The sequence below is a fragment of the Anguilla anguilla genome, chromosome 3 (assembly GCF_013347855.1).
Source record: "Anguilla anguilla isolate fAngAng1 chromosome 3, fAngAng1.pri, whole genome shotgun sequence".
Lineage (NCBI taxonomy): Eukaryota > Metazoa > Chordata > Actinopteri > Anguilliformes > Anguillidae > Anguilla > Anguilla anguilla.
In genome coordinates this window covers 35,792,458-35,922,939 of record NC_049203.1, presented here as the reverse complement: position 1 = coordinate 35,922,939, position 130,482 = coordinate 35,792,458, and the positions used below count along the sequence as shown (strand labels likewise).

At 40.8% G+C, this 130,482-nt stretch overlaps 1 protein-coding gene across 2 annotated transcripts; it reads right to left on the bottom strand.

The window, feature by feature from the left end:
* Window positions 1-22,928: 22,928 nt before the first annotated feature.
* On the bottom strand, window positions 22,929-122,689 carry znf385b (zinc finger protein 385B). Of its 2 annotated transcripts, XM_035411334.1 has the most exons (9): window positions 122,534-122,689; window positions 94,656-94,955; window positions 52,500-52,642; window positions 41,530-41,640; window positions 31,848-32,004; window positions 25,778-26,092; window positions 25,159-25,340; window positions 23,590-23,691; window positions 22,929-23,148 (listed from the first exon to the last, which is right to left on the bottom strand). In XM_035411334.1, the coding sequence occupies exons 2-9, from the start codon at window positions 94,951-94,953 to the stop codon at window positions 22,936-22,938; spliced, it is 1,521 nt and encodes a 506-aa protein (XP_035267225.1). In that variant the 5' UTR covers window positions 94,954-94,955; window positions 122,534-122,689; the 3' UTR covers window positions 22,929-22,935. The 2 variants fall into 2 exon arrangements, with proteins under 2 accessions (XP_035267225.1, XP_035267226.1); XM_035411335.1 differs by lacking the exons at window positions 94,656-94,955; window positions 122,534-122,689 and adding an exon at window positions 87,378-87,668.
* Between the last annotated feature and the right edge of the window lie 7,793 nt (window positions 122,690-130,482).

Below are 130,482 nucleotides of genomic sequence, written 5' to 3'. Positions count from 1 at the left end.
TGGTGGATTCTCATTGTTCCCGGCACTGTTGGTATCTGCTTTGGCATTTTCTCCATTGCATGCTCAACATCCTCACTCTTCACAAAGAACAGTTTCACTGTTGTGTTTGTCTCGGTCAGGGCCTTGAACAGCTCATGTGCATCCGGGATATCATGGCCCTTTGCCACCATCATGTCAGCTTCTCTCCTCTCCTTGCTTCTTTTGTAAGCTGCTCTCCACTTTTTACGCTTCTGCCGCTGTTCTCTTTCACTTAAGTCATTGATTCCTTTTTTTTTCCGTCTCTACATTTTTTCTCCATCTCTGGCGTTCACTCTGCAGGTATTTCTCCCTTCTTTCAGAACTCATGCGTGGACACATGCACGCATGCATGCGGACACACACACGCACGTGCACACACACATAGCTTTAACATGGACATTATTACATTCAAGATATGCATGTGGTATAAGAATGTTGATCAAATATAATTCATTTAAATAATTGGATAACTTCACAACCAAAGTGTTAAAAACACAACCCCGTCACAATCTCACAATGTCAGGGAACGTGGGACCAGGACCCAGATGCAGAGTGTGGGAAAAACTCAAAAAACTTCAAAGGGGCAAATCCAAAGAAAGACTTTAATCAAAGGTAACGAAAAGCAAAAACCCAAAGCAAGGCCATGCAGGGCCAGTCTTAAAAATAAAAAAAACTTAAGAACAGAAAACAAGAAAATCTAAAATTCCAAGAATACGTGGAAAACAAAACTTGGGCGGGGCAGAAACCAGGAAAGCCAAAAGGGCAGGCGGGACAAACAGGCAGGAACGCATGGGCAGAAACACAGCGACGGAATATACACGGAAACACAGAGTCATAAACACACGCAGCAACACATATTGAAACGCAAGGAACCAGCACCCGAGTCAGGGAAGCAAAGAACTTAAATAGACAGAACACTAACGAGACACAGGAGGGCACAATGCACAATCAGACCACAGAGGGAAGGGATAACTAGTCACAAGTGAAAAACAATAATAGAATAATTGAAACCAATAAAACAATTGACCAGCGAAAGGGACAGAACTACCGCCATCTGGCGGCCCAGAATGGAAAAAACAGAAAACAGGAACAGAAACCTGACACACAACCCCGTTATGATCAAACAAGTAACAGGGTTGAGTGTGACGGGGTTGTGATTTTTTGCTCAAGATGGCCGCTGCTCTACATGTGGTGAATAACAGGAGCACATGGCATGCATTAGATTAAAAAATCGCATATATTGTTGAAATAACAAAGATAATTTTCACAAGTAACAGTTTTCTATCTTTATTTCATGTAACAGGGTTGAGTTGTGGAGCTTGACGACCACTATATCACAATATAAATGACTGAAATATAGTTATAAAAGAAGGTGGTAACTTGCCTGTTTCTGCACCATGTTGTTCAGAAGACTTCTATGATGTCACTTCCAGTTGATGATGTCACATAAGGATCAGTTCATTATTTTTATGGGGGGAGAATGATTTGTGTAACGGGATTGAGGGGTTACTGAAGTACAGAACTAAATAATGTGATTTTAATGAATAATCATGAATTTATTTAGAAGAAAAAAAACATTACCAGCAAAAAAAAAGCACAGATACATGTTTATGTGAATGGCAAAATGTATGGGCTTTTTTCTAATTTTATTAGTCATATCCTAAGTACACTTTCATCGAAGGCCATGAGGGACATGACAAAATAGGTGGTGTCAACTGAAAAAACAAGATAATTTCTGATATAAAGATAAAATTTATGTAATGTTTTTTACACTTTATTAAAGGGGACATTTCAATTGATATAAAAAGCTTTTAAATAGATTTTGGTGGCCAAATAGATAAAATACACTTAAGAAGGTCAGAGGGACTCAAATCGTACCGGTTTCGTGGAATGACTCACCAAAGTATGCTTTTATGAAGTCAACAGCATACAGTAGTCTGTGTGAGACAGTATTAGGCCAATTAAATAACATGTAATAGGCCTAATAAAAGTTTTTCAAATTGGGCTGGAGAATTTGGTTTTTGTGATAGATTGGCAGCCTGTCCAGGGTGTATTCCTGCCTCTCACGCAATGCACGCTGGGGTAGGCTCCAGCACCCCCGAGACCCTGCCCAGGATAAGCAGGTATAGATAATGGATGGATGGATGGTTCAAGACCTTGTTTATGACATTAGCATAGACATTTTAATACATTTTCTTTCACCAAGCAACAGTGATAGGAAAACCAGCTCATCTGCTTGTTTACTAATTTCATGTTGGGGCTACAACATATGGGAATCAAAACTTGCTGTGTAAGCAGCTGCCCAGCCTGAAAGTAAATTATAGCTCTGCAGGGTGGAAAAACTGCATTTTGCTAGTTAAGAGAAATTCTGATACTGCTCAATGATTAAATGAAATCAAATTTATTTTGCATAGCGCATTTTATAAACATTTGACACAATACGCTTTACAGTGGATCCAGGCCTAAACCCCCCACAAAAGCAAGCCTAGGGCAACAGTGGCAAGGAGGCACTCCCTGGGTGGGTCAAATAGGAACTCTTAAGGCCATAGTATCCACAGCAATGTATGGGTTTGTCAGCATGTTGCTAACTTTGCACAGTAACTGAACCTGGTAAATGGATGCCATTTTGTGAGATGTTTGTGCTTGACTGTACTTTTCTAATTAGCTATTATAACTGAAATGTGTGTTTTCGTCATTCCAATATAGCCTACGTATATCTGCACTATATGAAAAGTACTGTATACATATGCACCATATGCAAAGTGCTATTTAAAATACATTTTTATTGTCATAATTATCAGAGAGATGCATTTCGCATGGGAAAGTTCTCAACCAATTAGACTGTCTCCTGAGCCATGAAAAACCAAATGGGTGTCTTGCTGTTCTGCTGCAGAAAAACAGGTTTTGAAGCACATTAGGTTTTGAAGATAGACATTGCACTTAGCGCAAATCCATGACACTGGCAGTGTTGCTAAGTTAGCTTATATAATGATTTTGGGTTTCTTTGTGGGGCGGCATGGGTGTGGGTATAAGGGGTCACATTTCAGAGAAAACATACAATAGAAGATTTCAATAGTTTTTTTATGGAGATATCTTAGGAACCCCTCCCCCTACTCAACTCATCCACTTGAATCTCTGACTGTTCTATTCAGACACACCCTCCTTCCAGTTTGCACTTGGATTTGTGTCCAAAGACACAGTTGCAACACATTAATGATTTGCAGAAAAGGCAAGGCTGTCAGCCATTGCATAACATGGCAAATGCAAATTTGTTGAAAATTATGATTTTAACAGTTAATACTGTGTTTAATGTTCAGTACTCCACATACAGAAGTGCCATTAAGTACAACACTGCTCACTTATCTAACATGGAAAATACACACCATCATGATCTCAGTTTCACATCAGATCTCTGCCTTAAGTCAGACTCACAGGGACACCACCAGGGATTTTGGGCCCTGTGGAAAGATCTCACAATGGGCCCCACCAACCCCGGCCATCCCATCCCTGTGCAATTACTGTAACCACACCTTATTTTTTGAGGGCCCCTACCAGTCAGGGCCATTGGAATAATCTTAACTCTCCCTCAATACAGTGTCGCTGCAGACTCACTTCAGGTCAAACTACAGCTCTCAAATTCTTAGTACCAATTATATTATAAGTCATAATTACATTTCACCATTGTAATTTCAATTAAAACATTACATTAAACTAAACTAATTAAAAGCCATTTTCATATTTTGGTTTTATTTAATTTTATGAGCAGTCTCGCATGCTCATTAAAAAAGTACATTTTAAAAATACGCATGCCAGTACATTAAATACACAATTTTCATTTAATTTCTGATTTCATGGGAGAAGTGAAACTTATATCATGCTGGGTTTGTATCTCGTTTAATTCAGTTCTGCTTGTTTAATGCCTTTAGTCTAGAGTAACCATGAATATAACTTCAATCATTTGCAAATGTGGCATTGATTTCCAATTACTGTTTACCAGTGGCAAAAACATCAGTAAAGAAAATGATGAAGATATGTATTTATGTGAGTGTATAAAGCATGAAATGTATGCTCATTATCAACATGTTTTATCAATTCTTTCATCTTCCTCAGCTCCATTTGTCATGATGGTCACAACCCTCAAACTCACTGTCCTCCAATTCAGCTGGAATGCTCTTAACAGCAACCAAGGACAGCTTCCTGTTGTAAAAATGGCCAAATTCATATTTATTGCCCAAGGGCACCACTATGCACTGGAGGCATATTTTTCCTTAGCTGTAATTTACGGATGGATTGTGAACCAGATAAAAGGAACTAGGTGATGAAAAGCATTGTGATTTTTTATTTATTTATTATTTTTTTGCTGCTTTCAGTGGACCAAATAAAACCTTTAGCAGCAGATAGATATTACAACCATCTTATATTTATACTTTATCACAACATATTTTTTCTGGAGTCATTAAAAGCAAATTGTTTGAAATCCACATTTATATTAGTACAATTTATTGAGTTAGACTTGTTTGCAGTCTGGGTTACCTAAGGAAGTCAATGTGGTGGGTATGCTTGAAAAGTCATATTTGTGAAGCCTATGAATCAAGTTTATTTGCTAGCAATGTAAAATGAACAAAATATTGTAAACAAGGTAAATCTATTGGCTAACCAGCTGGCAGTTTAGGTGATGTTAAACTAGTTTTTAGTATATCACCTCTGGCAGGGTGCTATGTTTGCAAATACAGCACACAGAAAACTGGAAAGAGAACCATACTCTGGCAATAATATTTCTGATGCTGTTATTGGTCATGAGATTCAGAGGGTTATCTGATTCAATCATGCTCATCCATTAGCATGATTGAAAATACTGAAATATTTCGGTATGGTGGCCTCTAGTTGTTAAATACTCGCAAAAATTATACATTTTTCACGTAAGGAGAATATATCTATTGTTAGATATTCTTGTGTTGTATGAAGGTAACTTCTAATTGTATATTTCAATATATAAATATTACCAATGAGAGTATTGCGCTGATTTATATCTATAGTTGATATTTGTTGAAAAAATTTGGTCACAATCTGAGTTTAAAGTATGTAACTTAGTATCAGCAATGTAATTTTCTTCTACTGGGACATGACCTCTACAACTGCCTGAATTATTCTAAAAGGAAGAAAAGTAATTAGCCTTTGCTTGAGCCAGCGCATTAAGTGATATACAGCCCTCTGCAGAAGGTTGTCATGATGTGCTACATTGATGGCTGAGAGATCACAGTTTGACTCAAAACACTGTTAGGTCAGTTCACCACTGATGCACTCTGCCCCTGCCATGTTCAACTTCAAACTCAAAATTTTTTAGCTCAGTCACGGCATGATACGTAGTTAGCATAACACACACACACACATTATCCTGCCACAAATTATGGTGAGCTCCATAATGTTTGGGACAAATACATAATTTTCTCTTGATTTGGCTTTGTACTCCACAATTTTGAATTTATAATCAAACAATTTACCTTAGGCTTACCAAAATCAACTGCTTGGAACATCATTGGCAGGCCAAGGAAGACCTCTACAGTTGATGACCAAACAATTCTCACACCTGGCCCATTTTTTAAAAGCTTATGCCCTCTGGTGGTGAAGAATGTAATCCTCCAAGTACTGACACTACAGACAGAAAATGCAGTGTGCCCAAAGTTAACTGAACACAACAGTGAGCCCGTTTCTGTTACAAGAGTGTGAACAAACTGTGATATAGTTATTGCACTACCACTGCCAGTTTGTTTGTTTTATTGAAAATATGGCTGGAAACAACAAGCACATTTGTCAACATTTTCAGTTTTATTGATTTAAAAAAAATGTTAATGGACATTAGGGCAAAGGAAAAAGGTTTAAGCTCTCAAATGGTTTTCATTTCATGTTTCTGTCTGCTACAGAGGCTGAGAAATAAAGGTTTTAGTGAAAGTTGACAATTCTGTGAAGTTTTTCAGAAAACCCTCAGGTTTTAGGAGATTGTCAGGGCCGGCCTGTGGCATAAATGGTCTATGCGGTTGTTTAGGGCCAGAACTGCTGGGAGGGGGGCCACATGACCACGAGGGGGGGCCACACAATGCAATGTTTATCTAAGGTAAATAACGTTATTTTTGCATCCCCTATCGCGGAACTAGCGGTATAAATTTTAAACAGAATGGCAACCGAACATTTTATAACAATGTAATGTATGAAGGATTTTACTAAGCGAACCCTCCCCCCCCCGCCCCCCCCCCGGATGAAAACCGACAGTCACCCCCCACCCATGCTCTCCGGCCCCGCTCGGACAGATTTGCTTAGGGCCACCAAAATCCTTGTGATGATCCGTGTAAGGACCCACACGCAGACCAGGGAAATCCAAAAAACGTTGTCTTTATTCAGTCTGAAGTTCGAAGCCAGGTGATCAGAGAGAGTGCGGTACCGAATCGAGTTTCCAAAAGAATAGTAAAAAGGCAGGCAAAAAGTCAAAAACCAGGAGATCAGAAATAGCGAAGGTACAAAGGGGCAGGCAAAAGAGAAGTCAAAGAAAAGCGAAGGTCGAACCAGAAGCAAACAAAACCAAAAGGGGCAGGCAAACTCGAAGTCGGGCAAAGGGGTGTCGCAGGAATCTCAATAAACAAAGGCTTACAAATAATCGGCACAATGAATATGATCAACGTTCTGACATAGAACGGGTGGAAAAGACTGACATTTATACACTGGGGAAGATAACAATCAAGGAGGGGTTAAGTGAGTGAGGGAGGAGTAACAAACAACATCCAGGTGAAGAACATTAGGAAAACTAATTCAATGACAGGGGACTGACAAAACGCGGACTGGAATCACATAGACAACAATGATAACAGACGGCCTGGGTGAAGCAGGTAAACACGTGCAGAGAGAGAGAGGTGCAGTTAGAGCAAGAGACAGGTGCAGGCAATTGCAGAACTCAGCGTTAGAGCAGGCTAGAAAGAAAAGGGGCGGAGCTACAGCGCAGCATGGAAAAGGGGAGACTGGTTAATGTATTAGTATAGTGATCTAAACTATCAAAAACCCAAAACTAGTGTGTGTTAGTTCATTAGTATATGCACATGTTAGTATATTAGTGAGGTTAGTACTTTACAATCTATAAATTAGTAGGGATTAGTAGAAATTAGTAAAACTAGAAATAAGCAGGAAGTAAGGTGAGGCTGGAAAGAAGGGGGGAAACCACGAAAACCCGGAACCACCCGAATAGTGAAATCACACAAGTACAGGGGAGTGAAGCAGCTCAGGGAACACAGACACAGAGACAGTACTGGGGAGACAAGTGACCGGAAATACAGACTACAACAATCCTAGGACCAGCCCTGGAGGTTGTTTACAACAATGTCTTAGGTTTTAGAATGGTTTTTTTTGAGGGCGCCTTAGGTCTAAATGGGTTAAAACACCATTTAAAAAAAGCTGAAAAATCTGCACTTTAACCACATGTGAATTGTTTGGTAATAAATCTATGGTAAATGGTAAATGGTAAATGGAAATGGTAAAAGGTAAATCTAAAATTGATTTAAAAAATATGCTTTTGTCCCAAACAATATGGAGCACTTATTTGTACAAATGACAGTTATTGCCCCATATTTATTCAACTAGCTAAAAAAAGAAAATTATGCAACTGCATTAAATTCAATATCAGCTTAAGTTAATGAGAAGAGACTTTTGAATAGCTGTGCAAACTCAAAACCAAGTATCTGGGACATGCTGACCTGATTTTGACAAATGTAATTCATGTTGAGGTAATATTGGTGTGTATACATAATTCCATTTAAACTCTATTTGAACTACACCATCATTTGTCCAGTGTGGTGTATCTGTTCATCTGTCCCATGTGAAGCTTTCCAGAGCACACTTCTTTAAGAATTTATGAAATTATTTAAGATCATATCAAAAATTAAAATTTCAGCATTCACAAGATTAACCACATCAAAAAAATTGTTGCTACTCTATTCAAAATTGTGGATCTCTTGAAATCTGATCATAAGAAAGCGTCTATCTTCTATAAGTAGTACTTGATCAACTATAACCAAATTAGCAGAGCAGTAGAATGTCAGTGCCATTGATTTACAAGCGAAAGACAGGGAAATGCATGCATGTCTCATGCAAATCTGGTAAAAAATAGCCCTCAGCTAAAAGAAATGAGGATAGACTGACCCTGGATTAAGCTTCATCAGAGATACCTACTCTGAGGCTGCAGTCACTCATTTGCCTTCTTGGTGATATCACACTTCTTGGTGATATCACATTAACATTGTGGTTAAGTTGCTCTTGATGCATCAATATAATGTATTTGGAGTTACATTGTAATGATTACCATCACTACATTACCACACCAGTGTGCAAGTAAAGAACAAATTAATTTCCAATCTTCACATCACCTACCAGGATTTATACAGTGATATTTCAGTACTTACTTAAGAAATTAATTATTACAGTATTACCCTTAGAATAATTTTTGAATAAATTTGGCAAAACCCATACTTTTGACTATTTCTATCATTATTTTCTATTATAATGAGAATGTATCTATAATTATAATGTTTCTAAACACCTCACAATCCTTCAAAATAGAAATGGAGCTCTGTATTAAGTTGCTATGGTAATAATGATTTGAGTTCAAATTTAATTTGATGCAGCTCTCCACATGACCACTTGGTGTCTCTATTTGTCTAAATTGTATTTAGATACAGTACTCTGAAAACATTGCTTCTCATCGAGTTTGCTTGTACAAATGGTGGTACATATCTGTGTATATATCAGACTTAATGTTAATAAATGAATTTATCCAGTTGAATAAGCTGTTCTTTGGGGAAAAATCTATTTAGGTCCCTAATTTTCAAATGTCTTGTGAGCTGAAGCAACATACCAAACTCAAACTGTGCATGACCATGGAATTATGTGGATGGGAATAATGACAATTGTAATGGCCAATCGTCTGCAATCTCAGCCACCTTCATGCTGCGAGCCCCACCACCAGTTCAGGAGAGAGTAGACATTGATGGTTCTCCTCTGAAACCGGCTGCTTCTTTTCACTCTGTGAACTACAGCTAAGCTCGCACACAGTGGAGTCAGAGGAAGATCTTCCTTATGCAGTTCAGTCCACGGGTGCCTGGTCAATTAGTATGGGTCTCTAGATAGCGATGACGTGGATCTCTAACGGACTAAACCCTACCATATCCTGGGTGATGCAATCAGCAGTTTCGTGTTATCCTATGCACCCTAGCACAGTCCGGATTCGATCCAAGGCCGTGAAGTGGCCTCATCCATGCAATGCAGCATGGTGCCTTAATTAAATTCCATCCAGCAGTTTGGCGATAAGCACTTTTAATAATGGTATCCTTCAAATCCTTTCATGAATCTTGATGTAAATACTATTTATGTCCCATTGTTGTTACATGCTGAGAAGCATGTGCTGCCACTTGGTGCTTCTTTTCACTCTGCAGTCCACCTGCTGAGCTGCACACTGAGAACAGCACAACAGGTACTGTAGGTATCTCAATAACTAGAGGGTTTGTTACTGGTGGGGAATCCCCTGCTAGCTGAAACCCTGCCTCCCAGGGCAATGCTATGCTAAGCTATTTAACCCTGTTAAAATCCCACCCGCAGTAATCACTAGAAAGGTTAGGAGCACTAATCGCTGTATCCCCACGGTTTCGCTATTTTGAGCACTTGAGTATTCACATACTCCCTGTCACGCTTATTAACAAGTCTATAAAAATAAGTTTTGGTGAATTAAAATAAGCACTCTCAGCTGACCACTCAAACATGTTATCACACAAGATGAAGTCAGGTATTTTGAAGAAATGCACACAACCCAATGACCTAAACATTACACACAGCATTGTCCCAATACACTGAAGATTATATTCTGGACATATGCTTTTATTTTAAATCACTGTAACAACTGACATGTTTTTCTGAGCATGTGATGTGTAATGACAATTCCAGCACAGCTTTTCGAACTGTCACAACATATGTGGCCTCATTACTTACAAAATCCGAACATTTCAGCTTATGTTCATCCAAGGCAACACACATATTCATCCTACAGCAAGTGTATGCATGTGTCTAGCAGACCTCAAAACTGCTTTCTCTATATCTCTCACTGTGCTTGTGAATGTGTTTATATGTGTCACATATTTAGACACAAAATATGTGGTCTTCATTAAGTGGAGCAAGGATGGGAGTTGAATGGGAGACTGGGGAGTATTGCTAGGATGAGGTCGGACAACTTGCTTTCAACATCACAGTGCCTTTCCTTTGCCAGCCAATGCATGGCTTATTGCAGCCTCCCAAACTGACCCTATCAATACCCCAGGTGTGGAGATGGGTTTAGTTCATACTGCAGATTGAGGCAAATGTTTTCATTATTTGCACCTATGCATCTATGCTGCATTCTACAGCTCTCTTTATTGAAAATAAGTTACAGATACTGTACACTGACTTGAAATATTGGCACATTGCGTAAGTATAGGTCTAATTTTCAAATGTTTTTTAAAAAATTGTTTTACATTATTATATAACAAACACTCACTCAATACATGATGCCAGTTATGCTAAATAAAAATAATTAATTGTGGTTAAACAGCACAGTACAACCACAAATGAGTCATCATCAGTTTCAGCGCTCAGCATACTGTACCAAAATAACTCATCACAGAAAAATTTGCAGACAGGTTGTCTCATGACATTCAATATGGATTAAGTCTGATTTATTCTCAAATATAAGCTTGACAAGTTTATGGACAGGTCATATTGTTGAGTACTGTGGGCTATCCCCTACTGTGCAGCACCACCCTCTAGTGCCTGTGTTGCTGGGGGAAATTCCAGGTCAGACTGAATGATATGTGAATACAGGGTGGGATTGAGATTAAGTGTGTCCATACTTGATTGTAATAATGAGCAGAACATTCTGTATTTTTACAGATTTTAGTTCCATAACTTCTAATGGTGCCCAATAATGACTGGCTTATGAACACACTCATCACTAGGGGAGTGCGGGGGGTGCGGACCTCATGGGGTGACACCATCAGAGGGGGGTGACACCAAAATGACTGGAAATACATTTTTTGTGCAGTGTTTTGTCTAGCGACGGGTTGAAACAGCGAATTTCTTCGATTTCTTAGCAGTTTACTGGCGGTTGATTTAATTAGCGGTATTAATGTGACGAGAAGTGCTTTGTCGTTTGAATGCATAACCCCAGTTGACAACATCCAACAACACCCTCCACCCCCGGGTTGACAACGTCCAACAGCACCCCCCCCCCCCCCCCCAAAGGTCGACAACATCCAACAGCACTTGCCCCCCAGCCCCCCCCCCCCAACAACATTGGGTGACACCAACGGTCGAGCACACTGGGTGTCACCAACCCTAGTGACGCCACTGAACACACTTAAACATAAACATCTTGACAGGAGTGTCTTGAGCAGAGGGTGCTGCCGACGGAAATGCTACATCGTGACGTCATGGTTTAAATAGTTGTTGAACTATTTGTCAACTATTCTTCAACTATTTGTTGAACTAGCAAGGAGGGGCTTGAAACAAGATAGGGTTCTATCACATTTTAACTTCATACACATGATCACATGCAGAACACAGATTTATATACTATAGGCCTATAAAGTTTACACAAATTCAATAAATAATGCTGACGTAAAATTTCTTCTTAAAGAGTAGAGTACCCTGACTTGTTTATGTTTTTGATTACATTCTGGGCATGTATGACTGCAAGCAAATCAAAATCTAACCCTTACAACACTTTTGACACAAGCAATGCTGTTTTTCAACTTCTCTTCATGTGAAGCACATGAAGCTACATGCTATGCTATGAATGCTTTCCTTTTCCTTAATTTCCCCAAATAAAATTAGTACGATAATACTGTGGATTGCAGTCACTGCTGAAGGAGGGTATCAGAAGAAACGATACAAACAGGGAACTCCCAGTCATATCCATTTTTTCAGGAGGCTGCATTTCCACCACAAAAGGACAGTAAATGGAAAAATAGCTTAGTTCGATTAATCGCTTCTTAAGTAGAACTTGATATACAACTTCCATTTTTTTATAAACATTTTAATAAACTACTTGTGTTCAGGCCACAACAATCAAATGTGACCATACTGGATGAATAAATTAATTGGGATATGTTGTTGTATACATGTTGCATAAAATAATATAAGGTCTTAAGGTGGGATTGTAAAGCCTTAAGACCACATCACTGGTGAAAAGTGGGTTTGAACATATTTCCTTGAAGCACAGTCGGTGAAAAATAATTCAACTAATTTTCAGAGTGGTCCACATTCTAGGGTAGCAATGACTCAGCGCTACCAGTAATTCAAATCATATCAAACATCATCCTGACTTCTAAATTATTTTAATTAATAGCATTTCATAATGCTCAGTAATTATACAAATTTGTATTTGATCAAATTCATGAAGTGAACAGATGACAAAACAGAGATTAAAACCCACAAGGAAGAACACACTGCAGTACAACCACAAAACTCAGAAAACTGTGCGAAATAACAGCACACTGCTTTGTATCTGAGGATGTTCCACTGAACAAACAGAAATATCCTTCAAAATCTTCAAACAAACTCCATGGAGCTTAGTACTAAGATGGGTACAGGGGTGCCCAGTGTGACTCAAATATAACTCAAATATAACAAGCCAGGCTTGTGATTCTCTTGAAGCTGGAACAAAACTTGATTATCTCCAAATAACTCTGACTGTGCCAGGTGTGTTCTTATAAAAGGAGGAAATGCACGTACCCTAACCTACATTTTCTTTCTCTTGCCCCTGTCCTTGGAGAAACTTTAAATGGCACTATGAGGCTGCAGCACTTCAGGTTAACATTATTTGCTAAACATTAAGGGCTGAGGGGTCACATTTGACAACTGCATTTTGGATGCATTGGGTGGTTTAGATCAGATGAACAGTGCTTGGTCAGTGATATTTTATATAAAAGGATTCAACCTGGTTTCATAACCCATTCATATCTATTCAATGAATTTCAAGCTCTGTGAAATTTGTGCTTATCCTGCAAATGATGGACTCCTCACATCTTATGAGTTTCTCCAAATCAATACAAACCGGAACAAAAATCTTCCATTTTTCTTTCACCAGTGAATCAATAAAGCAAATGTCAATAATGAATTTCGAAAGTACATTTATAGTTAATTATTTTGATTTCATCATTTTAATGCAGTATGATGAATCATTCTCCAGCTTTTTTGTCTCCTTTTTATATGTCCCAATTGTTTTGTAGTACTTTGTGAGCTACCCAGCAGTGTCCTGCATAGCTAGCTACCTAGCTAGCAAGCTAGGTCCCTTTAGATCAGTGAGGCTGCAGTATTATGATTAATAATGTATTTAGCATGTGAGCTAGTCATCACAGTGTGTAGTTTTAAATATATAATGCGAGGAAAATGAGCAGATCTGCCTAATTTAAGAAACAACTAGGACCCCATTAACATCTTTGAGGAACTGGAATTCCCACAATTCAATGCGATGTCTGTATGTAAACCATAGACTGTAGAAATCAAGTCACTGTGATGTCACCCTTTGACTTTCCATAGGCTTGGTGAAAAGTATTTTGAAACCGTTGAGATGCAGTTTACGTGTTGTACAAATTGGATCCAGAGATTGCGCAGTTGGGAAAAGGGGGACCCTTATATGTGCATGAAGTCTGGTCGAATCCCAGTTGTCCACTAATCTTGTGAGATACAATCACATTGACACACTGTCCCTGATTTATCCACAAAATATTAAACTATTGTCCAAATAACACAATAACTCAACAAATGAGCACATGTGAAGACACGAGACAAACAAAAAACACCTACATTTTCCAGTGGGAGAAAAATGATTGACAGTAGTGAGCAACGTCTCTCAAAAAGACCAGAAAGCCTGGTTTTGGCTACTTGATGTGAACACTGTTTGGTTCTTTGAATGAACTATTTTGGAACCTCAGATTTAGAATGGAGAATTGCTCATACAAAACCCAAGGTGAAATAAATGTTTAGTTCCATTGTTGTTGTTAGATTAAGCCAAAACAATCACTCAAGCATAGCACACAGCATATATGTCAATCGACAAAATAAGTACTGTTGGCATTTATCACATTTGTACTGATTATACCCTATTTATGAATTGATTTTTGCCACTGTCTTTAGGTCTTGTGTTGAAACAGTATGTTGATGTGCATCAACATTATATTCATCGATGTTGCCCCTGTTCACAGTAAAAAAAAGCACCTTCCCCAGTTCTATATAGAGCACTTCCTCACTGAATGGTCAGAGGTCACAGTAAATATTGTACTTTTCCTGGTGTAATCTTTTGGGCGATGACAGCAGAGTGGTCCCCAAAGTCTAGCTTGTATTACTGTGTAGATATTAATTTGACAGATCAAACATCCTCTGTCTAACATTAGATTTATATTCCTCTGGCACAGAGGACCATGGGTGATATTTCAAGATTATAACGGCACAGGCACTGTGTGTATTCTGAGACTCTGTAAGCGTTCTGAGTGTGAGGAAACGTAGCCATTGATCCACATGTCTGAACAGGCCCTTATTAAATGAACATGATGCACACTCTTAGAATGCTGAATCCACCACAAATAACAAAAAAAGCAAACAAATAAATAAATCAATCAATAAATACCATAACCTCAATCAGTACAAAAGGTGGAAGTGTTCAGATGCAGTCTAAAGAGGTGAGTCTAATGATGTTTGTGCCTGGGAACAGTGGGAGGTCTGCCCTGGCATCATGACAGGAAAAAATGACCATGAAGGGAGGAGAGAGCAAGTTGCCCCGAGGTTGCTAAATTGCCAAGGTGTGTGGTTTAAAGACTGAATGGAGGTATGGTGGAGCTAATCCATTCACTGGCCTTTGGGGTAGTACCAAGGTTCTTAAAATTATATTTAATATCCTGGTTTCCAAAAAGCCCTACTATAAATACCACTTAGTGATAGCAATATGTAATCACTTCAAAATGGCAGCAAGGGGCTTTTTGCATCCTTAAAATAGAGCCCAAGGACATGTGTTCATGTGCTTCACAGCCCAATCTGTACTGAAAAAAAAAAATCAAAAAGTGATTAGGGATTCAGTATGGATTGGACTGTGAAGCACATGAACACAAGTCCTTGGGCTCTATTTTAAGAATGTTGCTAACACAAATGGAGCTGTCACAGAGGCAGACTGATATTTTAGTTTCAATTTTCAGGAATGATCCTTCACCAGGACTATAGAACTCCTTCAAAAGCACTAATAAAAACAAGCAGTCACACAATACAGGCTACAAACAACACAATACTAACAATATAGGTTTAGACAACAAGCCACAAACAACCCAGTACATAGACAACACAACACAACTAAGCTTCAAGTACCTTCCCAGTACTTACTGTACCTCCCAGTACTTTAGAGTGCTATGGTCAAAATATTAAGTATTTATCATGCCATTCCTTTGATAAATACTTAATATTTTGCTTCTATCCAATGCTTCTTTTCACCTGACAGCGAGGAGTTTCACTGGGAGAGCGTAATGCTTGCTGAGGTTCACGCTATCTCCCCCAGATCCCCTCCCTGCTCCCCCGACCAACCAGTTGGAGTCGCTAATGCAACGATCAGGACACATACTCTCACCGGCTTCCCACCCGCGAACACTGCCAATTGTGTTCGTAGGAACGTCTGACCAAGCCGGACGTACCGCTGCCAGGGATTGAACCCGGGTCTCTGCGGTGGTAGGCGAGTGCTTATAGACCGGCCTGCCAAAGGCAAATTTCAACAAAAGTGGACAATAAACTATCTATCTATCTATCTATCTATCTATCTATACTACATTGTGAACATAGACATTCATAAATGCTTATGTCAATAGGCACATGGTGTGCTATGCCATGAGCATTTATAAATGTTTAAACCAAGGAGAAAAGTCTTACATTTATTGTGTATTACTGTTAGTTGTAGCTGTATGGTCCACAGAGTTCAGGCTGGCTGGATGCAATGAATATTTACTTACATGTAGCATATTGTGACAACTGTTTGTGGATGCACCATACAAATAAATACATTTTGATTTTATTTGACTTATATAGCTGTAATCAGAAGAATGCCCCAAAAAAGGCATCTGCTGCCACCGACTAGCTAAACATTTTAACAAGCGATAATCCCCTGAAGTGGTTTCATGGGGACATCTATTGAAAAATGAGCAGACTTACTAAGCTTTAAAAGATGTACTTTTAACTGTGATTACAGCTCTCACAGTTTGTAACCTATTCAGCGTACTATTTAAGTAAATCTTATATAGTTCATGTATCAATTTAAAATGTAATTTTAGCATTTAAAGCAAAAATATATATTCTGTCTGTAGTTTGCAAGAGAACAGGCCAAGGAATTATAAACATTCAAATTTGCATGAACACTCACAACACCCCACCCGCCCCACCCACCATGTTGGCTTTGGCCGATTTTGACAGACAGACATGTGAGTAGCTAATGAGGTCACCAGAGAGCCTGTTCAACAGAAACACCGAATGGCGAACTAGGACAGTTGACTCAAGCCTTCACTTACATGTAAATGGAATGTGGAAAGTGGCCTGATTGATAGTTTATGGTCACACATTATCCAGATCTTGATACCATGACAAACTGAAACTGCTGCCGTACTGGCCTTAAAATCTATTTTCTTTCCATCCGTTTTTTGGACAACACTGGAGAAAGTCCCTTCTTTGACATGCTCGAGTGTTTTCTCTTGTGTTTGCAGACTGCCTTTGTGTCTTCACAATCCAAAAAGCCAAAAAAAACTTTCTTACAGAAGTAAGAAGATCAGATGTAAATACTGTAAGTCTATAACAAAAATACCCTCATATTAGCATTACAATGCGCATAATGCAAGCATGAGTCTGAGAACAATAGGACCAAAGCAAGCATTTTGTAAGGTATTATCTTCATCATTTCAGGCAGTTTCCTCTTTGGCTGACATGTTGCTTGAAAATGCCAGCAGTATGGCAACAAATTAAGCAAAACAGCAACAAAGGAACAGTGATAATGTGGGGAACCCCAACAATCCATGTGCTGCTTGAATTACATTGATATGTCTGCTACTGAAATCAGAAACTTTGATGTTAAGCAGCCCAAGACTGTTCAGCTGACAAATCCCATAATCAAAAGCCAGCCATCTTTTTCTACAAATGTCCCTGCAGTATCCCACATAAATGATGCACTAATCATAGCACTTGAACACTTGTTCTTTCCTCTTGAACACATCCGTACAGCGAGATATACTCATCCTCTCTCATGCTGTTCAATTTAATTCACAGCACTCATTTCAAACGAGTGTCTATCATCTGGAAAACTAATCTTTGGTTACCATATAAATATTGTCACTCAGTGCATCCAAAATAACAGGTAATTATTTAACTGGAGCAATAAATACCAATTCACACTTCTGCATGAGCAAAATGTCTCATTTGGCTGACAACAATGCTAAATCCTGAAAATCAATGTAGAGACATTAGCTTTACCTTTCCTGTGAGACTGTGAACTTTGGCTTTTAGATTTTTTAATTGTTCCATAAACAGGACAAGCTCTTGTTAATACCTGTTTCCATGCCATGCTAACATGGGGGATAATAATAGCAAATAAAAATAGTACCTCGTGTTCCAGTGAAACACCTGGTCCCTCCTTCCCCCTCTTTTAGTCTTTTGTGGTCTCTCTGGGTAAGCATTAGGACTTGTACAATGAACATATTCTGTGTTCTAAAAACAGCAGTCTGTCCACATGGGTATTCTCATTTGCCAGTTTACAGATGATACTGAATAGAACTGAATGGTGCCCTACTTCCATCAGTCTGTTTAGACTGAGCCACTTCATCTGTGGCATGTCCAGCTGTCTTCGTCTCTCCCAAAAAGTCTTGGAGACATGTGCCACAATTAGTGAAAAATGAAAAACGGACATACAGTGCCCATTTGTTTGGGACAAAGCCTTTTTAGTTTTTTTGATTTGGCTATGTATGGCCCAATTTTACATTTGTAACTAGATCAAATTTGGTTAAAGTGTGGATTCTCAGCTTTTATTAAATGGTATTTTTATACATTTTGGCTTCATGATGTAGAAATTACAGCACTTTTTATGCATAGCCCCCCATTTCAGGGCACCATGTTTGAGACATATTAAAGTTATGTAAAAGAAATTAATCATGTTCAGGACTTTGTCGCATTTCCTTTGCATGCAAACATTGCTTGACTGTGACCCATATGCATGACCAGATGCTCAATATCTTCTCTGGTGATGTTCTGTCAGGCCTGTACTGTACCCATCTTCAGCTCCAGTTTTCTCTGCAGCATATGAAACGGATGTTCAGTTAGATTCAGATTGGGTAAGGAACTTGATTTTCTAGTTTTTAGCTTTGAAAAACTTCTTTGTTGCTTTAGCAGCATGTTTGGGATCGTTGTCTTGCTGTAGGATTAAGTGCCATCCAATGAGTTTGGAGGCATTTGCTTGAACCAGAGGTGCGTTCAAATTCAGCAAACTGTTTCAAACTTTTTTCTGTTAGCTTTGTGTTCGCCGCAAACGTTTTCAAACATAAGCGAACAGTCTGAAAAGGTAGTTTGCGGCGAACAAAAATGGATGCTGGACTGAGGGAAATGTTCCCAGATGGGTATTTCAATTGAAGATGCCGCAGTGTGATCAGTTTATTCAATAATGTTATTGCTAACGCTAGCCAATGTTATTATTGTTTGCTAGCTAGCTATTTTTTATCATCGATGATCACAGAAGTGGCTGTGAGTACAAACGCTCTTGTCGCCATGTCTGTTCATGTTTAATGCAAACAATTTGGAACGTTAGTAAAAAGCTGTTCAAATTTAACTGTTCAAAGAAAACATGTTCGCCACGAACGTTCGCCTCTGTTCGCTGAATTTAAATGCACCTCAGATAAGCTGTATCCATGCACTTCAGAATCCAGTCTGCTGCTGCCATCAGCAGGTATATCATCAATGAAGACAAGTGAGCCAGTACCTGTGGCAGCCATACATGCCTGAACCATAACCCCTCCATGAATCTTGGATAGTTCCTTTTGGCATCCACACTTTGCCCCTGCAATCACTCTGACACAAGTTAATCTTCAATCCATCTGTCCACAAGTCCTTTTTCCAGACCTCCGCTTTTAGTTACTTCCTAGCAAACTGTAACCTGGTCATCCGGTTTTTCCAGCTAACTAGTGGTTTGGATCTAACAGTGTTGCCTTTGTAGTCTTCTGCAGACAGTAGTCACTGACACATCCACAAATAGTGTTTCTGATCTGCCAACTGTTACAAACAGTTGATTTTGGTAATCCCAATGTTTGGTCTATGTCTGCTTTGCTTATTTTTCATCCTCATAACTTTCTTATTTTTCAGACTTCCTTGACTGTGTTTGGCAGGACTCTGGTCCTCATGTTGACACATGCAAATAACAGACTCCAAAGGCAATCAAAAGCCTTAGAAACTGAAAGCTCTCTTTTACCTGCACTAAGGAAGCAATTGAACACACTAAAAAAATACACTGTAATAAAAGCTTTAACCACATGCGAATTGTTTAAATAATACAAAAGGTGTGGATTACAGAGCCTACAAATAAAAAGATATGTCTTTGTCCCAGACAGTATGGAGGGCACTGTATATGGTGGCAGCTGCAAATTCACACTTGTGCAATGAGTCAGTGGAAATCATAATCTGTTTATGACACAAATGTAGGTACTTCTTAAATTTTACGGCTGCACAACCATCCTTAAGCAGACCTACCGTATACGCGAGACCCAAAAGCCAAGGGATTTTACAAAACAAACAGACCAGAAGCATCGCATAATTTCCTCTCAGAATTAATGCTTTGATGTTAATATTTTAAAAGAAGAAAAATTCTCTCGAGTCAGATACATGCATAGGTGTATTAAATAACCTCTAGATTCACCTTGTACTATAGAAATGATGCAGAAATGAATGCAAAGCACTTACAACATAAAAATCTACCCTGGGTTATTGATTTCATTTGTAATTATAAAATAATCCATTCAATTATTGTAAAGATTTAGGAGTGCGGATCTCAGGAATGAATACACATACAGTATATGACTGCTAATAATGGGATTCTTGGACATATTGAAGAGGCATCCAACCATGTGTGAAGATGATACTATATCTGAGAACAAAGTGAGAGCTTCCCTTTGTGCCTGATCCTTTATAACAGTAGTTCCCAATCCTGCTAATGCAGATCTACCATCCTGTAGGTTTTCATTTCGTCCCCAATTTGGCACACCTGATTATACTAATTAGCAGCTCAATGAGATCTCTAGCTGTTGAATGAGGTGTGCTTTGTTAGGGCTGGAGAGAGAACCTAAAAGACTGTAGATCTCATGGAACAGGGCTGGACACTACTGCTTTGTAAGGCTTTTCCTTTAAAACAACGTCTGACATACTTCCTCTACACCTTAACACTAAGGGGAGATTTTTTAGATTTTCTTTTATGTTCTCAAAATCTGCATTTCTAATTTTCCTGTTCCAAATTGCTCATTATGAAATGGCGTTTGTTTTTGCACATATATATATATATATTTGGAAGTGACACAAATACAGTTTTTTTCATCTACTTTGTATTCAACCTATTTTTTAAATCCATGGTTCTAGTATTAAATAAGTACATGTTGCGTCACATTTCGATATTGATGCCGAAGTTAAATACAGATGCAAGTAGCAATTATGGGGGCCATGCACTCACAGCTGTAAAGGCAATGAAAACAAAGCCATTTAAAGGCAATGAAAACAAAGCCATTTCCATGTAACATTCTGGTTATATTGCCCCCATAATGTCAAAACAGACCCCTTACACTCAACTTCAACCAATAAATTATATCCATGTTTAATACATCAACTGCAAAATATTTTAGGTAATCACACCAACATTGGGATCATTGTAATTGTTTGGGATTATTGTAGCATTTTCCAATGATCATTCAAAAATTCAATTTTAGCTCTTTTTACCAGATAACTTTGTTCTTAGCTTTAACAAGCCGCAGATGGATGAAATATGTTTTATAACTGAAGCCATAAAAACTTCCCATTTTCATTTTTAGAAAACAAGAACACAGAAAACAAAAATGAACCCACATGCTCATCGACATTGAGTCAGGAGGATGTCTCACACAGCGATGGACTACTCTAGCACGCTAACATTCACAAGAGCTAATAAAGTCATTTCCAAAAAATGTTTTATGGGTCCATTTCTCTCTTTGCGAAGAGAGGGATCTATTAAGGTTGGTTTCAAGCCTCTCAGTCAAAATGGGCAGGAGTTATTATCACTAAAATGTTTCAGTTTCAATTCACAGTGCCACCAAGAGGGACCACCAGGTGGTCTCAACAGAAGTGGAATAAATGGCAGAAGAATTAAAAAAAAAAACAGTGATCAGAATACACCTGCAAGGCTTGGCCTTCTAATTATAAATCAGTTGAGACAACGCAATACAAAACTACTGGTTTTCGAAGCAGAATGCAGCACAGATAAAACAAACAGTTGAACATAGTTAAAATGTCCAATAAACAAAAGGGTTGAATGAAAAAAAAACGTTGCACCATAATGTTTGTCCTTGAATATCTCGAAGCAAATTTAATGAATTCATAATTTGTACTCATTTGCATCATAAAAAATTTAAGAAAATAAATACTATACAGATCATACAGAATTAAATATATCCACTGTTCTTACATGCATGCTTTTATATTATTAAGCACTTCAGCAGGTCAGCTTTATACAAACAGGACTTTCTGTGTCTGGACATTTTTTATATTAAAAAATCAATTATACAGTATAGTAATATGAGAGCAAATCTTTATAATTTACTTTATTGACATTTCTTGTGTACAGACTTTTCTCCCATACATACACACTACGCACTAAACAAATACTCCAGGTTAATGAACATATATTTTCCTTTCTTCATGTGGATTGCTTTTTTCCTGATTTGAAAAATACAAATAATTGCATCTAGGTACTGCATCTCTAGTCTTCTCTATACAATAAAATTGGTATTGCCACTCGTAAGGTAAACATTAAATACAATATTTCCAATTTAAACAGCTAATGCTCTGTACATTATTGCAATAAAGGGCCACAATATAATGCAGCACCATTATAAATGATTGATATTACACAGAAATAAAAAGGCCCATGATTTTCCTGCCAGAGAACAGGCAAGTGAAATGGTAAATATGGATTTTTTTCGTGGAAAAAGAAAATAGTAAAAAAAACACTAAAAAGAACAGTAAACAAAATGATGAAAAAACTGAAAACTCTGAAGATGCAGAAAAAAATTTCTTACATATATTTCTGCTGTCTTTAGGAAAACTTTAAACGTATGAAAAAAATCAGATAATGTAATTTATGTAATGTCCAATCAGGTAATCATCCTGACTGCCAAATGCAGAAATAGTATGCACTGAATTCATAGTGAAAGTACAGAAACTACAGCTAGTTAGCTACACAATACACAACTGCACTGAGGCCAAAAAGAAAGCGTAACAGTCCTGACGACATCAAGACATGATTAAAACTGGGCATTGTCATTATCCTGGGGATGAAAGGTACACTGCAGAATGTGCGGACGTGTCGGGTTCATTGGTGAGGAAGACCGTGGGAATTCAAGTCGTTCAGGAAGCGGTTTGATGCTTTTTTTGTTCCTTATCTATCTGCTGTACAACCCCAATAACAGATCTGCTCGGGCGAGGCAGAAGGTTCGGGGTAAACGAGTTTCATAAATACAACGTTTGTTCGATCCTCGCGGTCCCGCCGTTGCCCTCGTCCTCCGACGGCTCGGCCGCCCGGCTCCCGCCGGCTCCTCCCCGCTCGGGGGGGACGGGTCAGTATGGCGCGAAGAGGATGGACCCTGCCGCGGCCCGGATGGGCCCGGGAGCGGCGCGCAGGAAGGAGGGCGCCAGCGCCGAGGCCTGAAAGAGGGAGGCGCTGGGCCGCGAGTGCAGAGAGATGGAGGGCATCGTGGACGGAGAGAACGGGCTCGAAAGGAACGGCGGTGACAACGGCTTCACCAGGTCCTTCTGGAATGCGAGTTTGGCCTGAGGGAAAAAGAAAGGTCTGAGTATTAAAAGAGGAAACCGTTCAGCTATTACGGTCAATAAACTGTATCATAATCGCTACAAGCCATTATTTTCTGAAAATGCTCTTTAAGAAACCTCAGTATGATCTGAAGCTTTGAATGGATAATAGTTACAATGAGTGATGCTCTGAGCTAAGGAAAAATAACTGGTTACTGTCACATAAATAAATTTCAACTTGATTTAGTCAAGCTGTTATGTAATGATGAATCACATGGTTATGCCAGATGCTGTTTATAAACATGGTATTGGTTTATACATCTTAACAGTACACACATCGCTAAAAATGTTCTATTTATAATGATACATGATCAAATTACCAGGAAAAGAAATAGCAGTTGGCAAATACAGTCATTTATATGTGAATGAGGTTCATTTGAGGGGATGTAAATAAAGACTTACTGCCAGTGCGGTGGAGCTACGCTGCTGCTTGTTATATGGGCTGTATTTGGGCTTCATGGGTTTCCCAGCAACTCTGTCCTTGTGCCTCCTACTGGAAATATGCTGGAAGAAAAAAAAAGCTTGTCACTGAGGATCTCACCCCATCATGCTGTGATACTTAACAGATAGGAAACACCTTTGTGTGTGTGTGACCCGTACAAATTGTATCCACCAAGCTTTTTTTTTATGTTTTTGTCACTTTGAAAAGGAGCCATGCTTAAAAATAATTCCTTGTTCTCACCACAGATGGACTGAAGACTGTGGACCCTATTTTGGTGACAATGGCACACGTGTCTGGGTGCTAGAGGAATTGCTAATTTGATCTGGCACAAATATTTTTCATCTTGTGTGGCTCACTCAGTTAAGGTACAGTGATGATGGCATCGGATTGAACATTGATCGGGCCAGTGGCAACAGTGGCCAATAGCTTCACAGGGCGATCTGCAAATGCCGACTGTGTTGCCTAGGGAATGGGAGGGTTCAGTCAGGTAGGGTTCTGTGTGCACCGCTATCTAGCAACACCTGCTAGTCGATTGGGCGCCCATAGATTGCAGTCAAAAAACGCATATGATAGGTCGTCCTCTGACTCCACTCTGCAAGCTAAGCTGTAGTCAACGGTGTGCAAAGAAACAGCTGGCGACACCACATTTTTTGAAAGAGAACCATGGATGTTTACACTCTCCTAAGTCAGCAGTGGAGTTTATACATGTAAGCCACTGCAGATAATTGGCCATTTCAAATTGGAGTGGGAATTGGATACGCCCAGCTGTACTTTGAGCACCAAATTTATGGAAATTTAAAAAATTTAATAAAAAAAAATATATATATATATATAATCTCATATCAGTTTGGTAGCTTCATGGTCTGCACTAAAGATGTAAATGTGCATGGTCTGCATTAAAGATGTAAACTCTCTTGCACTGCCCAACTCTCTTGCACTGCCAAGCTTTATTGCACTGCATGAGTTGGGCAGTTCAAGAGAGTTGAGCAGTGCAATAGGGTTTGGCAGTGCAAGAGAGTTGAGCAGCGCAATAGAGTTGGACAGTGCAAAAGAGTTGGGCAGTGCAATAGGGGGGGGTGTCACCCTTCATTGTGTAAACTAGGTGTCACACAATTACATCGTGTATTTACTGTACCCACCAAGAAGAGCTCTTATCTAAAATACTGGCGTGCTCTACCATACTGGAAACATTACCAATGTGAACAAGTGAACATATGGGGCTGCTAGGGGATCACACAAGACTGTTCTGCAGATTTTGTGAGAGAGGCTGTCTCTTTACCTAATAAAACAATATTTTATACTTACAACCAGCTGAAATGGAAATACACAAAGAAAACAAATTGTGATGCCCTTGTAAACAGGCTGTCCTGACAACTGGCTTTGTCTGAGGAGGACTGTTTGAGGTGCCATAAATGCACAGTCCTGCATCTCCTGGAAGTTTATCAGACATGTTGAAATTGCTATTAAATTGTCAATAAAGGGAAAAACTGGCCAATCTGGCAACAATAAATCCATGTAAAGTGCTGTACCTGTTTAAGCTGAATTTCTGAATTGACGTGGACATCGCATATTTCGCAGTGGAACGTCTTGTTCTGTAAACCCGACCCCTTGATCGTTGTGGCTTGGACTTTGAGCTTGGACCCAGGTCTGGGGTAGGCCTTAATTGGACCAGCTCCATTTCTGGCCTCAAGCATTGTTTTGTGCTTTGAACCTTTATGGGAAAAACAAAAACTTTCACTGAGATAATACAGTATATGGCATTATAATCTCGATAATGTCATCAACATATAGAACAGTATTTCCGTAAACCTCATAACTCAAATGGCTTTACATACGTATGAACACAGTAGAAGCACCCTGAAATATTTATAATTTGACAAATTACTTAAATCAAATTTAAGTCAAAACAGATCAACTTTAATTTGACTAATTTCTTGGAACATTTATTTATTATAGCACATTTTGCAGCTATAAATCTTAGTATAAGTTAATAACAAAGAATCAAACAAGCATAAGTGGGATCTCATAAGAACGTGATCTTTTTTTCCCAAACTCTATATGAATGCAGTCTGAAGGCGCTCCGTATAATGGAGGGCTTGGTAATGCCCCAGACACTGCGGTGTTACGGGGAGACAGATGCCAGCTCACCTGTATTATGAGCCTCCAGCTGTGACAGAGAGTTAACAGCCACTTTGCATAGGGAGCAGTAGAGCAGCTTCTTGGCCTTTTCCTCCTCCGACTCTGCGCTCGGCTCAAGGGCGGGTGCGGCTGTTGGCTTTGGTCCGTTCTTCGTGGCCTCGGCGGGCGGGCTGGCGAGCGGAGGCTCCGACGGGGCCGTGCAGTGGCTGGGGACGACGGCGGTGGTGGCGGCGGCGGCGGCGGCGAGGGCCACGACGGAGGCGGGGACGAAAGCTTTCGCAGGGGTGCAGGCTTTAGGCGCGTCCGGAGACGCCGCAGTCTTGTCTGAGAGGGAAGAGAGATGTATCCCGGTTGTTACCGTAGGGACGGAAGCCATCGGACAGCTAATGAACGCCAGAGCAGGAGAACAACCTTTCGTGCGTTTTGGTCTTTTGAGGGGGCGGGGACTGTCATTTCCTTATCGAGCTGAGGCCCGCTGAGGGCTGCATCCTCTAACGCGCTGCTACCCCCTCCCGCCCCCGTCCCCCGTCTGCAGCTACGCGCCACCCAGGAGGCCAGAAGCCCACCCCTCCCCTGTGCAACCATCCCGCTGAGGGGGAAACGCTGCTGCTTTTTATGCCTGTCATCAGCAGGGACCCTTCCCCCAGGGACAAGTGTCCAGCCTCCAGCCTTAAAAAAGCTAACATGCTCTTCCCCGCACTGACACTGGTGGGGCATCGGTGGCCAGACCTGCCAGAGGTCGCCAGAGCGATGCACGTATTTGCTATCTTCATTTTCTGTGTTGAACACAGATCTCATTTTAAACAGCTGTTTGCTCATCTGGGCCTCACGGGCTCAGACGCAGGGATAAACCAGACCAGCGTGAGGAGCCAAAACACTGCCTGGATCCGATGAGAAAAAATGCACTGTGCTAATGTTTAATGACCCTGTAGTCCTGCTCTCACTTGACTTCACTGAACAAGTTCAGTTTTTAATCCCAACACACAAACCTGGCTAGCCTTGTATTCCTGATCGGATGCCGTGTATAAGCAGGATAAGGAGAGCTGACAAGCCTTGGCTGCTCTTCTGGATGTGGCTTTCTTTAATGGAATTAATCCATCAGATAAAGCGTGCTCTTTACAGTTCACTGACATTCCATCAGCCTAAGAGGCACTAGCTTTGTAAGCGCGATATTACATAAACCGCTGGAGCCAGCAATTTGAATGATTTTGGCCGGTTCTTCAGTTTCATCATTGTTAACTCGGTCCCAGAATTTTTGAGAGCAGCTACAGGGGCAACTACAATAGGGGTATTACAGCAGTTTACACCAATGTGGCGGCACCAGAGTGAGAGCAGGGTAATAAGGACGTTTCACGTTTGACATTCTATTTACATGCATAGAAATGCTTGTTTTCAAATGCTCATGAAGACACGTTCAGTTCAATGGAAATCACACATAATGAATAATGACTTTTGCTAGCCCATATACAAAGAGCAGATTGATTACTTGACTGGATTTTAGCGATATCAATGTCATCAGTGTAGTTTTAGCAGTTGTTTGACTTGTTGCGGTCAGTTATTGGATTTCAAAATACCATAATAATCAACCTTGGGTGTCAATATAAGCCCTCTTTTTGGGATGGGGACTGCATTGTTATTATTATTTTTTTAAAATCTCTAGTGGTTTTACCGATCGAGACAGGGTTTTTTCATCGAAGAGTCTACACTTTACAACGCTGTAGGTGTTAGAGCAGTCCACCTTGAATCAGTTGCACGTGAGGGTTATTTACATTTTGAAACAGGTGTGGTATTTGCTAAAACATATTTGAAAAAATACTTTGCCTTGAGTGGTCTTTCTGTTATTCTTTCACTTGTATTTTTAATATGTAAATGGTATAAGCAGTTTTGGTTTTCTTTTAGGTCGATATTGTCTTAAAATAGTTCAAAAGGAGTATTTTATTTCAGTTTGGTTGTACTGTTCAGAAACTTGTAAAATAGTCTGAGACAAGCAACATGAAGAAATTGTGATCTATATTGCATATCGTGATGTCGGGTATCTAGTCTTTAGATTATCATCTTTGAGAAACAGACAATATCATTTGTATAACCATAGGACTGTATCTGCTTTCTCTGCCTGCCCCCCTCTCCCCGCTCTCCGCTCCACTAACATGAAAGGGAACATCCTTGAGGCAATTACGCCATTTTACAGGTGTTATCTCCACATAAGTCTGCGGTGTCCAGGAAAGCGGTCTCTTCTTTGAAAGTTTTACAACTTTATCACCTCCCAGAAGAGACACAGGATAGAATATTAGGGGTCAGAGACTCTGCATGGCTATATGCTGCACAAAGATCCATATGTCTATATAGATAATGGCTATCAAGTTCTGATAGTTGAAATCTAAATTTTTAGAGTTTCAGTTAAAAGCAGAAATCAATGTGGAAACATGGAAAATATTTTGCCTGAAGGTGGAGAACACAACTGGTAAAATTTAAAAATGATTAGTCAACGAAGATTCATCACCAAACATAGTCATGTTTGATCTTTTTATAAAGGAATATTTGGATGATAATATCATAGTGCTTAGACCTGCTTCCAAAAACATAAGGCCACTTTAATATGTAAATTTGCCCATTTTCAGAGAAGGCATGCAGTCCCTTGTCTGCAACCACACCCCCACACTTCACACCTCAGCGAATCAGAGCAGCCAGGTTGACCCCCTCTCTCTCAACCATGCAAGACTTTTTTATCTAGGGAGTTACAGTAAGAATCAGAGTCAGGAGAAAGAAAGTGGTTCTGGGGTGCTTGACCTTGAGCCTGTAACATCTGTCGCGGTGGTCATTCTGGTGAATATCTGCTGCTGCCAATGCTCTGAGGAATCTGAATTTTGCACTGGGGCCTGGGGTTGGGTGGTGTTTGGTGCAGGATATCACGTGCTTGTCTTACAGCTCACCTGGCATTTTAAAATTTTAATCTCTGGCTTTTTTGAAAATTTGGCTGTCTTTTGATTTTTGGACTTTGAACTTGGCTTTCTGGGACTATTTTGAGAATAAACAAGATGTGTTTTTTTTTTTGGTAGTTGATCAAATGTCCTTTAGATCAGATGTGAATATTTGTAATAACTTAATACATTTCTCAATTTTAATCTGGTTGTGCGTACATTTGATAATGGTTGATAGTGACAAATTTGGAGATTTAATTAATAATTGATAAATTTGATAATAATTAACAAATTAAATCAACTAAATTTATTTTACATATTGAATAAGTGAGGGGTTTTAACTGTTGATGCAGTTGTGTTCGGTATTCAGAGTGCCGGATGTCAAACGTGGGTGTTAACTGGTTAAAACTGCTAGCCTCAGAAAATGAAACACATTTCACTCAATCCTCACTTCCCCTACAGTGATAAATCCTACAAAAATTGTGATATGATGTTTTGGCTGTATCACCCACCCCAATCTCAAATCTCAAAGAGTTACTGAAAATAAGAAGGGTTACAAAACCAATTTACAGGGTTCATATCCCTGCTACATCCCTGCTACCTGGGCTTTTAAAGTAGGAAGTATGTCTCCATATATTATGTCTAAAATAAAACTGGTTAAACTTGTATAAAAATCATATGTACTATATTAGAGGGAAATACTCTTGTGAAGTTCACAAAGCTTACCTTCCTGAGACAACCTCTTTACTCAGTTGAAGACATGTAAGCCTATATGATATCAAGGCCAAGGACCACTGCATATAAATAACTTATTTTTACTGAGTGATATGAATACTTACTAAGTGACATATAGAAAAAAGATGCATCAATTCAATGTATGTGATTACAGTAAACCAAGAACAATTTCCAAATATTAGACTGTATTAACAATGATCAAGGTCTACATTTTCTCCCTTTCATGACTATTTAAGAAATACTGCATGTGCCCCCCATTATCAAATTGCCATACCTGCCATTGCCAAGTGGGATAGGGATGATGATGATACGGTGATAACAATAATCATCATGATCATATTTCCTTGTGATGAATTTTGCCCATAGAGGACATCATAGGAAATAAATTAAGCATGTTATTTCAAGCTTATTGTGTACTCTGTCCTTCCCAAACTGACAAAAGCCATGCAGTTTACTCATGGAGAAAAAAAAAACATGTGGGTGTATATGAGTGTCTGTAACCTATAACAGCCAGCGATGCTCGGAGAATGTAATGAATACACTGCCAATGTGTGTCCATTCTGTAGTCAGGGCTGACTGGGTCATTCTCTGCATCGGTTTTATTTTGGCCAGTAAGCATGCAGCAATATATTATATCTTGCAATTTAAAAAAAATTTATATTAAACTTGATTTCAGTTGCAATTCATAGTTAGCCACTGCCACAGAAACAATGACAACAACAACATTCATTTCAAAAGAACTATCATGAGATTATGACACAGTCTTCTAGCAATGAGTATTATATCATCCAGTGTTATTTCCTTCCTAATCCATTTTATTGTAAAGGTTTCTGCAAGTTCCTGCTAAAATTGTCACGCTGGCTAGAAATGGTGGCAATACAATGTGATCATGTGAAGAGATCTGATGAGCAGTTTTTCTTTTTTGCAGATTGTGAAATAGTAGTAAATCATTGAATGAAATAAATCACTACATTTGTTAGATTAACAAGATTGTTATACTGTTTTTTTAATTTATTGTATTCATTAGCCTTTTAACAACATAATAAGTCATAGTCATAGTTCATTTTGACATTTTCATGTTTACAAAATTTGTTTCTATTGCACAGCGTTTTGGACATGTTAATAAAATGTCGCTTGGTGTGGCATTTACATTTTTCACAAAAAGTTTTGTTAAATGTTGTCAATTTTCTAATATTGTCTCATCATAAAAACCAAGAAGGCACGTGCAAATGTTTTCTGCTCAAGTAAAATTTTTGTATGAGAATAAGCACCCAAGGTTAATACATGGAGATAGCCAAAAGAGAAACCTGCTTTCTTCTGTCATGCATTTAGTGGCTCAAAACTCCATGATTTCTACTTCCTAAAAAGGGTAGTGCTAAAAGCAATTTGTGATATCAAATAAAGCCCCTAGCTCATTCTTCATTTTTTCCTTAGCACGCATCCTGTCAGCAAACACTTTCAACCCTCCAAACGCTCTCTCTGGAACAGTCTGTCATTGAGCCCTGACATCAGTTGACAGACACTACGGGCACAAATCATCAGCGAGGTTAAAGACACATTTCTGGGAGAAAAAGCAGGGAAATTAAGAAACTGGAAAAAATCTTTTTTATGCTTTCCCCCAATTTTCTCCCTCCCCAAATTGGAATACCCAACGGTATATGGCCACGCTCATGATGATCAGCAGGGAGGGAAACTGCAAACACGTACTCTATGAAGAACGACAGCTTAGCATAATGTAGTATAATGGCTAAGGAGTTGGTCTTGTAACCTAAAGGTTGCAGGTTCGATTCCATGTTAGGACACTGCTGTTGTACCCTTGAGCAAAGTATTTAACCTGCATTGCTTTAGTATATCCAGCTGTATAAATGGACACAATGTAAGTCGCTCTGGATAAGAGTGTCTGCTAAATTCCTGTAAACTAAACTAAACAGCTGCTACTTTTCACACCGCAGTCCACAAAGGAAAGTTGCAAGATATGAGTCTCAGGAAGTCACCTCATGTGCAGTTTTAACAAGGACACCCAATCAACCAGCAGGGGTCACTAGAGAGCGATCCCATCAGACTGAACCTTCCCTAAATCTGGGAAACGCTGCTGCCAATTATGCCTCGCCCTGCGTGGCTACTGCCACAGTCAACACAGTGCAAACTTACCTTTGCGTGCAAGAGCACAAGCCATTTCCAAACGCTAAACTCCATTAAATTAAAATCCAACTTAATTATCATCAACTGAGCTCGCTGGAGTTGGTAAGCTGGTGTTAATGAAACATTATCCTGAAGCACAGTAACACGCACACAGGGACACACACACACACACACAGGCGACAAAGCGAGGAGACAAAAAAAAAAAAAACACAAAACATGCACGATGACTCACAGAGCCAGCACATGAAGGATTGATGGACAAGAACAAAAGGAGCTATATTAACCTGTTTGGTCAGAGGTGCTGGCAGTGAGCGCGCTGGAGGTGCTGATTGTCTTTGCGCTGTCCTTGGCAGGCGCACTTTTCTGCTTATTTTTGGTGGACTCCTGTGATTTCAGCTTCTTGGCATGTTTGCTCCCTTTGTAGTGCGCCTCGGCTTGGCTCTACAAAGGAGAACAAATGAACCGTGCAATCAGGCTCATTTCTCACAGTGGAGCTCACATCATGAGCCACACGGCGCATGAAAACACACACACAAGCACACACACACACACACACACACATGGCTTTCAATAGTCGGCACTCTCTCCGCTGCATTAAAAGAAAGACAATGTTAAAGATGATCTTTTTGAATGTGACTGATTTTCTTGGGAGGGGTTCAGGGAATGTTTAATTAGCCAAGTGGAAAAAGAGCAGCTGAGTCCTGAGCAAAACTATGATAAAATAAGAAAAATATATCTACAGTGTATGCGAGAGTGGAAGTGGAGTTGTTTTCCTTAATAACTTAACGACAAGATAAGAGGATTTGTACTATTAATTCGAATGACAGCTTGGTTCTTTATAGAAGAATTCTCTCCAATTATTAAATATCTTTCTAAAAAATAACATGTTAGTTTTTTAGAGAACAATTAATTGTGGAGGGGAGACATCTACAATATATGACTATAGTACAGTCATGCTTAAGTAATAGCAGGGTTAAATACTACTCTATATAAACCCCTCAGATAAACCCCTAACTGCTGATGTATCACATTAATGCATAAATGACTATAAAATTCCACCTGTGAACCGCACTGACAACCACTTCAATAAAAACTAGTTGGAGCACTTCAATATATTAGGGTGTCTTTTTTGAGAGCTTTATGTGCAAGAGGTGAGCAACTTCAAACATTACCGGCTAATTCCATCCTTCACAACAGTCTGCAGCGGTGCCACTATTGAAAGAAATATACTCTATTAACCCATGGTTAATATCATATTTCCTTGTTCACCAAACAAAAGGAGATCATAAGTAAAGCATGCACCTAATGTAACGGCACAAAAAGAAGACAAGGGTACACATCTCAAACACAGTTCCGTACACCAGTTCCACATTGTGGACCCATGTCGCTTCTTGCTATTCACTTGCTCAAGTGAAGCAGACCATGAATTTGTGTGCACTACCCAGCAACAGCCAAAATACAAGTGGAAAACACAAAGCCAGGTTGCTGGTCTGCACCTAAACCAAACAGTACTGTAGATCACTGTCTCACGATTCATTCATGGTACACCAACATGGATTGAACTGGACATATTCATACAGACGGGGGACATTGTAGGAATCATGCACCCACCATGCACTTGAATGATGTACATTTAAAGTGAAGTTTGTATATGGAATCGTGTCTGCTGTTATCCCCATCCATTTTGGTTTCACATTTCTCTCAATATATTTCAAATACACGTGCACTGGCTCCTGAAACATCATCATTCTGCTGTAATACAACCAAAATGGCAGTTTTCTTCATGTTAACATAATTATTTTAACCATTTATAGAATATTTTTTCTTGAAATCTGAAAAGAGATAGTGTGAATGAAACAGAAGACTATATCTGATATACACTTTCTTAAATCACCTGCAGAGATGATTCACTACAATTACTGGAGGTGTACGTGCACTCAAAATAAATGCTAGCACAGGTGTTTGGAGTTGCACAAGTAAGCTTTCCTACTGCTGTTTAAACTATATTTACAAAATAAGAGGAGAGGCCTGCAATACCAGTCGTACCTCAGCACCTCCTCTTAAATCCTTCCATTCAATGCCCATCTACCAGAAGATAAACCTGTTATAGACCAACACACCCATACACTTTCAGAGCTTTTCCTTCAAGAGCATGTTCTCTCACCATTTTCATCAGCTCTCAAAGGAATTCATTAGAAGGACTTTGGGTATCCACTTTTTCAGAAGCTCAGAAACACTCTGATGACATGCCAGTTCTGTGGTGTTGAAAGGATCTTAAAGGCCCACTTTCTCCCCGCCTCCCTTCCTGTCTTTTAGCAGGTAATGATGAGACTCCAAGACTGCTCTCAGCTGTGCAGCAGGGCGTGAGCTTGACAGACTTCCAGCAGTGATTGGACGTCCCACTCCCTGCTGAATTACTGGGTCACACCGATGAATCAGCCAATTGTGCTAGATTAGTGTTCTGCGCATACACGCCATCTGTCACAACTGCTAAACTTTCCTTCAGCTTGCTTTTGCTATGTTTGAACTCCTCCCATTCAGTCTACACCCGACAGTCCCGAAATGCATTCCAAACAATCGGCTCTTTTTTTGGGCATCCTACTGTTATACTGACAGCAGTTCCTTGTTCAGTCCACAGCTCACATAGTGAACCTTCTCTAAAAGTAATCAGGACGGCTCTTATGAAACAAACATTCAGTACACCTTTCTAATGATGGCATGACATGTATCTGGCTGTTTAAATGTGAATACTGTGCATCTTCTGATCAGCTTCAGTGTAGCAAACCAAAACAGAGCTCTCCACCTTATATGTGCATGTGCATTATTCATGAGGCCGTCATACGTATTTAAATCGATGCAGAAACAGCCATAAGTCTTTTTCTTTCTTTCTTTCTTTCTTTCTTTCTTTCTTTCTTTCTTTCTTTCTTTCTTTCTTTCTTTCTTTCTTTCTTTCTTTCTTTCTTTCTTTCTTTCTCTTTCTTCAGACCAGAAAACATCAACCATAGCTTCCACCTTCTTTAAATACGGTTCCCAGAGAAGATCATCTACCCTCTTACTGAGAAGGAAATGGTTTCTACTAAATTAATCATAGCTCATTATAAACTAATTGCTTCCCAGAAACCTTAACACAGGAAGAAGACATCACCTTTCCTCAGCCCATCTTATTTTACTGCATTACAGTGTTATTAAGGCTCTCTGACAATCCCATCATAGTTAAAAGACAAATTGCCCAGGCAGTAAACTGCCTGCACCACTGGCATACGGTTCTGAAATAAAACGTGTTAAACCTCTCCTGATACAGCTATTGAAGATGTATCAGGATCATCCTGGGGTTTTAATTATACCTTGCACACAGGAAGAGAATAAAGTTTTAATGAAGTTAGCAGATTGCATGTGGGCTACCATATCTTCCATCAAGGCTTAATTTCACCTAAAGGTTTCAAGGCTTTTAGCAGAATTGGAAAAAAGCCATCACCTCACCTCCTGTTATTTCAGACACGAAGGCTACCTTAAGATCAGGTAGCACCCGGCATCACACAATATGGCTGCCCGGGGAGAACATGCTTTCCAGTATTTAGATCCATTTTTATCTCTTTTTTTTACTTCATTTGTTGCAATGTACTTTAATCAATACATTCTATCACATTTAAACTTCAAAGTTAAGTTCTACAAACAAAATGCACATGAGGAAGTGAGGTCATGCTAGTGATCTGGTATTCTGGTGAAAACTGGTGTGTAGGGTGATACTACACCATGCTGACTTACAGAATATCTCCATCTCATCACAAAATGTCTTGGGATTTTTATGATTTAACTTGAATGTTTCTACAAGAATGTACTCAGCAAAGACGACCCAAAATAAATAAATAACTTTGCATGCCTTTTGTTTTCAAACAGCATTGTATTTCAAAAGTACTTTAAGAAACTGTCTCCTGAGGATAGTTTCTCCTGTTGCTTTACCAACAGACTAAGTACTCAATTAAAATGATTCTTCAACTGAAAATCGAGGCATGTTTACATTAGGGAACACACATAAAATATTGCTGGAAACACTATTAATAAAATCTTAATGAGCCGCTCATGGATCTGAGGTTTTGAGAAATGTTATTAGACAACCCACACTGGGTTGTGTTGCTTGACTCTCTGAGACTGTTTGAGTAGATCATAGATTATTCTGACCATCCTTACTTTAACCTGGACACTGAAAGCATAGTCCCTGCTTAGTCCTGCTAAGTGAAGCAACGCATCATTATTCTTTGTGGGTGCTTTGTAATGGCTCTTTATGGTTCTCCTGTTCAGCCATCAGTCCTTGCTCATTGATAATGAATTCACACCTGGGAGTTCCCATGTTGTACTCGTACAACTCCAGTCCACAAAAAGCTAGTTTCACATCGAATGGTTATAGAAAATAAATGTGTCCTCTCCATTGACCCCCAGGGTTGGACTTAAAATAATATGCAGACAGCAGAGTGACTAGTATATGCTAAGTACAGGAGTATACGTGCTTCTCTTTTCTCATCTTTTGAAATCATCATGCGCTACTTGTGTCAGGAGTAATTACATTAAGCCCGGGTCATGCTGAGTGGGGATGGATGGGCCGGAAGGGGGAAAAAATCATGAATATAAATGAACGCTTAATTTGCATGCATACTATATACATGCTTGTTGGTTCATCTGTTTCGTCAGTTAAGCGGGTTTTGCCTGTAGTGTCGTTTCAACAGCCGGCCCTGGGTAGTATGCTCAACAGCTGTCTGCCCCCCACCCCTCAGGCAGAGGGAATGAAACAGAAGCAGAGAAATTTGCTGCCACTTGAAACTTCATTAAGCCCCAGTGAGGAGGTGCAAAGGCCTCCAGCACTCAGAGCATCCCTCACGCCTCCAGCCCCAGCCCCGTGTGACATATTGTGACCAGGCTACGTGGAAAGGAAAGGGATTCAGTTACGCTTCTCGCATTTCTTCTTCTGCAGAAACGAGGAACAGGAGGGGGCTGCGGTGTATTACAGAGAGCAAACAAAAGTCTCACCGACAGCAACAAATTATTATCATCTGCGAATGATCACCCTTAACACTGTAACAGACCGAAAGACATACACTACATTTGCAAAAGTATGTGGACCCCTTCTAAATAGTGGTTTTGGCTATTTCAGCCACACTCATTGCTAACAGTGCCAGAAAATCAAGCATACAGCCATGAAATATCCATAGACAAACACTGACAGTAGAATGGGTTGTACTGAGCTCAGTGACTTTCAACAAATCATCTGTCCTTGGTTGCAACACTCACTACAGAGCTCCAAACTACCTCTTGAAACAGCATAAAAACTATTTTTCAAGAACTTCATGAAATGGGTTTCCATGGCCAAGCAGTCATACACAAGCCTAAGATCACCGTGCACAATGCCAAGAGTTGGCTGGAGTGGTGTAAAGTGGTGTGGACTCTGGAGCAGTGAAAATGCATTTTCTGGAGTGATGAATCACGCTTCACTATCTGACACTCTGATGGACGAATCTGGGTTTGGGGGTATGCAAAGTGTCAACTGTACTGGGCCGAATAGTGTTTGGTGGAGGAGGAAAAATAAATGGTCTGGGGCTGTTTTTCATGGTTTGGGAAAGGCCTCTTAGTTCCAGTGAAGGGAAATCTTACTGATACAGCATACGATAACATTCTAGAGAATTGTGTGCTTCCAACTGTGTGGCAACAGTTTAGGGAAGGTCCAAGCCAAGGTCCATAAAGAATTCGTTTTCTGAGTCTGGAGGGGAAGAACATGACAGGCAGCACAAAGCCCTGACCTCTACCCTATCAAACATATTGATTTAGAAAGCCGACTGCGAGCCAGGCCTTATGCCCAACAATTATGCCCAACCTCACTACTGGAAGGCCTTCCCAGAAGAGCGGTCTTATGGAATCCCGTTTTTAAATTGTCAAATAAATAAATAAATTAATTCATTCATTCATTCATTCAGCAGCAAATGGGGGTCCAACTCCATATTAATGCCCATGGTTTTGGAATGAAATGTTCAACAAGCACATATGGTACATATGTGTGATGTTCAGGCGTCCACATTTCGAAATGTAGTGCATTGTAGTGCATTACACAAGAAACTAGAACACTCACATATATACACACATACTGAAGAAAGTCAATTAAAACTTTAGCCTTGAGTATGCTGACTCCTCCTGAAAGCCCTAAAAGGAACTTCACTTCAGCTTTACCACTTTACGACGCAGTGTCTGTGAGTAAAGAGAAGCAGCAGCCCAGGGGGACATTCACAAAGACAGGCGCGTCACTGAGGCTAACTGCAAGTGAAGCACTCAGCCACAGTCTTAACATCAACCACTGTGCTAGATTTGAAAAAAAAAACTCTTTGATAGACTTCACCCCACAAGGTCAGAAACAACAAAACTCTCCTCAAAGCTTTCCTCCAGAATTCCAAGCGATACTGAATTCAAAATAATCAGCGGCAAACAGTCTGCTCTCCCCCTTTGTGTAGGTCTTTTGGATTTTCACTGCAAATTGTTTCTTTAGCGGTATTTCAGATTGGAAACAAATTCTCTGTTGTGCAAATGTGATTATCAAAGCTAGCAGAAAACTGTGAATAGCACAGAGCTGTGAAAACGGCAGGAGTGCCACCACACCTCCAGCTCCCTGCCCTTACAGGACAGGATGCGGCTTTTGTTTCTTCAGAGGCACCTGACGTACTTGAATCAACAGAGGAAGGCACGCTCTGGCAACAGAGCTATGATGCACAGCCAGGGTTTGTAGTGACTCAGATTAAGGGACAAAAGGAAGTCAGAACAAGCACCTCTCACACTGTGACATCTTTTCTCACTGCTTATATTAAGCCTAGACTTACTGCTGCATAATGTATCCATCTTAAACCAAACAGTTTAATCAATGCCAAGACTGAATAGAACAACTAGAAAAGACTATACCTACTGTAACTGCCCGTTTTCCACAGAGAAAACCACATTATACTTCCCAGGCCCAAACCCAACATTTGCCACCACTAGCAGAGCCAGTATGCAGTGTTTCAATACAACTCTGTGTGTATCCAAAAAAGGCAAAACAGCCCAGTGAAACTCCAATGTAATGCAACCATCAGCAGGGTTTTTCCTGCATAGAGAATTCTGAGGCGACCGCCTTGATCGAATTTAGTGCCACCTCCACAAAATTCTGACGGGTGTCGGCATGAAAAAACAAAAATACAAGTGCTGCACTCAGTGGTTTCTTTAGTGACTGCAATGGCAGCATTACTCCGATGTGGCGCTGTATCCAGTGCTCGAATTGAGTGTGTGGTTGGGGGGGGGGGAGGGGGTGAAAGGAGGGAGGGATTTTTGAGTAGAGACTATTGTAAAAACATATTGTATAAACAAACTTAAATTCCTGGTCAAATCTAGCTACCTAACTAACAGTAACTAGTTTAGAGAAAAAAACATCGACTAACATGACAACTCTGTGCATTTGTAGTTTACACTACAGCAATATCAGGGAGAAATAATACGTTTTACAATAAGTGTGATATCAATGCTGAAACTCTACTGGAGTTAAAGGGCATAGAAGTGGTTTTGCAACTGTGGGGGAACCCTTCAGTTCTAGGGTCCCTCCAGGAATACAAGTTTTGAAAAACAGCACTTAAATTCTCATTTCTGGAGACTTTTGTCAACAGCATTTATTAATCTGCTGTAATGTGCTGTTAAATACTTAAGTAGCTGGCTTACATGCTGTATTATTAGATCTCATTCTGTTTCCATTTAAATACTTGAGCTTCTTTTGCATATTCTGTTAATTGAGGAGCAGGAGACCACTGAGTGAGAGCACTGTATCTACCCGTGTGACTACGCTGCTTTCGACGATTCTGATTGGTCAGCATCTACTGTCCATGCAGATAGAGCTGGATCAGTCAATTTGACTGTGACTGCACAGACAGAATACCAGTGCATGTTAGGTGCGCTCCTGCAGGTGCCCTTGACCAAGGCACTTGCCTCAGAACTGGAGTTGGTCCCCGGGCGCAGCACAAGAGAGGCAGCTTCCCACTGCTCCTAGGTAACTAAGGATGGGTCAAATGCAGAGGACAAATTACCCCACGGGGGTTCAATAAAGTATATCATCTCTTCATCAATAAAAAGAATGCCAAATATTTAGTTCACATATTTATTCCAGCAATAGGTTAAACAAGAAGTGCCACTACGTGCCCCAAAAGGAATGGCTAATTTATTGTTTATATTCTTTATAATTATATTCTTATTATGTATGATCCCTCTAAGCTTGATTTTCCCTTTCTTATTGGGGGTCCCTTGTTTGAGCCCTGGCTTTATCACAATCAGTACAAATGTGCCAGGAGAGGCGCTAGCAAAGAACGGACAGCTACAGCAGCTGTATGCACGGAGTGGATGATCAGATGTTGCTCTGAGCTTGTTGCGTTTGGACTGGTAAATCCTGTTTTATCTTGCACCCAGCTATGTCCAAAATGTTCAGAAAAAGTTTCCTAAATTACATCAAATCTGTTTAATGTTTTTTTAGAGTTAGCGAGGAGGAGCAGGTGAAAAGACAGTCATCATTTGATCATTGCCTGCATTTAAAATGTAAACAAGATGTGGTAAAATTGGTCGTGTGAATACGTGATCATGATTAAAGTACCACCTCTGCCTCATATTGACCCGGGAAAAACCCTGCTTTAGTGCTTAAACAGAATCCATAGTGCAAGCAACCACTGACTCTGGTACGCTCAATGGGTGATTCGATTTTTAGCCAAATCTTGAGATATTTTAATCTTCAACTGTGAAATTTGCCCTGGAAAATGATCCCTCTGGATGAGAAAAGGAGAGTTGTCAACTTAAAGGTGGGAAAACAATGCAGACAAACAGATCTTTAGGGAAATGGTAGGCAAGCAGTGTTTCTCTGAATCCATGTGTGATTTTTCCATGTTGTCAGATGCAGTATTTTTCTGCACTCTCTACAAACGAGGAATGAGCTATTAGCAGCAGCTGCCATCCCTGCTCATGTTCCCTTTGTTGCTTTATCTTGGTTAAACTTCAGCTAAAATATTAATTGAATACAGCAGTATCTGCGCACACAAACACCTGCACGGTTAACAGTGCCGTTTAGCTCTCAAATGCGCTCAAGGCGTGACTGTGACGACTCAAAGCCACTTGTGAACTCCAGCTTGCTTTGCAAGAATCACAACAGCTGGAAAAAAAATGTTAAAGTGAAAAATAATAAATCCAAACATGCCATTCTACCATAAAACAGCGAGGCAAACAAATCACGGCACTACCTTCGATAAACATTTTAAGACTCGGCTGTACAGTGACGGAGTGTAGCACAGTGGGTAAGGAACTGGGCTTGTAACCAAAAGGTCGCAGGTTCGATTCCCGGGTAGGACACTGCCGTTGTACCCTTGAGCAAGGTACTTAACTGAAATTGCTTCAGTATATATCCAGCTGTATAAATGGATACAATGTAAAAATGCTATGTAAAAGTTGTGTAAGTCGCTCTGGATAAGAGCGTCTGCTAAATGCCTGTAATGTAATGTACAGTACTTATTGTGTTTTAATATGTTAACTGCGGAGTGCTGCCATAGCTGTTATCTGTCTTATTTCAGTCCCTTGTACACAATGCAGAGCACACTACCTTCAGCAAGAGGATTTCAATGGCTGTGCTTCACACGTGTTTGGTTCTGATCACACTCGTTTCATTTGTGTTCAGTGGTGTTTTACAGAAAGAGGATGGACTCTTCATAAGGACTTCCAAATGCGTGCACACACACTCACACACACACACGCACATGCACACACACACTCACACACACACACACACACACACACACATAGACAGACAAATGCACACACACACATATACACAGGCACACGCACATGGACGCACACACACACATATACACAGACACACGCACACGGACGCACACACACACACACACATAACAAGACTCACATCTGTCCCGTACTCACATCTGAATTGAAGCGGAGCTGGCAGATGTTGCAGGAGATAACTTGCTTTTTCTTTGGAGGGATGGAGACTCCAAACGTGTGGTTGATCACAGCTTTCTGCACAGGGTCCATCTGAAAGAGAAGTGTCAGAAACACGCTCAGTTCCAGACGGAGTGCCGTCTGCAGTGCGGCGCATTGCCGTTATGCATTACCCTGGATGCGGCTGGCTCTCACAACACCTGCGGGAGTAACAGGCAGCATGCTGGCCTTCCCTGAAAAAACGGGTCAGATCTGGACAAACTGCAGCTAAGCCAAGGATTAGCAGAAAATAAGCAATTCTGTTAGCAAAACAACAGACAACTAAGTGGTCTGATTATACACAAGAGGGAACAAGTAGACCGTGCATCTCAGTTGTGTTTTCTGTGCAGCTGAGATCAATTTCAAGTGCTGGGATGTATCAGAAGGATAAGTAACCACAGAAACAAAACTACTTGGACGAAACACAATTGTGTATGTGTGTGTGTGTGTCTGTGTGGGGGGAACACACTGTATTTTACACTGCAATACTTTTACAGAAGGAAAGCATTTGTAAACGCCAAACTTAAACGCAGAGGACAAACGTCAAGGGAAATTCATCATGACGAAGGATGAAGAGTCACTCACAGCAGAGAATGATTTTAATGTGCCTAAAAGGTACTGAAGTGTGTTCCAGCATTCATGCATTTTTCAGCACAGCAGGGCTTTAGTGGCCTTCTGAGAGTCACCTAAAACATCACAAAATGACTGCGGGTTGCGGGCTGAAAATGCAACACGTTGCCCAGCGCTGCCAAATTGAACACGTCTGACCTCTGTGCACCGAATGTTCGCGCGCGTATACACTCTCAACGCCCGCTTTCCCTTCACTTACATAAAAATGCTGCAAAATCCACAAACGACAAAACGGCAAGCGAACGATAAACAACAGACGCATTCTCCTCGCATCGCAAAGGAAGGAGACGGAAACAATGACGGTGGAGCGGAATACCTGGAGCGAGTGAAGGATCTCCATAACGGCTCGAATTCTGGCGGACAGTGTCCTGTGCGATGAAGGAGCCGAGCGCGCTTTGGCCGAGCAATAGAGATCCGAACGGCGCAACAGCACCAGGGTACACGCTCTCTCTCTCTCTCTCTCTCTCTCTCTCTCTCTCTCTCTCTCTCTCTCTCTCCCCACGCAGACACTCACACAGTCCGCCTGCCGATCTCTCAGGGCCACTCGTTCTTGATTAGCCCGGAATGGCTGATGAGCTTTTGTAAACAGGAGAGCAGCAGGGTGTTGTTTGTACACGGCAAGAATCAGGAACCAAATCCATTAAAAATGTATACCTTATTACTCACAGTCTGGATGGATTACTTACGAGTGGGCGGGCAGCGCTTGGCCTTCCTTTAACTAATAAGGGCGCCCTTCATTTCAGGATAACCGGCCTTTTCATCTGCTGTATATCTCTGCCCACAGCAGCTACTTTGAAGACATTCAATTTGATTAAGAGACGGCTCAGAAGACACAGGGAAAAAAGACAGATGGCCTTTTGAGGCCACTAATGCAGCACTTCATTTCATTGTGAAATGATATTGAGCGGCCAATAATTGCACTCTGGATGAAAGGGGACGGACACTCGAACGAAATCGCATTACCAACATTGTGGCGAAAGGGCCTGTCACTGCCGTAGAACTCACCGGCGGGACCCCCACTTTAGTCTTCGACTAACATGCCTTTTACGCTTACAAGGAGCCGGAAATCGCAGGACTGTGACGATTTCTTTCTGAAGTAATTACATTTGTTTTGTTGGATTATTTTGTATATTTGTTCAGGCATTCCATGTAAATGCCTTGAAGACTGACATGTTTTTGTCACATGCGCCCGGTTAATGACATTTCATATTTAAGTAGTGCAGTAGAGTGAGGCGTCACCCTCACTAGGTAATGGCTGTCACTTACACAGCTCCTGTCATTCACAGCCTGTCACTTCCCAATAAACCCAAATATAGTCTTGAATTCTTGCCTCTTCAGCTTGGCCTGGGGAGTCCAATTAACAAGTGAACAGAATTAATAAGTAAATAAGAGCATAAATAAAGGATTCAAGAAACCGAAAACCCCAGAAGGAGTCTCTGTTTTTGATGAGACTGGGTTTGTTGGGCTGTTGGCTGAAGGTGAACGGCAAGCAGCATCTAGATAGCATGCAGAAGTGATGCATGCTCTGAGTTGGGGATGAAGACATACAGAGAAAAAGGGGACATTAAATGTGCAGCGGCCTCAACTCTGCAGAGGGAGTAACAGTAATATAATAGCATGAGGCTGCCAGTCTTAACGGTGTAATTTACAGGCACATTGTGCCCATTGGTGTGACATTAAAATTAGTGCTGGACATAAAGGAGGTATCTACTTCTGTTGGCAACAAAAGTCAACTAACAGCACCTAATGGCAGGGCAGCGAGTTCAGTAAGCCTCAGTAAGCAGGTATAATAAACCATAGAATCCATGCTGTTTTTTGCTGGGGAAAAATGTGAAAACACTAAAGGAAGGTGTCAGGCTACATGCGTTCCTTGAGAAAACACCACATCATCACAATGTTCCTGAAGGAGAGTTTCAGTGTTGCTTGCTAGACAGCTGTTCGCAATCCAAACAGAAGCTGAACTAAAACACTTTACATATTTAGGAAATAATTAAATTAGGTAGAACAGCAGGGAAAGCAACATTAAATCTGAAATCAAATGTCAAATGTTTTATACGTAGCTCCATTACTAAGCTGGCTGCATTCTGCAGCCTAGTACTGTAAATGATTTCTAGTGCAGTCACGTAAGCAGGTTTCAACTGACAGACATCAACGTTGCACCACACAAGCCATATCTTGTAGAAATAAAATAAAGTTAAAATATCTATAAAGATTGTAAGCATTTATTAATTTATTTTTGTGGAATTTGTTAGTTTTTGACAAAAAACGTTTTTTGACAGAAAATAATCTAACCACAGCATTATCATCTATTATATCTGTGCATAAAATGTACATTTTTAATTTGATGAAGGTTGGGATTTTTCTGTGTGGGGGCCTTATTCATTACTGTATGCAAAAATGTTGATAAATTCACTGTCAAGAAACTTGACTGTGATAATTATGAAAATTCACCAGTTGAGTTCCATTGGTGACTGCGGTGTCGGTTCAGCCAGAGGAGTCGCTCTTGCACTGTGGCCAAGTACATGTGAATCCTGGCCAAAGTCAGCACTAGGAAGGTTTCCATTCGAGCCGATCACCGTGGAATGAGTGACAGCACCATGAAAAGGTGTTTCACCAGACTGCTTCTCTTTTTCTGCTAGTTTGATATAAATGTCCATAACTTTTTTCTTACCCCTTTCCTACTTCTGTATTCCTTCAGTCTACACCACTCGATTTTACTAAAAAACATCACAATTGGATTTATGCTGTAATAGATGAGTGGTGCTTAACATTGATTATGATTACTTATTTCATAGCTGGAGCTTTAAAAAAGACGCAAAAGACAAGTGATGGTGTATCGCTTTTGTATATTATACAAAAGGGAAATGATTAGCTTTTTATAACAGTAGGGTCACTCCAGGAAAAATGTACATATGTAATCCAGACAGAATTGATGGCACGGATGCACATCCATCCAATTTTTACAACTGGGTTAAATGTAAATTGGTTGCAAAATCTTGCATTTCAACTCACCTCTTAGCAATATCCACCCCCACCCCCACTCCCCTGAACTACGACTTTACACACGACACCAGATCATTGCGTTTCAAATGTACTGTATGTCCATAAACACCTAGCTAAACTAATCACATTTCTCTCTGCATTCATGAGGAAATCATATCATTTTTTGCACAATGTATTGCTCACCCCCAAAAACTAATCAGACACATAAATTCATCATTTCCAGTAATTTAATGATAACTCTGCTGCCCCAAGGCCAGAGAGCAGTACATATTAATTTGATATTTTAAAAATTGCTGAGACAGATTTTGCTGATGCTCTGTTCACTCATATTGAAAGTTGATTATTAGCAGTGATATTTGATCCCTGCTGGCTTATAGACTGCTGAGTAAACATGTATTAGCAGTTGATGCTTTTTGCTGTTGAATCTTTACATGCTACGAAGGATTCTAGAGCCTGTTAATCCCTTGAGTACTAATGAAAGCTTGGCTAGATTGGGTTACACTGTACTAAGATAGAACTTGTTTATTCTCTTTGCTTAAGAATAAGAAGCACAAATTATATGAACACCAAATTGTGGTAAAAGATGCATCCCAGGGACCCTCTGACTCCTGCCAGGATAAGACAAGAAGAGCTCCTCATGAACAAATGTGTGCAATGCTTTTCTAAAAGAAGACTGACAGCAGTGAAGTGCACAATTAACAACTGTCAACAGACTGAAAAGCTGCAAATGCACAACACATCCGTTTCTACACAGAAAGGAAGCTCCAGCACTGGAGGAGTTGAGGCTATTAAAAGACAAATCTCAAAATAATATACAGTAAAGCTGCAAGCAGCAATGAAGGGGGCAAAGCAAAAGGGGCAAAAAAGTATCTGCAATAGTTTGCAAATTTTTTAAATTTTTGTTACTGTATGGGAACTTTAATGGTTTCATGTCATAATCAAAAACATATCAAGTATTTTTTCAAGATGTGCGACCTTTGCGTATATAACCTATTAGGGATAAAATCACCAAATATTTAATGGTTGATAAAATGTATAATAATGGTGGCTACAAAACAGGTTGCACAACACTGACACTACTGAGACTTTGAGAAAAGGTTGGCCATTTCCAAAAATAGTAAAAGGAGGGAAAAACACCAGTGTGCCTGTGGTGCTCAGCCCCCTAATAGAATCTAAAGGGAAAAAAAACAGCAGGCTGCCATCACACCAGTGGCTCTTGGCTTACAGTATGTAATTTCTTCTGACAGTTTTGGACAAAAAATGGCTAACAATGGTTAACAAGAACAGACAAAACACACCAAGTAGGGCTGCTGTCATTGCAATATAAATTTCCATAATAAACACATCGCAAACAGAGTTGCGATATCATAATTATTAATACTAGCCATGTCAACCTCACTCTGCAATGCAAGTTTTTTTTCAATGTACTACAATCAGTAAAGCCTAATTTATGCTTTGTCTCTCGACACTTGTGGAAGTCATTGGCCAACATCCTAAAATATTTCTTATATTTGTTATTTCTTACATCCTTAAATATGTCTTCATCCAGCATTTTCCCACATCTGCTTAACTAGAATATATTCTCCCTGTTTTTCTTTCCATTTCTGTAGGCAGGACAGACAGACCACCTTCTTTTTTCCATTCACGTCATTAAAAAAAATGATTTCAAATATCTTCCTACTCTATAAATTCAATATAATTATCTGTGCTATTCTCAGCATTTGGCATCTCATTACCATAGAGAGGGACAATGGAACCCACTAACCTATTAAAGAAGTCCAATAAACGGTACCAGGGAAATCCCCGCAAGAACGTATTTTTCCCAAGTTGCTGTCCCAGAAATGTATGATGAATGTTGGAGATCTATAGAATTAGTACTGAACCAAATGGAATTCTTTGCTACTGTACTACAACAAATCTTTGTAGTAATTTGTTTAAAGAGGGAATGCACTGATGCTATTTTTTTTAACAAAAAAACAAAATAAGATAGCACTGATATGTATGATTATTCAATGAATCCTAAAAAAATTACATTTTTTAATGTTATTGCACAGCAGACATAGGCTTTTCATTTCCAGGGACTTGTGGCACAGTAACATGGTATCTGCATGACAGACAGACAGATAGATAATTAATCATATTTATAAATATGTTTTGTATAAATAATAATTTTACATATTTTAATATTACACGTATATATTTTCCACTATAAATATTTGTCTTATTGCATTTTATATCGTCATCACAATATCCAACCTGTTAATCGCACATTGCACATTTGGCCCATACTGTATGCATCCCTAACATCAAGCTTTGTGAATTGTTGTCGATCCCTGTTGGTTTTACTGCCATTTGTGGTCAACACCGTCACCATTTGTGACGTATAAGCATTTTCGTAAAAAGCTACACCCGTTGAAGGTTCATTGATCTGTGGCCATGAAGGTTCATTGACCTGTGGCAATGTTCTTTGGTGATGGAAATTTTCTGAGTATAGTTTTAAAAGAGGAGTCTCTTTTGAACAAATGAGTGAAATCTGCATGCCAATATGTCAAACATTCACGGAGATGTTTAAACATTCAGTGAAAAATTCAAAATGACAGAATATCCAAAATGGAGCAGTTCATAAGTCCTTAGGAAAACTTGTTTTTTGTGAGTAGTAGTCATTTCTCAAACATTGTGAAATTTTGTAATGTCAAATGGGTCAGGAGTTTTGTGTTGCTGTTCAGTTAGTATTTCAAAGAGTCTGTTACACTACACTATATGTATAGCCATATATATATATATATATATATATATATATATATATATATTAGGGCTGATAACGCAAATTCGTTTTAACACCACTAATTTTTTAACGCGCGTTAACGCACGTTCTGTTATGAACGTTTGCTCGACCCTTATGCTGCGTTCAAGACAACCCAGAACTAGTAAAAAAACGAGGTGCGACTTGTGAAAAAAGAAACTGAACGATCGTAGAACTCGGAATTATAGGTCGGAAATTCGAGCATCATTTCTGAGCTCCGACTTTTCCGACTTCCAGATTGGTGACGTCACATTAAGATAAATGGCGGCATTTGTAGTTTGTGGTAAGAAAGAAAATTGGTGTATTTAGGCTTTTCATGCATTTTCATTTGGGTGTGTGATTATGTGATATGCCTTAGTATCGTTTATGTTTCCCATTCATTATTGCGATATATATTAAATTAAAACAATATCCATCAGCAACTTTTTTCGCTAGCCAGCTTAGCTAGAAAACGTTATTTTGCCCAGAAATAAATGCTGCAAATGATATAACGAAATACCTGACAGTGATACCATATTTACATTTCTGTACTACTGCAGCCTAACTAGTTTCACGGCTTCACTCTATTTACTCATTTAATATACTCCTTAGCAATAAAATAAAGCAGCGTTTTCTGTGGGAATCCATGTTTTCCCCTGCGTGAACGCAGTTTTTCAGTGTCTGGGCATATCGTTCAGAAGAAGGGAGCTGCCCTGTCCTCCGACAATGTAAACAGGCTTGTCTGTTTAACCCTCCTGTTATGTTGTGGGTCAAATTGACCCTTTTTAAAGTTTGAAAATCTAGGAAAAATACTTAAAATTATTTTTTCAGTATGAAACTTCTTCTACTGGCCTTAATTAGTGTAATCAACATTCTAAATGAAAATGGTTCATTTCATGTATTTGCAAACCCCCCCTGTATGTTTATATCACCCGGGAACATTTTTGCTGTACCTAAAAAATGAACAGAACAGGAGGGTTAAGCAACTGGCTCTGTGTAAAGAAATAGAAGTAGCCTAACTGTTGTATCCAAAGAAATGGACGTAGGTTATAGCTTAACTGCAATATCCTAGTTCGAGTCCTAGTTCTGTATTATACTCCCTTTCCACTGTTTCCTGCTCACTTTATTTATTGTTTGTTTTATTTTGTATCATCCTGTTTTGATCCCATATAGTAGAAGGGGATGTTTTTGTGAGCTTTTATTTTCCCCATGTGAGGTTGGACACAATTACGTTTTGTGATTTACTTTAGAAGTGCGAGGGATCCAGGGAATGATCTTTGAGTAATGGAAAATTTAGCTGACCAATGTACCTGTTGTACAATGTGTCTGTTGTTGCGATGCATTGAGGTACATTATTTTGTGTTAATGCTTTAAAAAAAAAAAACGGGATGTTTTAGTGAACCTTTATAAGCGTAAAGTTGGACACACTACATTGTGTGACTACTCATATTGCTAAGTAATGTTAAATTTAGCAGGTCAATACGCCCATCTGTTGTTGCCTGTTAGGCTTGAGTTTGCCATGTTATAATCTGAGCATATTTTGTTATGCTAAATGCAGTACCTTTGAGGGTTTCTGGACAATATTTGTCATTGTTTTGGGTTGTTAATTGATTTCCAATAATAAATAAACATACAATTGCATAAAGCAAGCATATTTGTCCACTCCCATGTTGATAAGAGTATTAAACACTTGAAAAATATGCCTTTAAGCTACATTTTGAACAGATAAACAATGTACGATTAATCGCGATTACCTATGAAAAATCATGCGATTAATCGCGATTAAATACATATATATATATATATATATATATATATACATTTCTTTTATTTTACATATTACAGCAACACTACATTTCCAAAAGTATTTGGACACCTGAACATCCCACCCATATGTACTTGTTGAACATCTCATTCCAAAACCATGGGCATTAATATGGAGTTGGACCCCCCCCTTGCTGCTGTAACAGCCTCCACTGCTGGGAAGTCTTTGCAGTGGACCATGGATGTGGGGATTCACTTCCAATCAGCCAGAAGAGCATTAGTGAGGTTGGGCACTGATGTTGGGCTTAAGGCCTGGCTCGCAGTTGGCATTCCAATTCATCCCAAATGTGTTTGATGGGATAGAGGTCAGGGCTCTGTGCAGGCCAGTCAAGCTCTTCCCCACAAAAAAATCAGCAAACCATTTCTTTATGGACCTCACTTTGTGCATTGTCAAGCTGAAACAGGAAGGGTCTTCCTCAAACTGTTGCCACAAAGTTGTAAGTGCACAATTCTGTAGAATGTCATTGCATGCTGTAGCATTAAGATTTCCCTTCACTAAAACTAAGGGGCCTGGCCCAAACCATGAAAAACAGACCATTATTCTTCCTCCACTAAACTTTACAGTTGGCACTATTCGGGCAAGTACAGTTGGTGCTATGCATTCAGCCAAACCCAGATTCGTCCGTCAGACTGCCAGACAGTGAAGCATGATTCATCACTCCAGAGAATGCATTTCCACTGCTCCAGAGGCCAATGGCGGTGTGCCTTACAACACTCCAGACTCTTGGCATTGCGCACGGTGATCTTAGGCTTGTGTACGGCTGCTTGGCCATGGAAACCCATTTCATTAAGCTCTTGACAAAAAGTTCTTATGCTGTTTCGAGAAGTCGTTTGGAGCTCTGTTGTGAGTGTTGCAACTGCGGACAGTTGATTTTTACACGCTACACGCTTCAGCACTCGCCGGTCCCCTTCTGTGAGCTTGTGTGGCGTACCGCCCCACGGCTGAGCTGGTGTTGCTCCTGTTTCCACTTCACAATACAGCACTAACAGTTGACTGAAGCAGCTCAAGCAGGGCAGCAATTTGAACTGACTTGTTGGAAAGGTGGCATCATATGACAGTGCCATGTTGAAAGTCACTGAGCTCTTCAGTACCACCCATTGTAATGCCAATGCTTGCCAATGGAGATTTCATGGTTGTATGATATTGATTTTATGCACCTGTTTGCAATGGGTGTGGCTGAAATACCCGAAACCACTAATTAGAAGGGGTGTCCACATACCTTTGGAAATTTAGTGTTTATTACAGTTACATTTACACTTCTTACTGGTCTTTATAAACCTGCCCTGCTTGTTGACTCTTAATTCCTGTTCATTTAATAGCCATGTTTTCCAGAAATGGTGGAATACAAATGAAAACCAGAACAATTACAATAGGGTTCCAGCAGCTTTGTTGCTTGGACCCCTAATAAGCCCTCTAGAGGCTCATTACATTTTCAAATGTTGGGAGGAGGTGAGACGATTTCATCCAGCCAGATTTACTCAGAGAATCAGCACCTCCAGTCTCGATGCCACTAATGTGTTTATAACGTATTTGTACTTCTGTTTCTTGAACTACTCAAATCACAATCTAGTGAAAGTCATGATTGTGTTCAAGCTGTACTTCCAAGGTGGTTGTTAATTGGCCACCAAACCAAATGAGATATCCACACACACGCAGACACATGCACACAGACGTGTGCACACACACACACACAAATAAGAAATGAAAAAACAAAGACTTCAGCCCTTGAATGCTTATGAGGGCGACAAGCAATCCGGTGTGTAACTCATCGCGTCCAGCTACAGTTAAAAAACAAACAGCAATGAAAATAACCAGGTTAATTTGTGGGAAAATTTGATAGCACCATTAAGGTAAACCTGAATAAAACTGACATTGCTGTCAAGGCTGTGATTAAGGCACTTAATTTTTAATTGACAGCAATTAAACGATTGTAGGTTTTTTTCCCCCTTTGTTCCCAAGGCGAATTGAAGCATGGTACGCTAAGCTGGGCAAACCAGTGTTGACAGGCTGCCGAGTCCTGAGGCGGGGTTTCCACTGACAGCTCTGAAAATCACTGACACGAGCTGCAGCCAGCAGAAAGGCTAACGCTGGAGTGCACCTCCGCACAAGGCACCGTGGGGCGAGGAATGCAGGGCAGTGTGGAGTTAAAAGAGCATGACCCCTGGACTTTCTCTTCATCTCACATACTAGTTCTGATCCACCTACTAGCCACTTTCGCCACGCATTTTGCTTTCAGAAAGATAAAAAAAATAGATTTGTTGGGATTGGTCTTGGAATAAATTTAATGCAGCATTCAGCATGTACAGAGAATCCACGTGACCTTCCCCAACACACACACACACACACACACAATAATTGTAGCTATTCCAAATTGAATTGAAGTTAACAGAAAACCAAATCTTTTTTTTTGCTTTGGTGAAAATAATCATTTTTCAGGTAGCCTGAACCAACAAAGGCACTATAATTCATCCTATTTTTCAGCCTGGATTCATCATCATCGTGGGATGGGATTCGAATCATCAAATCTCATCAAAAAATCATGGTGTTTCAAAAAAGCTGGTGAGGAACATGCTGGAATTTCATGTAGTCATGAATCCCAAATCACTCCAGGATGTGAGCAAGCTGGCTGAATTAAGATGAGAGCAGACGTGCTGAGTTAAATATAGCGCTTACCGTATTGAAATTGGGGAAGAGTCCCACCGGAGACGTAGCATCCACGGGAAAAGGCATAAAAGGTTTCACATCCAGCGTGGACTGCATCATCAGAGATGGAGTTTGCACAGCAGTTGGAAGTGGGTTGCTATGGCATGAACTTCCTGTGAGAGCGAGAGCAAGAGAGAAAGAGAGAGAGAGAGAGAGAGAGAGAGAGAGCAAGAGAGCGAGTGAGAGAGGGAGAGAGAAAGAGTGAGGGAGCGAGAAAGAAAAAGAGGGATGACAACACAATCAAAGCTTTGGAAGCGAGGTATGAAATCAGGAGATGTGAGGGCATATCTAGGGCAGAGTGTGCAAAGTGTCTCTTCATCCCCCACATGAAGCACAACTTTTCCCAGAAGCAGCGCAGAGGCACATCTGACACGTGAATCAAGCAGGTAGACGCAGCAGGCAGACTGTGACTGTGAACGGGAGAAGGAAGCTGGGTGCTGCCAGCCGTCTGCACGATCAGCGGTGGAGCTCAACGTAGGCTGCGGAAGCTAAACGCAGATCTCCGGAGGCCAGCCCCCAGCATTCCGCTCTACCGAGCAGCGTTCGCCAGTTAAATCCTCAAGCTATTTACACAGGGCTCTGGAAGCACCCTAATGTAACCTCTCCATTGCGTTGAGAGAGGAGCACAGGCTTTCGATATCACTGCTGACCATGAATGACATACACTGATACCTCCAGGCTCATCAAAACTCTGGAAAAGAGCCCTATCACCAAAAGCACTTCTTTAAAGAAAAAAAAAGTACTTCAAGGCTGAATGACTACAACGTGATGAATCACGTGCGATGGTTCACATCGGAGGAAAACAACCAGATCTGAAAGAGGAAATTGAGGCAATATGTGAGATTGGATTTTCCTTTCCTTCCCTTGTGATAAGTTATGCGTATGCGAACGGAGAACTGCATCTGAATGATTTAGTGAATTGTGAAGAAATGAGAGGCACCATTAATTCTCTGAAGACAGCACGCAGCTTCCCGAAAGTATCCAAGCTATCAGACGCACATTCATTTCAGGATTTCAAACATTGCTCCTTCCAGCAAGTTTCACAGAAAGACTTCTCTTGCTCAGACACAACGAAGGAACGCAAAACAATATTTCCCTCATTCATTTCATTTTAATTTGATCATCAACGGGGACACTGAGATTTAATTCCACCTCACAAAAGCGAGCAGAAGAGGCGAGACACTGTTTAGTATAAAAACGAACTTTATTATAGTACTGAAAACATGATGTTTCAGCTGCAGCCTTCATCAGAACAAAGGAAACCAGAAGACAGTACAGAAGCACAGCAAATGAATTACGTTCTGCCTGCAACAGACTCTGGTGGTAGTAGATCACCAAATGATCTACTAGCACCTTTGTTCAGGTTGATCACGGTTAAAAGGAAGGCGTTATGTGAAAAGTCAAGTGTGCTAAAAATTGCTCATTGTTTTTAATGACCCTTTCCTCCACCTTACATGGGGCTGGAAGCCTGAAAGGCAGCACACAGCTGGCTACATTACCCTCAAGGCAAGGAGGCTTTCACACAAGACTGTCTTTGTGCTCAAGAGCAAGGTGCCTGAACTCTGTAAGTGCCGACTGCACATAATGCACACTTCTGCAAGTGCTTCATTACCAAGGTTGGACATCTTCAATGAGCCAGGAATAATGGCATAATATGCAAACCCCCATCTTGAAGGAAAGAAGTGAGATGCCAGTTCACCCATGCATTGTAGTTCACTATTTATCGACTATTCTGCAATTTGTGACATTCCCATTGAAAATTCATAAGTGGCCCAAATGGCTACGCTATTACAGTAGTACACTACCCTCAACTATATTAAAAAGATCAGAAAAAATGCATAAGTAGGTAATTATTTCTATATTATTTTGTATGCCAAAAATACACCTTTGACGAATAATTTTCTCAGAATATCAATGCACACAATATTTCGATTTGTAAAGAAGCTTAGAACCATATTCACACCATCCCTTTGAACTGACAACAATATTCAGAGTCATAATTTGTACAGTAGTTGCACGGCTACCCGAAAACAACAAAGAACATGCTGTATTTTGCTTTAATACAGCAACTCAAAGAAATTGAAATGCAAGAAACGCAAATATGTCACATATAAGTGAAAATAGATAAAGATGGGATGCATCTTTATCTCTAAAGAGGAAACAGCTTTCCGTGTAATCAATTACAATTGCCTTCACATGCTTCATTTTGCTCTGTTGCATTTATATAGCTTACAGTAATGATGTATCAGCTCCCATTTACTGTGTTGTATCTGTGGCGAGGCTGGGTAAAAGTGGCCTATCCATCAGTCAACTGGAGGGAGGAGCTTGGTGAAAAGATGGGGGCCACTTTTACCAATGAGCGTCTGTGATGAGAATGACATGCGTTGATGCTGATGGCAGAGTAGAGTCAGGCTGTAACTGCGTGTATATAAGGTACTTTTTGTATCATTTTGCTGTTGTGTTTCGAATTTTTCATTTGAACAGTGAAAAGCCTACTACATTACAGGCATTTAGCAGATGCTCTTATCCAGAGCGACTTACACAACTTTTACATAGCATTTTACATTGTATCCATTTATACAGCTGGATATATACTGAAGCAATTTCGGTTAAGTACCTTGCTCAAGGGTACAACGGCAGTGTCCTTACCCGGGAATCGAACCTGCGACCTTTCGGTTACAAGCCCAATTCCTTACCCACTGTGCTACACTCCGTCCCATCTACTAGCTAATAGCTAGCTGACTATCATAATTAAAAAGATATTTCTTTAATGTGGATTTCCTTGCCTTCATGCGATTGATAATTTTGTATGCCAGCTAATACAGATAGTCTGGCTGGCATGTTTGAGGTGATAAAGAAAAGAAACTGCAGAAATACATTTTCTGCTGCCCCACCAAAACACTATCAATGCTGGTAGAAACTTTTGATTGCCAATGTAATCAAGCAAGCACCACTACAGAAATGACTAGTAATCTCAGCCAATCAGATTTCAGTCCCCAACCCCAGACTGTTTTCACCCTGGGAGAAGAGAGACTGCTAGATATTGAAGCATCAGAGTTTGGTGGTATGGGATTTATCAGTGGTTTAACAGCAAATCATTGTTTTCTTCTGAGTTTATTATTATTATTATTATTATTATTATTATCATCATCATCACCATCATCATCATCATCATCATTATTGCTGTTGTTGTCATCCTCATGTAATTTCCTGTGGGATGGTATATGCCAGACATATTTCGAATTTGGCAAATGTTCAAAAATATGAAGGGTACCACACGTATAATATTTCCACAATAGCCCACATGATGGCGCTATAATTGAAGGTCAAATTTTCACACCCTTTAATTTCAGTAACTCCCACATCCTTTGTCCAATGCAAAGGACACATAATTTCTGGAATAACTGGCTACAAATGGCAAAACCATTTCTCATTAATGGACTGACAGATTGTCATGAAATTGAAAACACATGATCTAGAGCCTAGTATTAGTTCAAAGCAAAAGTTTGCTTATGATTGACAAATGTGGGCATGGCTTATTGCATAATACCTATTTTGTCCATTGCCATCCATTGCAGCCACTGAATATAGAAACTCCATTTAATTGTCAAAATGTTATTGCATGATTATCAAAGACACGAGACCTCACAACATGCACGTAGTTCATGAGTTAGGCTATAAAAAGTAACCTTGGAAAGGTCCACTGCTTTGCTTCATAAAGCCAGTTCTAATACGGTAAACAACTGGACAATGGCTATTTCTTGTATTAAAAATGTTCACTGTAATGCTATCCATTTTTTATATTTGTTTGTTTTTAGAAAATGTATAAACGGTTGTTAACGGAAAAAAAAACAAACAAAAAAAAAACATGCACGGCTGCATTCCCTTCAATTGTATTTCTAACACTGCCTCCGCGGGAGAAGTCGTATTTGTATGCAAACGTATAGAAACTCCATTCAGCTTTCAAAATGCTCAGCATGACAAGGTTACTATTGCTCAAAACAACCAAATGAGTAATAAAATACATGAAAGCTGATGGGACTTCATTCACTTCCATTACATTTAAATTAAATCTAAATCTAATGTAAAATGACAAGGCTTGATGAACCACCCGCATTAGATTATTTCATTCAGATTACACACATTAATAAATCTGTGCAGAGATCAGACTGATGTCTGTGTACTCCTTCAATTGCTTTCATGCTGCAGAAACCAGTCAATTATTATTATTACACAATGCACAAATAACATCAACAGCACTGTTTTCCTATGGACTATTTTAAATAAGCAATTCCTCCAACATGTTAAATCACAGTTTAAACTGTATCCAATGTAACTTTAACCTATAGTTTCTGTGATACCAAAAGCCTGATACATGACAGTGCTCATTTCCCAAATGTACACTGTTATGATTCCATTTTTCAGACACTTCTAAGCATTCCCGCTCCAAACCTAGACTAAACTAAAAACATATATCTCATAACATAAAAAATACAAAATTCAGTGGGCGAGCAACACAAAAGCAACTAAAAAATGGAGTAGCAGCATGTTAGAATAGTGCTGGCATACTTTTAATTTAGGCCAATGAACCTGTCACAGCAATTTAGCAAAAGTGAAAATTTCAACTATTTTTTATTCTTTGTGTTGTCACTTTGTTGTATGTGCACTTGTGTATGTGCACTTGCATAAATGATGCAAATAGAAATTAACTACTATATTTCACTGCTCATTTCCTAAACTTTTTCACCCTCCAAGTAAGTTGCTTTGGATAAGAGTATCTGCTAAATGACTAAATGTGAATAGAATAACCAAACAGAGAGAGTCTGTAAAATTCTTCTAAAGCCATTAACATGTTTAACTAAAAGTCATCACAATACAAAAAAGACTTGAGGACAAAAACCACTCCCTTTCAATCAGTCAGCCTACCTGGAAAGCCCTTAGTAACTTCGTCAGCCGAGCAACAGACAGAACCAAGTCTTCCCAGAATAAATTCTGCTCCTCCGTTCATTAAAATACCATTAAAGTAGCTACTTCACATCAGTAGAAGGTGACCATCACCTGCATTGAGCAAAGTACTTAGCAGAATACTGTGAATACTTTCTTGTCATTGTGTAATATTCAGTGTAAGTTGAAATTTGCAAGGTAAACAGAGTATAATAGATTCTGATTCATCACAGACTGCACTTTGCTCCCACTCAAACTGCACAAGGGTGGAGTACCATTTGGTTAAAACCTTGAAAAGAACGAAACCACCGCCTTGGCTGAATATGTCAGAAGTAGATATCATTTTGCATGTGTGAAGCTGTGGCCGTGTGGGCATTGTTGGCACTGCGCCCTCGTGCCAGCCTTCCTGTACTGTGACCTTAGCGATGGAGTCACCAGGACCGGCTCTCTGTCTGACAGCATGAGCGAACACACCACCACAGAGAGCGCAGTGACCACGCTGACCACAGAGCCACACACATACCTACACACATACCCACACACATAAACACAAACCTACACATGTGCACACACACACACACCTACAGTACACACCCACACTCTCTCTCTCTCACAAACACAACTACGCACACACCCACACACACACAAACCTACACATGCACACATGTACTCACACACACTCACACACCTTCCCTCCCTCCCTCCCCTAACACATTTGTGACATACTCGTACTGACAGGATGGATGGTTAAACACAGAGCACGCGGCGCTTGCTGAGGGCTCTGTGTCTGCACTCGTCAGTGCTGCAAGCTGTGAAGGGGCCGGACCTCCTGTGGCGAGAGCGGCCCTTTGAGCCGCCGTCCCTCCCGTCCGCCGCTGACTCTCGGCTCTGATTGCGGCTGACATGGTCAAATCAAAGCAAGTGCAGCATGAAATTACTCTTTTCCCAAAGGTTAACAAACACTGCCTCCGCGTGAGCAGTCTTATCTGTATGCAAATGTTCCTCAAACAGAGAGCGCGGCTTGGGAATAGCTAGCCATCGGGGTTAAATTTCAAAACTGTAAATTATGCAGACCCTGGTCACTTCATTTTAATTTTACTGAAAGATTCCCCCACAGAAATTTGGCTGTTTAATGTTTGCCCAAATCACTAGGACACACAAAGTTTGAAAGGCAAAATTTAGAAGAAAAAGAAAATGCAATAAAGTGCAAGAGGCAAAATATTTTGGTATCATAAGCGACAGCAATGCTACACAGTAGTGACGGCCAGTTCTCTCACACTCACGGGCAAAAAAGCACAAACAGAATAATCTTTAAAGGCCGTCCTCGACCAACAGGTTATAAATTTTCTCCCTCAGCTGGTATCACTTGGGCATTGCTGAGCAATGGCTTGACCTTCCAGGGTCACTCAAAACCATTCATCATATATAAAAAGAAATGAAGAAGAAGACAAAGAATATCACTCATTGTGAATTTTCAGTGCACTGGTACAGTAATTATAGAAATAGAGGAAATGGTGAGTAAAGCTAGAACAGTACAGAGAAGAGAACAGTAAATAAACTTACTGCACCACGCAGAGCATCAGCCGAGCCAGAGAAAAATGCCTCCTGTCGCACGACTCAAACTTCAAACTCAACATGCAGCATTTATCATTACTGCCAACCTGGGATTCTTTGTTCCACATCAAGTCAACAAAGTTTCACGAATTCCTTCGCAAAACAACATTTGTAAACTTTCAGTAACGGTGATACTTGGAACAGTGCTACTATCTTCGATATCTAGCGTGAACTGGGGAACTGGATTGCGTCGATGAATTAAATTTTCAAAGAGAGGCTAGCCATTATTAAAAGCCCCAGAAGGGCTCCCGGAGGAGGAGCGTGTGGTCAGGGAGCGTCAGGGAAGCCTCCTGCAGGCTGCAGCGCGAGGCAGGGGAGCGCTGGCGGTGCGTCAGTCCTGTTTGCGCAGGGCCGTGGGGAGCGCTGCTTTGGAGCCGCCGCGCGTGGACGGGGACGGAAAAGTGGGCGGCGTGCTGGAAAGCGCCCTCCTGGCCCCGCCTCTGCCACGCCCCCCACCGCCCTCGCCCTCGTGGAGGCAGAGTAGGGAGGTGGTGGGATTCCCCATGGTCTCTAATCCTCCCCACTTGCCCGCGGTGCTGGAGGAAGCAGCCTGTTGCTTCGCTGCTAAAGGCTCAGGTGCACTTTCACTTTAATTTCCATTATTAAACACTCAAGGCTGGAAACCTGTCACTGACACCTGGGGCTAGGGAAAATGTGAAACAGCAGGACAAATACATCCCAGTATTGCACTGCATGTTTATCATGCATCAGCAAGTCACTGCTCCATTTACATACGCATATACATATGCATACATACTGTACACATACACACATATGCATAATGTATCGGATGTGTGCCTGTGTTTCCCCAGTATTACTGTACTGTGCTTCTTATTGCTTAGCTGTTGCTTTTCAAAGTACAATGAAATAATAATAATAATCATATTAACTATATATATATGTATATATATATATATATATATATATATATACTATAACTAACTGCTTTACAAGCTAATTTACAAGCGGACTCACTTTAAAGCAAGCAGCACACATCATTTAAACCCTTGCCTTAAATTCTGCATGACAAACTAAACCACGATAGAACATTTCATTCAAGGAAATCAATCTGATGTCAGACTTGACTATTTCCTGCAGCAAAAGGCCTCAGATGTGTTGGATTAAATGGAGTATGCAGTATCCCCCCAAGGGACAGTGGATTACATCCCTCCTGCAGAGGAGGGCTCCTCCTGCCCCACGTATCTGCGAAACCTTTGACCACGATCACAGAGCACTGGCCTCTCATCTGGGTGCCGTATCTCAACTGTAATCAGATCTGGGCTCCCAGATACGGCACAGCTAAACAGCGTTATTTCCACAGATGCTAACACATGGCGTGCTTGAAGCTGCAGCGATGAAAGCTTAAGGTCATCCAGAGGGAAACATCGAAAGAGGTGACTCACTCGGCCTACATGGGAACATTAACCCAACGGGAGCTAATTTAAGCACAAGGTGTCTTAAAAAAATACCTTCTCCTACACAAGACCATTGCTGAATGGCTGCACGTTTGTGTAAACAAAGGGAATGGCCCAAGACATTGGCAGAATAAGCTTTAGATAAACATACTGTGCTGGGGTTTACCAAGTGGAACAAAATACTGTATCCAAAGGTTAATACATGTCAACTGTGCTGACTATGAATTTACATTACAAAAGCCATCATGGCCAACTGAGAAAATTATAATAATGTAACATATCTCTGCATATTCTAGCCTTTCACAATCAATATTAGATTATTATAATAGAACAAGAGAGCACTATTAGCGATCTGAAAATGAGAATCACTGCATAACGCAAATATAATGTTCTGAATTTAATGCAACTTAAAGCCAGATAAAGGTTTCACAACGGTTTCCTGAGAAGATAATCCATTTCACTTCTCAGATAGAAAAAGTGCTAAACTATGTGCCACATATATCTGAGAGAACCTACGATGACAAGGGGAAAAGAGGAAAACCGAAATTGGATAGCAGCTGGCATATTCCCAGTCTTCACCAAATGGCCTTCAGAAACAGACTGAACTTGGATGCTAATCAAAGGGCGATTAGCTCATGGTATTTATAAAAAAATATTTTGATCCTCACAAACAGTAATCCTAATGCAGCCATTCCCACTAGATCACGACAAAAGACTTCAGCTGTTCACCCAAGCCTGTCCCTGTACTAATGAGAGGAATCTCCTTCCTTAAGCTTGCGGGTAATTTTAGCGGTATGAAGCGTTTCAGCCCTCTACTCTGACAAAGCCGGGCTCAGGGCAGTCACTGTAACTCCCGAAAGAAATACCTACACCCGTAAACCACTACTCTGGGAACATCTAATAAAGTGCAAAATTCAATCTAAATTCATATACTTCAGGTGCTAGGCTGGGATTGGAAGAAGAGGGCTATATTTTGGCTTTGAAAAGAACCTAAGAACGTGAAATTTCCCCTCAATTAAAATCACCTGACCACAAGAAAACTAAAATAGTAGATGCTGTAGCTTGTTTTTTCTATGTTCTTGCTTGCATGCCATAGACACTGATTCACCTGAAGCACAGGAAAACAGCCCAATGCTGTTTGCTGCACCTGCAATATCCATCACAGTGTTCCCATTTGTCATGCATGAAAAATGGGAATTAAGTGCACATTGCAATTACTGCTCCCAGAAAAAATGTATTCACAAGAAAATGAAAATGTTTCAACATGCTCTGGGAAGAAGGGAAGAAAGTACAGGCACATCCAAATAAATATCTGTGTTATAATTATTTGGATTTTGTCATACAGCCATTGGAATTAACTGGCCTCACCCACCTCATAGTCTTGCAGAAGTGTCGTACTAGATCCAAATATTATTTTTAGGATTACATATTACGCTTACGGCCAGTGTCATATTATTGTTCCGATTGCTTCTCCTTATTCTTGGACACAGGTATCAAGAGTGGCACATCTATCTTAGTGTAAGGTCACATGGTTTGGATGGAACCCTGACTGCCAGGATTCACTGTGGCCAGGAGTCCTGTAAGGTGACGGTACATAACTGGGTGTAGTTTCACCCGTAACATGAGGGTTGTGGTCAGCAGGATGTTCCCTGGCTTTTCTTACATTAGAAACTCCACAGGTGGATCAGGGTAACTGCGGCCTACCTGTGCCAGCCAGCTGCCGCTAGCGTTACCACATTTACAACTTGTCCAAAGGTGGTTGTAATAGTGCAAACGGAAGTTGGAATTCATTACAAACTCGCGGTTCAATCAATTACTCAGACTGGACATTTCTATTGTCTGGTTGGGACTACATACTTGACCAGTACATACAATTAGCAAATCTGACATTCTGGTCCAAATCCCGGCATCTGGCAACCCTTGCTGCCACAGGCGTACAATCATCCAGTTCAGTAGCTGTGCGTTTTAGCTGGTGGAGTACAGTGAAAAAGAGCAGCTGGTTGAATGTACCTCAGAGAGCCTGCTAGTGCGCTACCTTGCACTGACACTGCAGCAGCGGGTCAGGGACAGTCACAATTTAGCATCGTAATTTAGGGGAGCACTGGAGGAATTCAACACTAGCTGCTCATTAGAGCTTTATAGCTACACTTGTCATATTCATCAAGTTATATTACCATTTGAAACTTCATCTGCTTATTATTACTTTGTTGAATTCCTGATCATCTGAATTATAACATAATTATTGAAAACATACAACAGGGTTTCACTGATTTCCCTTTCAGTAGGATGCCGCTTTATGTTATTTACAAAAGGATATAATTAATTTCTTGAATATGTGCAAGAAATAAACCATCGCAGTAACTGTGTTCTGCACATTTTTATGGACTATGTTTTACTACTTATTACATCACGTCTACATTGGAGTCATTTTATTGTGTCATTTTTATCTAGTACTGTACGGTGATTTGAGCGTGGGAAAAGTGCTCAATAACTCCACAAATCATTACTACCATTATTATTATGCATATAAAGCATGGCTGCATTGTAAACAAGGCTGACACATTGTGAGCGGGGTACAGTGCTGTCTGTGTGCGGGCTCCTCTGCGTGTCCGGGTTCCGGAGGCCCCCATGCTGAGAGCCGGGTGAGGGGAGGATAATCCAGCTGGGCCTCATCATCAAGCCCAGCCAGGGAGCATCTGTCCACAACACATTAGCATGTGATCCGTGATCATCGCCTTTATTAAACTCTCAGTGATTTCACTTTGGCTTTGAAGCTTTAAATACACGCTGATGGAATCGGGCTCTTTAAAAAAAAGAAATGCAGGGGATCCTGCTGTCTAACCGTGATGGTGAGGTCCTGCCTTAAGCGTCAGGTCCATGAGACGCAGACCATAGAAACCCCGTTTTGCATCAGGATTCCGAGTGGTCAGCGCAAGCAACAGTTGTTTAAATCTACTTTCATACGCAGTTTTTGATCCACAAATACAATAACATTAACTTCAGCCATTTGTCTGTTAAGGTTTCTGTGTTAACCCAGCTAACATTCAGCCTATTTTTCAGATCTCAGAATGTTTAGGAACACTTATGACTGCCTCTAAAATAGTGCACATTTTCTGTTGACTGATGGTATTCTTTTATGTTATAATTATTTATTATTTACAAATAAATTTCTTTAAATTGTGCACAGAAAAAAATCTGCATGGCTGCTGGGTGGCTCATTTGGATAAGGCACAACTTTGAGACACAAGGATGAGCCCCATGGTCTTGGATCGAATCCAGAATGTGCCAGTGTGGACTGTGGCCAGTATCAATGTGCAATTAGCAACTGCGTTGGCCAGGGTATGGGAGGGCACAGTTGGTTAGAGGACCCCCACTGGTCGATCGGGCGCCCGTGGACTACATGTCAAAGCCGCATATGAAAGGTCTTCCTCTGACTCCACTCTGCAAGGCTGATGTGAAAAGAAGCAAGCTTGTGACACCACACCACATATTTCTACACTCTACCGAATTGGCAGTGGGGTTCACATGAATGTGGCTGCGGTTGCAGATAAATTAGGGTGGGAAATATACATGTTTAGCCCCATGCTGGGTACCAAGTTTATAGGAGGAAAAAAAATCTGCACAGAATATAGATGAAATACCACAAAATTCTGAACACTTAAAGATACCATACTGAAGATAACATAACATGTTCGGTAACACTGTGGACATTTTAGTAGACTTACTGATGTGTCTCATTATATGGGTCTTCTGTCATGTTTAAATTGGTAGTGACTTTCCGGAAGCAAACTTTACAGAACACATTCTTGTAATGAGGCAGGGCCAAGCTAATATGTAATTAATTCCATAAATGCGGCAGTACACTTTTTGATTTACATTCTTAGGGTGTACTTTGATATTTAGTGAATTCACTGACAGTGGAGTGAAGCAGTCATGCATTTTCATCTATTTCAAGTAGATAGATGAAGTATGACAGCACTAATTGTACATTCAGCAAGAAGAAGTGACATCCTGCAGGGAAAATTAAATCTGTGCAAATTATGCAATGTGAAGTGGCACATAATTCCCCCAGGACCATATTGCAAGTTTGCAACTATTTTACAGTCCACAGGCAGCACAGTATTACAGGAGAGAGCAAACTGCAATCGATGGAGAAGGTGATTCTCTCACAGCGGGGAAACTGATAGGCTGCTGTGATGCTGGGAGGAACAAATCCAGCCGTTGCTTGAGGGACCCTGGCTGACTAAACCCACCTTACCTGTGGTGGAGTATGGCCATTCGGGTGGCACCACTGCGGATTCCCAGTGATGGTTGGTTAATGAAATGGAGTAGGCTCAATCCTCTGACTATAGACTCAGCCTGAGCTTGCGGTGAATTTGGTTACAGACAGAGCCCAGCGAAAATCGGCCCTCACTGCAGAAAGGAAAGTATGCGTGAGTGTGCCGTGGTCTGTGTGAGTCCAGATGTAGGCGGCCCTGTGTTGGTGTCTCTGTGGGAGTGGGCAGCAGTGAGGAGGCAGTGGAAAAGAGACACACACACGCATGCACACACACTCACTCACACACACACACATCCACGCACAGCTGCTTCAGAGGAGTGGGCTCTCAGGAAATCACTATTATCATTGCTACCTCCCTCTTGCTCTCTCCGCTGAGCTGTAGGAGTGTGAGGGGTGACTCACGGGGCCTGCGTTCCTTTCTGACCTCCTCCGTGACTCAGTTCACCTGTACGAGGCGCAGAGGAGTGAGTGGGAAGAGAGCACAGAGCACACAGCAAACCTTGCGGGGCAGTGGGTGTGGAGACGCCCACGGTTAACACATCTGCACAGATCCCAAACTACATTCGCTTCTGAAACACTGAAGTAATCAGAGCACTGTTTTGTGCACTGTGACACAGTGGAGAGCAGCTCAAAGACATTGTGTTCCCCATGCGTGTCGGGATAACCTATTAGCCGAGACTGCAATGTTTGCCTAAAGTATGTTGTTTTAAAATTAGACGATGGAGTTGGAATATTTTAGCAATTAGCCGAAGGCCTCGAAACCACTTGGAAGACCTAGAGAGATGCCATAAATCTGAGGAAGGTTGAAGTGACAGATTAACTCCATAGAGATTTTAAGACTGAAAGAAAGCGATAGAAGGGCAGTAATACGTGTTAGTTAAATGCAGCATGGGAAAGAAGGTCTATCTAATCTTCATCTTCACGCTCACATTTTCCGCTTACAACAGAGTTAGCCTTGGGGTTTGAGGCCCTCCTCACAGAATTCCCTGTGAAATGTGAGCCAGGATGCAGGCTGACGGAAATCGAGCACAACGCCCTTCAGAGTTCCGCAGGTGTGAACACGTGGGAAGAAGAAACGAACGGTGACTGAGCTTTCAAATCCGCTGACAAGGGCACGGAGACCAACAGCGCTTGAGGGTCACCGCAGCCAATGGGCACGCGCTGGACCGCACACGTTCCGCCGGGTATTCTCAACGAACCTTCTACTGTGCTAAAATGGCGGCGGAAAATTCAGGAACAAGTGTTGCACCAAAGAGCATGCAGTTGCATTGGGAGGGAGGTCGGTCTACATCAAATGCCATGAGCCTCGCCCAGGTGAAAGCTCATGAAGGAAAAAACTGTGCCCACGAATGTGACTCAAATCCCGATTTGTCTCCATCAGATCACATACACGCAACAAATGATTAAGTACTATGCTTAATTTGTACAAATTTGTACAAAAGTAAATAAGTACCCCCCCCCCCCCCAACCCAACACATAAACAGAATCTCAAAGCTGCAATGCCATTACAGCTGCAGTGGAAAAAAAATACTCAAGAAAAGACTGCAATTTGTGAAATTTACTGAAGAAGCATTGTTCTTTATCTAAATCCTGCCTAACATGTGCTGCAACAAGAGAGTCTGTGTAAACAGATTAAATTCTGCCTGAAATATAACACTTTCACGGATAAACAAATTGGGCATTCCTAAAAAAAGAAACATCGACACGATTCCCTTGCACATGACTTTGGTTACTCTGAGCACTGCGATATTGCACCCAGTATACTTCCATCATAATGGAGACTACAGACTGCAGCGTGTGAACCTGAGCGATATTTTTAAAAGGCAGGATTACACTGCAGTTACACACTGAGACTCCTTTTATGCACAGCTCTTATTTTCTCCCCTCAGTGCATTTGTGCCTGAATGCATCGTACCCACAGTGGAAAGCACTACGCTTTTGTAAACTGTTTTTTTTTTCTTTTACCAGGTCTTCAGTTGTTCCAGATTTATAGTTTCCATGGAGACAAAGGAAAACCGTGACAATATCCCCCTACTGCGCAAGAGCCCCCACACCCTACAGATGGACTCAGAGAGCTTAGAATGTTTATTTTCAGATATAAATTAATCGGAATGCTGACCAATAAGCTCCAGTACAGCGTGTAGCCCTCTCACCTCCTCAAGTTAAAGCTCTACACCGGTTTGTCTAAGAAAAACAAATGTTTGCTCAAACGGCACCCTCAGCTTCTCCCTGCTTGATTCTAAAACCCCAGGGCCCTTTCTAACACACAGTATGAAATTACTTCTGCTGAAGGTTTAACAAGATGCTGCTGTTGAGAATTACTGGAAGCATTACAGCCTCCGTGTGTGTGGGTTTGTGAGTTAAGTGACTGGCTTCACACCCAGATGTACTCACTGCTATTACTTCATCTAACATAATGGGAGTGAGAAAGCCGTGCGGCACACTGCACATGAACAACATATGGAAAGCCTGAGGAACTAAACGCTGGCTTTCAGTGTAGTCTGAAATTCCTTTACATTTTCCTTTAAACAAACACCCTTCTGTAACTGCGCCTGGCCTGTCGCTAAGATACCAACTCAGTATTTATTAGAAGACATAATGTAAGTCACCAGGACAAAGAGGTATATTTATCACTACAATACTATGATATGTTGCCAGATTAACAGATGTTATTTTTACCCCATTTATTCGACTTGGAACTGTTGTCGAATGAAAGTTTGGCTGCAGTTGCTGTTCAAACTGCAGTGCAACAGCACATTAAATGTTTTGGGTGACCGAGATAATGCACATCCCTGGGGTAATGATTACTCAGTAGAATTTTACTTCAGATTAGGTCATATTTTTAGAAATGTGCTGATAACATCCAATAATAAATGAAAAACAAATCAAGCTAAACTGTGACACAGTCCACCCTGTCACACCCCTAAATACACAGCCAGGCAGAAAGCTAACCAGTACTGCACCGTTGCCTTCAGAGTCCAGACTTGCTCATTCTCAGAAAGCTCTGGAACTCAGAACAGAGGAGCCAAATTGTAAGGCCAATATCTTATTTGCTTTATGATTTTTTAAAAATACACTACATTCATGATGCAGCCAAATCCCAGCGGTGGACAAAGATCTAGACTGAAGCAGGTCCCAGGAGAATGGTAAAGCAAGCCACCGCTTTGTGCCCCTCTCCTTTATCAATAATGCATCTCTTCCCTCCTCGTATAATAAAATATGTTCAAGCTGTGTTTTAATATTTGATATGGTATACACTGAAATTATGAAACTTCATTATGTAAATGGTCCCTGAAAAAACCCATTAGCCGCATGAATAACAGGACAAAGAATCTCCCATTAAACTTTAAATATGTGAGTGTGTGAAGTGGAGGTATGAGATTAACATTTAAATTTAGCACACCCACACCCATTCTGAGCGACACCCACACATTTTTCTGAACTCACTGAGCCCTTCATTTAATTTTTTTTTTGATCTATCTGAATACCGTTGAGCTGCTCTGAGACTTTCATCTGAGCAGATTTAATTCTGTATTTGTATGATCTTTTTGTATGATTTTTAAAAATTCAGAGATGTACGTGGACCCTCTGCTAAAGACAGTGATAATTGCAACGAGACACACCAAATACTAAAAGTCGTAGAACCACATCTCACCAACTACGCAAACTGGATTCACCCCAAAATGACATGCAGCCAGAGAGCCAGTGCAGCATGAATGTAGGTCTCAGTGTTAGTGGGAAAGACTCCCTGGGTGTCCTTCTCAGAGCGGTTTGGTTCACTGACAGATATAGTTCAGCCTTTTACCATCCAAACAGGCCAGATCAGGGCATGAACGGTACCTTTTCATACACTCTGGGAAAGTGATCTTTCAGGCCCAGCTTCTTTTTTTCTAAAGCGCCACATATATAAGAAAGTATGACGTTTCTCCACAGAAAGCAGGGCTACTGTGCACATCTCACTTTGAGATTTACAGGAGGTGTTTTTCCATCATACCCCCTGTACCTTCTAGCTGCACTGTTAAGCCGGGTGCTCATCATTTATGCAGTATACAATCGATGCCTTTTCACAACGCCTTTCAGAAAGGTCTTGGAAATCCGTCAAATAAAGTTATTCATTGGTAGAAAAAAACATGTGTTGTGCAATCAAAGTCACCTTGAATTCATGTTCCTCCCTTCAAAATGAAAACCAGGATTCTAACATTTTTCTGCTGTGAGTCCAATGGCAGACTTTCACTTTTTCAAAATGCTGGATGCTTCCATTGCTTGTGAAATAAAACCCTGACATCTTGTTTTACAAGGTCTCAAGTCATTCAGTATTCATGCCATTACTCCAAATAAGTTTGTTGCGCGCCCAACGCTGCTGTCTGCGCAACCGCATTAGAGACATAGTGAACATGGTCTCCCTGTCTGCTACAGTCGGTTTAGGAAATCAGTGCTGCACTAATCGCATGAAATATCCGCAATAAATAATAAATAATACAGCTCGTATACAGCCAGCTGCAGCAGACTGCCATTTCAGGCTCAGTGCAGTTCTCTACTATGGCAATCAAAGTTATATAAATAACAATGACAAAAAACTCAACTCTTCCTCACTGACATGACTGCCCATAGGCTTGTGATGCTCTCAGATTTAATCCGATTCATTTTTTAACTGCAAAACTCAATGAAGACACAGTTACCGACAAGCATGGAAGCAACACGTAGTTGGCAGACAGAGCGCGAGGTGCAATGAAATGTGCACATTGCTGTATTTCTGTGCGTGCGGCACTCCTCGCCTAAAAGCAGACTGGAGCGGCGAGGACTCAGGCAGGCCTCAGACATCAGAGCCCCAGACAAACCTCCGCAGACCCGAGCATCTGTTTTCTCCTCTCACTGCAGCGCGGGCTGGCAGACTTGAGAAGGCATTTTGATGAGCACGGCGCCCGGGAGGGAACTCGTGCGCTTAAAGGAGATGCTCCCCGAAATAACGGAGGGGCTGGCGCCCCCGCCTGCTGCGTAAACTGGGTCACTGCTTGCGATGGGGGATGCTGCAGTCTGAATCAGACCGATGGCGTCTACCTCGGCAGAGCTGAAACGTGAACGTGTTTGTTTTTCCGGGTCGGGCCTGACTCTGAGTGTCAGTCTGCACGCGGGGGGGCAGCCGGGCCTACGGCCTCGCTGTGCGATCCGCGCCATGCCACAGTGCCGTTTTGGAAGGAACGACGGCACGGGACTGAGAGCCCTGACTGCAAACCGCTGCGTGGGGAAATGGCGGAGAGCTGGTCGGACCTGCTCTGGAGGCGGCGGCAACGGAGACGCGCTCGCGTTGCGTTTATCGCACGACGCGGCACTGCGCCGCTGGCCGGCTGACCTCGCCGCTCGACGGTGTCGCTCCTCCTTCCGTTCGCCCGCATTCCCAAGGCCTTGAGCGCGCGTGCAGCTCTCGGGGAGACGCGGGTAATCGGCAGCAGCTTCATTAAAGCGTGGCTTGCGGGGACGCTTGGCACAATCGCGCAGCGAGCAGCTCTGCACGTGCTCGCAGCGTGGTGGGCGGAGCTTGGCTCCCGGGCTCCCCGTGCTCTGCTTTCCCACAGCCCTGGCAGTAGCTCGGCATTTCCTACACCGTGTACGAACAGAAATTAAACTGCACTTACTCGGGTCCTGTTACCTGATGAGACACTCCTGGCTTGTGACCATCATTCCCACAAGGGCAGAAAACTGTATTTTGATCAGCCGAGGGATCGCGTATCACAAACAACTGCAAATGGACGCCAAGTGCTGCTTGCAGACAGCGAGAGATGAGGCTCTTCAGTCTTCAGACTCTTCTGAACAAGATTTCTTTGAAAGAGAGTGGACAGTCTGCCCTTCTTGCACATTTTTTTGCTTTGTTTAGACAGGAGAAAGCAGAGGAGGTAACAGAGATGGGATTACAGGAAAGTGCCATGGCTTGGATCGAACCCCCGGCCGCAGGGAGGTGACTTTGTGCTGTATATGACTTGGCCGCCCTACCGACTGAACCGCACGTCTCGTCAGTCAGGACGAGTTTTTGTACGCGAGGGAAAACGTTTACATTGTGTTCATTAGGGCTTTTCACGTAACATCTAAAACATGTTCAAACTGAGAGGTCGTTTACAGTTCAAGCTCTGCTCACTGGAAATGGGTTCATTCACAGTTCAAACTATGCTCATTAGTTTGCCTGCTAAAAGACACCTGCGCAGAAATTCACCCTTGTGGGAACTCTCATCCGTTAGAATGTCATGATTATAAAATACCAAAGCAAGCCTTACTGTCTCATTTTCTTCACATGAAGTCAAAGTCCTGGCTTGACCCCACACATCCACATCGAGATACCGTCACGGATATTATGCAGGGCTTAATGCAGAGAGATTAAGCAGCAGTTGTTATACGGTGGTCGGAGAGATGAGTATCAGGTTATGCCATATTTTGCCAGATCCAGAACAGAAGACATGCTTCTGTCAACAGGAGCAACTTGTGTCCCGGTCCTGCGAAAAGGGCATTCATGGAAACCCAATTCACAGTACACGGCTCTGTCCTCGCTCCAAATAGAATGGCTGTCAGTCGGTACGCGTGTAATTGAGGAGATCGTCTCGGTTTTCTCTCTCCCTGGCCCGACTTGCTGATGTGATTTATATCACAGGAACGCCGGCATCGTTAGGCCGCGCATCAGTGGCGGCGGCTCGTCCCTTCTCCGGTTACACATCTGCAGAACACGATCACGCCGGGCAGATTCGCGCGCACGCTACCAATGTGATATCGCTCCAACCTTTCTCTACTTACAACGAGACGCAAACTAAGGAATAACTAAAAATACTCTGTGCTTATCAAGAATTCTTTCCGTCGACAATAAACTGAGGACGGGCGGAAAAATGCTCCCAGCATTCTTACCCTACACGGCAAATTTTGACTTACATTTTTGATGAGGGAGATCAGCAGGGTATTAAGTAGGTGTCCACACACGTACGCTCAAGTCTCTTCCCATTTCTGTTGCTCAGTTGCACTGGTTGCGTTAAAATGAACAGAACACTCTTTAGCCTTCCACGAGGTACTTAATTAGCCGGGCACAGGCGGGTAATATACTACGTGTGAACACTAAAGAATCATAATTAACTGCTAAAAGTATATGCAGCTCCCATGCTCATGAGAGGAGTCGTAAATAACTTCCTTGATTCTGTTGATTGGAGGGAGGCTGTGGTAAATGGCACCGACGGCCAGACTTCAGACACTTTTCAAAGAGTTGCACCAACGACTTAGTTAACCATGTGTTGTGTGAGACGGACAGATGAAATTAAGATAAAACAGATGCCAAAGGTCAAGGCCTCAACATCCACTTCATGTTTCAGGTGTGCTAGCCCGGTGGCCACGAAGATGTATTGGCAATCAATTAAATGTGTATCTACAAATCAAAACTGAAAAACGGCAACACCAGACTCTAGGCATCTTTATGTACCTGAATATCCTGAAAAACACAGGCCACTGGATGCAAAAAGTGCATTCAGAATTTTTTATTTGGTGAATTGAGTTTTTAAAGGTCTGTGCTGCATAATCCTCTTTCTGAGCCCGAGGCAGGAAACAAATGTAAGTTAAGAGCCTTCCTGACAATTACAGACATGCAGGACACTTGTAAGCATTAAGGCACTTAACAGGTTTTGGCTTGACAGAGTGGGAGGGGTCAGGAAGACTGCTAGTGTGTACTTCTTATTTAGGTTAATAAGCAATTTAAACAAAAATGTAAACCGAAGGTTCACTGCATACAAAACGTATGCCAAAGACCAAAACCCGCTCTTTTAGATCCACTAGTTTGCATTGCATTCTTTCACACAAATAAAAAACTTGAAAGCACACTGCTTTCCAGACCAGAGTTTAAAAAATGAGTATCTTCTTTTTACTACAGGGGAGCTACAAGTTGTGCATGGTACAGGAAAAATTTAAATTATAGAAAAAAGCAAGAGCAACATAAGACAACATTCAGCCCCAACACTCAACAGTGCACAGCCCTATACAGGCAAACAATTCACATAATCCCTAAAATTTGGTGCATATAGTCGATGGTGAGAAATAAGGCATATATGAAACCATTATAAATACAACAAAACAAGTTAAAACTGGACAAAAGTACAGTTCTTTTTACAGCAAAAGATCATTCTGACTGACCATATCAAATGCTCTAAGGACTTGCAATATAAGATGGTTTGCTGTTGCTGGTCTTTGTTGAAAGAAATGCATGAAAATAGATGTCTGAACCTCTAATCATAAAAGCAATTTCACCACCAGCACTTGAATCTCGTAAATTACACAGCACTAAATCAAAGCCTTTTATGTTTACTGAGAAAGTGCATCTTGTGCCAAACAGAGGATAATAAATCCATCACTTCGACTAAACGGATCCTAGCACAGGACGTTGCGCAGCTCAAAAATCGCTAATGAACACCAGCGTGTAATCTCCGTACCTCAGGGGGGAGGTTAAAACCTCAAGAATCTCTCAGCGTCGGTCCTGACAGGTTCCTTCACACATTAGAGATCAAAAACGCTGTACGGGGAGGCAGCTTGTCCAGTCTCAAGTTGCCCTCGATTTAAATGCTCCTCGCTTTCCCTCCCAAGTTCTCTCTTACTCTTTCACTTGTTTTCTCATGTTCACTCGCTTGCTCGTTCTCTCTCTCTAGCTCTCAGTCGGTTAAAATCAAAATGCTTTATTGGCATGAAATGCAATCCAGCTGATTTTGCCATGGCATGGATGTATTTCACTCACTCTCTCTCTCCACCCACTTGCCCTCCCTCCCCCAACCCCCACACCGACCCCCCCCCCCCCCCAACAGACACTCTGCTGTCAGAATTCAGAGCACATACTGGAAACACTGGGCTGTATCAGCCTTTCACCAGCTCTCTAGTGGAGCGCATGCACTTTTTTACAAGCTGGAGTGACGCTGGTCAAATTACCAGCTGGGCCATGGTATTTTGTCACTGCCTTTTATACTGCAGCTGCATGCTGAGTGGAATGATCAGCCATGTCAGGTGTAGTGCGACTGCTTAATCTTGCCATGCTCTCCCCCAGCCGCAGGCCGTCCTGTAATACAACACCTCCTGGATAATCCTGCTAGCACCGAATCAAGGAAAAAGCAGCTGAACTGACACCAGGGCCATCCAATCGCCATGCCAACTGCTGCCATCCAGAGAAGCTGACATTGTTTGGAAATGGCAGGTTAGCCCGGCCGTTCTTTGGGGAAAATTCCTCACTGTAAAATTAACTGTGTTAATTCAACCCTAACAGAGTAGGTATTAGTCCAACTGGGACCATATGTATTGTGTAAGAGTTGATTTAACACAGAGCAGTTACTGTGAGCAAACTATGGTCTGCATCTGCATCTTTTTAGAGCTAAATGCTGACCTGCTGACCAGCTGATTAGCTCTGATCGGTGCATTTCAGTTCATCAGCTGTAGGTTACTCCTATTCAGCAAAGGTGGCTGAATTACATAGTACGGCTGGTCTTAAATTAGTCAATTTAATATTGAGCTGAAATGAAATGGGCAGCCCGGCTGGCTTTGGCTACGCTGGGGGATGAGCCCAATACAAAGCACTCTGGGGAATATTGGCCTCATACAGACAGACAGTCCAGCTGGCCCATGCCAATAATGAGCACAAGTTCAAACAATGATGCTTTGCTCTCACCCGGCTTTTGGGATCAAAGATTGCTTGAATGATGCAATAAGTCAATCATCAAAGTGGCCAGTAGCTGGTTTGCAAAAAAAAAAAGTATTTATTTATTTATTTGATGTTGAAGTATTTTAGATTCATTTTTGTCACTGCAAACTATATTGAGAAATAAGCACATGGGAATGCTGACTACACAATATTTCATTATTGATTTTCTAATAATTATACACAATTATTATTAAATACAATACAACTGAGATATTGAAATTTCTGGAAATTTCACAACTTTGAAATGTTTTAAAGTGACATTCATTAGAATCCTTATTTACATTACTGTATACTCCATTTTAAATATGCCATTCTTTTTTGTAGCTATAAACTATTTGTTTAAATAAAAAAGATCAAACTAATGATAAATGTCATCTCATAAGCTCATTAATATTTTTTTCTATATCTGTAGGCTGTATGTCTGCACATTGTCCTCTGAATGATATATATTTCAGTAACCCACTAATTTTCAGAAAAATAATTTTTAAAATATCAAGCATAGTTCATGCTCATACACTGTGTACACTGTATATACAGAAGACAGTGTGGCGAAAAGGGTGTGAAGATTCAAGATAATTCATTCAATTTAAGTGTCGTGATTGCAAGCTCTGGGGCAGCAAACGGGGAAAACTCAAAACTCAAGAGGTGGGTGCTTTTAACTCTGTTCATAAATCTACACCATTTAAATGTATCTACATTACATAGCCAAAAGTATGTGAACACCTGAAATCTAACATCTCACCCACAATTATGATCATAAATATGGAGTTGCTATAACAACTCCCACTCTTCTGGAAAGGCTTCATACTAGCTGTTGGAGAATTGCTGCAGTGATTTTATACCAATCAGCCCGAAGAGCTTTTTTGAGGTCGGACACTGATTTGGTGATTAGGCCTGGCTCGCAGTTGGCGTTCCAACTGATCCCAAAGCTGTTGGATGAGGTAGAGGTCGGAGCTCTGTGCAGGCCAGTCAGGTTCTTCCACACCGAACTCGACAAATCCATTTATATGCCCCTCACTGTGTGCCCAAGGGCAATGTTTGTTGAAACAGGAAAGGGTCTTCCCCAAACTGTTGCCACAAATTTGGAAGCGTAGAATATCACTGCATTAAAATTAGCCTTTACTAGAACTAAGGGCCCTTGTCCAAACCATGAAAACAGCAGTAACAACAGTTTAGTCAATTCCTTTCTTAAAGGCATACTATGCAGGATTTATACCTTGAAAATATTATAAAATAACCATGATCAGTCATATCGATGATGCACTGGAAACCTCGTCTTTGTGTACTGTGCCAAATCTGCACTCCTCTGCCTGTATTTCTTATTCTAAGATGAATTTGTGATGTTTCTGGGCGTGACTCTTTTTTTGTGTGGGGAGGGGTGGGTGTGGCTCCAGAGTCTGTACGGTTGGATTAGGTTTCAGCAGAGTGCTTGTAGCTAGCAAGCTACTGCAATGATGGAGGTGAAGAAGAACAAGGACAGTGAAGAAAAATTACAAGCCGACAGAGCTCTCTGAAAAACCCGAGTCAATCTTGCAATTGATTTTTCTTGATGGTGACAACTATCAAAAAATGGAGATATAAAAATAGTATAAAATGGATATAAAGATATAAAATATAAAAATGGAGGTGAGTGGGCAGGGCTGAGGGTGGAGGAGGAGACTTTGATTGTAAACACAGGACCACAGCAAGGCAAACAATCCAGCATAGTATAAGAAAGAAGTGAAACATAACTCAATAATATTTAAAAAATTATAAAGAACCCCAAGGCTCTGCTTTTCATTCAGACAAAGGCAGTTTATTTGAGTCCACTTTCAAATGGCCTCATTGGGAGGGAGTGTGTCAGTTAGCGTATGGCCTGGTAGACATTGGTGATACTGTAGTCACTGCCAGATTCAAACATCGTATCTAGTTCTGTACCAAAGTGCAAAGGGCACAGCTCCTGATCTGAGAATCAAAGGGAGGCACACAATGGCAGATCATAATGGAAAAAAAAGAAAAACTGTCATGGCAATCTTCGCGTGACAGTGGATTACAACAGACAAGAAACGGGTACTAAAGCAGAGGGTGTGTTGCACCACTGGATTTGAACAATGGGGAAAACAGAGTCAGCAGTTCTACAGGCTCATTTCAGGCAACATTTGGGTTACTCCGTGCTGGTGTCAGTGACAGATGGCAGCGCTAATATGATGTCAGTGCTGAGAGCAACTGCAAGACCGAGCTGGGTTGCACTCATGCTTAACACTGTGCCTCACACTACACTGAGCAAAAATCTGACTGAGCAGCATGTTTTCAACATGAGGTTGCCAGCCCCACAAATAACCCACTCAAAAAGATAAGGAAAAGCAGCCTCGTGAATAATCCACTCCAGTGATGCTGAAAAGCAATTCTTACTATGTGTTTGAATACAATTTAAGGCATTCACATAATACAGGAAGTGGAAAGGTGAGTGGTAACATCTTAAAGACCAAAATAAGCAAGGCAAACTGCACATCCAGCATGGCTCAACATGCCTGCACAGTATGAGAAATTCCTGCTTCTAGCACAAATAGTCTGGTCTTATTAACTGTCAGATATGTTCTGTAGGACAGGGCAAACAAGTTGTAAGCCAGGATCTGCTTTTGTCACCATGCATTCAAGTACTGACCTGTCAGTTTTGATGAAAGTATCAGAAATTGGTTCCTAGTGATCATGCTTATTTAATGTAATTTAAACAGACTTATTTCTACACAAATGTATTCACGTTATGTCATTGTTGTAAATTCTGTGTAAATACATGCTTTTTTTTTCATGTGGGACTAGGTTTGGGTTGCAGAGCTTGTTGAAGCACGCCACTTTGGTTTGGAAGTCTCGTAGTGGTTTGTGGGTGTGGTTAGCAGGGTGCATTTTCTAATTTTGGGGTGGGGGGGATTTTCTCTGCTCTTTTTGTCTTCACTGAACTGGACCTGAAATGACCTAAATCCATGTGCTACAGTAGTTCTTATGTATTCGCGTGTGGCCTGCAGCCTGTATGTGGCGGGCGGCAGTGTAGCACAGTGGGTAAGGAACTGGCCTTGTAACCGAAAGGTCATAGGTTCGATTGCTGGGTATGGCACTGCTGTTGTACCCTTGAGCAAGGTACTTAACCTGCATTGCTTCAGTATATATCCAGCTGTATAGAAGGATACAATGTAAAATACTATGTAAAAAGTTGTGTAAGTCGCTCTAGATAAGAGCGTCTGCTAAATGCTCACAGGTGCACTGGAATGTGCATGTGCTTCAGCTTCACTGATCCTTGTGCAGGTGGCATAGCGTGACTTCCGAGGCCACGTGTACTGCCGCAGGGTTCAAGGTTTCACAAGCGTCAGCTTTCAGAATTAAACATGAAACAGATCCTATAGCCAACAAGTTGCTGCATTTTGTGTACTGTCTTGCAGAATGATCAAAAACTTGATGTAGACCATGATATTTCTTTATGCTAAAACAGGCCTCTGGCTAAGGTAAGCTAAACACTAAGTTTGCATCAAATACCTTAAAATGGTGCATTCTTGTGTTTGCCAACAAGCATACTGTACATGCTAAATGAAGTATATAATTATGCAATAATGTTTTATGCTAATGAAAGGCGGGAGGGAGGAGAACCAATCATATGCATACCGCTGGGTGATGTAAAGCCAATTGTGCACCACCCCTGTGAGGCTGCCAGCTATAGTCGGCCCTGGCACAGCCGGATATGATCTTGATTGAGACCATGGTGAAAGATATTTTAACAGAGCCCACCACCAGTGGGAGTTCATGGTAATAGTGTTTCTTGCTAAATTAATTGAGATGATATGAAAGCCTAATGCAATCAGCATCTATAAAAAGCTTCAATGATTCAAGAGAAGCCAAGAATGCAGTTTTTACTAATCTTATTTTTATACAGTTTCTTAATATTATTAAATTATCCTTAATGTTATTACTAAAATAAATTGTCTGAAACTGTCAGAACCTTTTCTAAACTACCTCATAGCACCCTGCTCTGATAGCACCCTTCAAACAGTTACTGTACTATTTATGTTCTACCTTGTAGCCAACTTCAAGTATTAGTACAGTTAACAAAGCTAGTGTTATCCTTTTTTTCTTGGCAAACAGACTGCAAAACAAAAAATGAATATCTTTTTAAAAAATTTTATCTCTATTATAAAAAGTGAAATATATTTTAGTAAAGACTGACTATTGATTTAATTCAGGTGTTAATATCTTTGCCATGTGAAGACTGTTATATTCCACATCCCCACTGGACAAATCAGACGCTGGCGGTTACGTGAGCATGAGGACGGGCAAAGAGTGGGTCAGACCTAGTTAAATTCAGACCTGCGGCGCAGCCTCCCCTCAGGGCAGGGAGCACATTCTTAGAAAGGTCTGTCTGCTCAACCTCCCAAAAACAGGGTGCACTCAACCTGTCTGGAAAGGGAGCTGTCACTTCCCATCAGCAGGGCCTCCCGGGCGGGCTGTGCAGCAGACGCTCAGACCTGGCGAAAGGCCGGACCCATGCAACCCGGAGAAGCCCCGGTGTTGCAGGGGAGACCAATCCTCACAGCTTCCGACAGGCCTTTCTCCATCGAGCCACTGGCGTAGTCAAATGCATATTGCTTCACCCAGACAAATGTCAGAATTTGATTTCTTTAAAATAAACAAATACAATAAGGAAATGATACACAGGCCACTGGAAACAAGAAAGAGAACATTGTTCTGTAGTCTATTAGTAGGGCCCGTATTTTAACAATAATCTGTTATTGACCAGTTAACTTTGTGTTGGGGCTTTGGGTAGTGCAGTTTCATAACAACCAAATGGACTACAATGCTTTGTGGTGTTTTGATACTCTACACGACCAAGAATATTTGAATAATGCATTCTGCAAAAGGAACACAATCACATTCAGTGGTTATAAAAACACCCCTGCCATTTAAAAACTTTCAGAACCACAGTAAAATACTTGTGCGGCAATATTTACAAACATTAAGCAGAAGAGGGGTATTTAAAATACACTCACATCACATAAGCAAATGAAACACTAAAATACTCCCTTGTAGCCTGTAGCACACTACCGCTGAACCTCATGAAAAGCTTTTTCAGAGGCTTCTGGACTAGCAATGAATTGGCAGCAAAAAAGCACAGAATGTAAAGGCACTGCTTATGTGCTCGTAGAAAAACAAACGAGATCAGAATGCAATTGCTTTGAATGTTGTATGCACAAATAGTGCTCAACACAAATGAAGAGCAGAGAAATCTCTTCAATATTCAGCACACGTGTAATGTATACCATGATCTAAATGACAGCTAATGGCCATGTTCAACAGAGCTGTAAATGAACACAATAGATACAATGCAATGGGGGCAGTGACAGAACCGACGTGTACATCTTACTGTGATGTGGAGGGACCTCTCTTAAAAACTTCGGCCAGGCTAGTTCAGACTGAGGGACCATACTGACAACAGGAAGGGATAGAAGATTGTGAGACAATGCGTATGAGCTAAACCCAAATAAAGAGTGAACATAACCGAACACGAGGGAAGTGAAATGGAGAAAAACTGTTCCCTTCATTACTGTCCCTTTATCCCCTGACAAAAAAACACATAATGCAGCAGGTGTGTGCAATTCTTGCGGATGTCCTTTCTTTAGCCCCCAATTTAAAATCAACAATCGTTCCTCCCAAGTGCTGGCCAGACAGCACGGGCGCTAGCACCAATCGAAGGAGTGAGGCATCTGATGTCTGGCTTCCTGTGTTAAATTACAACTGGCTTGCAAGCAAACGCATCAGCGACGAGCGTGTGCTTTATGCTGCTGTGCTGTTCCTGCGGGTGTCTGTGGAACACTTCCGCAGCTGAGAGGCATAATTGGTGACTCCAAATTGGGGAGAAAGAAAGAGGGAGAATGTTGAAAGAGAAAGCAGGTCTGCCAAAATCTGTCACATCACAAATTCATCCAAATGAACAAAGATGTACCACATATGAAAATCCATTCTTATTTTAAGCATTTAGTACCTTTCACTTAGTAGGGCACTCCTGAATGCTAGGAAATGACATGACATCAACTTCCATATTAAAAATCAGTTTGGTAAAACTGTATTTAATTACACAGTATTGCTGAAAAAAAGTATAAGATTCATACCCTAGACATTGCATTATTTTTTAATAAACAGGTTTTTGTTTACTGAACCTGTTGTGTAACGCCGTGATAGACAATATTTGACACATACAATTTTATTTTCTTAAACAACAGTAAATTAATTTACGACAACCATTTGGATCCACAAAAGCAATCAGGCAATGCCTGATAAAAAATCTCAATACCAAAAAAGATTGGAATGGGATCTTGTAACCGCATCTTGTGAGACATGAAGGGGCTCCTGTAGCAACAGCAGAATGTTATGTAAGAGTTAAGCAGAAAGCTAATATTTCATTGACAGACAGTTCATTGAAGCAAATCATCAGAAGTCGATCACCCAAAGGATTTTAGATTATATTAAGTACATGCTTATCTTTCATTATCATTTCAGGCCACTATTTTAAAACTGTCTTCAACAACAGTGAAATCACTCGGATTACTTTTGGAAGTCAGCAAGTGGCCTTGTGGTGTCAGGGAGTGACGACTCCAGACGCCAGGTAAAGTGAACAATGTGAAGGAACCGGTTTTCCAACCACCAGGTAACAGTACGCACAAAAGCCAATTAATTATATATAGTGGTACGTTAGGTACGCCTATCTTGTAGCACAGGGGTGCCCACACTTTTGTGGAGTGTGACCTACTTTTCCAATGGTCGTCACAATGTGATCTACCAACCAGTATATTGGTGACATTGCTTCATATAGGGTTGACAGGGGGCTACCCCTCAGAACCAACATTGGACCAGGCAGTCTAACTAAACTAGCATAGATAAATAGTCAATAGCAAACCGAATATAAATTCTCTTTTCACAATGTTGTACCTAAGTCAAGATTTCAAAATCAAGAAGAAATGTACTGTACCTGTATTGGCATAAAGGTAAAATCATTAGACCAGTAGCCTATCATATCCGGACAAAGAAAAATCCCAGTTTTCCATTTAAAATTGTTTTTCATTGAAAGCAGAATTCCCTGCCCTCGTGTCACCACCATGACTGCTCTGCCCCATATAAAATGTATGCAAAGTTATCGTGTTACTATCACATAATATTGAACATTTATGTGACCATACCACAAAATTCTGAGTGTACAATCTTGTCTATATCATGAATGAGCATTTGCTTAATGTAAAATCCTCAACAGAAGTAGATTGTCCACATTTTATGTCATCAAGTGCACCTGTCGATCAGGCAGTAGAAAAGAGGGATGAAAATGGGAAGATATAAATTTCAACTGATACATTTTTTTTAAATGACACACGGTCTACCAGCAGGGCCCCTGCAATCAACTGGTTAATCACGATCGACGTAGTGGGCACCCCTGTTGTACCAAGTAAGACCCCCCCGTGCACTTGTTCATCCAGTACAGCCTGAATTCTATGTGGCATGGATACAGCAAGGTACTAGAAACATTCTGTCGGGATTTTGGTCCATGTTGACTCAAAAGTATCACGCAGTTCCTGCAGATTTTTCAGCCACATATTCATGCTGTGAACCTCCTGTTCCACCACATTGCGAAGGTGTTCGCGCTATTGGATGGAAATCTGGGAACTTTTCAGGCGACTGGAGTAAATTGAAGCCACTGTCATGTTTGTGCAACCAGCTTGAGATGATGTGTGCTTCGGGTCACGGCACATTATCCTGCTGGAAGTATCCATTTGAAAAAAGGGCAGACTGTGGCCACATGGTCAGGAACAAGGATTAGGTATCGTATGCTATGGTTTTCAAATTATGCTCAGTTTCTATTAAGGGGCCTAATTTGTGCCAAAAAAACATTCCCCACACCATTACACCGCTACCATCAGCCTGCATCTTTGACATAATAGGATAAATCCATGGTTCCATGCTGTTTACAGCACATTCTGACCCTCATGTCTACATGTAGCAGTAGAAATAGAGATTTGTTAAACCAGGCGATAGTTTTCCTGTCTTCAGTCATCCAGTTTTTGTGATCATGTGCCCACTGTAGCCTCATCTTCCTGTTTTTAGCTGAAAGGACTGGAACCTGTCATGATGTCCTTTGCTTCAAGGTTGTGTTGTGCATTCAGAGATGCCCTTGTACACCACATTGTTGTAAACAGCTGTTATTCGAACATGTCTGGCCTTTCTCTTAGCTTTAACGAGTCTGCCCATTCTCCTCTAACCTCATTAACAAGGTGTTTCCACCCACAGAACCACCACTCAGTTCTTTCGCTCAGACCTGGCACCAACAATCATATCACAGTCAAAGTTGCTTAGATCACACTTAGATCACCCATTCTAATGCTTGGTCGAACAACAACGAAACTTCTTCACCATGTCTGCATACTGTATATCCCGAGCTACAGCCAGATGACAGCAGATGTACCTAATAAAGTGGCCATGGAATCCATGAATTCTTTTGTTTAATGTATTTGCAGGCTTCTTGCCAGGATTTCCAGGCTTATTTCAAAACAACTCCAAGCCAAAATGATATTCTTCCAGCCAAAGAAACAAAATCCATGATGATGCAAAGCTGAAATGAAATCCCATAACAATGTATGCTTTAGAAAAAGAAAAAAAGACAAAGTGCCAACTGGCTTGTAGCAAACTAGTTACTAAGGAAACAAAAATAACGGTATTTCTGTGCAGGAAGTATTTCATCTTGCAATTCAACTTTAAAGTAAGTGTTTTTTATAAGGCGACCCAAAAATAAGTTCCATTCTACAAGCCAGTGTGAAAGCACTCAACCAATCAGCCAATCCGGCTAGAAGGAAGCCAAAGCAGGCACCACTCAGGTTTGATTTTGTTGGACAGCCTACACAGCAGGTGTGCTGACACGCCCAGCAGGTGCGTTTCCTGCTCCCGCTGAGCATGTGAGGCTCTCCACAGGAGCACTGCAACCGGGAGAGCCCACTCTGCTGCAGCACCTTCCATTCCTGTCAAAGCTGGGGGGGGAGGGGGGGCTTATCTCTGGTTGGGCCCCTACCCTGCATCACACACTGCTAAGGTCCAAATCTGATCCATATTGGACGGTGACAGATGGATCATCACGCAATGTGCATTTGGGATTACGACAATCCTTCACCTCTTATAAATAGCCACTTCAAATGACCAAATGTACATTTGAAGCAAAGCTCCCATGGCCAGAATAGAGATTTACTGCATCGTATTAAGTGACATTATATAAGCTAAAATATAATACTGTCCTCATTCACATTAATACAGCCATGCATAAATAACAGAGACATTGCTGGTGGCAGACAAATTGCTCTCAACTACTCAACACTTACTTGTTCCGTAATTTATTTCACTAAATCCCAAATACTTCATATTACTTGATTTTATTTTCTATTTTTAATTATCTATACCCAAGGTTGTACCACAAAATCAAAAAATAAAGTTTAGTTGAAAAGCCAATCATTTTTAAAAGCAAATAATGTGGATGTCTGCCATTTGGAATATGTTCATGCTTGCTTACAAGGACAGAATTTTTATTGAGCCACTTCTTTAAATAACAGCAAGCAAATCCAAAACCTTCATTACACACATAGTGATACCTCAATGAATTTTTTTCCTGTAGATTAAGCAGATCAGCTTGGATCAGGGAATTAATATCTGAAATGAATCAACATTCATCCAGCTTTAATGTACCTCAACAATACTTCAGAGGGCAGAAATTGATTTTAAATTTACATATAAAAAAATATTAACAATGTTAATTAAAATGAGGGAAATGTAGTGAGACAAAGTTGATCTGGTTTATAGTTGGCCAAAAATACTGTATCAGAATTCTCCTTGTTAGAACACCCCAACTTACTGAAATAACACTTCCCATTCCCATACACATTTTTTTCTAAAAATTTAAGGATCTGCTGCTAAGTGCTTGTTTACTTGAGTAAATTGTCCCACCATTAAAAATAAAAAATAATGACCAAAAACTTAAAATGCAAACCGTCCGTTTCTTTCTGATGTAGTATGACTGAAACACATGGTAACCATGAGCCTGCATTTCCAAGTGAGGACATTTGTAGCAGGGGTGCACACGATTGGCCCATGATGAGCTGTCAATCATGCACTGGCACCAAGTCGTCAGGCTTGGGGTGGATATTATCCTAGGGACATGTTAATGGCCGTGACAGTGTTTTATGAGGGTCCCATTACTGACACTAATTCCACCCGTGTGCCGGACATGAAAGAGCATCAGAGTCCTGAAGCCCGTCATTATAATTCAGACCAGGTAAAGAGAGAGACTGCTGCCGCGTGTCACACGTCTAACCCTGCTATCTGCCATTTCAGCCTGTTCCCCCCTCACTCTCTACAAGCTCAATTTATATCAGCGCCGCACGCCTGGCTGGCAAAGGTGATTGAAATCAGCTCCGTGTTCCCACCCTTTTCCACTACCCCTGTCAGATCCTATAAAATGCTTCCCATGTTGGCCAAACGAATTGGAGGCATCAGAAAGAATTTAAATATAATATGAAAAAAGCAAAATCAAATAAAGTAATAGGTACACTATCAAGAGAAATAAGATCGATATTTTTCTTCAGGCATGCATACGAAAGCCATAAAGATCATGCTTGACCTACATAGCATTGATTTCTCTACATCGTGGCACGGTCTTAACATTGGCTTTGGCTCCCTCTAAGCCCTAAATAAAAAGGACAGAGTGAGACAGAGAGAGAGACGGAGAGAGGCAGAAGAGACAGTGCTGAAGGGAAAGGGACTGCATTCTGCAGATGAGCCAAAGCAGAGAACGGGACCCGCTGAGGGGGGCTGACATAAGAGACACTGACAACAGCCAAGAGAAAAAACACCCCACAGAACCACTGCTTTACACATTTTTCTACAGTGGTGGCTATTAATCTTAAAGTATATTTAAAGTAAACATGAATAAACCCAGCTTTCAATGAAATCATGCACCCGTGCACACGCACACAAACATATCAACTATATACAGAGCAGGTTGAAAATGCCATTATGGGGAATTAGATAAGACAAATTTGACAGAATTAATGCAATGACGCCCTTTCCATTCAGGTCAACGGTTCTCTTTCTCCCTGGGGGGTACTTAGGCTCCCCCCCCCCCAATCTCAAAGAGACACCTTGGCTCACGTGATACAGTATAATAGGGACAGACAAATCTTGGCAGTGAACCATAAATTGACTGTTACCATAAAAAGCCTCCTTAAATGAGGAAGCATGTGCTGAGTACAAACCTAATTTCATGCCGTCAAAGCACCCAGTGGCTTGAAGCAGGATAGTGAGCTGCGAACAGCGAGCCGGGGTTGGGGTTGGGGTAGGCGGTGGGGTAGGTGGTGGGGATGGGGGTAGGCGGTGGATACAGAAACAGATGTCCTCATCTCAGCTCGACATCCATGAGATACTAACATTCCCTAACCGTGCGATCTGCAGAACAACCCTATCTTATCTGCCATGTACCACATTTTTCTATAAATTCTGTTGCTGAAGAACCAAATCTCTGAGCTGAGAGGCCTGTTCAGTCCAACACGACACACGGACCTTCAGATTTCACAACCACTGACAGAAACCTAGCTGGAATAGCGCCCACTTGAATTTGAACAGCTACTGCCCCATAGACCTGTAGCACTGTAAAGGTATGAGGAATGTCCAACTAAACTTAGTAGAACACATACCAGCAATCCCAGTCTCGGTTTGATTGTGAGGACTCAACTGATGAAATCGCTCAGGCACAGAAACAGGGCTTGACATTAACACCCGCCACCCGCCAAATGCGGGAAGAATTCTGCAGTGGCGGGTCACCCCATCTCTCTTACCAGGTGGGCAACCTTCTGGTAGCATTCTTTATGAAAAATAATTATTGTCATTTACAAAAGGCATCTGAAATAATTAAGTCAATTCGAGGTGATATTACATGATATTACAACTCCCAATGACACTGGGTTTTTGGTAGTTGCAATTTAAAAATAACGATAAACAAATAAATAAATAAATAAAAGTGCATCTGCAGTGCTTCAACATTTACATCATTAAATGAATATAAGCACACTGTATTAACATAATTCTCAATACCATTAGACTGGCCAGTTCTCCTCAAATAGGCTATGCGAGTAATAAAATAATTTTTACTTACACCGCAAATTTTGGCACACGTCCAAACAACTGCATGCAGTTGCATTCTCCAATTAACCCATATTGATTACTTTTTAGTTGGGGGGGGGGGGGGGGTGAAAATGCTGAGTGGCTACTGACTTTGGAAAACCATTAACCACGTTGGCTGGTGAGCCAAAAAGTTAATGTCAAACCCTGCACAGAAATAAATCAAAAGTAGACGTGATTCCACACTTTGATGTGGCATACAACTATGAGCCATACAGACTCTAAAGGAGGGAGATCAGAGTAGCACAATGCATAGAGATTATGCGACTCCTAACATTACCCTCAGGTCCAAGATCTACACAGTACACACTTTTCATGCCACAGAGAGCACAAACAGAGAACTCAACTATCTGCTCATGGAACTGCAGACAGGTGATCAAAGCAAATAACAGATCAGGTATCATTCTGCCAAAAGGACACATGGCATGTATTAGCATCCACTTAACATCCATTTTTGTACAATGCGTGCATTTAGTACATGTGATGACGGCAGGATAAAGACCGGAAAATGAATGAACCACCACTGTATATGAAATAAGACATACAAAGAAATAAAAAAATCTAGAGTGCTGAATATCTACAGGGATCGGCAATGATTATACCAAAAAAGCTCGAAAGGGAAAATGATGGGGAAAAAGAAAGAAAGCTAAAGAGAAACAATGAACAGTCGCGCTCACCCTTGCTCAGGACGCTGCTCCACATCCTCGTAATCAAGAATAAGCTCGCGCAGTGTGTCTGCCCGTTTTTTGTGTCCTTAAAAAAACAGAGGAGGAATCCTGAAAGGCAAGCAGAAGTACAGCGACTTGCCTCTCGTGCTTATCGTCTCTGACGGCGCGCTTAGAGATAAACGTGGCTGCTTAGCTCTTGGGCTACAGCCTCTTTTCCTCCCCCTGGAAATTCCGCGCACTTTGGCGGTAGTCTAGGAGAGGGCAGGCGTGTGCAGGCGCCCATCTGTGAGGGTGGAAAAGCGAGGGTAAAAGACAGGGGCGGGCGAGCGAGCAGGCAATTTCGCTTGCAGTTTCTTACACTCATTGAAATGAACATGCTGGGCGTTTGACCAGCAAAGTAGTTACAAAAGTACAAAGAACAAGTGAACCCCCATTCTGACAGCCGTGCTCTCGCACACGGTCACATTTGTTAAACCGCCAGGATTTGTCTTTATAAACAGCCCTGCGCGCTAACTGCAACTGCAGGGAAGGAAGATGCATGAACAGAAATAGCTATGCCACAAAAAAGATGCTCCGTTCAGTTTAAAGTATGCAGTAGATTGATAAGTCGTGTAAATTAAATGGCACCCTGAGAAACATAAATTTATATATATATATATATTGGATGACAGCGGCGGCCAAAACGAGTCCGTGTAATCCAGAATGAATGGACATGGCCAGCTATGAAACATGCCCAAATTATAGTGACACTGCGCTTTGAAGCAGCCATTGGGCCAGGGGTTCCCAGAAATGCACATGTGTAAGGTATCCAACAAATGCGTTACCCGGGGCCACTGAAAGCTGCCATCAGCTGCCAGAAAGCATACTTACAGTGCGTAACTAAATATTAATGGCCGTCGGGTTTCCACTCAGCAGCGAATGTCAAACGAGGATATCACCGTTACATCAAGTCATCGTTTTGGAGGCGTGGTGACACCTGTTCATTCTATCTTTGCTTTACTGGGCACGTGACACCAAGACCTTCAGTACAACCACTTGGAAAGATAACACACTTGTCACTTTTCTTAATATGTACTTTAATGTAAATATGTAAATTTAATCACAGTTCGCACCGTATCTTCAATTACTGATTATATTGACGATATTAATTAAAGTTAAGGTATCCATTGAGAAAGTGGGACACTCCACATCAAATATGCTATAATATTGCATATTTAAGCAACATGTCGTTCTAAACCGTTTGATACTCCAAATGGCAGGGTTCAGTTAGAGGCAGGCAGACAATAATAATAAAAAAATGTTACCAAATGTTTCTTCGTGTAAACTGAACAAAAATTAGAAGGATGTTGGACATTATTTCAAATTAACAGAGATGAGGAGAACGAAAGGCACTAATTAAATAGTCCCTCATACTTTATAACATCTCTGACATTGTGTTCTCCACAAACCACCAATTTAATATAAAATAAATTATGCACAATCCATTCCAAAGAACCCAGCAACATGATTGCATTCCAAAATTTTCTCAAGGAGATGCAAGTTTTCACCTTTTGTGAACAAAATAACAGTGTGGACTCGCTCAACATTTACCCATAACTGAGACACAATAGTACAAACAATTCCAACCAACAGTTACTCTTTCACTGCAAGTACATTTTAGTTGCTGAACTAGGCAACCTGTGTTTGTGCAAAAAAGCAAAAACACCTGCCATTTAATTGTGGCTAAAAGACTCAGAGAGTTTAATTAAACTAAGCACATATGTTTCTTGAATTCAGGCCACCGTCTCATTAAATCCCCCCTAGTATTTCTCTGCCGCTTCTTCCACTTGTCTCTGTGTTGGGATGCAATCGCATGTTGCGAAGGTGCTTGAACAAAGGCCGTCTGTTTTTGCAGTCTGCACAGTTGTTTGGTTGGAATGCATCTTCCCCTGCTGCTAGTACGAATAGTAATCAAGGTAGCCAGAAGGAACCTCATTCATTAGAGGAGGAAACAGCCATCAGAGGTGCCTGCCTGGAACACCAAATTCTGAGTTTGTTTACTTGTTTTTTCCCCTCTCTCATTAATTCAGCTTCATCGTATCCAACAATAACAAGTGCTTTCAATAATTAAAAAAAACTATTTAAATAACAGCCACAAAATTAATTAATTCATTTTTTTCTTCTGCGACCTACATATTTATCTTTCAAAATAAAACAGGAAATACTGTCCACATATCTTTACTGTGTGTGACATCAGTTGAGCTTTAATTTAGTTTCAGAGTTTCAACAGTACTGTGGTCTAGGTAAGGGCATGCTAATGGACAGATGCATGGGCTGACAGACATGTGAAGGAGCTGAGCTTGGGGTTGGGGCGTGGTAGGGCAGGATGGGGCGTGGTGGGGGGAAGGGGGCGAGTCTGGACGCCAGCGCGCCTGACTAATGTCCTGGGCTGAGCTGCTGTGGAGAGCCTGGCCCGCAGCCACGGGTGTCCTGGACACGGCCGAGACTGGGGCGGGACGTGGCTCGGGCCAAAGCACCCCAGCCCAGCCGGGGGAGAGCGAAGGCAGCCGCCACAGAGCCAAATCGGCTTAATGAGCGAAAGAGGGAGAGGGAGAGGGAGAGGGCGAGAGCGCCTTCACTGCCAAAGCATTAGAGGAAAAGCAATGTGCTGTAGCCCTTCTGCCTTATGAGCATAACATTAATACGTTCACATGTGCAGTTTTGTAGCAAGCGTATGAATGTACAGCTGGAAAAAGCCTCTGAAAAGAATAGAAATGAAAATAATATGCATTTGCATAAAATATCAGCCAGTGCTTTCTCTGGCTGGGAAAATACAAACTCATTTTTCAAAATCAAAAGAAAAGAAATGACTTGGACTCGGAATAATAAAACATTCAAGGGCATACCTTCGGAAAAAGCCACGCAATAGGAATCCAATGGAATATTTTTCTTAATATAAAGTGCTATTCTGCCGAGCCAAAGACTGATAAGGTGTTGGCTGCATTTTTAAAAAACTTAAAGCTTTCCCCAAGGTGTTTGCTCAATGGAAATGGAGTGGGCTGAGGCTCTGCACATCCATTAAAGAAGGTAAACACCTAGTCGCATATTTACGCTACAGAAATGACTCGAACCGCCGTGCCATCCATTGTATGCTTTACCACATAATGCATTTCACTGCAAATCCAATCAGAAGCTGGGCCCTGCACTGCTGTCAGTATCTGTGACTGTGAGGTAGAGTAAAGAAGGAGCATCTGCTCTTCCTCCATCTGGTGTTCCGAAGGTTGTCCTGGCCCATCAGAGGCCTATCGGACAGCCCCTATGCAACTCCAGGATTTTTGCCCTTGTTTTGTTGATTGAAGGCATTTTTGACAGGGCCGGTATACATTTAATGGCCGTCACAATGCGGCACTCACACGGAAAATTGGATCTTTTACATTTGCATAATTTCTATTACCCGAGCGGTCATTCTAAATGAAGAGTAAATACAATGTGTTCAAGCACATTACGGCGGTGCTTTCGTGCGACTGCCTGTGAGGGCTGAGGCGGGGTGTAAAGGCCAGACGCAGGGGAGAACACGCACGGACGCAGTCTTAATGACTCGCTGACACTGTGAAACATGCCACGTTTGAACATGCCCAGGGAATTTCTGACCCCTTACCAAATGTTCCCGCTAACCCAGGTGTCTGCAAGTTCGGTTCTTGGGGACCCCTGTGTATGCTGCTCTTTGTTCCAGGCACAAATGCAATCCCAGAATTTGAACAAACTGTTTCTTAATTGTACTTTTAATGCTTTTGTTATTTACTCTCTTAAGCCACATTATGTCAGAAACAGCTATGCATGCCATGAAGACTACAAGTCCCATATTCACATTGTGCTCTATTTAAATATTACATAAACAGCGTAAAAATTGTAACTGACCTAACTGACTGAGGTCAGTCAACAGGTTCCTAATTGCTGAAAGTGTGGACACCTGGGCACTGAAACTAATCATTTGGTAGATAATGGAGAATTAAAAAACAAAGCAAATAATAATGAGCCAAACCTGCATTGTGCTAATAGTTTTAGGGAAAAAATATGAAAGGACAAAAACAAGCATACACAGGGGTCCCCCAGGACCGAACTTGACAGCCAGAGCACTAACCGACAACCTCTTCACTCTCAAATGTTTTTCTGGATAGCATTTGCCATGGCATAATCTTGAGTACATCTTAGAGAATAAGAGTGAACATGCCTCTTGTGATAGCCCTATTATTTCACAAGCTGTCACCACTCATTATGAATGTGATTACCTTTTATAGCTCACATAACTGAAAAAGAGATCACAATAAAACTGGCCTATTGCTTGTATTAACTTCAGTGCGTGCAGCACTAGGGTAGATTGCCACATGAAAATGTTAACACTGCCATCTAGTGACAGCTTTGCTTTTCAAACAGGAAGTGTCAAATAAAGAACAGCACAACATGTCCAAATACATCACTAATAATGGCTGAACTGCACATCTTTACAAGTAATATACTGATAACAACATGGATATTCACCGGACAATGAAAATGAAAAACTCATGTCCTATAAGGGGGCAAGGGTTGGGGGAAGGGAATGAGTGAGGGGACTGGATTTCTGGTTAATCAATCACTGGGATTAGCTGCTGAGAAACCGTGTCCCTCTCTCCACAGCAGACAGCGCCGTAAGCAGCTGTAATTACATATGTCCAGCTCAGACTACGCGGGATAATGGGAGTGACTCTTTAAAATTTAAATGCCACAGACACCCCTGCTGTGTTTAAAACCCCTAGAGATGGGACTGAGTCTTATCTGCAGCTTTATCTACTTCATTCCCTCCCATCTGACACTTTCAAAATTACATTTCAACTGTGGAGTATTTCAAAATACACACCTTAAAAAAACTCACCATCAATAACCAGTGCCATTCAATATGAAAAAATTTGTCACTGTTCTGTAATTCAGAAAATTTTCCCTGAAATAGTTAACTCTGACAATACCGCCATGTAAAAAATATATTTTTTCCCCTCACAGCATCAATGACTTTCAATGTCAGCAGTAAATACATGAATCAATGACAAAATTAAGAATAAAAACATTTTCTTATCTGATTCAACACATTGAACCCCAACAATGAAGTAGAAGAACTCCATAGTGAATTTCGATAAAAATGCTTGAAAATCTTTGGGGGAGTCAGAAAAAGTAATAAAACAAGCTCTTATTGGCAAAAAGCCAAAAGTTTGTAGAAAAAGAACAAATTAGTTCAGAATTACTATGTCAGAAAGGCACAATTTAACAGTTGGTATTTTGTAATTAGAGTATTATAGCTATTTTTGTGAATCCCACAAAGATCGATCAACAATTCTTGGTGAATTATTGGAATACTAGTTCATTGTTGGGGTTCAAAGTGTGTCTTGCACTGCTTGTGCTTCTAAGGCATAGCAGTTGAGAGTGATTTACTGGAGGGCTAAGGAAATTACTAACAGCACATCAGCAGAGGCTTGAATCAACCGTGACTTCTTTCATCCCACCCCGGCTGACCTGACAATTCCACCGAGGGCAGGAGGCAGGTCACGTTTTAACAGCTCGCCCCCGCCCGCACACCCCCTCCCTGGCCCTGCTTTACGTTCTGACTGGTGTGCTGCATTAAATGGTAGCTGCAGCATGAAAGCCTTTTTCGCGTGAGTTGCTGCAGCTAGCCCGGAGCCCTCTTTCTCTCTAATTGCTCTTTACTGAGGCTGCGTGGCGTAACAGTGCGCTTACTGTGGCTATGTTGTTGTAGCCGGGACATGTGACCTCGCCCCAGTCCGCCACACTCACCACTGCACTCACATTGAGCCCATGCTCCCTTTAAAACGCATCTCCCCTTTATACATGAATATGCCAGTAAACCTCTAACAACACAGACACAAGATATCAACTCGCCGGCATCAACTAGCATGCTGGAGTGCGCTAGTTGATGCCAGTCATCACAATATCATTTAACGACAAGCCTTAAATAAGTCATTAGAATAATTTTTATTTGAAACATTTTTGCCCCAGAAACAAAAAGCACAGAATGGTGTCCAGTTTTTGTGTGTGCCCACTTCTTGTGCCACGGTTGCTCGTTTGATGATTCCATCTTGTTTTCCTCTCTGAAGTAGGCACTCTGGCACATTGTCCTGGTGCTTTGAATGTAGAACCCTCGATTCCATCTGGTCGCTACCGCACATCAACAAGCGGACGCGTTTCCATGGCAGCGCTCAAAACAACCATGAACACAACTTTAGACAGTTTTCTTTCGCATAGATCCTACTTTCATAATAAGAGCGAGCTGTAACCAGGTTATGTCATCTGCTATTTTACGCCGGGCAAAGGCAGCCCAAAAATATCTAAATATAGTCTGGTAGTTAAAGGACTGTTCTCAGACTGTAGTTCAGATCTGTGAGAATTCTTGGTATTCTCATTATGCTGAAATGTTATGTGGGCACTGTTAGCAAGAGTTGTAATGGCTGTGATTAAATAATTTCCTGGTTTAAGCTGGATAGGGTAGAGTCCTCTAGGTTGCTATAGCTATGACATCACACTCCAACAGTGCAGCTTAAACAAGGCCCACAGTAAATTCAACATAAACATTGTGCTTACTGACTGCTGAAATGGAAAAAAAAAAACATTCTAGGTTTTTTTCAAAAAAAAGGTAAAAGAATGTCCCCATTTTTTATTTTTTCTCCTTTTCCTCCACGGTTTGAAATGGGCATTTACAAGCTGCATGCCAATCTAACTGCTTCAGCGTCCTCAGTCAGTTTGGGAGGGTACATGCTAGCGCATACATCTGTGTGCACAGCCGGCCACAGCTTCTGCACTGTGCAATCGACACTACGTAGGCTGTTGTGGTAACGGGACTGGAGGGCCGCAACCGACACAGCTGGCGCAGGCAGTCTGCAGCTGCCTGATCTCCCAGGGGAGTCGGTATCAAGCGATGGAGCGGGGCGGGGCATACATTCCCTTCCCAGGGATACCCTCCATCTCCAGCTGATACCATGGCCAATAGCGCTTTGCCTTGTACCATTCCTGGCTGCAGCTGACGATACTACGATCTGGATTTGATCTAGAGCGTAGGAATCCTCTGCGCCTACTACACAAGAGGCAAATTTGCTCCCTTTCTGAAAACAACTAAGCTAAAGACCAGTGACATTTTGATAAGCTGAACAGGAAATGAGACAGTGCTCAGTGGGGCCAGTCTCCTTTCGCGCAAGATTGAACACAGGCGTTTTTCCCATAAGAGAGACAGTCTGCACTCTCAGGCCCGGTCACAGTGGGCTGCCTTACCTGAGCCGCCGCCACCAAGGGTGGTGCTGGGCTGGCCGGCAGCGGGGAGCTCCCCGTTGTTGAGCTGCTTGATCCTCTTCAGGTGAGACCTGCCGTTGTAGTGGACTTGGGCCTGGGCGGCTGAGTTCAGCTGGATGTTGCAGACCTCGCACAGGGAGAACAGCAGCCTCTTCTTCTCCAGCTGCACCCGCAGGTCCGCCCGACCGCTGCCGGGCTCCTTCAGGTCCAGGCAGGGGCTGATGGGAAGGCATATCCGCCCGTTTTCCAGGAGGCACGTCGGGCTCAATGGTCTCTTCATACCTGCGAAACGGAAACAACAGGAATGAGAACTGCGCCGCCTGGGAAAGGAAGCCTCGCTCACAAATGTTTCATAGCCCTGTCCTTAATACTGGTGTCAAACCAGAGACAATACAACCCACGGCTGCGGGGGAACTGGGGTTGACGATGAGTTCTCAAACCGCCGCGCGCGGAGAGAAAATGGCGTGAAGAGGATTCCCCGCTGGCTGTGTCTCGCGGGAGCCGCGGCGCGGGGGTCTTGAGGGAGAGCGGGCGTGCGGCCGGACCGCTCCTGAGGACCGCCGCCCCGCGGAGAGCGCAGCCTGCCGATCGCGCTGACAGAGGGAGAGGGAGCGCCTCCACTTGAGCTAGCAGCGCCAGGCTCTGCCGACTGACCTCCTGCGCCCATCTGCTGCCCTCGAACAGAGGGTTACGCAACGCGAGAAGGCCGCCGCTGACGATCGGCGGCTGGCCCACAGTCTGTCATGTGCAACAGGATGTACCAGAAACACTTGTTCCACCGCCAAGCTTACAGCAGGCCAAACCGTGAGTTATTCTGGACTTAGAAATGATTTAGAATTTTCAAATAATGCAAAGGTGTTTAAAAAATGTATCAAACAAATATGATACAGTATATGCTGATTTAAAACCATGTAAAGGGTGAATAATTCTTGGAGCTCAATATGGACACTAAAAATAATATAAGACTCTAACTACACCACAAAAACCAATGCACGAGCATTTTGCTCCTTTGTATAAGTTCCTTGTGTTGACATGGGTCATGTCTGTTTAAAAGAATATGATGAATGTTGTATTTGGGAGCAGATCCGGTTTACTGCGCTATGCTGTAATCCTCCTGACAGACTCTGTAATCTCTGTGGACAGCTGCACACTCTAATCCCAGGAGATATACTTCCACAAACTTCCCTACAGGTCCCCAATCAGTGTGTCATTGCAATCTCTGGCATTCCTTCGCATTTAAAAAAATCCACACTGTGAGAATGACATAAGAATCACGTGAACCTATTTATTTTGGTTCACCCAAGTTCAGAGAAGTGGTTATGAATAAAAGGCCTTTTGCGATTTTGTATTGACTTTTAACCACTGGTAATTCCAGAGCCCAGCCCACTGTGTCCCCATTTCCCACATGTGGATTGATTGAAATGGCTGTGATGGTATTCCATGCTGTGGGGGACTGATCTCTGTCTCAGTCTGCCCACTGCATTAGACAGGGACCCGGAAGGCACTACAATGTCAATTTTACTACTGCCATTTAGAAGCAGCTCACACTGTCCATCTACATGAAAACACCCACAGGGCCCAACATTATCCTTGAGATGGATGAGATGCAGTAGCACACGATTAACAGTGTCATTTCATGGTCTGAACTGGTGTGATTCAATTACTGTGTAGCATGTAATTGTTTAGTTAAAATTTGCATACATTGGCTGCTGTCAATCACTTAAATATCTTCAACATGAGATGACGGCTGCTTGTGCTTGTATTACCATATTATGTGTTAGTGTCTAGGTCACATAACCGTTTTGCATGTGTTCACCAATTAGACCAATTGGAATTCCAGAATCGTAGGGGTTCTGAGGGCTTCTTTCCCACAAAAAATGGCAGGGCCCATAAAAATTCCTGTAGTTCCTTCCTTCTAGAGCTATGAGGTTGTTATAGTCTGCTCTGAAGCCATTTTTAAACAATTGACCCACTGCCGAACATTAACTGTCTCAATTAATCATCCAAATTCCATATCTAAAGCTTCTAAGCACATGGATGGACTTTGAAGTGCATTGCACTTTATCACTCAGGCTACTGTTCCACTCAAAAGTAAGGACTGATAAATTCAGTAAATTATAATAAAGAAGCAAAATACTGCATACTTGCTCAGGCTCAAAAAATTCTTATTGCTTTGATTCATGAACTAGCTGAAAGAATATTTTTCTTAGCTGATCAGCTTTGCTGTGTTATAAGATAATTAATTTTTTGGCAACTTCACTGAAAGATTTTATGCATAGATGGCACAGTATATTACCCTGTCAATTTAATGTATTTAATCTATTGATTAAAAAAATAAATAATTTCAATGATTTCAATGGTTAGGTAAGCTAGATTTTTACAATATCATTTTGGAATGCGGCTAAACTAATAATGTGCATGTTTTTTCTGTTGAATTATGGCAGTTAATATGTTGAACTCTGAATTAAATTACAGAATTACAAATGATGACCTTAAATGTCCTTTTCATTTTAATATTTTCTAGTTTTAAAAAAAAATAACTCAAACTAGAAAACACTGTGTGGGCATCTGACTGTGCTTTACAAATGGTGCTTTGCAAACAACAATGCCATTTCGAAGTTGACCAAAGCTTCCTCCCTGTCAGTAATGATCTGTCAGCTTGAAAAACAAAAAAACAGACAGAGGCCATATCAAATTTACCATATTACCATCTGAGGCTGAAAAAGAGGGTGAAGGACTGCAATGCACATGCATTCATATCTCAGCTATCAAGAGGCAGAGATATAATTTTTCCCTGAAGGTCATACAGAAGATCTTCTGAAAGCCTGCATTGTTTCTTACGCATGGGGGGTAGGCCCTCGCTGTGAAAACAGAACAATCCAGGATATCATGCACACTGACGGTAGGTCCAAACAGATGGACAGTTCCTGCATTAAGCACAAACATAGACAGCAACCTTGAATATAAGACACTATAAACAAATTACATTGAAGCATGAGTTCATGGGTTATTTTTTCAGTTTTAGTCTATGATTTGAAATGGCCCAGACAGATTTATGTTCAGCAAAGGATATTTTTGATACTGACAGAACTGGCCAGCCAGCCAGCCAGTTTGACAATGGCAGGTTACTGCATCCAAAAATATGTTTGGTGTGGGAATATTATGGTTCTTAACCTTTAAGCCTTCATTCTTCACCTGTGTAAAATTCTTTGTAAATAGCAGATTCAGACATTAAAACATCCTGTCCATGGTATGCAGCTCCACTAATTAGAATAAACTGTGGGGGGTAGACACTTGATTTAAAATGGATTTGTAACCGTTATTTTTTAGAGACAGCAGTTTTTATTGGTGAGTATTTGGAGTAAGCAAGCCTGTTCTGATTCACATGCTGTTCCCATGCACTGGCATTCAGTATGCAATACTAGTGCTCCTTGTTTTCTCTTGACATTAATAAACCTTTCTCTGTTCCCAATAGTACTAATTTGCCCTTAATTTGTCTCCTCCATTTAAAGGTCAGGAAATTGCAGTTTATCACAAATGGGAGATGATAACTGTCAGGCCCTTATCATGTCAAGAATCTCCCCAGCTCCCAACAAGGCAAGAAAGGAATTTCATCATCACAGCTTAATTTCCTCATTCCAGAGGATAAGTGGTACTTTCCGGTCACACTAGACACCGGATGCTCACTCGGAACATGCGTGTAATCGATGGCGAGCCCCTATCTAGGGAGAGTATCGCTTTAATCATCCTGTCACAAGCGAGCTTCCCACTAGTCTGGCTGAGCGTGGCAGTGCCGGAAACGCGGGGGGACGCTGAGCGTGCTCGGGACACTCGCGCCCGCTGTCACAGCGAACCAGGAGTCTGGAGGTCAAGTGCAGGGGGATGTCCGTCTCCGCGACTGCGCTTCCTGGACTTTGACCCACCCACTGATAGCACATTACAGAGCCGGCGCTGATGCTGGCCTTAATTTGGGCTATCAGGGCAGGGTCTGTGCTGCTTGTGATATTAGCTCCCAGCCAGCTGCCAGTCAGTGCAGTCATACACTCAGATGTTTCTGATTCGTCCTTATTTCAACAGCTGATCTAAATGAGGTGATCCCTAGGGATGGGCCTCCAGCTGCCAGAGCTGGCAGACAAACTACTGGAGGGAGAGAGGGAGGGGAGGGGAGGGAAAGAGAGAGAGAGAGAGGGGAATGCACGTGTGCGTGTCTGTGTTAATGGCATCATCTATTTACTTGCTGCTTTAGCAACAAGTTCCCACAAACAAAGCATATTTGGAACTCTGCCAAAAGACCTTCCTGGAAAAAACGAAAATACATACACCATGAATAATAATGTTTGTTTTTCTATTGGTTGCATTATGGTAATTTATCAGTGCACAGGCACTCCTGGCTCGACTGAGGCCTGAATGGGACGCGGTATGTCCGCGTCCCCACATCAGGACAAACTGGACAATTTCTGTTGTTAAATGGAAAGTATAGAACTTCAATGGGAGGCACACGTCATTCCCAAAACATAGGGGGATGCAGTGCTGCTGTTAGCAAGCAGGGGCCATCCAGTTGTGCGCTGTGCGGGCATCTGTTTTCACAGACAGGCCTTCCCATCGTAATCACTCCTGTTGCCGTTAGCATCAAGTGTTTTCAAAAAGGAGAAATGTACGGTGTGCTACCATTTCACCAGGACTCACCCCACCGTCATGTTCATCGCATCACGCTGACGTGCATGTAAACTTCAATGGGTCTCTTTTGGCACAGTAATCCATTTACTGTGAAAACAACAGAGGAAACTACACTATAAGAATATATGCCATACAGTACCAATGTAACCAGTACACTGACAGAAAAAAAATGTAATAGCATAGTAAAGATATTACCCTTAAATTAACCATATGACTTATTGTTTGTAATCTCTTTATAAACCTATTGATTGCATCATATACTATATAAATGGAACTGATTGTCTGCTATCCAAACATAATCAGTGCCTGAGCAGTATGCAGGATGATGTCTTTTCTTTGTATTTGCATGTGACACTGTAAGGTACTAGAACTGATTTTGAACCCTTCAAAAAAGCAGATCAACAGTGCTATTTTAGTGGACCATCGAACCATACATAACGACGCTAAGAGACAACGCTTCACCATCCCTTTATATTTTAGCTGACGTCAACAGCCGGAAGGTCCCGTTGAGGAAGACGTCAGAACGCTGGCGTGTGGGGAGAGAGAATGCGTCCTCTCTCAGTGAAGGGTCGATGATGGCCTCCTTTCCCGGTGAGGAGAGCCCTGCGCTGATGCGCAGCTGGGGCCAGACAGACTGCTCAATAAGGTGTCTGACACAAAAGCCCATTGTGGCGCTCAGCAAGCCAAGCTGCCAGCTTACGAAACAAAGCGAGGCAACACACCCTCCCCCAAACAAACACAGGCCATACAATTCCACTAAGCCCGAGACTTAGTCATATGTCATCCAACACACCTTACCGCAGCCGTAAAACTGTTAGGAGTAAAAACTGCTCCTACTCCTCCCCATGCTTCGTCCCTCAGAAAATATGGCATGACATGACTCGACAGGCCAGAAATCCTGAATCACTTCCTCCTAGGCTCCAACCAGGGGCAAGACAAATACACACCAATTCCACTGCTCGGCTTTTATTTTTAGCTACGGCCGAGCAACAGACACGTCTACGCTTACCTTGGCTAGCTCCTGAGAAAAGTAATATTTTGGGTGATTCTGTGAGCCTGTGTGGGCCGCCACATCAGGAAGAAATGGCACATCACTTTCAAACGTCAGAACGGACGCTGACTCCCTGTCCCAGATAAGTGTGCATGCATATGCTGTGAAGTCACTGTTCTCCTGGAAAGTATACACAATTAAGATTAATCATCTGAAAGACAAGCATGACCATGTGAACGTAAATGGTGGCCAAAAAAAGGGAGAAAGTATTGTATGGGCTAGCCAAGAATATGGAAACTGTATTGGTTTAAGTATTGCTGACGTATGAATGCTGTACATGAAAATGTAATCAACCAGCAATAGAGCAGATCCAGACAATATACGGAGATGACCGTGGATTTGTATGTATATTCGTTATTGCCACCAATTCTTCAAACTTGAACAAAACAAGGATATGTAAATCGAGTTCGAGTTTAAAAAATCCCAGTTTAGGGTAAATTATTAATGGGTACACATACACAATACTAGTGTCTGGACATCCCTTGGTCTGGGGCTGTTTGTCATGGTTTGGGCTAGGCCCCATAGTTCCAGTGATGGCAAATCTTAATGCAACACCTTGGGGATGAATTAGAAAGCCAACTGCAAGCCAGGCCTAATCGTCCAATCAGTGCCCCAACTCACTAACGCTCTTTTGGCTGAACGGAAGCAAATCCGTGCAGCAATGCTCCAACATCTAGTACAAAACCTTCCAAGCAGAGGTGTTATAGCAGCAAAGGGTGGACCAACTCCATATTCTTGCCATAATTTTGGATGAAATGTTGGATGTCAGGTGCCCACACACTTTGCACTTGTAGTGTACTTTGAAATTCACCAAAGAACCACCATATATGGCAAAGGGGACCCGCCAAAAATAGGTTGAGAAAAAAATGCTAATTGTATAAATGAAAATGCAGGCTAGGAAATGTGCTCATTTCTATGCCCAAAATAATTGAAGAACGCTTTTTGGTTGGCTATGTGCAAATAAACATCTGCAGTAATACTTATAACTCAGAGAAATCTTTTCTGTATTTTGTACTTCAGCAGCCTATCCATAGGCCACATGTACAATAAAAAAGCTACTCCTTTAACCGCATCCCAAAATGTGATGTGCTCCAAATGTTGGGATGCAGTTAAAAACAAAACTGTATTTTTGACAGTAGGTACTCGGCAAGAAATCATTGCAGCTCTCAGAAGTTCTACACAAGGTTGAATACTGAAATAAATTCAGACGAGGTCTGACCTGAAAGATGAGGAATATATAGATGTCACTATCTGGTATCATCTCTAATGGTGTCAGCAATGACCCCATTTTATCATAGAGGTTTTGCATTCTCATATTCTTAACAGTCTGTTAACAGATCACATTAAACCTCTTTAAAGCCAGAGCCAGCTGCATGTCATGTAGTGAAATATTTAGCTAAATAATTAATGTGCTTAACAAAGTCACAGTGTGCATCCCTGTGTGTGTGTGTAGCTGCACTGAATCAGGCTCCTTGTTATCACAAACTCAAAAAGGTGATTTATATGGAAGTACATGAAAACAGGTCACACTCTCCATTGGTGTAAAAAAAAATTAATATATGGGCTTGACTGTTTCTAAATACAATGTGGAAAAGTCAGCATATTGCAGTACATAAAGTAGGGCAAGAACAAAATAAAGCAGTTTGAAAATGTGAAAAACATAACGGGTCACTGAAAGGAGATGCATAATTTAGAAAGCCACTGTTCTATTCTAATGATTTCTGCTGGTAAGATTACAGGTTATTCAAAATTAGCATGTTTTTGATATAAATGAAGGTTTACATATAAAGACAGAGAGGAGCCTATTTACAAAAGAAGGCCACAGTAATGTAAGTACTCAATCAATATGAAGAATATGAAAAAACTTGTGTATTTTCATGTGACAAACATGGATGTTTTTTGGTTACAACCAAACAATGTTCATAATATAATACTTGATTTAACTGAACTGGTGAAGGACACTGTAGAGAAAAAAATCATCTGGGATCAAAATTACTGAAAAACCTAGAATGCTCAAAACTTGAAATTACAGTCCAAATTGCACAAATTCAGTCACATTAAAGGTGACATTCTTTTCTTTCCCACATTGTCTAATACAGAATTTTTACTCTGGTGTTACGACACACTTGAGAAGCCTCCTTTGAGGAACTTGACATTGTTGATGGTCTTTTAATTTACAGGAAAATTCCCAGTCCAGATTTTGTCACTCCGATGGAATGAGCATATTCTCCAACAGAAAGGAGTGTGAGAGGGAACCTTCCCCGAGGTGCATCCGTAGGCAGGAGCTCGTGCTCACAGCATTACCTCCGTCAAATTCCTCACTGGGCACCAATGTCTGCTTTGTACCTTTAAGCACCTTGTCCGCGGCTGCAATCCATGAACCAGCATGGAAGAGTCTAGAATCCATCGCTGAAAACCTGTCAAAACCTCTCCTGGGTAGCCATTAGGATTCAGGTCTGGGATTCATTAGAGAAATGATGGCAGTGACAATGCATGAGCTGTTTCTTAAAAGCAGAGATCACTCTCGAGAAAGTCTGGGTGTATACACATACAGGCTGTAACAATTTTTGCAGCATTTATTCTTGGAGGCAGATCACACATTTCTGACATCTTTGAGATGTTGGTGAATTGCTTAATAGAAATTGTATTAATTGGTGTTCTGCCATATTGGAAGACTGTTTTTTTGCCAAGCAAGACAGAAAGGTAAAGTCATTCAATTTAAAGCTTATGAAAAGGAATCAAGCTATATTTGGCACTTGGGTTGTAATTCCTACACAGATCACCCATTGTAGATGTACATACCCTCAAATGAAAGCTGACCGTCCACGCTTTAATCCCAGATTCATAGTTTCATTTCAAATCAAATGTGGTGGACTACAGAGCCAAAACTATAAAAAACTGTGTCAGTGTCCAAATACTTATGAACTGCATTGTGTGTGTATATATATATATATATATATATATATATATATACAGTCCCCTCCAAAAGTATTGGAACAGCAAGGCCAATTCCTTTGTTTTTGCAATACACTGAATACATTTGGGGTTGAGATAAAAAGATGAACATGAGACAAGAGTTCAGAATTTCAGCTTTTGTTTCCTGGTATTTACACCTAGATGTGTTAAACTACTTAGAACATAGCACCTTTGGTATCAGACCACCCAATTTTTAGGTGAGCAAAAGTATTGGAACAGAGAGTATTTAAGTAAATGAAAGCAAATAACACTTAATATTTGGTAGCATAACTCTTGCTTGCAATAACTGCATCTAGCCTGCGACCCATTGACAGCACCAAACTGTTGCATTCTTCTTTTGTGATGCTTTTCCAGGCTTTTACTGCAGCCCCTTTCAGTTGTTGTTTGTTTCGGGGGGGGGAGGGGGTGGGGGGGGGGTTCCCTTCAATCTCCTCTTCAGGAGGTGAAATGCATGCTCAATTGGGTTAAGGTCTGGTGATTGACTTGGCCAGTCTAAAACCTTCCACTTTTTCTCCCTAATGAAATCCTTTGTTGTGTTGCCAGTGTGTCATTATCTTGCTGCATGATGAAGTTCCTCCCAATTAGTTTGGATGCATTTCTCCGTAAGTTGGCAGACAGAATGTTTTTGTAGACTTCTGAATTCACCCTGCTGCTACCATCATGAGTTACATCATCAATAAAGATTAGTGAGCCCACTCCAGAAGCAGCCATACAAGCCGAAGCCATGACACTTCCTCCACTGTGCTTCACAGATGAGCTTATATGTTTTGGATCATGAGCAGATCCCTTCTTTCTCCACACTTTGGCCTTTCCGTCACTTTGGTAGAGGTTAATCTTGCTCTCATCAGTCCATAAAACTTTGTTCCAGAACTTTTGTGGCTCATCTCTGTACTTCTTTGCAAATTGTAATCTCGTCTTCCAATTCATACTACTGATGAGTGGTTTGCATCTTGTGGTATAGCCTCTATAATGCTGCTCTCTAAGTCTTCTTCGAACAGTTGATTGAGATACCTTCACCCCTGTCCTGTGGAGATTGTTTGTGATGCCACTGACTGATGTTTTGAGGTTTTTCTTCACAGCTTTCACAATGTTTCTGTCATCAACTGCTGTTGTTTTCCTTGGTCGACCTGTTCGATATCTGTTGCTCAGTACGCCAGCGGTTTCTTTCTTTTTCAGGACATTCCAGGTTGTCATACAAGCTATCCCCAATGCTTGTGCAATGGCTCTGATCAATTTCCCCTCTTTTCTAAGCTTGCTTTTCTCCCCAAGACAGCTCTCTGGTCTTCATGTTAGTTTATCTTTTATAACACAAATGCAGTTTTCACAGGCAAAACCCAAGGCTAAAACCAAGAGTAGACATTCAGAACTATTTATTGTTTAACCAATCAATCTAACAGGACACATCTGGGCAACAAGAAACACCTGTCAGTCACATGTTCCAATATTTTTGCTCACCTAGAAATTGGGTTGTCTGATACAAAAGGTGATATGTTCTAAGTTGTTTAACAAATCTAGATAAAAATACCAGGAAATAAAAGCTGAAATTCGGATCTGTCATCTCATGTACATCTTTTGACTGTCATGGTTCTGTGTTTTCCTGTCTGTGTTTCCCTTGTTGGGCCGCCAGATGGCGGCACTTCTGTTTTGTGTCCTGCTCCCCCCTGTTAATTGTATGATTGTTTCCAATTGTCTCGTGATTCTATCATTGTTCCCACCTGTGTCTTGTTATCCCCTCCTTTTTTGGTTTGATTGTTTTTTGAGTTCACCTGTGTCTTGTTACCCCGTCTATTTAAGTTCTTTGTTCCCTTGACTCGGGTGCTGGTTCCTTGTGTTTGTTCCCGACTTCTGTTTGTTTCAGACCGTATGTACCTGCCTGTGCTCTGTTTGACCTGCCCTTGTGCTCTGCCTGCCCGTGTTCTGCCCTTCTCGTGTTTGTGAGTTCCTCTTGTTTTCCGTTTTATTTAGATATTTTTTGAGTTTGTGTTTTTGCCCATCGTGGCCTTTTCTGTTCCCTGTTTGTTTGCCTTTTTGGTTAGTAAAATCTTTGTTAATTTTCCCTTTTTGAGTTTGTGTTTTTTTCTATCTGCGTTTGGGTCCCCCCTACCCTTACCGTGACATTGACCTCAAACTCAATTGTCTTCAGTGTATAGTAAAAACAAAGGAATTGACCTTGCTGTTCCAATACTTTCGGAGGGGACTGTATGGCGCCGAATACAAATACCATATTCGGTAACACTCGGATAATGCGTTATCCCCGAATGTTTTCTCCTCCTGAATTTGGCCAATATTATTCGGATTCTGATCGTTTCTCCCCATCTCTTTGATGCACGCTCAGAAGTCAGCACATTTCTCAATTAGATCCACATACCTACAAATGCAGCCTTTCTAGAGTTAAATCATTACAGAGGTTGTTAGCTAATAACACACCCAGCACTGGATCATGTGGCTCTAAAATATCTGATCTCCCCCCGCAACCCCCCCATTGAATGTTTCAAGCAACATTTCAGTATAGCAAGGGATGTTGTGTCTCCCCATCGCTCTAGACTGCTCCAAGCTCATGTGCTTGTCTTTACAAAATAAACTTGGGGAAGTTTGAGTAAGAGCATAATAGCTGAAGACGTATTCCACCCAGGGAAACGTATAGATTTTTTCTTTGATTTACCTAAGGTTATGCAAATCAAACATACAAGTAAAGTGGGGCTTTAACAAAGCACAGAGGTGGGTAACCCGGCTTCAAAGAGTAAAAAGACTGACCATGCATTTGCTCCAGCACCATGCACTAAACCAGCTGATCACAATAATTAGTTCTCCCATCATGCTGAAGAGTTATGCTAATTAGAATCAGCTGGTTTAGTGCATGGTGGTGGAGCAAATACATGGTCAGTCTTTTTACTCTTTGAAGCTGGGTTACCCACCTCTGACAAAGCAGGAACAAAAAGTATGAACAAACAAAACATAACAAAACATTTTAGCCTACATTCCTACATTCTGTAGTTTTTTTGTTATTTCATTAGGGGTTCATTGCATGCAGTAGTTCAAAATAAAGATGAGGAATAATTTATTAATTATTAATTATCATTTTTTCAGTTTATAATAGGGGCAGTGGTGAGGTTCATGTAGTTCGTACTATGCAGTTCAGAGTAATGATGAATAACTTTTGTAACGTTTCGATTTATGAAAACATTTTGCCAATGTTGGAGACTTGATATGACTGATTTGGCTCAATAACATATAGGTCATTGTTTGTTAAATACAGCTTTAAAAAGAAAATTACCTCACACACAAAACATAAATAAAAGCATGAATTTAATTTAATGAAATGTGGTGAATGTTTCTTAAAGGTGATAACACAAATTATTATTCTGCAGTTGAGAATCATCTGGTCCATCTGCCACTTGGTTGCTAGGCAGCATCAGAGGTGAAGGTGACATCACATAGTCACATAAACACCTGTTATCACAGACTGCAGAAAAACACGGCATCCCCACTGCCAAAAATGGGGCTCTATTCAGGAAGAATGGAGCACTGTGTGAAAAACTGTGTGGGCTTTTAAACTTCCTTTCTTCTGATTTTTGGAAAAATTGAAAGGCCCGGTTGCTACACAGGAGACCCTGTGAGTCACAGGCAATTTGCAGAATAGGAGGGGCAATAACGAGGGAAGACGTCACACCTGAGACCCACGCTGTGCACGGACAACAGGTAGCACAGCACGTCTGACACGGGACAGATTTTTCACAGTAGCAGGGGGTGGAAATGGGCTCGGTCATGCTCGTCGCTAAAAAAAAATCACCGGGAACAGAAGATGCTTCAGATGGCCACGGTGCGGGCCAAGAGAGGCTTGGTCAGGAAGCCGCAAAGTACGAGCCATGCTCAAAACAGCCCCTCTTCTGGCGAAACCTGTTAAGGTTGGATTGACCTTGTTCCGCGATAGCTTAATTAATCTGGTCCAGTTCCATAAACAATGCGTGGCGCACGGAACCAACGAATGGAAATTCACAACAAACGCGCTGCTCGTTTATTTCAATCTTGTGTAAGAAAGGGGTGTAATCAAATCACATTTTCATTGTAGGCTACATCAAAATGGTTACCTGAAGTTTTCCCAGGAAAAAATGAAGTTATTCTATTCTGTTCTAAATAAAATAACCCAGAGAGCGGATCATTGTAATGAAATCAGGGCTGTAGTGTGCAGACAAAGAACAGAAGGCAGGGGTTAGACAATACTACTAATGACTGTTGGTACTACCTGGCCTGACTTAAGAAGCACAAAACTAAACAAACATATCTAAGACAAACAGCACATGAAGGCAAGCCTTTCAGCATGCTTTTCAAGGACCACAGCTAAATATAGAATCCTCCCAAAAGGAGTCATACATTCTGGAGATAAAGCACCAGGAGCAATGTCAAAACACAGCTTCATTTATTCAGCAATGGAATCTGAGGTCCGCGTTAGGACAGCCGACTGCTGCAACGAGGCTCGCTGTAACACCGCTCGTGTTTGTGTATGAAGAGGTGGAAGGGATTACTGGTTGAAGGCAAGTTATAACAATGCTACACTGAAGGATGGAAACAAAGAACGATCAGGTTTGAAATGATTTTCAATATCATAACATCGCTTCAGAAAGGGCTGTGTTTAGCTGTGCAGCTGTTGTGCACTGGGGATTAGGCCGGTGACCTCATAATTGTCTCTGAGTTGGTAATCCCCCATGGACCAATCATTTCAGAGATGGTGCTCTCAAAGCCTGGCTGTTAACCCACTTGCAGATCCCTTTGTGCTGTAATTTGTACCTCAGTGCAATCAGATTACTCTTAATCTCAATGACTCGCGTCCTGGGTGGGAAGATAATCCTAAAGCGCCAGGTTCTTAATGCACAGTAAGCTTTCAGTGTAACAGCCGTACAGCAGATATGCACATCTACTTGAGACACAACTGCTGCAGATTTATTGGGTTAAATCAAATGATAGAGGTTGTCTCTGGTGTCATCCTGGGACTATTTTTACCGTTTCTTTTTTTTCACTCTCTGAAGCTGCAATGCCGCGAATAATGACTTAGTGTTGCAAATGAACACCATGACAACTGGGTCCACAGACAGATGCTTATAGAACAAATACAAAAATACAATCACTCCGGTCTTAAATTACATTATTCAGACTTTTAAGGCCCAAAATGTCCTTGATGTCTGAAACGTGAGTAGTGAGCATGGCTGGTCAACCGAGCAGGTCCTCTTTTACCCAGTCACCATTCATAAAACATTAACATGGATGCTCTTCGACTAATGGAACTTCTTTACACCCTGTAATGTTATGCCAGATACTAACCCCAACCTGCAAGAATGGTGGGAAAGAAACAGAAGGTCAGACCTCCGGCTGAAAGGATTAATCGCATTTACAAAAAAGTATTTATCTGTATCCGTGATGTGGAGCCAATTCAATAACATCAATTAGGCAAACCGGTTCTACACAAAGGATTTGTGCATTCTTAGCACTCCTGTAAGAACTTTGTGTAGGGGTGGGCAACTCCAGTGCTGGAGGGCCGGTGTGTATGCAGGTTTTTGCTGCCACCAGGTACTTAGACTCAATCAGTTAATTAATACACCAACACTATTTCACTCACAGATTAGACCACAGTAAAGCAATACAACACAGGCATACAGGCACAAGAACATTAATCACCTGCTGTTCATGTCACGGAATGTCAGATTATGTAAATGAGTGGGCTAATTGAATAATTAAGAGCAGGAGCTGGCCTGAAATCCAGAAAAAGGTATTACTCTCCTTGCTCATCCCTGATGTAGAGTGTGTCTATCAGTGAGGCAGCACATCTGGGGCAGAGGGAAAGTGTGTAACAGAGTTATTTAATCAATATAAATCTTTACATACGAGTTGACTCTGGTCTTTTCTACAGTGACCAGGATTGAGCTTTCTGCTGCTCAGGGGATTGTTCGGGCATGTGCTACAGATACAGACATTGGGACACGGCCTTGAAGCAGGCAGTAAATGACCTGAGCCCCTAAACTGCTTTCAAAATGAAGACGTGTGCCCGTAATGACAACATAACCCTTTCTAGTCACTGACAAAATGTTGACACCCAGAAACATGAAGTCTCAATGCCGCATTCATTACATGCAAGAGGGTAAAGCCAAACGAGAGGGAAGGGTTCAGGGACTTAATGACAGAGCTCAGCCGTCTCGGGTTTCTCTCTGCGTGAGTTTCTCTGAGGCCAGAGTGAGGTGGCATTCTCACACCTCCATGTCAGGGCTGGAAGCACAGATGTGCGGCACAGCAACGCTTCAAAACCATCTCCCAGCCGAACCATCGCTCCGCATATCTGCACATCGCTTGCTGACGCTGCAGGCTGGCCTGCGTTTTTCGCCAAAATAACATTTAACAAACAAATCTACACACAACTCACTTTCTCTTCAACTGGCAGGCTTTTAATAAGATTTTAGTTATCAGCATATTTTTTTTTAACTTCAGCAAATTTTCATTCCCTGCGAGTATCGCAAGGACACAGAGGTGAATAATACATATGGCTCAAGATATATATATATATTTACCTATTCTGGAGGACAGCTTTCGCTGTGTATGCAAATCAACACTGACATGCCGAATTTCTCTGGACATCACGCAGCATCATTCTCGTTAGAACTGAACCAATGTCATGTCTGATCCACTGAAGCTGAGAAAAAGCCTCTCACCTCACTTCTAATTCAGGAAACAGCCACTCAGCGAGTCAGACGCGAGGGTGACTGAGACACAGCCAATTCTGGAAGCCGTAACCAGCCTTTGTCTTTTCCAAATACCTTCCAGTGCCTGCAAGAACTGTTTGTTTGTGTCTTTGCAGTTTACAGAAAACTCCTTTACAATTTTCATTTATATAATGACGAAAAACCGAGGAAGTATCCTGCAGCAGACAAAACACATCCAGTAGACAAAATATGTTGTTCCAGCCAGTTATCCACATACCGAGACTAACATTCCGAGACTCCAGACACTTAGGGCATAATCACACCTGGTTGATTTGATCACTTAAATTTGTACAAAAGTGAAAACACCCATGAAAAGAGCAGAGTGATATAATTGCCCTCGGGTGCGAATTAAAGGAATTGAACCGAGACCACTGCTGAGAGGTGGTCCCTAGCTATTGGGAAATGAACTTGGTAAAATTTTGATGCCTGTGCAAAGCAAACACACTCAAGTGGAATTGGGAAAGAATCGCTGAAAGCAGAGCCAAAGCTTTCAGATCATCTGAGCATTCCAAAATGGGGAGATAAAGGGGAAAAACATTTAAGAAGTTTCAGACTGATAAAACAACCATTTCTCTAAAACCTCTTTTACAACTCTGCTGCAGGCATACTAGTCTCTTAGCCACAAAATTAGCAAAATTGAGTTAGACACGCTTTAATTTGCCGCAGTCACGAGTTACCGCTCAAGTTTTCTAGTCGCGCCTTGACTGTGAAAACAGGGCCCTATATGTTCATGCTCTGTGCTGGTACTACACAATGCTTCTGAATCAGGCACTCAGACTCCTCACCTCCCCATCCATGCTGGTCTTTCATTCCAGCCAATATCTTGTTGAAACTATTATCTTGATATTCATTCTTTGCTGCTATGTCGATTTTAAATATGGCACCTTATAAGGGAATATCATTCCTCATTCCACATTAAAAGTGTCTAATTAATAACCGTAATTATAATTCCGGTAGGAAAAAAAGTAAAACTGTTGTCAAACCCTTCAAAATAAATTCATCACTGATGCATTTGGGAGGCTCATAGTACAAATGCATATATTCTTGCAAATAATGATTCTTCCTGTCAAACAAGTTGCTGGTGTAACTGTGCATTGTTGGAAAGAATGATCTATATTTGTTGATTGTAGAATGTGCATCAGCAGTGATTTTTAGCAGTCCTGTGTCAATGACTTTCATTCCGATGAGATGGTTTCTGCCTTCAAACTGCCACTCCAGTGGGTGTCACATCTATGGTGGATCTTTTTCCATTCCTTCACAAAAACCCGGAAAACAAAATAAAAATATAGCTGGGTGTCGGAGGCTGCTTTTACCCCTGGAAGCAATCAAGAACCAATATCCCGAAGGCACCAGTCAAGCAAAACACCTTTATTTGCATGTTGCCCTTACCATTTCTCCCTGAAAATCCCCATTATTTCCCATATGACTATGTAACCGCTTGGCTATTCCCAGGCACCCAAAAGCTGCCAGTCTGAACAGCCATGCAGCTTGACCTCAGTTTAATGACAAAACTGAGCCTGGGGAACTGCTATTTCATTCAAGCTTTATGTTATAAAAATGACACTGCCTACTTATATTACACGCTGGCCCTTAATGCAGTCGGGGAAATGCTATCATTTCCTTCGGTGAAGTACCTCTTGAAAACACATTCCTGTTCTTCAATGCGCAGATAAACATCTCTCCTTCGATAGTGACCCTGCTGTGCTGTGTGCGTGCGTGCGCATGTTCCATCTGCCCCACATAATTCTGCTGATGAGATTGTATTATGAACTGTATCCATATAGAGCCCTAAATACTGGTCAAGGGGACTGTGGGGGGATTCATCCTGTTAGTACAATTGGTACTAACAATGAAATTTCTGGGGTAGGACGAGGCTCACAGTTGGTATCAAATCCTGGCCATGACAGAGCTATGGTAATGACAGCCAGCATCATGTAGGTTGGTACATTTATGGTCGCAGCAGTGGTCAGGGAGGGATGATTGAAATCGAGCAGGGCCATTCCCGTCTGAATGCGCAACAGCAGCTCAAGATGGCAGCCACATGCGCATGAAGCATACTCCTGTGATGTGCTAACCACGCACTTCAGCTGAGCAACTGCACACTGAAAAGTCTGTCAACCTGTGGAAAAACGCATGCTGGTTTACTCTCTCTGAAGCGGATGGTGGATGTTGCAGTGTTTTTGCAGAGACACGCTTACAGATATAATTGGGGCATTCCAAACTGGAAGAAAAAGAAGGGGCTAAATACAGATAAAGAATATGATGGACTTTCTAAAAATATATAATAAAAAATACAAAAAAATAATCAAGGAGTAAAAAGAGTTAAATGCATGGCAGACATGAATCGCTAAGTCAAATGGCATTGGTGACCTGGGATAAACCACCTCAGGGAGGAACGGGAGTAACTCACAGGAGAGTGCTACACAGAGCCTCCAGCTTTCCAGCCGCCAATCCACACTGGGTCGTGAAAGTCACAGAGGGGACTTAAGGCATACATGATTAAATATTCAACCAATGCCGTGTTTCGCGTTCAGATGGGACTTTTCTTACATTTTCCATCTCACATCCCCCAGAAATAGACCCAGCCCTGTCAGGCGAGGGAGCCACAGCGTGATTCATCACCCGTTAGTGGAGAAGCCCACTCCTCCCCTACCTTCCAGCCTCCGCCTTGCTGCTAATCACTGGAACCAGCTGACCGTCTGACAATCCTGGGTCCCTGGCAGTGGCTGTCCTTCCTCCTAAGTCCACAGGGACACAGAGGACCCACTTGCTTCTTTTTCCAGTCCCTCCCTGTTCCGAGCACAAGCCCCTGGGGCTACTCCAGGAGGAATGTGTTGGCAGTGACAGAGAAGTGGGTGTGTGCACTGACTCTTACCTTCTATTCTAACCTCCCAGCAAAAAAAACCTCTCTCATAAATGAAGGAATGTATACAGTAGCTGTTACTTAACATTCGAATGGCCGTGCTTTTGTCCCACTAGACATACATTAGCCAAGTGATGCCATTAAAAATTGGATTGTTAAAAAAAGTAATTACTCTGTGTGATACCTAGCATTGTGAAAATAACACACTTGGTGTATTTCCAGAACGCTACAGGACACATAGATTTTTAAAGTTTTTTGAAAAATGAAAAATCTTAAAAAAACACATGCGTTCATCCTGAGAACAGCAAAATATGCATGGTATTATAAACAATGCCATTTTATAGGAACAAATAACTGACTTGATTTCATCCAAATGTATTTTGTCTCTCTCTGAATGAGAGAGAAAAAGACAAAAGTGATTTATGGGAAGGGTCTTATGCTGATGATATTTTAAGCAATTTCACAGTCATACAAATTGGAGTAAAATCAGCCAGTCTTGACTCAGTTGGTGCACAACTTTACAATGCTACACTGTCAACAACCAATAGGTATGCTGTCTTTGCAGGACATTTCATACAACCTTTGGTGCGACTTTTACTTGGTCATTGAACATAGACCAAACCCTAATTTCAAGCGCTGTAGTGTTGCTGTGCACTTAGCTTGATTGTTTTAAATAATTTTCTCATTTTCCACTTGTTCACCATGACTGGAAAACTAGCGGATGAATTTCCAGGTTTTCTGTGGTGCATGTAAACCCCAAGCTAGTAAACCATCAGGCTGGATGGGTGGAAGAAGGTACCAAAAAGCCAGTTTTACTAACTAGGCAACCAGCAATCAAACTAACTAGATATTTTCCAAAGGAAACCAAAGCATGATTGAATGTGGTTTTCTCCATTTTTGCCCTTTTCACATGGCGACTGGTCCCACTCACCACTCAAGCTTGCCAACTCAACTGACTGACTGGCTGAACACCCGCAATGTGCACCGCAGGTCGGGTACCAACAACGATATTCTAATGCTACAATGTCATTATGTCCTATCATTTCTACCTGGTCCTCATGTGCATTTTGGGGCAGCGTATAACCATCTCCAACTGAGGTAATATCTTGTGAATATTTTACCTCAGATGCCAACTGATTCAAGGGAGGAACTAGCAACATAGGGAAAAGGGCATTATGGGTTTACTGATGTATGCTCTGTGCCATATTTTGAAGAACACTCTTGACTTGTATATCCAAAATCATAATGAATAAATATTACAAATGACGAATTTGATAAAAAAAATTTAATTTTCATATCTGAGAGAGGCCAAAATGTGCCCCTTCAGTTTGAATGGACACAATGCCAATGCAGTGGATTATACAATTTATGCTATATTTGTAGCTGTACAGGTCGTAGCTTAATAAACTCTATACAGTTTACTCTGCCTGCAAAAAATGGCTTTTTAAGATAAATCAGTTTGGAATATTACATTTTTTTCTCATGATTATTCTGCAATTAGTAGGCTATTGGGTCACACTTTAAGAAGTGTTTCCCATAAACATTTTATATCGCATATATAATGCCTTCAAAAACATGACCTAATGGCTTCATAAATCATATGTAGATGTCATGCTTCATAAAGTGTGATACAACACCTTCTTAAGCAACATGTTAAGACAAATGTCATATAACCAACAATGTCACCTGGCTAATGGCTAAACATAATAAAGGGTGAATAAAACATGCTTTATGCTAGGCAAAGTAGCATGACTCATGATGTCATGAAACAATCTAAACCAACCTGAAGGACGTTAGCCCCTTGACTGCAGCTACAATGGTAGTAAATATAATGACTCCAGTTACAATGGTAGTAAATATCTATCATATTAAGTATGCCATGCAGCTGTGCCACAATAGCTAAAAGTACTCATCAATGAAAATGGCCTTTAAATAATGACATGACCCTTCAGTCCTTCCAGGCTGGTCATCCACTGAACTTTCAGGTGATGTCCCTGACTCAAAAGCACCACTTCTGCTTTTGCTTAAAATCTTATGATTTTCCACCCAAATACCAGAGTTGTAACTCTAATAGTTTCGCTTGGAATAATCATACATTTTTCTGATGGACTCTATGCCTCCAAGCAATCCAGAGGAAATGAGCACTGTCTGGCTCAAACGGTTAAGTAAGATTGGTTACATTAATTATTACATTTAAAAAAATTTTTATAGCATTTTTAACAATGGAAATTTTTTTGCCTCTCTTTGGGAGAAGTCACAAATGGGAAAAAAAACAGTTTTAATGACAGCAGAGTTATTCAATATTTGCCAAATGCCAAAAGAGGTGCTGTGGCAGTTCAAGGGTTAAATGAAATTGGCAACCCAGAGAGGCACTCAGTTGCATTCTCCCTGAATGGGACTGTTCAAAGTTTTCATGAATTCAATTTGCAACAGGGCTCTGTTAATGACATCCTGACAGGCACAACAGCACTGATTTCTGGTGCACCTTCTTTCCATCTGGTGCATCCGACCAATCATTTGACTTATAATCTTGAAGACGGATGGGTGGATATAAAGGGTCCTACCGGTGATTAGCCACACTATTTTATGCTTGTGTACCAGATTCTGTAGACAAAGTATAATGCCATCATCTGCGTCCCCGGCTCTTCACAGACAATTAATCCTGTCCTCCCAAAAAAGACAAAAATTACAGGTGCAGGCAAATGAAGCCTTACTGCCTCATCAGCCCATAGATCACTTTCACAAAACAGCGAGAGGCCCATAAATCACACAAGACAGAATGAGTCTAATTAAAGCTCACCTAAGCAGACAACTTACTGCTACAGGAAAATAACTCTTTGTGTATGCATTGTAAAAATGTCCAAGACCAGCTCATACACATTTATTTTAAAGGCCAAAAACTTTACAGCAATTTAAAGTCATCATTTTTAAAGTGTAATAATTTAAAAATCATATTTGAAAAAAATAGATAGACGACCAGCAGGGTTAAATTATCTGCCAATACACAGCATTCAACCAATACACAGCATCAGGAAACAGAGGACAGCGCTGTCAGAGGACAACTCTGTGACTGTTGTTGATGTCATCATCATCATCATCAAATTAAAGGCAAGGCCAAGACATTTTATTGGGCGGAATAATGATTAGTTTTCCTCTCTCTAAAGACTTTGCAGTAAATACAGGACTATGTTAATTCATGGGCATTTTGCTGCATGTCCTTTCATTAAATAAGTGTCATGTGACATGGCACTCCTTAAAAATCCTTCTAATGACTCATTAAAAAGCCATTAATAGGTAGTTCATATCTTACCAGGTATCTAATTAATTTACAGTTTTATAGCCATTAAAATTCCATCCTTCATAGGTTTAACATTTAACAGCAGCTTGCCTGCAGTCACACCTTAGGAAAGAACCGCTACAAGAATAATATTCAAACGTCATTCTAAAAATGGCTGGGTTATTCAGTGTGAGAAAAGAGTCTCCTCGGCCTCATGATGCTTAATGCACGAGGCCTCCTGGAGTCTTCTGGAAAATAAATGAACTTGGCCAACATGTTAGCTCCCAGTCTTCCACTACAGGTACAGTGCCCTTGTATTTCCATTTACAGATAGGCCTAACACAGATCTGACACAATCAGGGAGGACTGATGATACTGTCTGTTGCCTAGGGTTACACTATTTCATTTCTGACAGAAAAGATCTTTTTTTTAAAGAAATGCAGATTGCTAACCAGCAGGGAGGGTCGAAAGGGGGATAGCTTTGCTCTCGCAGGAGCCCCAGCACCACAAACCTCTCTGAAATAGTGCTTTTCACATAACACTTCCTACAGTGCTGTTTCTGCACAAAATGTGCTCACCTTTTTCAGGAAAACCACTCCAGTTGTGTACACTTTACTCTCAGTAGCCTGCATTAGGGCTGGCATGAACCACAGAAAAGCAGCATTGATTTGGACAGTTAATCAGGCCTGTATCAAGTATGCTGCAAATAAGCCTATATTTCTGCAGTAGGGTGGATGTTGTTGATTGGTAAATTGGTAATTCAGGAGGGGGGGGGGGGGGGGATTTGGGGAAGCACTCATGATTACGGTTTTATTTTCCTATCCTTTCACAATAAATAGTAACAGACTTTACTATTATCAACAAAACTTGTAAATATTGTAAATGTGTTTTAAGTTAATTTTCCAGCCACAGACAATGTGATATGTTCATAAACACTAATTTAGCAAAATTAGTGTTTATGAATTTCCAAAATATTCACCAGAGGGAAGTACAATCATGATACTTATTTAAAAATGCTGCAATGTTTCTCATATCACATTGAAGCAAGTTGTACAGTCAACACCTGCCAGATTTCTTTCCTGCGATCTTGTTAAAAAAAAACCTTTAAACCGCATCTCCCCCTTGAAGATTTGATTTATTGCCCTGTAACTTACATCAAGTTCATCTTTGGGCACGACTCCTTAAAGGAGTAACATGGTGGTTGAATGTGACACTTGCCAGTTGTCTTTAGGCAACAACAAAACAAAAGTGCATATCTTTTTTTTATCATTCAGTCATTTAAATGTATTTTAAAACGTGTTTGTCTAAGCCTAAATTTCCCACTATAAAAGTTAACCTGAACAGTCTGGGCGTGGTAATAAGAACTGTCAGTTAGCTATGATTGACAGACTGTGCCCCGTTACCATAGCTACCTCCATGATACGCGCTCATCTTGGGAGACTGAATTTTCACAAGCTAGCTAACTTAGTATATCGAGTATCGATAGCTAAGGATGTTGACTTATATCCAATAATAATTTTTGCTAGCTAGCTAGCCAAGTTAAGATAAAACCACAACTATAACGTCCTTATGAAAGCAAACTAGCTATCTAAAGTTATCGATAACATTACATTATGAAAGCAAACTACATAGCAAGCTAACGTTAGCTAGCCAGATAAAAATGAATATAACCAACCAGAGATAGTCTAATAGTACTTAAAAGGCACTCTAATAAGTGAACCTCATGTTAGTCAAATATTTGCAATGTCTTGCCTGTAAGCCAGCGGCACAAACTATGGGTCACGATTTATCCATGGGTCCCCAAAAATGATTTAGAATGAGCTATCACAGCAATCTGACTGACAGTAGGCTTTAGAATGTCGCCAGCAGTGTATGCGCGTGAGCTCGAGAATACATTTCTCACAGAAAAGGTAGTTTGACGCCTTTTTTTAGTTAATTACAGTGGTGATAGAAGTGACAACAATTAAGTGGTGCTGTGCTGTTAGACTTTACTGATCGCCGTACAAGGTTAAAGTGAAGTAGCTAGCACAATCGGACAGCACTAACCCATAAAAACGTACTTTGAATGATACTTGCTCAATCGAACGGTAAATCTGAAAAACATTCGATTATAGTCAGCGGCACCGACATTTTCTTTCACACCCTCAATAAACGGCAAAAGTCCCAGTAGAAGATTGAATTAAACCTTTTAAAGTTATATATTTTCTGAAACGTTATCGATTCCGCTTGGCCACAGTGAGTGAAACTAGGCGATCTGAGCATATAGTTTCTATGAAAATTATGTCAGAAGGATTCAGCCTTGTCGTAAACTTCACAGCACACTTGTAGCAAGACGGTGTGTCCAGTCAGATTTCTTTACGGGGCGTGGAAAGGGGAGTGGTTACTATAATTGTGACGCACTAAGTCGATAACATTCTCAACCGAATGTTGAAAATAGGACGATACATTTAAAACACATATTTCTCTGAAAATAAAGAACGGACATATTTAATACTTTACTCATCGTGTTTCTTCAATACCTCTCGTGCAAATAGCACATACAACCGAGAAAGTGTGAAAACCACCATGTTACTCCTTGAAAAATACTTAAAACTACAACATAAAACAATAAATTTATGGTGTCCATGAACATCTTTGCACTTCCGAACACTTTCATTTTATGGTGATAAGATCTATGGCTACCAAAAGCACTTCATGAATTCTGCCACAATTACACATAACATCTACACTGCATTTCTTTTTAATTTACTCAAAATAAACCACCTCATAGTGTTTGGTTGACTTTTGTTAAAATCCTGTATGGCACCTTTCTCAAAACTGTGAAAAGGGCACACAGTAGAGGTGGGCAATATGACAATAATCACCAGTACAATTTCACACAAATTATGAACTTGTGGAAATCATCCTTAAAACCTTTCTTAAAAGCTACTCCAGGAATGATTGCTAGCCAGCTAATATGCAAACCAGTGTTGCTTTGCTTTGAAAAGCCTCAATTAGCTGTAATGATATTTTAACCAATGGTGATTTTGTCGCTATTTAAGTAGAACTGCAGTAAATCTGCATAACACTGTCTGCCATTGTGTTTTTTGTTGCTTAAACATGGCTTCATGTTATGAATGAGTAACCTACAGGTATTGCCGTAAATGAACAGAACTAATAATTATTAGCTGTTATATACCCACATCATCAAAATCACATGCTCCAGTGTTTCCTGATTATAAAGAAATACTCACTGTATTTTGTTAATTCTCAATACACTTAAACTGAAAAAACTGACATCACATTTATTAGTATCAAACTAACAAAAACGTATTAATCATGTTACAATGACTACTTTGTTTATTAACCATATTAAGAAAAATAGTGTGAAATTTACTGTGTATTGCCAAATTGATTTTTTGGGTATATCACCTATCCCAGCACACAAATAATAAATTCTACTTTGTGAAGTTATTTGTATATTTACAAAGGATATATTACTAAGGCTCCAGGAAAATGTAAGCCCTTGGCGCCATATCAAGAATCAGGTCTCTAGCAATAGCAAAGTATTCTGGTGGCCTGTGAAAAATGCTTTATCCTTGCATTGCTATTTTAAAAATATTGGAAAATGAAACTTGCTGAAAGACAATTTGGTGATACACCATTTACTGTAGAGCTTGTGAAATTTCTTATTTCCCAGGCCAAGCAGGTGCATATAAGGCACTAGGCATCCACTGCGAGGCAACTGTAATCCAATGCACATGCACACCAGTAATGAGTGTGTTTTGTTTTGTGCTTGCACAACAAATCCACCACTTGTCTGTCATTCCTCCCACCAATAAAAGGCATCATTGTCTGCTGTGGTTCTAATAAATTGGTGTCCGTGGAACAATAATGTCCCTTATTTCCATCTGCCAGAAGCACTGGACCATGGCCAGGTGTGCCACCATATGCTGTTCAAATTGCACCTCACTGCAATCAAACCTGGGCCCGGATGTCCATACTAAATGCTAAATATGCATGTACATCACAGATCCTCTAATGAAAACAGTCAGCGTCACTGCCAGTAAACGTGCCATTACTTGACTGAACGCAGACATTAAATTTATAGCAGGATACAATTCTTAAAAATCCTTGCTAGATCGATGGCAGAAGAGGGCTTGATTACCACTGAACTGTCATGTTCCCTGAGCGTTTTCATTTAGAATGCTGAAATATAGGACAAAAATGAGAAATGCAGACAATGTTGAATTCCGTTAACAAAGTTTTAAATTCTATGCCTCTCGATTTGCTTTAGGATACAGATATTCTGAAACTAGGAGGATTGCTCACCCTTGCTTTTGGGAAGAATACTTTGATAATTCTGTAAGGGTAACTCACAAGCATATACAGCCTTTCCATTTAAAAAAGTCTTACAGTAAAAATCCATTAGTTAATATGTTGTAAACAGGACTGATGTATGAACCAGTATGTTTCATCTAATTTTTTACCAGACCAGTGTAAGATACAGGAAAAAAAGCATACTTTGATATTCATATGCTTGAGTGAATGCAGAGCATGTCTGCCTCTCACATGATATCAAAACCAGTGCATCGCTGGTTCAGAGATCAAGTTCATTCATTCATCAGGAGGTCAGGGGTTCAAGAGCAACCCTGTCGGACTAATGTCCTTGTGTATGCAAACATAAAATACCCACATAAACACATCCCATCAGTGTTTTTCAGTGACTGAATCATGTTGACAGGCAAAGGAGGATATGATAAATTAATCTGGATTCTGTGCTGATTTAGTGGGGGGGAAATGTCCATTTAGGGAGAGAGTTGACAATAGAATGTGAAATAGACTGTGAACTTTATAAGCTAGATATTGACCATAAGCCCTTCACATTAATAATGTTTCTGAGTTTTATACGTCAATCTACTAGACTTTTTTGGAGAGGCTATATTACAGAATAACATCAGTTAATGAAAACATCACCATGTGCTTTTCAAATATAAATTTTGTATTAATTTTCGTCAGTTTTCAAATGGGGCCACACGTTTTTCCATAGTAGGCTAGCCAATTAGGGAATTTCTAGATTTAACAGGAAACACATGAGTGTGATTACAATTCCCAATGATCAAACTAAGCAAACTCTTTTCTAAGCTTTTCTAAATAAAAGAAAACATTAATAAAAGAAACAATCACATTGCATCCATGTCTAAAAGCGAAGCAGAAGGGCTTTTAATATTTGGTCCAGTTGGTTCATTTATCTGCACTATAACCAAATATTGAACTACATAACTGCCACAGAACTAAAGAGGATTATAAATTAAATGTGACAGATTTTTCAGATTGAATAAGTCTCCAAATGTGACTATATGATGGCGGTACTTTAACCTTTAAATAAAAATGGCAATATTGCTGATTGCTTAATGCACAAGAATGATACATTTCATTGAAAGCGTATTAACGACGCGAACCTATGGTAGTCTCCACAATATTTATGCGCCAAAAGTAAAATATTATTTTTCAGATTTAAGACGCGCAAACAATTTTATGACTGGGTTGCAGTCTTGGCTATTAACGAGATGAATCCTGTAAGCATTCCAGAACGAGTAGCCTACGTCATTCTTTAAACACATCTTCATCCTAACGTCCCAAAAATCTGACACCATTGCACGTGTACAACTGCAGCGAAAGTGATGAGCTCTCGCGGAATATAGGTTAGGTTTCACACACTGAGGACAAATTCCGTCCTGACTCCTGAAGGATAGCCTACAACTGCAGATATTTCATGTCAGATACTCAGCACACTTCTATACAGACCGATTTGTAGAACGAAAGCTGCAATAAAACTTAGGAGAAACCATGTTAGTCTGTGGCATGCAAACCACTGTTGTCTTCACGCTATATACGGATGCGGCTCGTCAATAAGTCTAAAGTCTAAACAATATGCAGTAGCTATATAAAAAACTTTTCAAAGAAAATCTGAGAGAGAAACCACTAACATTTTGCTATAGCCATTTACCAAATACTGAATAAACACCGAAACGTCTGTTTCTGTTTGTTTCCGAAATTCTGGCTAGAAACGGAAAATATTTACAGATAAACTAACCATTTGTGAATAATTTCACAGCTCTCGAACAGAACATCCAGCAATAGCCAGAATGCATCAACCACTATGCAAGGCTGTTTCGGTGCTTCTTTCTCACATACTATCAGTATTCTAAAACTCCGTTAGAACTATCAGAAGTCCGTTTCGTTGCATTAATCATTTTAACATGCTAAGCATCAGTTTTATTTTCTTACCTCCAGGTGATATTCAGTAAGAAGCTAAGAAGAGTTTCTAAACGGAGTTTCTTTCTCAGGTTGGCAACTCTTCCGTCTCGCGCTCCGACTGTTTGACACTGACGCGCTACATTCTGCTTAGCCTTGAATCTATCCACGCATGCTCATCTCGAGGCCTTGAGGGGCAGCACTACCTGAGCGCACGAATGTCCTACTTTCTCTTTATCATCCATAACCGAACTTCGTCATGCGAATTCACGGTAGTATGAATGAAGAATTATGAGTCTCGCTTTATTTCAATTCTTTAAAAAGTAGTTTACAGGTTCTTCTTTATATTAATTTCATGCAGTATAAGCGTGTTGCTTATATTTTTGCTTTTTTGTTGCAATTTTTGCCGAAATTCACCATGATAAAAATCTCACCATATGACTGCGTTGAAAATGTCTCTGTTCCTTTATAAATTGGGCATGTTTAGTAGTAGTAGTTGAGGCCCCATTCAATACACATTTCCACATCTAAGCCAGTTTTACATCACGTATCACAGTTTTCCTAAATGATTTTAGGGCCAAATGCTTATTTTGAAATATGCTTGCCCAGCTCGGTCTTCAGATTTGAATCCAATTGAACTAGCATTTCATATGTTGAAGAGACAACTTAAGGCAACTAGCACCTTTAACCAGCAGGAGCTGAGGATAGCAGCAGTACAGGCCTGGTAGAGCATCACCAGAGAAGATATTCAGCACCTAGTGATGTCTATGAGTCACAGACTTCAAGCAATCGTTGCATGCAAAGGATATGCAACAAAGTACTAAACATGTCTATTTTCATTTACATAAAATTGATATGTCCCAAACAGTATGGTGCCCTGAAATACATTAAATGTAATGTAATGTAAAATAGGGGAGCTATGTACAAAATGGTCAGTAATTTCTACATGGTTCAACCAAAATGAATAAAAAATATATTTTAATAAAAGCTGAGAATATTAATATATTAAACCACAATTGTTTGCTTACAAATTGTGGTTAAAATTGAATTGTTTGCAAATCCAAAATTGTGGAGTACAGAACCAAATAAAGAAAAAATAAAATGTCTTTTTTCCAAACATTATGGAGCTCACTGTAGTTATGGTATGGTCCATAACGTTCATATCACAAGTCCAATTGATGCCAAACTTCATGCACAGATCTAGACATTCTAGATTTACATTTTTTTCCATTGGGACTACCCATGTCCACTATTTTGATTTACTGAAATTTTGTTTTATCCATCCATCCATTTTCTATACCCACTTATTCCTGGCCAGGGTAGTGGGGGGTGCTGGAGCCTATCTCAGCGTACATTGGGAAGGAGGCAGGAATACACCCTGTACAGGTCACCAATCTACCACAGGGAAATTTTGTTTTATATTCAATATTTTATATTATAGTTTTTCCCTAAGGGTTTTTATTATTGGTCCTATTTGTGCCCACATTGCTCAGAGTTTCTTGGCACTTTTTTGATCATCCTGTTTGATCATCCACAGTTTGATCATCCTGAAATGTAGTAGATGCTGTATGTTAAGCTAAGTGGTTTAACTGATACCAATATAATTTAAACTGGTCAATAGGGGACACCACAAGATTTCTTTTTTACACAAATTCCGCTCGTTGAAGCTAGCATGCTCAAACTTGTCATACAACCAACAGGCATGACTCCTGGCATGATTGGTTGCAACACCAAATACTTTTATAAGGCCATGACTGGTCAAAAGGTGGTGCTATAATCGTCTTCCAAACTCAAATTTGAAAAATTGGGTATAAAATCTTAACACTCTGGTCTGGAGAGCTGCAATTTTCAGGACATGTCGGTAGATGTGAGACAATCTATTTGTGCACTGGTACCTCCCACTGATTGTGAAGTTGATCCACTTTGTTTATAGCAAAATCTGGCTGTGATCCCACTCCTAAACCAACATGATTTTTGAAATCCTCATATAATATATTCATTAGCCAATACACAAAGAAGCATAAAGATATATCGAACACTGGGTGTACATTAGACCAAAATATGGGTCTGCAATTCGTCATATGAATTGTAACAATGACACTGTGAAACTTTAAATATACTTTGATCAATCTTCATCAAAGTGAAGACTTATGATGTGTGGACTCTCACGGTGATGTCTGAAAAGCCAATTTTAAAATCGACTGATAGAATGCCCACTAAAGTTATGATATTCTTTCTAAAGCTGTCAACATAGTTTGGACAGTTGTGATACTTCAGCCCTGACAATGCCATTCACCCCATTCACACTTTACTGATCATGTTCAACACAGAGTTTGCCATAACTTGCCAACTGTCTGTCCAATCCTCAGAAAACCTTTGCTTATTTGTCTGTCTGTCTATCTTTTGTGTTTCATAATGTTTTCTCTGTCTGTTTCTCTGATGTGCGCGTGGAATCCAATAATTGCTGCTTGCAGCTATTTATTTTGCAATTCTCAGCTCCACTGGGATAACTGCATTGCACAGCTAGCTACCGTTAGAGACTGGCAAATATATTATACACCTGAATGTCTGAGAAAAAAAAAAGAAAAGAAAAAAGCACAATCAGTGGAATAGCTTTTTATGAATAAATGGTGTAAAGTTTTGTTCATCATAAGAAAAGATATGAGGAGTTACTGGAAGTGTATCTCATGCTGTAGTCCACAAACCCCTGAATGCTCCTATTCCTGCCATTGTAAAGCCAGCTAGTTGTCAGAAACTTATGTAAGTATCTAAAATATCATTCACTGCACATTTGTGCCTGTCTGGGCAAATTGAAAACATGTACTTAAACAGAAATAATATATTTTTTAAAGCCCAGGACATGGACTACCGCCTTAATAGGATTCTGGAGCAATGATTGGCCAATAAATGCCTGTCTTAGAATTTAAATATAGGGCTGCACAACACCGCACACACAACTCCACCCTTCATTAAATTGTTTGTGGTAACAAAGTGAATAGTGATATTTTTGAATCTACTAACTTTCACTAGACACTGTACATTCATTATAAACTCCACATTCATCGCACATCATGATAGATAAAGGGCTGTTGGATGTGAACCTAAACATTACATTACAGGCATTTGGCAGATGCTCATATACAGAGCGCTGTACATCAAAGTGTATAACCATAACCAGGAACAAGTGTGTCGAAAACCCTAGAGAGAAATACCGTTCCAAGTGCAGGGAACAACCGCATAGTTCAACTTGGACCCTAAAGGATAAACTGATTAATACTAACACAAACGAGAACAGCAACAACTCAGTCTACGCAAAAATACAAGCAGTAGATAAGACGAGTGCATTAACTAAGTCACCTACGAACAGCTACCTAGTTACAACCCTAAGCTTAAAGTTCATTTAGAGATTACAGGGAGGTAGGGAGGGATGGGGAGAGGTGCAGCCTGAAGAGGTGAGTCTTCAGTTGTCGCTTGAAGTGGGTCAGTGTCTCAGCTGTTCTGACCTCCACGGGGAGGTCATTCCACCATCGTGGGGCCAGGGCAGACAGGAGACGTGAAAACCTCACTCACAGTGTCTGAGATGTCCCTGACATGCTGTGTCCTCAGATCTATCATGGATTTACACTATATTCACAGGCAAGAATTTGAAGTATGGAGACATGTATAAACCATATAAATACAGAACCCTTATAAATGCTTGAAAAAAGGAATAACCACATTATACATCAGGAAAACTATAAGACATTGTTGGAGCTTGCAGATGGTGTATCCACTGGTTCTCAGTGCAGTAATGTTCTTCACAGTCCAAACTTTAATCCTGAACATACTATTGCTATGTGACTGGGAGTCCAACATGGCAATGCACAGTTGGTGTTACCCAATGAAACAAAAGTATGAGTTAGAAAATCTAGCTTCCCCTGGCAGGCCCCTCGTTTCTCACTATCAGCCTGTTAGAGATAGCTTCTCTTTGGGATAGGACCACTAATATGCAGGCAGGGAAAATACTGATCCAAAAAAACGATATTCCATAATCTTTCATTTCTATATTTCTATAGAAACTAACTTTCTTCTCTAACTTTTCCATGGCCAGTTTGTAGACAAGGTATTACTGTTTGTCTTGACTTGAAATCAATGTTTTTACATGTATGATTTTTCAATTATTGAAGGCAGTGAATGAAGAATGTATACCTCTGAAAGAGTATTTACAAATTACAACAAAATCTGACTTAATCCCTTTGGGTAAGGTTGTTTTATTGTTTTTCCTGGTCAACTATCTAGCATGTTCAACCAGTCAGTGACATATTTCTTTGTTCAAGTTGAGTGGTTGCCAGATGCAGATTGAGGACACAATTTGAGAACTTTTAAAATCTATATATACAGTTTTTAATAAACATATTATAACTTATTATCTGAACATTAGTGCCTGTTATATACATTTCTCAAGTCAATACTGAGATTTCAATATTGGGTGCACATTTATTCATCAGAAAATCATACATTGACCTTTTTGGTTAGAGGTATACAACAGTTAAGTTGACTCACCTCAACATACTCTTGTTTGGTCCCCTTCAAAATGGCATTAAACAACAACATTTTGATAATAATATAAAGGTGTTTAGTTCTGTTTTTTGCAAGAGTTACTTTTTTAAAGCAAGTTTTTCAGATCTTTGATAAGAGAGCCCTGGATATAAATGAACCAGACTTAAATGCCTTAACTTGGCATCACCCAATCAGAGTATATATTTATGTCTGAAAGATTCCTATTTAGGAAAGTTAGATTCCCATTTGAGTAAAGATTTAGAGAAGGGAAGAAGGCTGCATTTGTTTGGTTATGGTTACTTGTCTTTAAGTCATTTCATTCTCACCTGCATTTAAAGGGAAGTGTATGATTTATATTTTGTTCTCATTGTCATATCTGTTTAATAAACGTATTCATCTTAATTCTACTAAATGGTTGATTTTTACTTTTTTGTTGATTCTACCATTTTACTATTCAACTACAGTAACCTATCAATGAATTTGGAGATTTTGGAGGTAACTCATATAAAACTATTAAAGGGATGGATCTTTTTGTGGAGTTTTGTTGTATGTTTTCAATCGGCCCTGATTTTTGTGTATGAGGAAATATATTTCAGAAACAGACAGATGTTTCTGACTAGCTGCAAGCTTCACAATGGCTGGTATAGGGGTATTGACAGGTACGTGGGACAAAGCAAAGAAATACAGAAAACAAATCCAAAGAAGCAATGTTAGGCCTCCAGAGAATGTAACCTTATTATTATTATTATTATTATTGTTCTTATTATACTGATTTATGAATTTATAAATTTTTAATTTGTGTTAATTTAACTTTTTCTCATCTTTGGTGCTATTTCCTGTGATGCATGCAGCCTGAGACCACTGCAACAAACCAGTAGGGCTGAAAGTTTGTGTGTGAACATTTACGAATTTCAGGAAAAAAAAATAAAACATCTTCAAGTCACTTTCACCAACAACCCAGATCTATTAAAAAATATGGCTACTTGGATGTCAAATTGGATGTCAGGACATCAGTTCACATTTACTCTGTGACCCCTCTGCCTCTTTCTGTTGCAATTCTCATCCGTAAAATAAAGCTTGAATAAATAACATTCTGAAACACAGCTAAAGCTGTCTTATGTTTCATAGCCGGAGATAATCATAGCTTCAATTGATATTTATAAGTATCTTGGCTAAAATTAGGCATGCCGCAACAAGAAATGTGATAGCCTATCCCTTAGCCAGGCCAGCTGCATCTAATCGATGACCCACTTGTGCTTAACCTTGGTAGTGAAGATTGTGCACCACTTTTGAACTGAAGAGGAATGAACTATCAGCACAAAATTAAATAAAGATATTTATATGTATAATTATAAATAAATGTTATAAAATGAATGTGTCCAAATATATAGCCTCTGGAAACATAATGCTGCTGTACAAGCAGTTTTCAAATTACTAGAAGTGTGGACTTCCACAAGCAATCAAAAATATACACTAAAACTGCAACAATATTACTCCAGAATCAGTATTACAGTATCCTGCTAATAATAGATTAGGCTATATTCAGAGATGCTACACCCTAAACTTCTACTAAATCCTACTTTCACCTTTGCCAACAATAAAAATATGTTTTATTCTATAGAATAAAAGAGAAGAAGCAAAATGAACATTTGTAGCAAAATTGTAAAAACAATATTCAATGCAGTCTGTTTTCACTAGTGGTGTAATGTAAGTCCAAATGTAATGTAAGTCCAAGTGAAGTGATTGTGTTTAAGCTCTGCATTCCTTGAATGGTTTTCTTACATTCCCCGTGTATTCAAACTCTTTAGTGTATAAAAAAATCTTAGTGATCCATTTTTCATCTAAATGTCCATGCTGAGCATCATGCTGGTATGTGGGAAGTCAAAATTACAACCATTTAGCTTGATTATCTAAAGGGTACAGGCTCCCTTCATGATCACATTCTGTTACTTTTATTTCTTGTTATTTGGAGAACTGAGACACACAACCAGTTTTCTCTGTAGTGCATATGACAGTCTTTGAGAAAATGCTATTACTTTCTCTTATACTAGCAAGGATATCTGTAATTCATGTTTATTCAAAACCTATTCAATGTTTCATCCATCCTACAATGACACTTTATTCTACCTTCCATTTGGAATTCGATGGCATGAACAGCAGTAATAAAATTTCATCTCTCAAGTTTATAAGAAACCTTATTAAATTTCCCGCATTTAGCAGAGTCTGTCTGCTGAGATGAAGAAGAACAAGATGCAAGATATTAAGTCGGAAATCAAATCAAAATCACTGAAATATTGTGAGGGTCGAACCACTAGAGCAAAACACTTATGCAACCTCGTTTTGATGTGCGTCTGTATTTGTGTTGTTTTTAAATTTCTCAGCTTTGCTGAGATCTCTAGAGATTGCCAATAAACAACTGAGTTGCCCCTTTCCTCTGACTTTATCCAACTTAACAAATGACAATTGGCTATGATTTCTGCAACTTTACCTTTCCCACAGGTCTTACATTCTGTCACCCACAGCAGTACAGAAGACACATGTTTTCCCCTAGGTTGTGATATTTGAAATGTTGCTTGGTATAACCTTTGAAAAATGGTCTGGGACACTGTAAAAAAGAACAAGGTCTCCTGATGTAATCAGCAGGATCAATGACAAAGTGTTTTCTTGAAGGAGTGAAGTTCATCCCAGGATTAGGATACAATACTTGGCTTGAATGCTTTTCTCATGAGGCAGTGCCCCAGTGTGTAGACGGACATCATGGCCTGGTATCAATTCTAGACTGTGCCCGTGGTAACTGTGGCTGGCAGCCCCACTGGGTAATGTGACAGGGTTGCTCAGGGAGTGAGGGATTAACTTGGCTGGGATGATCGAGCCAAGACACAGCAGCTTGACCTTGGGATTTGGGGGACATCACGTGCCTGTCTCTGCCCTTCATATTGGAGGTTGCAGTAACTATTGTGGCACGGCTGGTGGAAATGACTTGGTTTCACAATTGTTTCCCCCTCAGTCTTTTTCTGTCAGCCATTGTGTAGCTCCTTCCTTGAAAAGTAAAAACCAACAGGCAAGCCCTTGTTGAGGGACCCAATCTGTTTCTCCCTGCCAACAATAAACCCTGAGCATGAACTGGCACACAGATAGCAAATTACATTACAAACCTCTCCCACACTTCCTGGACATACATGATTGTTTCACAGGGGACTTAAATAATGCAGGTGAATTCACATCATTGACAGACAAACTTCCACATTTCACATAATTGTCACCCTTAACTCCAGAGGCGTACAAACGACAAAACATCCGAGAAGCCAAGGTAAGGATATCAGACTGGCCGTTTGTAAACTTCAGTCTGCACTCAAGTAAAGAGGAACTGAGACACAATCCCACAAGACTGGATGGTGAACCATAAATTACAGCTTTTGATTGAGGTTATATGCAGTGTCTTT

Excerpts from the sequence above, each read along its gene's own strand:
- znf385b (XM_035411334.1), bottom strand. The coding sequence starts at position 94,953 with ATGAAGAGACCATTGAGCCCGACGTGCCTCCTGGAAAACGGGCGGATA. Across the intron at positions 52,643-94,655 it reads CCTTGGTGGCGGCGGCTCAG|GAAGTTCATGCCATAGCAAC; the intron begins GTAAGGCAGCCC and ends TCGCTCTCACAG. Across the intron at positions 26,093-31,847 it reads CAGCACCTCTGACCAAACAG|ACAAGACTGCGGCGTCTCCG; the intron begins GTTAATATAGCT and ends CTTCCCTCTCAG.